Source organism: Scomber scombrus, chromosome 14 (genome assembly GCF_963691925.1).
Source record: "Scomber scombrus chromosome 14, fScoSco1.1, whole genome shotgun sequence".
Taxonomy (NCBI): Eukaryota; Metazoa; Chordata; class Actinopteri; order Scombriformes; family Scombridae; genus Scomber; species Scomber scombrus.
In genome coordinates, this window is record NC_084983.1 from 19484926 (window position 1) to 19629104 (window position 144179).

Sequence of the window (144179 nt, forward strand, 5' to 3'; positions counted from 1 at the left end):
TTGGATTGCATTTATATACTGCTAAAACAGCAGATATGTTTTCTCTCAACATAGTGAGAACATTCTGCAAGTATGTTGATACTGAACATATGAGTGAAATGTTCAATGACAAAGTATTTCTGATGTTGCTGTACATATCTGCTGATAGTATCTACTACAATGTTAAAGTATTTTCTTTGCGTACACTGAGAATGGACCTTTCAGTCAAGTAGGAGACATGAAACTGAAATTAACAATATTTGCATATTCATACTGTAGATTATGATTTTTTCAATGAGAGAGAAAGAGTAGATGTCAATTTAACAAAAGGTTTTGAACAAGTTAAACTTTTGAACTTTTAACTTTTGTTGAGGGACAAAAAACATGTCTTTTTTCAACTTGTTTCTATGAGCGGATTACAAGCATTATTCATATGGGGAAAATGGGAAAATGCCTTGTTTACTTCATACTATCCTCACTGATCTTCACACATTGCAAATACGATCTGTGTTTCAGACTGTGCTCAAGTTTTTTTCTGCCAGCATGGCCTCTCTATGTGATTTTAAATGCTTTCAGAACAGGTTATTTTTCACATTTTCATTTCTGCTCATGCATTTGATGCCTTTTGTTGTGTCGGCCACACTCAGTCTTGCCTCACATCGATTTCTGCCAAGCACTTTTTTTAAATCTATAACTCTGCAGGTGACATGCAGAGACACAGAAGCAGCAGTGGTAAGGGGCTAGCAGGCAGCAGGTTTAATACTGATGCAACAAACACTGACAAAAAGAAAGTCAGCAGGCGTAGTCTGGGGCATCACAATAAAATATGAATTGGACTTTCTTTTACTCTGTTATTATTCTGTGCTATGTTTTTCTTCAGTGAACTGCATTAAAATTCTTAATTTCCTGGATGGCCACAAAAGTTGTGCAAATAGTGATGTCTTTAACATTAATTTAACTTAAATTGTCTCAATTTGCAGTGTTCATTAATCCAAAACAGCCCGCATATATACAACTAATGTGCTTCAATGAATATGATGAGGATTATGTCAGCTGGAAAAATGTATTTACTTTTGTCTGGCTGGATGTTTGGGCGTACAAAGCAGACACAGGGCTTCACATTCTGCATACCATGGTAGTCAGGTTAGGCTGCTAAAACACTTGATATGGGTGGACTTTGTAAATCATGGTTTTCGTTTGGTTTTCTTAGCAATGATGGTTTTAGTTAGATACTGAATTTATCGCTATGTACCCGAGCCCATAAGTCTCTTCCTCACCTTAACGATGCTTTGAGTTGCCTACAGTATGATCAAAGTGGTAATCATGCTTAAGTTGCCAGAAAGGTAATTGTAGGAAATCAAATGAAATACATGTCAGTGTGTACAATTTACAGAATTCATTTGTGTGAATAATAATAATAAAAAAGAACGGTGGGAAAAAAACAGAAATCATTAAATGTTAATTGAATGCATTTGATATTGTCTTCACACATACTGTAGTTGGCAGAGGTGAATCAAATCAATAGAGTGAATGTGTTTCGCAGTATTGACCCCCTGTGGACTTTGATGTTTTCCCTCATTTGTGGGGTCCATTCAAAGAGGTAAGAAATATACAATGGCATTTTTGTTTTTGTGTTGTTTTAAAAAAAATCTGCATTAGAACATACACCATGAGTGGTATCATCCCTTACATAAAGTAGACGATTACAGGTGTAAGTCTTTGTATGGACCTTGTGCCTGATCCACAGAACAGGGCATAAATATTGTAGTACAGAGACACCAATATGCAGAGAACGTAACAACCAGAAGACAGGGAAGAGTTTATTTTATGTTGTTCGGCCAAATCACAAAGTCAATGCTAATCAGCTGCAGCTGAGTAAATTTGCTGGCGACATTTGTCTTTATAGATGATGAAACCAACTATTGCCGAAACCTTTAAACTTCAACCTCGTTCAACTTGTTAATACACTGTTCTAAATAAAACACATTAAAATCTATGCCTGATGTGAATCAAAATACAGTTAATCAACTGTATTTTGACAGTATGACAGATAGTCCTTCTGTCATCCTTTGAATCTAAGTTTTTTGTCTAGAAGGACTCATTTATACACTCACACGTGCTTACAGTCAGTCAACAACTTATATAAAGGTATGCTTAGTTTTGTGCTTACAAACTAGCTGTGGTGGATTTCTATCAGAGAAACAAACAGTTTTATTCTCTCCACCGTTGGCTCTGGTTCAACAGTGTTGAAGGAGCTGCAGGAGAAACCTGAAGGAACAGATGGTTTTTAATTTGGACCCTGCTGGATCAGTAAACATCTCTTTCAGTGTGATGTACAAAAGTTTTGATGACATTTTGCTGAGATTTTTATTACATTTTTGTAATGATCTTCATGACATAGTGTATTCATGGTCTAATGAAATGCCTTGCATGTTAAAACTGGTTAATATCAACTGAATATAACAACGTCCTGGAGGTTTTCAGCTTATAGCAACATTAAACTAACCCACAGGCTTTTTCAGTTTGTAATTACTTCCTGTGTTAAGCTACATAAGCATACAGATGGGTGACAAATAGGAAAACAATATAAAGTGTCTTAGTGAGGTGTTAGAATACCACCATGGGCTTTTAGAGCAGTTTGGATGATGATGGTGGAGAATGCTCTGTTGGAGATATTACTCTGAAATATCCCAATGGTGTTCAAATAGATTGACTGAGAATATAATAACATATGATTCACACCGTATGCATAATCATCAAACCCCTCAGTGAGCCTTCATGCCCAGTGTGGAGGAGACTTTCATACCGAACAAACCGAGGCCATTATTTGTTTCAGAAAATGCCAAAAAAACATATATTTATGTTAAAAAGTCCTCAGAGAGGGGAGGTGAGGGTGGGTAGATGGATACAAAACTTCAGGATATCATTGTTTATTTTCCTTTGTACCACCAATCAACAATGTTTTGTAACCATGACCATTCATTAACAACCATATCCAAGTAGTTATTTTTGTAAATATGACTATATGAAGCTTCTTTAACCTTAACAAAGTAGCAATTTCAACTCAAACAATCCTCTTTTCTTAACCCTAATCACATTGTTTTTGTACGTAAACACACAAAGAGTAACCATTATGATTCAATAAATGCATACAACTATGTTTGTATTTTTTCTTCAAACTAAAAATACATCATTTGTTTCTCTGACAGGCAAAGTGCAGTTTGGAGAGCGCAGAATGAGATTAAAGTACTGATGGCGACTTGCTAAAGTGACTTTACAGGAATATTACCACCACAGGGTAAACACTTAAAGGAGGGGTTCAAAATTCTTCAAGTCTTTCTTAAAGCAGCAGTCAGGTACTCAGATGAACATTGACACATGTTTGGTTTGTCATAATCATTCCTCCTGTTCCTCCTGACCATTAAAAGATCCATTCATAATGCACTTATAATGTAAATGATGGGAGCCAAAATCAACAGTGGTCCTTTTGTGCAAAAATGTATCTAAAAGTTTATCGGGAGCTAATATGAAGCTTTACTCATCCAAATAAGTCAAATCAAATAGATATCTTTCAACATTACAGTCTTTTTAGTGCCAAATTTATCAAATACAAAGTGTTATACCAAAACTGATATGACTAACTCAGACTCATATAAGTATCAGATAAACTTTAAAATGCACTTTTGCACAAAATGACTGTGTTGACACACTTTGGATTTTTGTCCCCATCACTTATATTGAAAGCACATTTGAAGGGGCTCTTTTAATATCCAGTATGAAAAAGGAGCAATGATTACAACAAGGAAAAACAAAACTGACATATTTGTGATCAGATTTAGTACAAAAGTAAGTCTAGCAGTGACAGGAAAGTCCATTCAAAAATATCTGACAGCAGGTGCTTGTCAGATCTGCTTGGGCATCAAGTAGTTTTTATGTTCACACTGGCTTATTAAACTGGATGCTTTCTGTCATTGTATTCAGTCTATAGGCCTACAGGTAATTTTGACATAAAATGTCTCAAGTATTTTAAAACTACTAAAATACATTGATTTTCATGTGCATGTTGGCATACTAAACTAAATGTATTTTGTCTTCTTTTTTTTCAGGGAGAATTTACTGGATATACAGGTGGTTTTGCCGAATCTAAAACAGTGATTGTCTTATTTCCGAGGTGCATGTGAAGGCAGCAGTAGTTCCCAGCCGGACATGCAGGCCTGTATAACTTTTGGTGATTTTAGTTTCGCTCTGCTCTCCACAATTTCCCCCATTTCACTGTGTAATCAGCTAGCTTTTTATTAAATAAAAGGGGAACTCGTTACATTCCATTTAAAACATGCTTTAATGTAAGTCTTGTGTTGTGTTGTTGTCTGAACCCCTTCCTCCTCCTCCTCCTCCTCTGCAGTGGTTTGCTCCCTCTAGTGGCGGTGAGCTCGCAGCCGTGCAAGATTTCACACAGCGCCGGTGTCCGTCCCCACAGTCACAGTGAAAGTTGTCTCCGCTCAGCGAGGCAGGGGAGTCGGGACTCGCTAGTTTTGCACCGCCGCTGCTTCACAGGCTTTCTCCCGGAGACATGAGACGGAAAGAGAAGCGGCTGCTGCAGTTCGCCGGGCTGCTCATAGCGGCTCTTCTTTTCCTCCCCAATGTAGGGCTGTGGTCTTTGTACAGGGACCGAGTCTTCGACAACTCGCCCGACACAGTGGACGGTCCGGGCGGCATCCCGCAGATACAGGTAAGGGAAGCTCGGCTGCAGCCTGTCTGCTGTTTTGTCGGTCGTCTCGCCGTGTTGTGGAGGTGACGATATCCGCCAAAAAATACTTCCAGTGTTAGTTTGGTTGGTCGCTGCAGTGTGCAAGCAGAGCAGAGGTTGTTATTCGGCTGAAACGCTGCGCACTTCACATCGATTGTGCTCGCTTCAACAGTTTACCCCCAACCCCTCCTCCTCCCCAAATAACATAAACCTTTACATTCCCATACTGTATGTGTGTGTGTGTGACAGATCGAGAGAGAGAGAGAGCGAGAGAGAGTGAGTGAGTGGGTGAACGAACGAGTGATGAATTACAAAATGGACCTTCTTTATAAACACACTATCAACCCGGCAGGTCGTGCGTGACACCGACCAGGATGGATATCAAGAGCCACGTAGCTAACCCGGGGCCAGGCGTCACAGTGAAGTTATAATAATAACACGGACTTCAGGAAGTTGTCAAGTATGTGAAGCAAGGCGGTGCGTTCAAAGGTTGACAGGCGTCAGCAGTAGCCACACAGGGACAGTTTTCATGCTCATGTATTCACACATACATTTTGCTCTGATTTATATAAGATGCTTTTTTATTTTTTTTATTTGGGTGTTATGTTTTGTTGACCCATATTATGCCTGTCCATGTTATCATGTCTGTTATATGTAAGTTTAAAGCTCCTGTGTGGACAGTTTTACTGGGATTCTATGCATTTCAACTCAGCTTCAACTAAAGGCAGTTAATCTGTTGGTTAGTGTATGACTAAATATTGAGTCTATAAAAAAAAGAATGTCAGCAAATAGTCTCCAAAAACAGTAGACTTTCAATTGACAATAAAATAAACTGTATCAGAGCAGCAAATGATCCCATTTTAGATACTGGAACCACAGAATATTGTGCGTTTTTCCATTATAATTTGATTGATTGATTAACAAAATGAACTTTAATGTTGCTTAACAAAATTGGCGCAGTCTGTGATACCAAAGTACACAGCTGAAATCTGTAAATGACACTTCCCGCCAAAATGTGAAATAGTTGTGATTTTATTCCTTCACCCAATCTGAGATGGCAACCAAAGTTTTGTAACTCTTTACTCATCGCATGTCATATCACACATATCGGATACTAAAATATTTGAGTATTGGGCTCATTTATCAGACAGTTTGAGACAGGGAAGAAGGTAAGGAGTCATTTCTGGTTCCGGTTGCCATTTTTGTTTTGGTACAGAGAGAAAAGGTAAAAATATAAAGCTAAAAATGGTTTTATAATCAGTTTTTTCCACTGAACAATAGACAGATATTTTTGGTCCCGGCAGGACAGAAGAAGTGAATCATCAGTGCTGCCTGTAAAACTTGTTCAGCTTATTGAGAAATATTCAAACGTCCCACTAAACCGGCTCTAGTTGGCAGACATTCGCTGCTCCTCTAATTCAAATGAGTCTAAATCTGTTGAATAAAGGCTTTCACGATTGGTATGCGTGTGTGTGTGCATGTGTGCAAGTGTGAATTTTGGGTGGCTGTGGTGATTGTCTAAATGTGGCAAACTTGCTAGGAACTCCTAGTTCGAGTTTGTCCAATAAAGCCTTGAAATATATACAAATGTTACATGCATCTCTTCACGGAATATGAAGCTAAGAATAATGTATCAAATAGTCCAACATCTAACAATTATTTTCATTATCGAGTCATCATTTATAGCCTACGAATGTCGTTATCAGTGGCTACAGCTAATTTCCCCGCTGATTTGTTTGAATGATAAAGCCTCCTTATTCGGCACAGATCTTCTGCGGAAAGGATTACTTTTCTCTGTTCAAGTTTGGATTTGATATCTTACATGACAAGAGATACAATGATTGAGATCTATCAAGCCAAGAAAAGCCTGTTGCATATTAGCAAAGGGTGTGATAACAGCTGTCAACTTCCAGGGCGGTTTGATAAGACACGACAGGTCGATTCGAAAAATGAGGCCAACGTTCACCAGAATGGATCGAGACTTGTTCATTTTGCTTGAGGGAAATACGAGACCGTCGCTGTGCTTGATTTGCAATAATCTCTTAATAAAATAGAATATGTCTTTATTGTCATTGTACAAGTGCAACGAAATTGAAATGCAATCCTTAAAAGTGCAAGAAAACAATAATAATAAATAATTGCAGGCTTCTAAAAACACACACAAAACATTCACATTCTGCAGGTATTGCACCATTCATATGGATTTTGCACAGTGAGTATTTACAAAATGCCACTTAAACATGCCCATTTGAAAACTGAACCAAATGAAGTTGTGATATCAAGACTTCAGCAGAATATTTGTAATATCAAAGATTTTCAACGATGCATACAGAGAAGAAGTGTCTAATACACACTTGGACCGGTGTCTCTTCCTAACCTCAAGTTGAAGGGCTTGGTTAAAGAACAGCAGAGTAATTTCTCCCATAAATTTGATTGTAAAGTCATTAAGGGAAACTCTAAGACTTGTATTTAAGTTCTCCTGTACTAGATGAAAGAGTGACTGCCTCTCATTACTTACTGGCCTTTGCTGTGTGATTTGAGGCCTCTGCACTTTTCTTTAGGCCATATTGAAAACCTGCTTTACAGCTTACTAACATCAAATACACCAGCTTTGATGTTTACATTTGTCTACTTCTCTTGCATTTATATGACTTGTCACAAATTGACCAAAACAAACTTAGACATGCAGGTACATCTCTGATACATCTCAGCATAAAAGTGCCTTTCTACAGCAGATACAAGCAGTGTAAGCCGTATTCATGTGCCCATGCATACGGTGCCTGAACGAGTATTTCATACTCCTCCAGCAAACATGAGCTGCCTCAGAGCTTCCCCACCGCGACAGTGACAGAAAGGTAATTTGCACATCTCCAGTCTATTATTAAGGATGCCTGTTGAAGCAGAGGTGGCTCAGCTTCCTCCTGCCTGCTCCAGCAGTTCAGGTTAAGTGGAGGTTAGAGAAGATGAGAGCAGTGGGTTGAATTAAAAAGAGGCCACAGAATTTGACCTGCTGCCTGCTGTGCGGAGCGGCTAACTGTCTGACAGTCTGACAGACTGTCGGCGCAAGCTGAGTAGCACGCATGTGCTGACAAATGCCTGACAGACTTGTGCAAAGGTGTTTACGCAAAAGTGTTTGGTTTCCCTGACCAAGTTTAATTGAACGGGCAGCGCAACATCACCAAATGTGTTAGTTAGTTAGTTATCTCAGATATTTCAAGTATTACATAGTCCTACCAATAAGATCTGACAACAGGCAGTTCAGATTTTGGCCTTACATGTTTAAAATAATCTTAATCAAGTTTAAAACAACAGTCAGTGTATTTTGCCATGTTTTCAAGACAGATGTACTGGATGGATACAGGTGGAGCTGCCCATATATTTCCGAGGGTTCATTTGAAAGCAGCAGAAGTTGTAAGCTGGACACAATACATTGTTTTATGAATATAAATCAAGATTTGCAATATGATGTTATTGTATAATCTCTAATTATTTGTTGTCATCCTGATAGATGGAGACTAGAGTTTTGATTTAACACCTACATTTGAGCCCAACCTCACAACCACTGAACAAACAGGGAGTCAGGTTTAGACTGTGCTGCTGAACTAATCTAATAACGTTTAGCATGCTATGTGGTTAAATGCACTGTTCAAAAGCAGTTAGTTCACATTCTACATTTGAGGTTGAACAAAATACATACAAATGCACATCATGAATCTTTTGTTTTTAATTGACCTCTTTCCTGATCTTTGCTGGCTAGAGAAGATGTGTTTTCTTGAGATGCCCCTTGGCACCATTAGACATCTAAAAGTTTCTACTGCAGATAAGGTATTGCAGTGTAGGACAGCTAGCTTCCCCTCCCCATGAAAGGCAATCAGTGCAGCACTTTTCACTATGAAATATAGTTTTACTTCTTTTGGTTGTCTCTCATCTCGTGTGTTCAGGACTGGGAGGGATTTCCATGGCTTGTTTTGTTAAGAGCACAGTGATGTATGTGTTGTAGAGCGTGTTGCGTTGCTATGACATCCAGAAACGTTGAACTGTCCTAGCTGCGTTATAACTGCACTTGTAATGAGGTTTTCTTATAAAGTAACTTAAATGTTGTTCGCTTTTAATACTTTTAAAACTGTAATATGAGGATGTTGTTCTTATGCGTCAAAACATTATTAAAATTGTACAGTGGAAGAAAAACTGGCCTAAACCTTGTGGTGCCCTTTGCTCTTCCGCGAGGCACCCCCGGGTGCTGCAACTCTTGCTTTGTTAAGCACAGTGCAGGAGTGAAAATTACTAAACTTATTTAAAGCCTAAATTTTTACCTTGATAGCTTCCGTGTGGATCCAACCGGAGCACCGACCTCCTGTTTGTTATTCAGGTTAAAGTGGGAAAAAGCAGCGACCGTCAGGGTGAAACAGTCCGTGGAGGGAAGCACAGCCAGAGGAGAAGGCGATGAATCGGCCTGTCAAAGCGGCAGAAATATTTGGGCGATATCAATGACGTCATGATATTATTGTGCATCCCTAATAAATTGTCATGTCCAATACAGCCTGAGCAGTTCAAAGGGGGGTGAGGCCTACATGGTAAAAAAAGATCCAGGCAGCACAGCCAGGTTCAACCAACACAGACTTCACAAAATCATGTTGAAATGTAGGTGAGGCATTATCCACATACATACAGTGCATATGTTTCCACAGGTCAGGTTCTATTGCCGGTGGATTTTTGCCCCACTAACTGGATGTGATCAGGTCTGTTAGAAGTCCAGAAGATAAAGCGTGCTCTTGAAAGGAAAATTGGCAAAGATTCACAACGCTGTCACACAGAAATGAGAATCATACAGGCTTCTGTACACTCGAGGCTACATTTATGAGCCACACACTGTAGGCCGGATTACTGCACATTCATCACTGCAGGACCTTGTGCATTTCGCCTCTTACACACGTACGGCACCCTCAGTGACTCACACACTCACACACACACACACACACACACACACACACACACACACACACACACACACACACACACACACACACTTATATATACTGCTTTTAGAGCCAGTAGAAGGTCAGTTGGCGACAGTCTGGTCTTATTAATGAGCAGGGCTCAAAGTAAACAAGGACATCTATGTAGAACATCTCGGGACAACGAGAAATCCCAGCAGAAATATATTGTAAGAACATCTTTTAATTTCTCATTTCTGCCTCAGAAGCTGCAGATCGTCAAACCACAGTTTTCTCAACAAATTATCACTCTAGAACAAACTGGTTTTCTGAATAAATACCCCCAGTGCGTGTGTCTGATTTTGAATTCCCCGGCTGTCTGCTTGTGATGTATTCCTGCCCCACAGTCACAATGCAAATCAGATATTTGTTTGACCCCTCTGGCCTTTCAGGGCTCCCACAGGCCTTAAAAAACATTGAAAGTCTGACATTTAGTGATAAATAAGCGATAAATAAACGCAGCCTTGATGCTTTATTCATTTGCTTTTTATCCATTCAAATCCTTTTTAAGAACACATGTTGGTTATAATTAGGGCTGCAAGTGTGCTGAGACAGGATCGGACCCTGATGACGTAATTCAGCGGAATAAGCTGATATTGTCATAGTAGCACATTGGGAGGAAAAACCTGTAGCTTTTCCACTACTCACTGACGCAATGTTAATCACGCAGTCACTTGATGAATAATAACTCTTTGAATGAATGGTTTCTCCTTCAGCAGTTTACTCCATGATGAAGTGTGAGAAGAATAGAAGGAGTTGGCATGTTTCTCATCACTAAAATAAAATTCCAGGAAGTGGGCCAAAAACTAGACGAATAAAGTCATTGAAACGTCCCAGATTCTGATGCCTCAGTACAATCGTCTGTAAGGTCTGGTCCCTGCTTTACCTTGGCGCTCCAGCGGTGTCGAACTGTTTGACCTGCAGCTCCCTGTCTGTTTCCTCTTGGTTCCTAAGTTGAATGTGAGTTTAGCCTGTGGTTCTGTGAAAAATCTCTCCTTTGACATTGTGTGGGAGAGAGGGAACGATGTTTCATGCCAATAGCAGGCAATGATTTGAGGGCGCTCGAGAGCCTCAGGGCTGCACCTACAGGAAAGCGAGAATCCAAAGTGCACAGAAACAAAACTGAAATTGAACGGATTTAGGCTGCCTTCACAAAAAAAACCCCCAAAATACACCATTGCACCACACATGCATGAGGGTTTAAAGAAAAAAAAGAGCCTCCTCAAGGCACATTTTGGATGTCGGGAGTCATTTCAGGCTGCAGTGAGTTTCCTCATATGACTGCAAACAAGTGAGGGAAATGTGGGCTCTCTGCAATTAAGAAAATCGCATCAACTCTATGAATCCTGTGAGGTTAAGAGCAATTAGAGAGTCTGGGAGAGCAGGATTAAGACAGTTTAGCATGGTTTATGATAACAGTTGTGAGAGTTCATTAGAGTTTATTACGCTGCTGTATTTTCTGTGTATTGTATCTTTGTGAGGATGACCTCTGAGGACCTGACGAGTTTTGTTTTGCCTAAAGCGTCTTTCATGATCATGAAAAGGGAAGTCATGATGTGGATGTAAGAAGATTGCTTTCTTGAGATCCCAAAATGATTTCTGAGTCACTCACAAACACTTGACGCTAAGCTGCCAAAACGTTTGCTCATAATTGCAAAATTATATTTTTTAGAACATAATTCCGGTCTATTACAACTTAAATGAAGTAGAATGGTTAACTGCCTATTATGAGACCAAGGTGCTGCTTCCACTTTGGCCTACAGTACTTGCCGTAGATTATGTTTCCACGTCCCTCAGATGTAGCCTGTAGGAGCCATGTTTTTGATTTGGGTTAAATGTAATGCTCCTCCCAAACATTAGGGAGTACAAGGTAAAGGCCCGGCTGGGCACAGCTTATTTAAGATCATGCCACTGATCACAGGTGTTACAGATGGAAGGAGGCAGACAGTTTTTGACCGTGCTTGTGTATGTTGGGCTATATTTGTTTAGTTTTATAAGAACAGCTTATGTAAAGTGATGGACAATGCATAACACAGACATTTGGTAAGAAAATAAATGCAGTATATGAGAATCTACTGGAAAAGACTGCATAGCCTATCATTCATGTTGAGTGCACGTCTAAACAATTACCACCATTGGCAGCCAGTAGTGGCTAAAGTGAAGGGCTTAGTCACTACATAGCCCTTTTTCCTTTGTATCAAGTTTCGTCTTCTTTTTATCTTTGAAAGTTTGTTGGGTTTATAGATGAAACTGTATCTTCATATCGGCGTATATTTTGGTATTGAGATTTTTTTGTAATTCTTTAAAGTTATATTGCAGCATTTTATGTATATTTGATCCTTTTTCTTAATACAAGTTATATATATATATGTACATGTTTTTTGTTCAGTTATTTATTTATTGTTATTGATAAACATTAAATTCCCAGTGAATTTGACTGTTTCAGTGCACTGATGTCACTTTGTACACTGTATAATATATTTTATATTTTTGTCACAAGAGGTGACCACGTTTGATAGATAATTGTAAAAAAAAGTGTATTCATGTATATATTCTGTATAAATACATATATCAGCCGATATATCGATATTGGAATTTTTTTCAGCCCAAAATCCAGTAACTGTCGCCTAATTATAACCAACACTTTGTGTGTGCTCCCTTTCCTTTTTACCTTCTTTTTAGATTAGGTTAGCTAGTGTTGCAGGTGGACAATATTATAGTATTGTGCTTATATCACAGCATGGCTCCGATGTGTTATGTCTACAGAGGCTGCACATAGTGATGTGAGGGTAATGATTGTGATGTGTCAGTACCTGATGCAGTTTCACCGAGCTGTGGGCTAGCTGTGCTGCACTGCTAGACTAGGAAATGAGATTTTATCTTTAATGTGCTAAGCCTCTGGAAACAAGGGAGACTGAGGGGTGAAAGTCGTTTGCAAAGACAAGTGGAGTAACTTGCTGCAGACTTAAGTCGTTGCTCTTTATCAGTCCGAGCTGATCAGTCTGAGCTGAGCGAGAAAGAAGAAGAAGAAGAAGCAGAAGAAGTAGATGGGAGGAGGATAAAACACCCCGAGAGCAAAAGGCAGAGCGAGAGTGAGGGGGTAAAAGAGGTGTTTGTTCACAGGCTGACTTTGTTGGAGAGTGTTTCCTCTCCAGGTTCCTCACACAAGGCAGACGTTGACTCGCTGCTGGCTGCAGCACAGACTGAGCGCGTGCAGAAGCTGCTCTGTATGCCTGTCAGGGATCTGCTGCCCCAGATCAGTGCAAAGAGCCAAATGAGGGACAGGTGCAGCAGACAGCCTGTGGATACGGAGCAAGGAGTCAGGCTTTTAATTACAGCCACGTGGGTTATGGAGCCGCTTTTTTTTAATGTTCAGATGATTAAGCTAATCCCCGGACACCAATTTAAGGCCTGCTCTGTGCCTTACAGTGCTGAGCTTCACTGAGAATAAGATGCACTCTACTGTTTCATGTTCGGTATACTTAGTTATTTCTTGAGCCGGTCAGTTTTCAACAGCCTGTTTCAAATATGCACATGTCAGTCACTAACCTGAGGTCAGGTATTCATAAAACCAGACTACATCTGTGTGTGTGTGTGTGTGTGTGTGCAAAATCAAACAATGCAGTGTTTGCATTAGTTTTAGGGATATCAGTCAGTTTAATAAGATTTGCAAAATGAACAGTGTCACTCTTAAGAGCTTAGAGCATTTGACCTTTTATCCCATAAGATATAATACAGAGGTAGACAGGAGGAGAGATGGGCATGACATGCTACAAAGGTCCCTAGCTGGAATTTAATTGTGTTGTTGTAGTTTTAGGCTTCACTAGGCTAATGGGAATGGGACCAGGACCAGCCCTGCTCCTGGAACGTTTGTGCCAGTGTGTATTAAATGTGAAAATATTTCACTGGATGAATGAAAATGTTTACCTTTTGGCTTCACTAGATGAAAAGTCAGGGTGTCATCAAAGTCATTAGGAATTCACCCTGTGAGGCTCATGAACGTCTGCGCAAAATGTCACGTCAATCCCTCTAACAGCTGTCGAGATATTTCAGTCTGCACAGGAGTGGTGGGACGAACGACTGTCAAAAATATGGCTAAAAATTTGTATGAGGAAAGCTGAGATATACACAACAAATCTGTGCTTATAGTAGCCATATTAGATCACGCTTCCAGAGCAACCATGTTGATACTGTACAGCTGGACCTGTAAAGGTTGTCAAAGTGACAATACAAAGTAAGTCAGTGGATTTAGAATTAGTCCTTGTTAGCTACTATCTGTGTAAGTCACTTTTTTCTGTCTGAACAACTCTGACCCTTGTACTCATCGTTATCAACTGCTGGTAATCTTGATGAAGTAGGTATTAAAGGTCACCTACTGTTAACTGCTTTTACCATTAGTGTTGCTCATCAGCTGAATCCCTGACCTGTAAAATGTCCCTGATTAACTTACTACTGAGAAAATGTTGTTAGCTGAGGGCTGCTAAATGGACCTGAACTCTTCCTCACTTCAACTTGTCTTCAGTTATATTATTGTCGGCTCTGAGAATGTGTTGCCGTCTTCCTTGTTGAGTTATTGTAACTTATTTCCCTGGTACAGCTGGTTTGCAAACTACTGCACACAAACTTTGTTTAATGATATATAAATGATATAAAAGCACCATTAAAGAGTACACAACTTGTAGATACCTTCAAATGTCCTCTGATTTAATCAGCGGAGTGTTGGCATCCAGGTTTCCAGCCTCACAGTTTTCTCACAGAGCGAGAGAAGGATCAGGGAAACAACTGGATGAGAGAGACAAGAGGAACACCAAACTAAACTTTATGAAGTGACATCAAGTTCTTCAAAAGACTGATGAGGAGGATTTTTGATGTACTTGCCTGTCTTCTTAGGACATTTTCAGACATGCATTTTTTAGTTCAGTTGAATCAGACTCTGGTTGGTTTTCCCCATTATTGCGATTCGTTTGGGTCTGAACACAGTAATCATACTCAACTGTACCGAGACCCTTCAGAGGAGGTGTTCTGCCTCGGGTCCCACACAAATTCCTGAGTGGTTCGTCTGTGGTGCGAGAATGATCCGACCTCAGTCCAACCTAACTACCGCTCGAACTTGCTCTAAACTTGCTAAACAGCTTCTGTGGTGAGATGTGTTCTACATATTGGGATGGGATGACCGAATTTAACAGCTACAAGCAGCTAGCTGGAGAATAAATTGAGGTCCAACCTGGACGAGTGCAACGAAGAACTTTGTATTTGGCCAGAGGAACTTCTGTTCTCTCTCTGTTATATATTCTTACTCCCACCCCAGACACATAGGAGTGAACCTTCTCATGTGGCTCGTAGGGATGAATGTTGGTTTGCTTGAATTTTTCTCTGTATGAAAGGAAATCAAACCAAAGGCAAAACACTCCACTTGTAACAACCCATCCACTGATTCAGACTAAAGCATACACATTGTAGCAAGGGCTTCTTTGTCCACCTTCAATCCCCTCTCAGGGTTGATGGCAATCAAGCAGCTAAAACAGAATATGGTTGTTTTTTTTTTAATAGCAATTTATTACAGTTGATCACATCACCTCACCTATGATTAGTTTATCTTTCTGAAGAGAAACACAGTTTTTCTAGAGAGATTATTCTGTTTTTCTTCTTCCAGTAGTACGCTTTGATGTCTGGTGTGTGTGTATGTGTGTTTCTTTCTTTCTATAGCTCGCACTTTTGGAGTCCACAGCATTTAAAAGGTAGTCTAGTGTGGGCTTTGTGCATATGAGATAAAAGCTCAGTGTGAGTATGTGTACAAAAGACAAAGCAGTATCTTCTCCACATTGCCTGCCCGGCTGCACAGCAGTAAAGATCAGGTGATAAGGCAAACCGCAGTCATGACAGTTTAATCAGCCGAGCATCATGGGAAATGAGAAACAGTTGAAGTGTCCATAGTAGATGAACAATTTAACCCAAGGCAGCTTTTTGCCACTGTTTGTATCCTTCACTCAGCTGTGGTTATTAACACCTGAGAGGCACCTTTGAAGGCTGTGGTGGGTTCACATGCTCGTCGGAAATGTGGTTACTCTCTTTGAGTACTAATTGGAGTCCAGAAATGTTCATATAAGATTATTTGAGAATTATTCATGCTAGAGAAACGTCATTTTTTTACTATTTTGGTTTAATCTACATTAACACTGCAATGTTGTTGTTGTTTTATTTGTTTTTTTTTAAATTATCAATTGATCTGGGTTATTTTTTCCTATTAATGAGTAAATCTTTGCTCCTCAGATGTGAAGAGTTGACGTGCCCTGTTTGTTTAGTATTCCAACACCTGTCATTACCTTTATTTTTTTCTATTTGTCAGATAGTAACGATTAGTTGATTACCTCATAAAAATAATTGCCAAAAAAGAACAAACTATTTTGATAATGGATTAATTGATTAATGAATATTTTTTAAAGAAAAACAAAATCTCAGAATTCAGCTTCTCAAATGTGGATATTTTATTTGGACTGTGATGTAAACATCTAAATTTAACTAAATAAGATATTTGAAGTTGCACCTTTATCTTTGGGAAACGTTGATCAACATTTTCCGTCATCTTCAGACATTTTATAGACCTATTTACTACTCAGTTAATTGAGAATCTAATCAACAGATCGATGATGATGAAAATAATGGTTAGTTGCAGCCATAATAAACTCATTGAACTTGAAGACAAACTATGGATAATGATAACTGGCAATTGGCTGGTATTTTATTTTGAAAAAACAGAACAATAGTAGACGTATAAATAATGAGGTTACAAAGCTCCAGTAACAATTGTAGTATTGATCCCCTGTTCACTCAAACAAACACACCAGATATAACAAGAAGCTATTAAATTGGACCCAAAACAAACATTCTGATGTTACAAAGCTCTCAGAAATAACAGTGGTGAGATTCGGGTAAATTGAGAAGGGTTCAATTTAATGTACATATCCTTAAAACACAACATGTCTTATTTACATTTTGGTTTGTGTATAACAAACAAGATATAATAAATTAATTACTTTGCTGTGCTTTTCTGGAGACAGTCAGGCTAGCTGTTTTACCCTGTTTCCAGTCTTTATGTTAGGCTAAGCTAATTGACACTCAGCTGTAGCTCCATAGTTAATGCACAGATGTTAACGTGCCATCAGTCATCGAATTCAACTTGAAATATTTAAGAGTGTATATTTTGCTGTTTAATCAGTTCATATGAAAGTATTGTATTTATTTATAGACAGATTTTAGGCACAATAGTCTTAGAGTAAAGGCAATTAAACTGTTAATAAAGTAGTATCATAAACATTCTTTATCTGCCATTAACAAGTTGAGAAAGTAATAGAAAAATAACAAAAGAAAACAAACAAAAAAAAGAAAGCTGGGTGTGTCAGCGGGCTGTGCTGCAAACGCTCCCAGTGTTGTTTCATTTTCTGATAACCCAGTATAATCTGTTTTTGTCTCCTTTGCTCCTTTTGTGTGTGAGTGTTAGCGTGGTGATGGAGAGCTCGGCGATTGCTTCGTTCAACTTTCTTTACCCACATCCCCACAGTCCTGATTTCAAACTACCACGTTTCCCCTGACTGAAACCTTTTTCTCTCACCATTAGGCCACTACTGCCCCGCTTCCCTGCGAGGTGTGACGACTGTGTTTCATTTTGACAGATCACGGTGCAATAGATGTTTCCTATAGTTCAGAGAGCTTCAGAGGAAAGGTTTGAACTGAGGTTGTTGTTCTCATTTTATAGTCTTACAGCACTTTTCAGCAGTCGTACTGCAGCCACAGCAGCACTTCTGAACAGCTGTTTGAAGATTGACGCACTGTCTCCAGAAGAAATTGCTGTATTTTTTGCTCTGCTAGACCGTGGCCTTCGTTACCGAGCTACTCGTATGAACAGCAGGTGATGTCACTGTTAGCATTCAGGCTTTGATCATGACACACACATGCGTGCACACACACAGACACACAGGCACACACACACACACACACACACACACACACACACACACACACACACACACACACACACACACACACACACACACACACACACACACACACACACACATTCTCTCCACTATGTTGGATCATAGTCAGGGGAAATCTCCTTTCCTTTTTTTCCCCCTCATCTTGTAAAATATTTTCATAGGCATTGATTAGAGGTGTAAAACGATGCGTGAAAAGACAAGCTGTGTGGGTGAGGAGAAGGTAAATGAAAGGAGCTATAAACGCTGGGATTCAGGAGACTTAAGGAGATGACTCAGGAGATGACTGAGGTGGCATCTGATGCAATGTAGGAACAGTCCAGTTTAATGTCAACAATAACACTGCTGTTACTCAACTGCATAGGATGGGTAAGGGGCTTCTTTATGCAGAGTCACACTGGATAACGCACTTTTGGTCCCGTCACCTTTTAAGCAATTAAACCTGCAGTGCGGAACTTCTACACATATAAATGAACATCTGTTAGATTTTAGCCCTTACCAGATGAGTTCACACCATGCTGATTACACCTGCAGTTAAATCCCTGTTTATTTCACAGCGTACAGAGTTTGTTTTAACGTGTGGTGTCGGTGGCAACACTCACTGGTTAGCTACCTGTTAACTTGAATGGGAATGAAATAATTTCATCATGCAAAACTTCTAAACTTTGTAAATGTTTTCAAACAGAATGGATCAAATTCTGAGAGTGAAATAAGTCATTGCGTGGGGGTTGAGTGACGCTCAAAACAGTTTACCTACCATATTACAGCTGCAACAGTAGGCTACAGCGGAGCAGTGTTTTGTAATTAGCTCACTGCCAGAAGGGGGAGAAATTCCCACAGATGCTGTATTTTAAGACTAATATGCAATTTTTGTTCATTTCATCAGTTAAACAATTTTCATCCAGCATTTATTGATGCCCTTTTCAATCAAATACTCTATCAATACTACTATCTTGGCCTGCATATAGTGATTATTTTCATAATCGATTAATCTGTTTATTATTTTCATCAATTATTCGATTAGCTATTTGGTCCATAAACCGTTTCCCTGAGTCCAAGATGACGTCCTTGAATGTGTTCTTTTATCCTGACAAACAGTCCACATCCCAAAGATATTTTGTGTACAACATCAAAGACTAAATAAGTTAAAACACAGCCAGGACAGTTTGAGTAGATGGCACAAATCATATTGCAATAAATGAATAAAAATGACTATACGTTGAATTTATACAGCAGTTTTCATTCATTTTTAAGTGCTACAGTATTTCATAACAACAAAAAGAAAATAGTAATACAAGTCAAGACTTAAAGGTCTTTCTGAATAGAAAGAATAGTTTAAGAATAGTTTTTTAGGCCTTTTGTATATGAGTCTGGGGTCTGTGCTGCCCTCAGATGGTTAGGAAGGCTGTTCCATGAGCGTGCTGCCGCAGAGCATAAGACTTGATCCCCCATAGTATGGAGCTTAGTAGTGGGGGCCCAGGGGAGCAAGCTGCTGGCGGATCAGAGGGTTTGGGTGGAAGTTTACTGTATGATCAGTTCCTGTAGCTTGGTAGATAGGGGCATACCTGTTGATGGATGTATAAGTCAGTCCTGACGGAGACAGGGAGCCAGTGTAATCAAACCAGAACTGGTGTTATATCAAGGTTCACAAAGATGTAAATCCACTGAAACTGAATCTCCAATGAACTGAATCTGGTCTGATATTTCCAGCCATCAGTGCTGACATGACTGGCCTGTTTTCTGGGCTAAAGAAACCACCAGCTAGATGTTAGCTTCCTTTAGACTCGCTGTGGGGGAAACAAGACGTTGTCCTTGTCTCTGCCTCAGACAGATGAATGTGTTTCATTCGTGTTGTTGGAAAGCATAATGAGAAATGTTGTTGTCTGAACCTCTATTTGTTGCTTTGTTGCATTTATTCCATTGTATGATTTGGCATTCAATTTGAAGAACAGACGCAAGCGGTGTGAAAACTGGAGGTAGACCGCCTCGTGTTACTTATTAATAGCGTGGAAGTAAATAATGGAGGCAACCTGAAATAAACATGCAGTAAATACTGATGTGGTGAGGTTCTGTTGAGTCTGTAAGGTTCATTTTTCAAGCCATTGTTTGCAGAATTGTTGAGCAAATCTACCGTTACTGTGGGGACTTTACCTTTTTCCACATTGCAATCATTTGTACTGTCTGTTATGCTGCCTGAGTTTTGAAGGAAGAAAGTACCTGACGTCTTTATGCTGTCATAAAGTGTCTTATATCGCTTTAAGAAGTAATTTATTTAGAATGTCAGGCTTTTAGGAAATGTGACATGCTGCTAATTGGTGACTCACTTGTGTAGCTGCTTGTGGAAATGTGATTTGCAGTAGTTACTTTCAACTACCGCTGTGTGACTGACACATGTGAATTAAACTCATGTAGAACATGTCATACTGTGAGGAAAAGACTAAATTGCCTCCTCAAGCTGTAGAAAAACTCCACTATACTGCCAGGGCTCTTTTTTCAAGACTGTCCTGACATGAATGTGGACCATCACAAATTTAAAATTATGTTTTCTACATTATCTTTTGTTAAAATCATTAAAAGTGACCTTGGACATAAATAAAACATCATGACTAGGTGATCAATCATCAACTTTTTTATTCATATTCACCTGAAAAGATTAGATTAGAGACTAAATCAGTCACACTAAAACAAACAACTCTCACAAAGTGAGGAAAACAGATGAAATAAGAAGTGCTTTCTAAGAGCAGAACACTTTTAACTGTGGTAAGAAAATTACATAAAATAGATCCTGATAAAAAAACTGTAACGGTCCTCTCTGTCTAAAGAGTACAAATGTCCCTCTCCTTACTCACTTTAATAAACCCAAGTCTCATTCACTGTTTTATCATGTGGTGTTCAACCATATTGAGTTCTGTTGAGACAGCAGGTGGTTGACATCTAGCTACTACATATATGTATGTATATATATATATATATATATATATATATATATATATATATATATATATATATATATATATATATGGGTGCATACTACCACTTAAGAGCATAAAAATGTCATCAATAGGTCAACAAGTTTCTAATTGTATTGGCAGCTGTTCATACTTAGAAAAGCACTCAAAGGAAAAAAAGCAACAACAGATGATATTTCAATGGAGTGAAAGGCGCCCATTCATGTGGAGTATTTTTTCTGTGGGATGAGGGTCAAAGAGGGTCATTCACTGTTTTTAGACCTTTGCTCTGCGTGTGGGTTCGCTAGATGTTTGAGAAGTCAGCAGAAGATGTTCACTGTTTTATTAATCGCTTCCTTCTTGGGGGAACCAAATGTTTCTGGGTAGATGGCATGTGAGGAAAACTGTTTATGTCAGTGTGTATAGATATCTGGAGTAACTGGGGCTATGAACATCATGAATTGCAGTTGAAAGCTCTGAAAAGCTAGTGAGTTGACCTTTGAATTTAGATTATTTTGTTTGAAAGGGTTTCAGGTTTTAATGATAAGAAAAAGAGAAAAACAAACAATTCTCAAGTTGGTTTTATTGATTTCAAAATGTTTTAATAACAGTCAGCTTACGAATATGATTGACTTAACATGTGAATACTACTATTAAGTAACAGATATTTTAACATCTGGACAAAACCAAAACGTTCGGCATGGCTAACCACAAATATGAACTAATCTTTTCAGGGATGTGGCTCCTTTTTGGTTTCTAATCTTGAATCTGATGAGTCATTTCTCCTCCTATTGTCATCGCTCCTTACTGCTCAGGTGAACTGGTGCTTGTCATTAATCTCTGTAGCCAGCATTGATGCGAGGCAGTGGGCTGAAACAAGTTGGTACATTTACACCATGTTATTCCATTATGAAGCGGCTGCTGAATGGGGTCTTTCTAACAGCTTTCAAAGCGTTGCCTCTGCCCACTTTGTTTCACATTATGCTCTCATATTGGACTGTTGTCTGCTGAACCCCCGAGCTATCATCCTGTGGCCTGATTGTCCCCTCACTGACAAATGTTGATAATTGCCTTCCAGCGGAGCTGCAAAAGCTCTCCCTGCTGGGCTCATTGATTCGCTGCTTCTAACCAGTAGCAGGAAGGAGAAACATGCCTCAGGCTCTCTGGCTCTCTGGCTCGGCTCGGTGCGGCACAGCGCAGCACCGTAAAGCCTGGCGCAGCAGGTTGAGTCGGGAGCCGTGGGGAGGTGAATGAAGGGATGCTAGCAGGATTAGGGCCGCTGAGATAACTGATTTGCTGATCATTATGTAAGCCACATCTGTCCTCTGTCCCCTCAGTAGCACCCGGCCGCCCACGCTGAACACAGCCGAACCCCGCAGCAACATGAAGAGACATGGCTCTGAGTTCTGCTCACAGAGAGGAAGCCAGGGGAAATGTGAGGGGGTGGGGGAGTCGAACACAGCCCTGGCTGCTAGTCGCAAAATCACTCAGTGGGTGATGGTGGTAAAGGGGATAATGGTGTTCATATAATGACAGGATGACCAGCCAAGTGCTTTTAAATCCAGTACAAAAGCATGCAGGCACATCATTCACATTTTGACCTGCCTGATTATTTTACGCATCAATTAGTTGACAGCTTTTTTTCAGATTAACTATTGTATACTTTATATCAGAACAACATAACAAACGCCCAAGAAATAGGCTAAACCAGCTCAAATAAGGCAGCTGCAGTTCTCCGTTACATGGACTTTTAATATGGCTTTACTATAGATTATTAATACTGAAGCATCAGTGTGTAAGCAGCATGTTACTGTTGTACCTGCTGGAGGTGGATCTAGTTTCAACTGCTTTATATACAGTTAGGCCATAAATCAGCGTAAAACAGCTGTCAGCAGGTGTTCTGGCTCCTCGCAGGAGACAGAAAGGTTGTTTTCTCTTTCTACTGCAGCACATCTCGACTGTTTCAGTAACAGTAAACAGATGTCTTTGCCTCCTCTGCTTCCCCTCCAAAGTGATGAAAACACACACACACACAAAAAAAAAATCAAAATAACAGATGGAATGAAATAGATGAAATCTTTTGTGTATTATTATTTCTCAGTGGAGAAATCTGTCTGTTGTATCTCTTGGCTCTCTACAAGGGCAGCAGCCTGCAGCCCTGGAAGAATTCAGTGCCATGCCTGGGAACGATGGGGCTGATTCTGTCTATCACTGTATTTTTGACTCAGTTGAAGTACATTTTCTGGCTTTGCATTGGATCCATTGGATGTGGGACGATGGGAGACGTTTGGTGTCTAGCGACAGGAAGCTGCTTTTTGAGCTGGCAGCATCACATCTCAGCACTTAACGGCCACCGTACAGTATTCCTCTGCTTCCTCTCCCTCAGACATGATAATAAGGAGCTTATTTGAACAGCACTTTGCTCAGATGGGTTTGGATGGGAGCCAGTGGAGGCTGTGATCATGGCAGCGCCAACACAGTTGTAAATTACCACAGAAGCCCCCGTACACATCCATCACACTATGTCTCGTGTTAAAATGCAATTTAAATGGCGTGGTGTAATTTCTCCTCTCTTCAGTACAGTTGGCTAAGTTGCATCCAGCATGTTAACATACGTTGCTTCATACACATGTGTCTAAGATCCAGTTTTGGTGCTACTTTATTCTTCTCAATATTGAAAAATGTCAAACAAAGTCTCATGAATCCTGAAAAAAACATATTTAATAGAGTGCATGCTGTTTGTTTGGCAGCAGACTGATTTAGGCGTGGAAGGGGGCTGGTTGGCATTGATGACAGTTGAGATAAACATTGACTCACAGTTTTTTTTACTGCAGAATAAACATCCTGCAAAGGGTGAAACCGTTCACACAACAAAAAGTCTCAAAATTGCCAGTTTTTTCCTTTTTTGCTCGTTTATGTGTCATGCATCTAAGAATTAAGCACAGTTCTATGACCGCAGAAGGCAAAGAAGCAGCCATCTGTCGTGGCCTTTGTTAGGGGTTTGATTCTTTGGGAATCTCATGTGTAGGAGTACTGCACTTGGAAATGAATATTTTGCACTTGTAAAATTATGAGGGCCTATTCTTTAATCTGAAGGTCGTGAACTTTGAATACAAACACAGTGACTTGTTGATAAATCAAGATATTTATTGAACTACCAACGGATAGCATTGAAGCTTCAACAACTTATCATACACACATATATACAAATAAGAAAGTATCAATGGTGAAAATGAAATGTTATGTTGGAAATATGTACGTTATTGCCAACTGAATGAATGAATGAATGACTGAATGGCACTCAGTCAAAATCAAATCAAAAGCGCAATGAGAGGGCCAAGACTAAAAATCCAATAAAAATATTAATATATTAGGATCTACCTCTTTTGCATCAACTCTGACATAATGAATGACAGATTGTTATTTTCCTGCTGTTTCTCTGGCAATGGATGGCTGATGTTGAGGCAAACTTCCTGGAGAGTGGCCGAACATGTTGAGGCAGACTCAGTGAGCCTGGGGTTGCCAGTGTGACAGCCAGATGAGAACCGCCGCGGGTTCAGTGAAGCACTTTGGTTCAGCGCCTCCCCAGGAGAGTGAATCCAATGCTGGATGGTCTCAGACTTAGCTGAGGCCACACAGCAAACACCTAGCAGGGGTGTGTGTTCCAGTCCTGATATGTTTATTGGCTGGCTGCAAAGTTTGATGTTGAAACTCTTAGTAAGTCCTTGGAAAAGTCAAGATAAAAAAAGATATTACAAAAATAATAGATATTCAAATGACAAACAGCGTGTGATAGCTAAAGTGATGCTTGGCTTGTGGCCTTAGGCGTCTAGTTTAGAGTGTCTTTCTGGGGCCTTCATCTCTCAAGGAAATAAAAAAAAGACAACGAATGGGCTGTAACAACTGACAAGGCTGGGAGAAAAAGGAAGAAGCAGCAGACAGAGAGTTTTTATAGTCAAGTCTTTTGGATGAAAGAGGATCTTTGGCGCTCTTTTGAGGGAATGCCTCAATTACTAATTACTTTGATTGATTGTGTTAAGAGAAAACTGGCCTTCAACTACAGAAGGGAATACTTTTAATCCTCTCATCATTTCTGTCATCAGTGTTGACATATTATGAAAACCAGTGGGAAAACACCAAGAAACAGCAATATTTATCAACCAAGTAATGTGATCCTAGCAATCAAACAATACACTTTGGTGGTTCATATCAAATTGAAACTGTTATGCTCGTATATAAATATCTTTAAAAAAATGTTACTGAAATGGTCACTTGCTGGCAATGTGGTACATTAACAGATTTTCCATTTCATTTGATCCCAAAATAATTAAATTATTTTGAAACACAATAAATGATAACACTGTTCAGACAAGTCGAGATACATGTTTCTACACATCTCGGTAGACAGTTCTGACCCTTTCAGACATTCATTGTGAATAAAACGAGAGGAAGAGTGAGAGAGATTCCCAGAAATAAATGTGAGGCCCCTTTTATAAATGTATCACTCCAGAGATAGTGTGAGCTCACAGAGGAAGCAAGGGACATTGCATCCACTCATCTGTGGAATGAGGGGAACCCCAGGCCGCTGCGGACTGTTTACATAAAGTTGATGATTCCAAAACTCTCAATTTCCTTCATGGAAGGCTGCCATTTTTAGTTCTGTTCAATGTTATCTGGACATTGTAATGGAGTGAAACATAAAAAAAAAAAGTTTGTCTCTGAAGGGATTCTTTCCATAATGTTGTCAGGCGCTTATAACGACAATCTAAGTCTGTCATTGGCAAAAACGAAACATTTTTGTGAACGTATTGATGGAGTGCAATTGCAATTATTAATTAATTAGCCCCCTAACCCAAAGGATTGCATTGTAGCCCGTTGCTCAATGCTGGGCCAAACTGTTGTCCTCATTAATCTTTTAGATACAAAATAATGGGAAAACATGGTCCAAGTTGAAAAAGACTGGTTTCCCTTTGACCAACATTTAGAGAATATATTGTTGACATGTGTGAATTGGTTCAGAATTGTAGGCGATAGAAATCATGATTCTGATGTGAATTGATTTTTTTACCCACACCTACCACCTACCTTTGTCCAGTTCTCTGTCTGGTATCTCTGGTCGCAGCAGAACTGTGGATAATGACTCCTGTTGGGAGATGAGTGGCTGTGTGGCAGCCGTGCTGGGCCCCACTTCTAGGGAGGTCTCAACGCCTCAGGCTCCACTCAGAGATCCTCAACTTCAGCAGCAAAGAGCAATAGAGTTAGAGCTCAGGGGACAGTCGGACGTTTGGAATAGATCCACAGTAAAAACTCCAAACTGGCTTTTCTATAATTTAATACTACTATTTAATACAGTAATTAAGTCGCTGCAGGTAAATGTTTTTTCAGTGGCATCGAAAAGGTTGTTTCCTTTGTCTTTTGCCTCAGATTTTACTGCATATGTTTTAGTGTGTTTTGGCTGGACTGCAGGGGCCAGCCCTGTAAATGCAAAAGTCTGTGACTGAGTGATGAAGTTACAACAGTAGATGGCCAACTGTCGAAGTATGACCAATGGTATAACAACATCAGTTGCCTTGGTTAAGTGTTGCCACTTCCTGTAATTTGAAATGACAAATTAAAAGCCCTCTAGTGTTTCATAAACAGTCCAGCCATACACTAGGTTTTGACCTAGTCTTGCTCCTTTTATATCATCATACCTTCAGGATGATATTTATCTAAAAACAAAGAATTTTTTGGCCTGGTCCCAGTTACAGTTCTTGGGTAGCCAAAACTTTGGGGAATGGTGCATCCAACTGCTGCGTAACATTCTCAAAACTGAAATAACTAATGTCACCAAAGATTTGTCAGAAAACCACTATTTGTGTTTTTGGTGTGTTTGCCTAATTTGTTTTACATTTGGATCAGCTTGTTGGAGCTGTAATTGGTGCAGGTGTAGGCTGGTGTTGGCTACACTGGTACCATGGCTATTTTTAGAAAGCGAGCGTTGGTCGCTTATGTTTCTGTGTGATGAGCCAGGACAGCCAGGACAAATTGACTTGTCTGCGAGGTGGTTGAGGAGAGGAAGAGGTGGATGAGGGGGAGGGGCAGAGGGTGAGGTGGAACAGGAAATGCAGGTAATTGTGTCTCTGGGGGTCGAGGTGGATCTGTCTGTGATCTGACAGAACAGGCAGGGGAAGAAAAAAAGAACAGAAAAAGGCTTACTCTTCTCACTCCAAGCTACTGGCGGCTCTCAGCAGGAGGAGAGGAAACAGAAAGGGGAAGTATTGACCTAAGGCGGTGTGATTCGTCCTCCTCAGAGAGTGAATGGGCAGTTCTGTTCTTATCAGACACACAGCACTTCTAGTAATACCAGCCATTCCTCTACTCTGAACAAAAGCAGTCCAAAGTCCTGGGTTTATCTTCATTTTGTTTGCCAGGTGTGAAAATGCATGCTCCATGAAATCCAGGCAGCTACAGCTAAGTGTGAAATGAACTTTTTTTTCCTCAACAGAAACCATTAAAAGTTTTTAGGCACTCAAGAACCTTTCCTGCCTTTTGACTGCAGAAATCTCATTGTGGTTTCTAGGTTATGGGTCTTACCCATGAAAAATGTCGCTCCAACTAGGGTTTTAGTGGGGCAGTATTGAACATTAAAACCCAAGCCTCGAGACTGCATGATATTGTGTACAACAACAGCAGGGCTTTGAATAGGATTTTTTTCTGTAATGTTTCAGTGTGGTTGTGTACTAAAGCAAACAAATGACCAGAAAACATACATCGGCCTTGCTATGTTTTCCAATCTTTTCTTTCCACCTCTGGACATCTCTAGGGCTGCAACTACATCTCAAATTATCTCAATGTACCACATCCTCAATTTTTCTATATTACTACACAAGGCCACTTCCAAAAAAATTTGAACTCCCTTGTTATTTTAGAAGGTGACTCCAGACTTCAGACTACAACTGTATATAATATAAAAAACTGCATCTTTCAATACCTGTTACCCACCTCAGTACATAAAAATCACAAAAACAAAACATAAATCCTTCTGCAGTGCATTACAAGTGTGCTGTTTTCACATAGCAGCTTGAAGACAGGACACCTCCTGAATCTGGCAAACATCAAAAACAAAACAGACAATAGGACAGCAACAGTAAATACTAAATAGCATCAAACTGCACCTTATAAAATAGTTCATATAGTGCATATAATATCAACATTTTAACATGAAATAAAATTGCAAAGTGTCACAATGTGCATGTTGTTCAGTTTGTGCTTCCCAGTAAATATCATTACATCCAAAATGTGCCCAAATGTCCGCTTTCAAAAAACTGTTTTGTCACTTACTGCTGATCTCTGCCTCCATTCACCACATTTCCCAACATGTACAAGTAACGCTAGTGTAAAGTTTGCACACAATTTATTGCAAGAGAGCGATATTGCCTCCGGAAGGTAACTAATTTTACAACTTTATCGTCAAGCCGAGGCGGGAAAATCAAGGATCAACATTAATAGAGTGTAATTTTGTGTAGGCTGATCATCACAATAAAGTGTGTTAATTAGAAATGAATGGTAGGGTCTTAATTCATTTTTATTTTTATTTTTATTTTTAAATGTAGGCCTTATTATATTTCCTATCTCATTTATGTTCTGTCATTTATTTACATGGCAATACATTTCTGACAAATTAACAAAATAAAAATGCATGCTTTGTTGTTCCACAAAATGACTTGGTGACAGATATAGAATAGATACAAACAAATCAGCTACCCACAATGTGTGATGCAGTTGTCAATTCCACACCTCAGGGCTTCATTCAAGCCTAAATGCTGAAGCTGTCAGGCAGCAGGCAAGAAAATGAATTTGTAAAGGAGAGGAAGAGAAAAAAAATCCCTTGTATTACTCTCCAGAGCTCTTATTTTTCTCCCTTTCTTTCACCGGCACCTTTAAGGTGATCATTCATGGGTGACAGCAATATTACCTGGGCACTGCTCCTCTAAAAATGAAAGACCACTCTGGAAACTTTGTGGGAGCCAGCTAGTACTAGCACCTGATGTCTACCTGCATGGCACTGCTGCCTCAGCACAGATGGTCTGAATGCAGCTGAAGCGAAGCCAAGCACGGCATTTTGTTCATCTTACTAGCCAGACAGGTCAAATAATTATTATTATTTTTTTAATTTAAAAAAAATCACAACTTCAATTACCAGGCTTCCATGAATAAAAACCTCAGCATCACACCCTTGACATACATGACAGACAGCTGAGGATGCATAGTGAAAGAATAGCAGATAAACAACAGTGAGGAGATGAGCTGCCAAATACTCTACTCTACTGAACTCAACTGTACTTAATTCAACTTTATTTATATAGTACCTTCATACCAACATGCAGTCTAAATTGCTTCACATAGCAATATTTAAATAACTAAAATCTAAACAGCAACAAATAAAGACAAGACTGACATTATAATAATAAAGCAATACAATGTTGAAAAAAAAAGTCAATAAAATGAAATAAACACCAGGCATGAAAATAATATTGAGAAATATGTATTCAAATTTAAAAACTAAGGCTATCACATTACTCTAAATTAAAAGCAATATTTTTTAATTTCCTTTTCACAATACTGACAGAGACTTTCTAATATCCAGAGGCAGCGCAGTCCATAAAAATAGAGGGCTCACCGGTACTTTTATGGGACACATAAGGAACATTTAAAAGAGAAGAGGTGGAGGACCTCAGTGATCTGTCTGGAACATAAAATGAAATAAAATATCTGATGTAGGGAGGAGCGAGGTCATTTGAAGCTTTATAAACAAGTATACAAAGTTAAAAGTCAATTCTGAAAGATACAGGTAGCCAGTAATGTAACTTAGTTAAGACTCTGGCTGTAGCTTTTAGGTAGTCCAGTAACAAGGAAAATGCAATAGTCTAAACAGATAATAAAGACAAGAATCATCATGTCAGCATCTCCCTGAGTTAAAAGGTCTGACTTTGACAATATTTCTAAGATGAAAATAGAATGTTTTGATAACCTTGTGAAAATGTTAACTAAAATTTAAATCATTCCCAATGTTTGCTTGCAATCAATGCAAGCAAACATTGATTGCACTTTTTCTCTTGCTGCTTTGGGCCCTATTAATATAATTTCTTTTTTTGTTCCTCATTTAGTTTTTACCCATCCATATATTAATGTCAATGAGACAGGCAATGAGAACATGCAGTGCACTGGGGTCAGTTGGTGAGACAAATATATCATTGTGTATCATCAGTTACTGATGTGGTGATGGTGAATTAGGTTTCCAAGTGGGAGCTTAAATAATGAAAACAAAATTGGTGCTTCCTCGAGGAATACCATATTCAATACCACAAGTCTTGAAACATAAACACCCGGGCTGACAAAAACTGTCTGCCAGTTAAATAAGACTGAAACTGAGCTAAATCACTGTCAGAGAGACCCAGACATTTCCCAAGTCTGTCAATTACTATTTCATGGTCGATTATATCAAATGATGCACTGAGGTCTAAGAGAAGAAGGACAGCCGTGTTGTTTACATCCACAATAATTCACAGGTTATTTACAACTTTCAGTAGGGCTGTCTCTGTGCTGTAGTTTGCTCGATCACAAGTTCTGAGTTTATCTAAAATGTTGTTGGTTAGATGAATTTGTTGATTAAAAACAATTTTCCCATGAAGGTTTACCCAGGAAAGGTTGATTAGAAATGGGTCTCTAATTGTTTAGCTCAGAGTAATCATGGATTTTACCATCTAAGTGATGAAAGCTGTGGAGAACAGACATCGTGTTATATCTTGATGACAGTTAGTTTGAATGTCTGCATTTACAATGCTAGCCCTAATATAAATTATTTTTCTCTCAAAAAAAAAAAAAGAAGCAAATTCTTCACTTTTAACAGTTGACTCAATATGAAGATTGAGAGCAGGTGATAGATTTAGAAGACTCTCAATTGTGTAAAAAAACACTTTGTTTTTCTGAAATAATCTTTCCTGATTGTATTATTTTAAATTTTAATTTGATGTTTCAAATTGTCAAAGTGAACATGTGGTTTGCACAACCTTTAACTTTAAGAATTAATGAAAGAACCGTGTGCCTGATGGAGAAAGCGCCTTGGTTCGTGTCTCCAGCATGTTGGTGCTGTATTTCTGCATAATGTCCCACAACAGCTGCTGAGAGCCTAAACCCACAGCAGCAGCACCAATCCTACCCTATCTGACTGAATAGCAAACATAATCTGCTGTTGGGCAGATTAACAGAGGACCACAGCAGCATGGAAATGAGGTTAAACTGCCAGCGTTTCAGAGAGGCTCGTCGTAATCTGCAAATCCCTCCATCGAGGTCACCAGGAGGAAAACTGATGGACCACTGACTGACTGCGATTTCAGTGCCTTCCACATTGTCCTAAATAAGGTGTTAAACAAATATCAACCTGAAATTGTCAAGTGACTCAACGATGCTGTCCCATCTATTGAAATTGTACTGGGACACCTTCTCTCATAGTCACATAAATCCAGTAGTTAATTTGTTTCATATGGTATTTTAAATTGCTATTACTTGTGAAAGTTGTTACTTGCAAACAGTTAACACTCACTTATGAATCATGGAATTAGGAACAAACTGAAAGCATCTACAATATTTCATGTTAATGTATAAAATTACTGTGTAATGCCAGAGGTGTTGCTTATCTTAGAGAGACTTATCAACGACTCTGCAGCTCCCCTCGGCTTAACAGCTGTTAAATAGTGAGTTTCAGCTCAGTGTTTTTTACTTCACTGTTTTGGTTCATTCTCAGGGCCTTCATAGCATTGTTTTCGGCAGCGGCAAGCAGCTGTTTTTTAGAGGAGAAGCTCTAAAAACCCACTGTAAACCTGCTCAGCACCAAACATCAAACAGACACTGTTAGCGATTAGCTGGTGAACACAGTGGAGCGCTTAGCAGCTAAAGAGCCAGATATTTCCCTCAGGAGTTGGTAGAAAGCAAAAACAGAGCTGAAAGAGAGTGAATATTGGACTTACATTCACCAAGTGGACAGAAACACAACTCCAAATGAATGATAATGTTGTTTTGTAATTGCTGGATGTGGGAATAAGCAACTGTTTGCTAACCAGTCCAGCATATCCGCTTAAAAGGTTCATGTATATGAGTAATGTGTTCAGAACTTGTTTATGCTGTCCACAAGTGAAAAAAATAATCAGTTAATATTAGTAAAAAATACTCCTAAGTACCATGACAGAGAAAATAATGGACTTGTCTCCACCTAGTCTTTTATTTTCATGTAACATATCATCTTGTTGTTTGTGAATTTAGGCAGACTTGACCCACGATATTCACTGCTATTCACTGCTAACTTCCTGGGCAGTAAACCTTGATATTTTAGATTTTGCAAGTTGAGGAAGACTGCCTGGATGCACCATCAGTTATGATCTGTGTGAGGCTAAAAGAGTGGGAGCTTGAAGCAATGTGGGAGGATGTGTAGGTTTAGTGTACTAACCTTCACTACTGCAAAGGCTTTTTTCAGAATACGGGTTGGGCTTTTAAGATGCATCTCTGTTTTGTCACGTGTCACATACAAGACATTTTGGGGCCTGTCAGTGGATGGAGAAAACCCAGCCTTTTTCGGATTGTGGTGTTGTCCCTCCAAAGTCCTATCAGAGTGTTTGTGCTGTGCCTTGAATATTAATAGAGCGGAAAAGTGCCTAGAGTAGAATGAGTTTGTGGCAGCATGGAGCCTCAGCTTTCTGATGATGGTGATTAGAAGAGCAGAGGAAGGCAATACTCTGCCCGGTAGTACAGCAGAGAAATAGATGAGCGTGTTTTGGTGCTGCCTTATTTTCAGCTCAGCTTTGATGCCTCGTCTGAGCTGGCTCATGCTCACGCCTGGTTGTGAATGTGCATACTGGAGCTGGGGTCACCGTGTTAATGCTTCTTGCATTGCATTTGCTACATTGCATTACCACTGAAGTAATTTACGGGCATCCTGCTGAGCTTTCACATTGAACATGTTTTACAGATCACATTGTGTGTACTAAACTAAAAAGAAAAAAAAAAGTAAATTATTGAATCAATAAATAGAAGATTGCCTTCTCAGAGACAGTGAATTGATTTTTTTTTTTTTTGTGGGGGAAAAAAAGTAAACATAAGTAGAAATGGTTTAAACCACTTCCCCTCTGTCCATCTTTACGCTCAGTGTGGTGCAAACATACTCAATCAAAAGTAAATGTGCAGGGTGTAATGTATAGCAAGAGATTCAAGCTGGGACATTATGATTACTGTATGTAGCCTGACATTTTTGAATATTTTCTTTAAATCCTATGAACAATTGCATTAAGATACATTGTATTTGCATCTTTGCAGCTTTTTCAACAGCAGATCAGTTATAAAATAATGCATGGAGGAGTAGTACAAGCAGAAACAGCCACTGTGATGATGATGTTCGATGAGAAGCTGCAGACAACCAGCACAGAGCACAAATAGAAAAAAACCCAATTCGAAATGGAGAGTTCAGAGCAGTGCTAAGAGCTTGCATATGTTTACCACATTATTTGACACTTTGGCCATGTTTTAATATAAACACCCAACATTTAACATTATATATGACTGGAAATAAATCCCCTTTACTGTCTGGAATGAGCTGCTTTAATTCACAGGGTCCAGTTATTGATTTTTGAGACTGTTTAGTAGTTTTCCAAGAATAAGATGAGCATTGGTTGTACTGGTTTTAGCCATGTTAGCGGCATGACTTAAGGAATTACTGTGTCCTTTGGTTCGTTCACAACTTTGATCCAGACATGAAATATCTTAACAACTTAAATTCAAAGTCCCAGAAGATGAAGTCGGAGAGCTTCCAAAAAGGATGGTCAAGTGGCTGTCAAGGAAATGTGTGTTGTGAATTTAAGTGTTTCCATTGCAGAAGTCTTTTGCTTCTCTTACCCCACTTTCATTGCGCACGTGATCATATCCCCCATCTGTTCCTCAAGATTTTTTCGCACACATCTTCTTTTACTGTCTGTCTCAATTACTTTCTTGTGTTTCTTGTGCACGCCCACGTTCTGCTCCCACAGAACTAAACATGTGCACACATTAGCTGAAAAGTTTTCCTCTCTCCTTGTCTTGTTTTTCAAGGTCTTGTTGAGCAGCAAGAAAACCCCCAGAGGAATATCATGGCGACGTGCACTGAAATTTTAATCAGGAGGAAATGGGGCGGCACAATCTCGCTTCTTTTTTAGTATAAATTTGCACAGATGGACTCTTGCTGCATGTCAGGTCACTGTGTGACACACTGAGGGCGTCTGCCTTTGACAGATAGGAGAAGAAGAATGGTAAATGGGGTGAGGGAGGAAGAAGATGAAAACGAGGGAAGGAGGACAGAGAGCTGAAAGAATTTTATTAATATATATTAGGTACGTACACAGCATCTATGTGTCAAAGCGGAGGCTAGTCAGGGTATGAATAACAGGTTACACACAAACACACACACTGACATGTTCACACACCCTCTGATATTTGTGTCAGGTTGACCTAAATAGTTTGATATGCATAAACAGATAATAGAGAAGTGAATATAAAAACTTTCATTGAGGGAGTCTGAGGCCTATTCCTTGGCCATGCTCATTAACTTCCTGGAGTCTTTGCTGGTTGCCTGGCAACTGCTCAGAGCAAACAATCATAATAACAAACGATAATTAGTGAGCTGTAGAGGTGCTGATATTTGGATTTTGTTACCTTTGGACAGGGCCATGCCAGCTGTTTCCCACAGTTTCTAGTTCTTGTGCTAAGCTAAGTTAGCTTGCTGCTGGTGGTAGCTTCAAATTTAGCATCTTTTAATTATCTCGGCAAGAAAGCAAACACTGTAAAAACGAACTTTTTTTAAAAACTCTAAGGCAACTAGCTGGAGTGTCTTTTTGAGTTTACTTTAAGGCTAGCTAGTTGTGTCAACTATATAATGATCAACCTGCTCTTCTACCTGACTCACAGTTTGCCTCCAATCTCAATATCTTTATTCATAGCAAAGCAGAATCTAACATGATGAGTGCTTATTCGTATAGTTAAGTATATTCAAAACAAAATCAGATCTGCAATCTACAGTCAGTGTGTTTATACACGTATAATGTATGCAGCAGTTTTAAGGGTAAGTCTTAGCCCTAACATTGAAAAGACATGTGTTAAGCTGTATTTATACAGCACAAAGTGTTAACAACAGATTTATCATACTGTATTGCACCTTAAGTGTATTCCCTACAGTAACTGTGTTAATGATCCTTCCATTCAGTGGAATTGGCTTTAATCATGTATTACTGCACCTTGCACTTTAATCTAAACTCAAATTTAATCCTTAACCCAAAAACCAGGTCTTAACTCTTAAATTAATACTTTGAAAAAGTAAGAACCAAACAAAATGTCTTTTGTTACAATGTCATTGTATTGTTCTGCAACATGGTCCTCACAAAGCGTGAAGTACAAGAACACGGCAGACACTCACACATGCAACAGTAGTCCTAAAAAAAATCTCTGTGTATATACTGTGAATTAGTTTGTTAGTCAGTGTCATATTCCTCTTAACCAGCAGTCTGATTAATAATTCATGGTATTTCATGCAGTCAGTGGTGCCATTTGTATTTAAAGTGTTTCACTAATTGCCTCCTCCCATCGAGCTAATTATTTCTCCATTGTGCTGTGATCCTGTAATTCACGATGCTGAGTAACTGAAAGTCACAGAGTGTGTTGAATGACTAAGTGTTAGAAAAAACAGCTTCTGCCTTTTGTATGCTGAGCTGCAGTGTGACTGTCTGTATGTGTGTGGTTGTGTGTGTGTGTATAAGGCCTCCGCTGACTTGTGCGTCACAGCATTGATATTCACCTCACAGGGTCGTCAAGCATGAAATAGAAGAGTACACTTTCTGTGGATAAACTCTCAGCAGAAAGCTGTTGGATAGTGAGAGTCTGCTGCTCATCTGACACTGATACTTAAACAATTTTTTATTGCTTTTTATTTATTTGCTGCTTGTGCATGATTTAGCTCATTAACAAAGAAATTATGCATATTTGATGTTAGCATTCCTTAGTGTGTCCTAGGTTGTGGGCTGATGGGGAACGCAAACACATCCAGCACTTGAGATTGTTCTGCAAAAAATGTCACAGAACTCTTTGTACTTTTTGTTTTTTTTCTTCAATGGGAAAAAAAGAAGAAGATATTTTTAGATTCAGTTATAAACTATCTACTTGCAGTGACTTGAATGTTTGCCATCAGTAATCACAATTTCCAGTCAGTGACATTTGATCAGTTGTGTTATTGTCATGGGGTAATGCAGAAGCAAACAGGAACTGTTTAAAAATAAACTCTGCCACGTAGTGCATTCACTGACACTGTGGCACTTGACATTTTTAAATAAGCTACTAAACGCTAACACAAACCTTCTCACTCCAACTTATGACCACATTTGTATGATCACACTGATCATGTCTGCTATATGTTTGGATTTTCTTGTAACTGACTCTCAAATCTCCTTAAAAGCACTTTCCCATGAAGTCACAACTTATCTTGTACCACAAAGTAATGGTCACTGTGATGGATTGTCTGCTGAATCTTCAGCAAGTTTCAAGTCTCTTCAAGTGTAATTTTATAGTGCACTTATATTACTTAAAACCCAATAGCTCCATGGAAATCAATCTAAAAACTTATGATGCTTTTGGATAAGGACTTGCAGAAATGCAATAAATATGCGAGTTTTAGTGTATTGGCAACCTTGCAGAAAAACGACCGGTATGGTCCTTAAAACTGATCTCCAGTGCTGTAAAAAAGCAGGGGTGTGTGACAGCATTCAAGACCTTCTTTGTATGTGCTTGTGTGTATCTACAGGGGGTGAACCGCATGGGGAAGGACACCCAGGTGGGACGAGACGGCGTGCGGAGGAAAGACTGGCACGACAACGACGCAATCAAAAGAGACGCCTCTCGATCCGGTTGGTCCAAAGCTCCTCGTACTCCTCCCTTTTAAAATATTATGCCAAATAATAGACAAGAACATGAAAAAAATGTTCAAAGTTATACAAAACTCACATATAGAAAGATTCCTACATTTAACTCTGCATCTGAATATTTAACAGAGTAAAGGCTCTTCTCTCACTTACTGTTTATTCTTTTTCTGGGTTGTATTGCTCTCCAGCTCTGCAGCTGCGGTGGAAATCTTTGCTGTAACGCACTTCTGAAGTCATAAATTCTACTTATTTGCAGCGATAATCACCAACTCAGTTTTATCTTTTGCTCAGAGAAATCTAAACAGTTTTTGTAAGCATCGAAAACGAGGTTAAATGCGTTTGTCCCTGCAATTATTCATTAAAATCTAAAAAGTTATTTTCCACAATTGTTTCTCTTTTAGAAGGGAAAATGTATCATTTCTACCTAATGAAACGCGTTTGTCTATAAATGATTGATGGTGAGAGTTGTTTTTGCTCTCCAGGTAATCACAGTTCACTCATTCTTCTTTAATGAATCTGCACAATATCAAGCTGCGAAAATATAAAACTGTCTGTAGCAATTCAGCCTTTTAGAGTTCATATTTATTTCACAATTTTTCATCATCAGGGTCCTTGCTCTGAATGCCCAAGCTTTGATTTACACAGAGTGGCGTTGTAATTGAATTTTTTTTATTACTGTTTATTTATTTATGCATCACTTGTGGACATTGTTTTGGGTGCTTTTGTCAGTTATTTTTTTCCTGGTATAATACTTATACTATCCTATTTTTCAGCTAGGTATTCAGCTAGGTAACTTGAAGCATGGATTTTAAGTTGCAATAAGTACTTCCTCATAGGCAAAAAAGTTTCTAATTTCTGCCCTAATGTTTATTATTATGTTTTTATATATAGAACTCATAAATTCTAACTAGTCTTAAATGCTGTTAGAATTCATATTTCTTCTTTTATTTAATGATAGAATTGGCCCTGTTTCTATTTCCATTGACATTGAAGGTCTTGAAACCTGTTTGCCCCCTGACAAACAGAGCAGTGAAACAGTTCATTAGCATTGATTTTTAGTTCTGTGTTGTTTCAGTCTGTGATTTGTGTTCAGTCTCTGTGTAAAAACCTCTGCACCAGCTGTCTGTCTGTGGACAACCTTGAGGCTTTTAATATACTTCTAGAAATAATTGATTAATTTTGATTTTATTCATTATCTTATCCAAATCAGAGTGGGAACCTTTCTGCCTCCAAGCAATTAAAATAAGCAAATGTTTTAAAGAAGGATTTAGACTTCTGATCGTTGCAGTAGAATACCTGTGTCTGTAGATACAGTTTGGCGAAGTTGATAGGTTAGAAATACTGTTGATGTCTTGATAGTGACGTCTGTGTGCGCGCGCGTGTGTGTGTGTGTGTGTGTGTGTGTGTGTGTGTGTGTGTGTGATACAGGTAACGGTGAACAGGGGAAGCCATTCCCCCTGACAGACGCTGACCGGGTCGACCAGGCCTACAGGGAGAACGGCTTCAATATTTATGTCAGTGACAGGATCTCCCTCAACCGCTCCCTCCCTGACATCCGCCATCAAAAGTGAGTTCTGTGTGTGTGTGTTTGTTCAGGTGAGGAGAAGTAGTAAGATTATTTTTTTTAGGTGTGGTGAGTTTAAGATAACAAACCTGGAACAGGACATAATTTAAACAGAATTCAAGAGTTGTAAATAGGATTAATAAAGTAAGTTTAACTCAGCTTTATTAAGGGTTTGCTGGGAGTACATACTATCTTCAGAGTCATAACTTCAAATACATGTTGCTATAACTACACTGGACTATATGTTCATTTGAAGTTAAACTGGAAATATCATTTTCAGTTGCATTCAAAAGAACTTTAAAGAGAGAAATTGTATCATTTTCTAAAGTTCTCTGGTTCCAGCTTCTTATGTGTAAATATTTTCAGTTTTCTTTATTCTTCTGTTATAATAAACTCAATATTTTTTGGGTTATAGACAAAACAAGACATTTCAAGTTACATCTTGTGCTTTGGGAAACAGTGATTGACATTGTTGACCACTTCTTGACATTTTGTAAACCAAATAACTAATTGATTGACCCAGAAAAAAATTGAAGGTTTAATAACCTTCAATTTTTTTTCTGGGTTAATCAATCAGTTAATAAAAATCATTGTTAGTTGCAGACTTATATTCAACCGTGACCCTATAGAGCAGTTTGGTTTGTTTCAGAAAAGACAGAATTGCTGCACTGGGATTTAGGGAATTCTTAAAACTGGTGTAAACTGAATTTAATATGATTTTAGTCAACTATATTTTAGGACTCAAAGATGGACAGTGGAGGTTTTCTCAGTGCAATTCCAACTGGACCATGTTTGGTGATTTTCATTTCAATCTGCCACATCAGTCATTTTTATGTACTGTGCAATAGTGACCAGATGAAAAAACTCTCCTTTCAAATTTCCCCAGTAAAGTGCCTAGTAACCTCAGGCAAAACTGCCATTTTTCTACAAAAAAAGAAAATGTCTGTGTCTGTATGAGCAGCCTGAATGAATAGGGGCAAGAATGGGCCACAGAGGGCCCAAAGACTGCAGGTTTTCATTCCAGCCAAAGACTGCAGCCGGCTATTTCACAGATTGGCACTCCATCAACCGCAGAGGAAAAATGAATCACCTGGTACAGTCTTTCGTTGGATTGAAAATCTGCAGACTCTTTGCTCTTTGTGGCAGATGGTTGTTATTCCTCCCAAAAATAAGGTTGACCATAAGAGGAGAGTGGGACAAGCTTGGGTGCAGGACTAACAGAGAAGGAGACAAAGAAACATATATTTAAACACAGTGTCAGTGTTTAATTGGTAGACCTGTTCATAGGCAGGGTTTGGTCTCAAGCTCTGTAAAAAAACAACTGCTGAATCAAAATGTTCAAATTCTGCCATTTTAATGGTCAATGTTTAAACGCCTGACGGACTTGCTCTGGCAGTCTTTATTCTTGATTTAGACTTTTAAAACACTTTAAAACAACTCTGCTTTTATTATCTATGTCTTCTTAGCGTTCAAAGCAACAGATATGACTTATGTGAGCCACATAATTTGCTATGCTTGTAAAGCACATTTACACTATCAGTCACCCCCCACACACACATACACACACCCTCACCAGTGAAAGGGGTGACAGTGACCAATAGGACAATTTACCCTGACACCAAACCCTACCCCTACTTTGTTTACACCTTTATTTTTCCATGCTGGATCTGTCCCAACTCATTACCACAAGCACTGTTTGGAACAATTGTTCCAATTATCAACCTGCCCAGTCTATTCACTGGAGAGATGTAGCTTTACACAGACAGAAGCCGATTACACACCGCACAGCACCTATGTACTTATAAACCGTGTTCTTGACAGCAATTATCAGTGTCACTGATGTCCCCTTCTGTGGGCAAGGTGTGAAGAACTAATGATAGATGTGTGGCGTTGTTGCACTGAAGCAGCTTTTAGTCTGACTGCAGTGGGGCTGGGGTTTGTTTTGAATGGTTGGGTTTCCTCAGGAAGAACAGGGAAGAGGATAGAGGATGTTCAAATGTTTTACAGCATTGGTCACAGTAAGGGAAAAAACAAAGTCTCCCAAACAAGATGAAATATAACACCCTGCTAATGACCCTTATTGTATTCCACAATATAAAACTGTTGGATAGGATCAGTGACATATTAATGACTTTGCAAATATGTGGTGATAAAGGAAATGCCATGATGTCAATAAAATCCAGAGATTTCATTATCTGGGGATCATGAGTGTAACATGGGAGCACATTTCCTGGCAATCTGTCTGTTATACTATGAGATATATTGTGTGCAGTGTTAACATTGTCGATCTGAAGATGATGCCAGCGGGGAGCTCATGTCCAAAGTAAAAAGGGTTCATCCTGTTCATAGCATGAATGTGCTCAGTCAATGTGATGGCAAACCTCACATTAGGTTTGAATGTTTCTTGTATGTGGTGGAAGGTTTAATTTAAATGAGGCATCGAGCAGAGGATGACAGGTATAACCAAGAGATATTTGAATTCAGCCTTTGGGAATAGGTTATTTTTAGTAAATTTCTTACAGATATGGCTACCAATAGTTGAGATATCTTGCTATAATGATACTCTATCAGTCCTACACTTTGTTTCAGAGTGAAATACCACAATCACAGTGAGTCTGGTAACAGGTAACAGTTTTCACTTGTCTAGCATTTAAGTTGGACATGACAGGATACTTCTAAAACTAATGACTAATGTCCTGTAAACTATAGCGTTACTTTTAGATTAATGCTTATCATTTTATTGGTTATTCTAATATTAAAATCTCACAGGAGAAGCGGGAAGACGTGGATGGACTATGTTACTGAACCTGTTGCCAATGCAACGTGTATAAGCAGACATTTAAGGGCTCCAACTAATGATACATTTCATTATTGATCAGCAGATTATGTTCTCCATTCATTGTTTCATGTGTAAGAAATATCTGGCAATAGTGAAACGTCCTTGTTTTAATTCCCACAAATGAAACCATCTTCATGTCTTGTTCTGTGTATCCAACAATCAAAAATCAACATATATTCATGTTTGACAAAGAAAAGCATGATATCCTTATATCTCAGTAACTGGAAGTAGGGAATGTTTGGTATTTTTGGTTTAAAAATTACTAAAAAAATAAATATTCTGTTATCAATAATAGCTGCCAGTAAAATTTCCTGTCAGAAATTCGATTGATTAATCCAATAATTGTTGCAGCTCAAGGGGGACTATTCTAAGTCTGACAGTGTAGAGCTGACCCTAACAGGCTGTCCACTGTACTGATATATCTACCACAATAAGGCACTATTGTTCAACTTTATACCATCTTTTCTAGCAGAATAAGGTTTTAAAGAACAGACGCTGTAGAGATGTGATGAGCCATATGGATCTGTGGCTGCAGCACAGACTGCTGGGTTTCTTCCAGCTCTCCTCTGACTCATTAAAGAACTAAACACTGAAAATAAACATGCCAGCAACACTATAAATACCGTCTGCTGAACAGCTTCGGACCTGCTGACCTGATTCGTCACAAATCAGCCTTCAGCGCTTTCCCGCTATCTGACAGGAGCCTTTTTGCCTAACCCCACCGTCACTTTCAGGTGGGAAGCTGTTTTAAACGTTTTCTCTCTCAAGGTCTCCTCAGCACATCACAACATACACAAAATGTATTCTTTCAATTATTACCTTTCATATTTATAAAACACCTGCATCCTTTGACCTTATAAAGCATTTTCCATCAAACACATTTTTCCATCCTACATTCATGTAACTAGCATCCATCAGTATTGCAACAAACGTCAAATTAATACTTGGCAGAAAATTCTTTGTACCCTCTGATAGATGTCAAGGGAACACAGTCAAACATGGTGAACTCTGAGGTGGTACGCAATGCAGCAGTGAAGCCGAAGTGGAATGAAATGTAAGACTTTATGATCTCCATGCCTCTTGGCCAGCAGCATTTTCTCTAGAAGATTCTGAAGTTCAATCAAAATGTTTTGTTCATTTTATCACCCCTTTTCTCGAATAGTCCAAAGGAGCACAACGGTAGAAATATCCGGTAATAAAGGTTAACTTTTGCCTGAGTTGTAATGGTAGGGTGATTTTAGATGTGGAGCTATTGGATATAGAAGTTTGCAAAGAAATATGGATCAATTTATGTTTGATTTTGGTTTATTTTGGTTTTACATTTGCACCACTTATTGGCAGTGTTTTGTCTCTGATACTACTAGCTACTTTTCCAACAGTGGCTCTTAAGGAGCTGAAATGGGCAGGTCAATGAACACAATTGAACATAAACAAACATAACAGATTTGGTGTACCATGTGTGTCTTATACAGCTATTGCTCCTCAACGATAATTCTTGATAAGCAGACTCTTGGGTTGATGAGTCACAAAGGGAAGACAGAGGTGTGGTTGGTTGCACTGGATGGTGGAGGGAAACTGGTGTGTCTGTTTGATTGGTCAAAGTGACAGCAGAGTGACAGGTGTGTGACAGACAGGTGCCACATCAATCCCCAGCAGACCCAGGCCTCCCAACAGCATTCATTCATTCATTTCAGTCTCACTTACTGAATGAATGTCGTGATAGAGAGACAAAGAGAGAGAGAGGTAGAGGAAGAGGGAGAAAGTGTCACACAGATAGACAAGCCTGAGGGACTCGGGGATAATTACTGTCTCTACAGATTCCACCCTGACTTCGCAGAGAGAAGAGAAATAGATGGAAGAGCAAACCAGCAGGTGGTATGCGTCATTACATCTTATTAAAAGAGCAACACATTGTTTAGATTGGGCTGCCAGGGAACATTGCCATGAAGAAAACGGCACAGCTAATGGTTCCAGAAGATGTGCTTTTAGTTAGTTAATTAGTTAGATAGAGAGATAGATAGAGAGAAGGAGAGAGTAATTAATCCCAAAGAGAAAATAAAGTGTTATAACGACCACTTTATAAATCAAAATACAAAAACAATGAGGTAGGTAAAAGAAACACAAATAGTGACAGGCTGAAGTGGATAGAATAACTAAACACACAAAAACACAAATGGAGGAAAAAAAAATGAAAGGAGTGACGCATCAGTGACTGGTGATGACCTAATTAGGCCCCACAGAGGTTGTTGGAATGGCTTCCCTAAAGCGGAGGCCTCACTGGAGAAGCACACCAAGGCACCAGCAGGGGTGTGGCAGGCAGTAATGGCCAGCAGGGAGTCCAATAACTTGTATTGTAAACTGAAACTGAAGGCTAAACTAAATACAAGACTTAGACAAATATAAAAAATAAATAGATAGAATCTATAATTATGATATAGAATTTGCTTTGATGCTTGAATGTACACAATGCATATCTGTAACAGTATATATACAGTTATTTAAGATTATCAACATAATCTAATGGATAATGTAATACAATAAAAGTCCAGTCCACTCTGCTGTCATTTTGCATTTAAAGGTTACAATAACAGTAAATCTTCAGCTCGCCATTATTCTCACGTTAGCTCGTAAACATGCACATTACAGCTACTGGACCTTAGCATGTTTAGCATGCCAGCAAAAGTGCAACACACATTTTCTTCTGACACACATGAATTGATGCTTGTAGCACAAACCAGGCACCACATACAACTTTGAGCTTTTTATCATGCAATGTTTAATTTTTAAGTGTAGCATGTTAGAGCATTAGGCATGTTGATATGCCAATCTTAATCATGTAATATTTACCATGTAAGCCTGTTACAATGCCCATATTTTTCAGGTAATGTTAGCAGTAATTTCACGGTAGTGCTGGAAGAGTTTGATTAGTTGACAAAGAATTAATTGGCGACTACTTCAGTAATCGATTAATCCTCCTATTATGTTTAAAATAATCTATTATGTTATTCGTCGATTTGACCCACGCTGTTTAAATATCTCATAATCTTGTAAGTGTAGTTGTGCTTCTGATACAGGTAGACACATATATGTAAACACATGTGCAAACCTAAAAAGAGAGAAGGGTGTTTTGGATAACCATAGATCACAGAGGTTCACAGAGGAACCCAGGCACAAGCCTTCCAAATGCAGAAACCTGATTGGTTGATCCAACTCATGTCAGGAGACAAATTTGAAACAGAAAAAAAATAGTCAAAATATTTTGCAGCATTGATAGAACATGTGGGGCAACAAATTTACTGTGACAGGCCAGTCAAAATTGTTCAACATAATAATGTCATAACAACATTTAACATATACATGAAAGACACATTTTTATTTTGTTTGTGCAGCTGTTTATCTACATGAAGGCATCTGGGTCAAATTCACCTGCAGACTTCGTTTTATGGTGCACATGTTCGATGACACATCAGTGTGTTCACATCTTACACCAAAGGTCATGACCACGAATGAGGAAAAGTCAAAGAAAATATATCATGGAGAAAAATATGATAACCATTATTTCAGACAACTCAAAAACTGAAATGGGGCAAATTTATCCACAATGCAATAGATAGATTTATCAGTCAAACTAATTGATTCATACTCTTAATTCAGAGGACGTGCTGCTTTACTTTGTGTAATATGATAATGAACTGAATATGTCTGGGTGTTCCCATTTTCTTACATTTAAAAGACCAAATGATTAGTAGATGAATTGAGAAAATAAGCAGCTGAATATATGATGGACATCATTTTTAGTTGCAGTTCTATAGTTGAGGGGATTGATGCGTTGGGGTTCTGGGGTTCACCATCATTCTTTAAATTCAACCTGTGGGTGGCATGAACATGTCTAATACATTTAATTGAAAATAATTTAATAGTTGTTGAGATATTTTTATACTGGACCACCTGGCCAACATCCCCCTGCCTGGAGCTACACTGTTAGTGTGGTTAAAAAATATAGTTATTATTCAGCACAGATGAGACACTTCCCTTTCTTATTTCTTTATTTCATTTTGTTTGTGTGTAGCTGTAAACAGAAGCTCTATTCGGAGAAGCTGCCTAACACAAGTATCATCATCCCATTTCATAACGAGGGCTGGTCATCGCTGCTGAGGACCGTTCACAGCGTACTCAACCGCTCTCCTCCACAGCTCCTCGCAGAGGTCATCCTGGTCGACGACTTCAGTGACAAAGGTACAAGAAGAACACACACTCATCACTGCTTTAGGAACACACCTGCACCTGTGTAAAAGCACATGCATTCTCATAGGTACATGAGCACAGCTGCAGACACTGTGGCTCTTTATCCCCTCTGTCTCGCTCCTCCTTTAATACTCACTCACACACACACACACACACACACACACACACACACACACACACACACACACACACACACACCCACGCGCACGCTTATTGTTTGCAAGTGCTGGTGACTGTGTTGCAGAAATAATGAGTTGTACAGAAACAAAAGCATTAGCTAGATTCTGTAGAGACCCAAAATGATCTTATCATACTCTAAATTGTGCACGTCATGAGCAGAAATATACACACATGCAAACACACACACAAACACAAACACACACAACACACACACACACACACACACACACACACACACACACACACACACACACGCACACCGGTGAGTCAATATTTTAGGAATGTATCGCACTTGCTCAATTCATCATTCATTAACAAGACCAGCTAGCATTCCTGAGCTCGCTGCTGTACAGTGTGTGTGAGGGCCGTTTTCAAAAAAATCAAGTTGAAACAAACTTGAAATGATCCGCAATTCATTTGGATGAATTTGAATGAGCAACGCCCTCCCAGAACCCAAAATACTTCCACACGTGACTTCTCAGATGTTTTGGTGTCCTGATTGTCCACTCAGGACATCTTTGCCCTATTGTTCTTTCTTCTTAAAACTGCACTACATTAACATTAGCTTGATTTATTGATAGGGCATGCAGGTCAAGCTAATTGTACATTTTTAGAGCGCCACCTGCTGGATCACAAGGAAAACAATGCGCATATAGAGACTGCAGCTTACATTTCAAACAAGTCATTATGTGTGTGTATGGGTGTGTACATGTACACGTAAACTGTGGTGTGTCAGGGACTATACTGTTTTTAATTACTGGATACTGTCACTAACTTCTGATATTATGGAGGTGTGTTATTGACCATTGATACACCCATAAAGCTCTACAATAAAACCTGCAAGATCTTTTAAAAAAAAAAAACCTGAGACTGTGGAGCAGTGTTGAATGCAAAGCTTCAAACCTCCTCACAGACTTCCTATTATTATGTTGGGAGCTGAAGACTGCCGTAACCTCTCAACAGATGGTGATGATGAGGGTCACTTTGTGACCCTACTGCTGTCAGTGAGGTCAAGGAGAGGAAAAAAAGTTTCTAATACAGATTGGTTTAATCAGTTTGAACTCTGGAGTTAATGTACAGCTTTGAACCCTTACATAATAAATCGGAGGACAAGTGCAATATTATTGCTGGGGTTTGAGTGGAGGAGAGAACATGATATTCATCATAAAGTCTGGTTCACAGCCACAGTGCGACGCATCATTTCAATTCAGTTTCAGTAGGCTTTATTGGCATTGAAAGGTTTGAAAACAGTGTTGCCAAAGCATCAATATAGAATTTGTCCAAATATTTAAACAATACAAAATAATAATATGAACATTAAAACGTCATTAAGATTTCCTTCTCCCTTTTTCATTTCCTTAGATATTAAATAATGCACTATAATATATGTATATGTATATGTATAGGTATATGTATATATATATATATATATATATATATATATATATATATATATATATATATATATATATATATATAAGGAGAGACAAAAAAAGGAAGGATGAGCTGTTCAGAGGTATATTTCTGTGTATCCTCCCAGTCACTTTCTTTGATGTTGATGAACAACTTTTCTGCTCCATGACAGTATGTTAGCCAGCGGTTATACTTTATGCCCTTTGACATTCATTGATGCTGTTTTGTTTTGGTACCTCACAGCTGACATGAGGAAAATAAACAACTTCTGAGATGCTTTTTCAGACTGCAGTTATATTTTCTGAGGTGCTGATTAGTTTCTATGTTGTGTAATTAGAGCCTCGCAGGAAGAGCCCCTCTCCGTTTTAAACACATAATTAATACATCTATTCATGTTTGACTCGAAGGATATCTGTTTATTTATATTTGTTTGTTTGTTTTTTTCCATGCACTTGCTCTGCTGCATGTAGTTAAGTTTATTAAAGTTCATTAAGGGACTCATGAAGTCACGGATGGAGTTTGGACTTTTCAGTTTGTAGTTTTCCCATCTTATGACATCATCACAAGTCTTTCCAACATTTTAACTGCTAAGGTTGTGCAGTGTTTTGCGGTGTCCAGTATGATTGTGAAGCACAAACTGCTGCAAGAAGCTCTTACTGTCAGTTGGGGCCTCGTAAAGGATCATCGGATTCAAGATAGGGGTCAGATGAGTCTCCATATTTTCCCCACTGTGGTCTGCTTCTCTTTTTCTTTTCACTCTTGGAGGTACATGCAATTTAAAATGTTCTGCTCCTGACTGATTGCACACACATAATGCTTGTTGCACAAAAAAAACACAAAAAAAACACAAATTTGGTCTCTTTTAGCTGACAAGGTCTGTAAGATAAGTCTGAATGTGAAAACTGAGTAAAGAAATGATTCCACTTCCACTTCTGCTGTTTTTTGTTTTCTGACACGTACAGTAGGGCTTTACTGTTTTGGCTAAAATGTTTTGCTTACCACTGAAAGCCACAATTATTTATCATAATTACTGTGATTCATATCTATTCTTGCCCTTAAAAAATTCTAAATTGACAAACATCTGCTTTGACTTTCACAGTACAGATAATCTACAACTTGAACCTGCTTCAGATGTCTTTAAATTAAAATCAGGCTACTCCTACATGAAATGCAGCCTTATAACCTAATTTAACTAAAATATTTCAATAATAATGTCAACAATCTCCTCAGAGCTTTTAACATAGTAAAAGGATGTATTCCCACGATGAATGTATTTTTATATTACACTTGTAGGAAAATGTATCTCTGTGCATCTGATTGTTTAATGTCAGCAGAAAACAAGTAGAAATAAACTCCAAAAGTTGATTCTGGTTTAACTCTCTCACCATAGGCCGCTGTGGCCTAAACACACTGGCACCATTCAGTTCAATGGGAGGACTGGTGTTTTCACCACAGCACCTGCTTTAGTCTGAATTGAGCCTCAGAATTCAGTGTCTTTTCCTTTAATCCCAAAGTAGCACTTCTTCTGTCACAGCAATACTTGTCTGAAATGTTTGTCCTGAGCCAGAAAACCAACTGTAACTATATGGTTTATTTATGAATATAAGTGTGTATTTATTCTTTTGTTTGTTTGTTTGTTCTGTTACAGAATAAGGTGTGGAGAAAATCTCACCTATGTTTTCAGAGTGATGATTATTATTTTCTCTACCGCCCACAAGTGTGCAAACAAATCAGAAATTACATGTGCTGGAGCCATATTAAGGTCCTTGTTCATCTGATTTTCAATACATCTCACCTCGTCAGTATAAAAAGATCTCAATCCCTCCTCGCTCTCTTTGTGTTCCTGCCCTCCATCGCTCTACTTTCCTCTCTCACCCACGCTCACCTCCGTGTTGCAGGAGCAGCTCAGTCAGGCACAACAGTGACTCACAGATAACATGCAAACACTGAAACCTGCTGTTTTTATCTCCTCACTTGCCCTCATCTTCTTTAACGTCTCTTTCTTTCCCCCCCTTCTCTCCTCGTTCCACTTGCTGCTTTTTTCCCCCTTCATGTCTCTAATGTCTTCTTTGTCTCGTCTTGTTTCCTTTTTGTCTTTTCTTGACATCTCTTATCTTTATTGCTCCTGCCTGTTTCTTGACATCTAACCTGTTTCATCTCTTGACATTTTCTTGTTTGTGCTTCTCCGTCTCACCTTTCTGTTTTTTTCTTCCTACAGTTTCTACTAATTATATTATCCTGTTTCTTTTCTTTATTTTTTACTCTCTTAATTATCTTCTGTTTACCTTCTGAAAATTTCCATAATGTTTCAACTTTTTTTTTCCTTTTTCCATGGTCTTGGTTGCCTCCTCTTGACATTTCTCCTTTGTAAATGTTACATCCTTATTTCATGTATTGCTTTTTTTCTTTTTTTTTTTAAATGTCTGTCATCATTTTGCCTCTTATCTTCCCCTTTTCTTAAAATCTGTTCTCTTGTGGACAAAGTAATTCATTCATTTGGAGTTGTGTTTCTGTCCACCTGTTGAATAAGTCCAATATGCACTCTCTTTTAGCTCTGTTTTTACTCTCTACCGACTCCTGAGGCAAATATCTGGCTCTTTAGCTGCTAAATGCTCCACTATATTCACCAGCTACTCTACAGCTAACTGTGTCTGGTGCTGAGCAGATAGTGTACAGTGGCTTTTTAGAGCCTTTTTCTCTGAAAACATCTGCCTGGTGGGGCTGAAAACAACACTATGAAAGCACTGAGAGTGAACCAAAACAGTAAAGATGCAGCTGGACAACTAAACAATGAGCCGGCCCTCACTTTTATTATACCGGCCGTGCAAATATCGGTGAGTCTCTTGAAAGGATCATTAGTTGCAGCCCAAGTTGTCTTCTCTTTAACTTATCTTCCTTTTTCTTCTGTTCTCATTTGCTTTATTCTGTTTTTTTTCCTCTTCTCTCTTCTGTTCCACTTTGGTCACCGTGTGTGTGTGTGTGTGTGTGTGTGTGTGTGTGTGTGTGTGTGTGTGTGTGTGTGTGTGTGTGTGTGTGTGTGTGTGTGTGTGTGTGTGTGTGTGTGTGTGTGTGTGTGTGTGTGTGTGTGTGTGTGTGTGTGTGTGTGTGTGTGTGTGTGTGTGTGTGTTATCCATCTCTTCGAGGCAACAAAGCTCGTAAATCTGATTCTGGTTGATCCATCCGCTTCAGTGAGAGCTGACTGTCATGTTACTGCTTTTTGCTCTCCCTGCTAATCTCTGCTGCTGTTGACTCGAAAAACTTTACTCATTGGAAGATTGTAGGCAACAGTAAATGTCAGGTTTCAGTGTCAGTCCCTCAATCAAAAAGCTTTTTCTTTCTTTTTTCCTACTGATAATCAACAAACATAACAGCAGGAATCCATCACAGAGAAGTCAGAGGCAGCTTTTTTTCTTTTTTTCCCTTCCACAGTTGCCTTTATAGAATACAATATAATGCAGCTACAGCACTTGCTGAGTATTGAGTAACGTAACGAAACAAAAAATATATTTTTGTGATCAGATATGTTGCACACTGTAAAACTTTTCTTCTCTGGATGAAAACAAGTATCATTAGATGTGTATAGCATGCTAAGTGGAATACCATCCACACAGATACAATGGCAACGTCACACACAGAGCACTATTCAAACACAAGCACAAGTAGACGTAATTAGCTTTTTATTTCTTACTGACCTACATTTACATCGCACTGAGAAAAGAGGATGATGGGAGGTGATCCAGGTCAGCTGGTGAAGGCCTGCTGATTCTGAGGGTGAACAATATTACCAAAGAACCATTAATTAAAGTCTGTAGATTCAGAAAAGCAGTTTAAAAAATATTTTTTCTTAATAACATCTTTCTTTAAACTATTGGTGGCACCATGAAATAGTCTATTTTCTGTATTAAATCATGCAATCCTTGTTGAAACAGACTTTAATTTAGGATATAACGAAGACAGGAGTCACTTAAAAATGTGTGATTTGTTACTGGTTAGATTTGATGTTCACATTAACTGGTGCAAGCATAGTTCCACATCAATGAATTGATTCAAATAGGATGTGATGTGCTCATTAACAGGTGTTCACTTGACCTGATATTGTCCATATTTGACAGACTCCAGTGTCTGGTTGATGCTTCAGGAACCCCAAAACCAGACCTGATCTAGAAAAAACTGCCTTTACTGTTTGTGTATCTTTTTGGAATAATCTCCAATGTCACCTAAAGATACAAAACACATCAACATCACTGTCTTGTGAAAAATGGTCAGGTGTGTGATTAAATTATTGATCAGTAATCCTTTTGTGATGTTACTAAAGATTTCTGAAAGAACCCAAGGTTGGAAAAGATTTTGTCAGTTGCAGGATGGCTTCATATTTTGCTTTCATATCTCATCTCTGGGCTGTTATTGGGCTTAGACGTCTTCAGGGCAGAGTTTCATTAAATCGGGGACAGTGTGAGTCCAGATGTATCAATCATGGTTAACTGTTGTCTGTGACAGAGGCAGTCCCTCTACACAGGACCATTGAGCCACACTGCAGCATCACCTCCTGTGATAGAAACCTGTCACTGACTCCAGATTTATTACCCAATTATTCACTGACTGTCAGTGCCTGATGGGATCAATTAGATTGCAAATATTTCATTTTCTAACACCAAAATGGTAATGAGACTTTCTTTTTTGGGTTGTAATTAGTTCTATATACTTGGCTGCCAATTTATTGTAATCAATTTGAGACAGTATGACATGGTTTTAATGGCGTTTATCATGTTTTGGTAGTAAAAATGAAAGTGCAGTGCAGTGTGAGGGCAGGTGATGAATGGGCATGAGGAATAAATTAAGTCAGACAGTGAGAAATGGAGCAATCAAGACACATGGAACAACATTCAGAGAGACATCAGAGGAGTGAGGATGAGGTAGAGTTAATGTTAAAGACAGACTGAGAGGTGAGGTGGATGCTTTAAATGGGGAATTAAGTAATTTATGACTTTTATCAACCTTTATCAGTGAATAAGGTCGAAATCAACAGATCTCAGGTACATCTGATGGTAGGCTGTAATAGACATAAATTTAAAAGCTACCTTCATAATGAGATGGATATTACAGCTAGTTAGAGTATAGCAGAGGTGCAACAGAAATGTGTAATGAAGAGGTCATTTGTCACTACGCACAAGATTAATGGCTTTTTTCTTTTAGCTTCAGATGGAAAATGTTGAAATCTCATTTGCAGAGACGTCTTTTGTGTTTGATAAGTTGAAAAATGTGAACACAGTGACAGTCATTTCAGTCTGTGGCCAAAAAGTGAGCACTTAAACATCAGATAATGTAGTCTTAGTTCTTGGTACCACACCTGAACCAAGTTATCTCATTTACAGGGTCGTAACAATAATGACAACATACCATTTTAATGTTAAAGCTCTTTTTTCCCATTCTGCAGACTACCACACACTATTCTGTCATTAGATTGATCATTGAAAAACTAACAGGAGAAGTCAGGTTCCTGTGAATCATATACATGTATACAACAATTCACTGCCTTGATAAAAGGTGAGTCACTGGTGCTGATGAAACCCTGTGAATTCACATTGGTATATTTATGTGCTAGAGGAAAGGTGAAGGATTCTAAAATCACTCTACTGAACACTTTTATTTTGACTATTTAACACCAGAGCCAGAAAAAAAAAAAAAAATCAGTCAGGCTGATATCTCAGCCAGTATTAGCTTGGGGCGCTTTCAAACTGGAAATGGCGGCCGAGGACGTTGTAACTACGGTGAACATCGCTGCATTATACAAATGAAATATACATGTGTTTTTTACACTAAGCAACACTATACTGCTGTCAGATATAAACCGCCAGTAGGTTTATTGGATTAATTTAGCTGTCTGTAATGATTTGGTACCGCAAACGATAATGTGAATGCTAACGCTAGCTTGCTAACTATCTGATCATCATTTGGGGTAAGTGAGGCATCACTGTTGAAATATGTGCATTATGCAAGTAAGTATATAATATGCGCACTGCACTACAGAGAAGTGTACTAATGGAAGTATGTGATTCCAGACCCAGTGAAAAAAAAACTAAAAAACAGAGTAAACAGGTTGCAGAGCTCAGTAAAGAGAAAAGGAGAAAAAACTGAGACTGACAAGGATAGAAAGAGAGCAATATGATAGGAACGCAGTGAATGATGACAGAGAGACAAAAATGCTCTGTGGACAGAGACACCACCAGTCTCAGTGAAACCAGTTAGACCTGCCAACATGCCCAGCTACACTCCTTGATGAGCTTTAGCTGGGTGAGAGGAGGGAGAGGAGGATGAGGAAGAGGAGTAGGGGTGGTGATGGTGGTGATGGTGAGGGGAGGTCAGCTCACTCTTCATTAGGCTGTAATTGAATTTCCGCAGCCCGTGCAGGGAGGATGTTCATCCCCTCGCTCTCCCTGCAGGGGAGTTTTGGCTCCAGCTTCTCAACCTCCCCGATACTTTCAAGGTTAGCTCAGCTAATGGGCTACTTTCTCCACGGATTTCTCCGCTCACCATCTGTCATCTACATGTCTGACCATGTAGGCGCACAGGTACATGCTCCACCATGTGATTCTGCTGAAATAGAGTAGAGCAGAGACTAGAGGCCTTGTTCAGTAACGCAGTAGACCACCTCTGGCCCTGATAACAGCTGACACACGTTGTGGCAGTGACTCAACAAGGGACCTGCAGTGTCTCAGTGTTAAAGCTGACCACGCAGACATGGAAGGACATTCATCTTACACGTCCCAAAAAGCTTTTCAGTAGAAAATCAATTTGCTGTCTTGTTTTGCATCACTTTAAATGTGTGTAATGTAGGAACATGGTTTGATTTTATCTTTTTGATGTGACTGAATTGAATTAGACTTTTGATAAATATAATCTTTTATTTTTAAGCTTTTATTTTTATTTTGGTGTAGTTTCCGCACTCTAACCTGCAGGGAGGTGTGTGATAACTGATAACTGTAGGGTGCAAACAAGCACACAAACATGCAAAAGAGGCAGGGGCACTTTGACAGTTATGCAGCACTGGCTTTATTCTTTAGGCTGACAGTGTGCCTTCTTCAGCACTCGAGTCTTCTTCAGCAGCTTGGAAAAAGGCTCAAAAGCTGAAACGTCAGCTGGCTGTTTTAATTTTAGCATTTGTTCCTTACATCTTCCTGAATATATGGATATGTGGATGCGTCTTTCTGTAGATGCTGAATTTAAGTAGAGTCAGTAAATGCCTCATGAAATGGCATGTATGTTGAAACTACATTTTAGGGTATATCAGGTCTTATTTTACTGGAAGGTTGGAAGTGCTACCTGAAATCTTTGATTATTTGTTGGGATTTATATTCGCGCCTGCTTCTGCAACTTGAAGTCACCATTACAGGTTCACTATTATCCATAAAGTTTAAATTCCTATTCAGTGTCTTTTTTATCATCATTTTATTGTTTAACTGCTTCTGGATAATTATTGCACTCTGATAAAAGCATTATCTTACGGTTTAAAGTTCCCATCATCCTCTTGGGGCTTCTGATGACCGCGAATGGTTGAACCTGTGCTGCTACAATGTTTGCTTCATGATCCAGCATTAAGTTGTTGATCTGCAGGCAATAATGGACACAGTGTGATCTCTGTGTATATACTATTGTGGTGATAACTGTGTTTTAGTGATTACCACAGAACATCTTCCACATTCTTCTTCCAAGTAGCACATCTCACATAAAGCATGCTTGCTGAGTTTTGCTCAACAACTTATGTCTATTTTTTTTCTTGAAATGAATGCATTCATGAGGCAAGATTGCAAAACATTCTCTCTCATTCTTCAGATGTGAGGATTTGTTGATTTTCTCACATTTACATCATTGTGAACTGAATAACTGGGTTTTAGACTTGAGAGGATGGGTGTCACCTTGGACTCTGGAAAGTTTTTCACAATAAATGACTGATTAACAACAATGTAAAAGTTAGATGTCATGTGTTCCGGTCTGTTCAGTGGAAATTTGTAAAGATTCTGTCCTTGGTAAAGTTATCGCTGAAACTTTCTTGCTTTGCAATCACAATGATGCTTTTTTCCAGAGTCTGTTATTTGACATTTTAAAACTGTTCACATGCAAAACATGTGCCGCTACGTTCTGCTTTCATTTTCGCTTGCTAATTTCGTTCTTTAATAAAGCTATGTTTCCAGGGCCAGGGGGTAAAAGGCGGTACTTTTTTACACAAGAGGCAGCAAGAAGCAGTGAAGCATGCCATCATGTTTTAGCAAGTGTTTATTTTTCCCCCCCTCGTTTTTAATTGGAGTGTACTTTGGAGATGAGAGCTGTTCTCTGGGGATGCTGACTTCATTAGCACCTGTAAGTGTCCGGGCATGTTAGTGGAAAGGGAGAGATTGAGAGAGAAAGGCCTACTTGAAGAGTTGTCTTTAATAAATGCCAGCTTGTCACAGAACATTTGGATCATTTAAATGTAGTCATTTTCTCCCTGCTTTAAAGTTTAAATCTTAATATTATTCATGTCTTAAAGTGTAGAACAAACACGACTTCACAAAAATTAGATTGTTTTCTTTGGGTTTTTTTTTATCTTGTTTTCATAATGCAGTTATTATTATCATTTCTGTTTAATTGAAGTTTAAATTGAGAACTGGAGCTGCTCCCCAAGGAGTGTCATTAGCATCCATAATAGTGGGAATAACTGACATCCTGCCAGCTTAATGGGGGCAATCTTAATGCCAAAACAATCATAAGCACAAGTTAACCATTAAGAACAAGGCAAAAGACAAGGGGAGTGAAAGGGTAGGTAATAAAAAAGAAATGTAGGAAATGAGCAATGATAAGAGGAATGGCCAATAAGAGACAGGGTGGTGTTTCAGCTAAAGACTTGTTATTATGTTTTAATAGGCTTCCCTGGAGAGCAGAGGTGCCATTTTTGGCTGTTCAGCGAGTTGAAAGAAGCAGCTTTAAAAGACGGACGAATAATGGATCAGGAAAGATTAGAGAATGAGCTGAATGCACAGATTTCAAGAAGATGGAGACCGGTGTTGTATTAACCAGGATACACGTTGGTGTCACGTCTGCTGCATGGACTTTCGACTGATGTGCAGAAATAAGACTGTCAGGATAAATGATGGCCATGGAAATTAGTTTTAATGTTGCCCGAGCCTCCACATCCCTCCCCTCTGTGGCCAGATTTCCATTCCTTTTATGCTCCCAATCTTCTTCCTCAACTCATTAATGCTCTTTGTACCATCATCATATATCGATTCACCACTTGTTTGTTGATTTCATTCTTATATTCTTCTTTTTTTCGGTTTTGGCTCATGCACTTTTGATAGTAATAGTTAAATCTTAGTTAAAGATCACCCTATACTGCTAAGAATATGCTGGAGGGAGACATAACGTCCATAGGAAGACTCCTTCTAAAATCCATGTGCATCATTAGACTGTACTTTAAATACAATACCTGCTCATCACAAGACACTCAAAGGTTTAGTGCAATTCTTTTTGAGATCTGTATTTGTTGGTCAAAGAATTCTTAGAAACAAACATTGAAGACATTTTATATTTCTGATGATTTTTGGGAGTAAACAGAAGAAAAATAAGTTGTTAGATATCGGTTTCCTGAGCAAAGCCGTTTTTACAGAAACTCAATACACACGTCACCAATTTAAGACGAAGATGTTATATTGAACAAATGAGTCATGATTCGCACCAGCAGTTGTTTTCCTTCTGAGTTTCTCAACATCGGGGGCAGGACCACATGTGATTCAGACATGGTGGTGAGAGATACAAGGCTGATTTAATGTTAAAGGTTTGAAACGCTTCATAACTTCGATCTGCTATGACTTTCCTTCACACTTGTGATAACAGAGGATTACTTGGTACCTCTTCTTTTTTTCTGGGGTCATGTGGATTATAAATCATGGGAGCATGGACTAGAATGTTGTTTATCCAATTAGTTTTCTTTTATTTCCTCTTCTTCCTCATCCTCTTCCCACAGGTGTAACAGAAACTAGACGACAGTAAGGACCTAACCTGCCTCACAGGTCTGTGCCGGGAGGCTGCTGTTCAGACTCTGACAGTGACTCTCTCAAGGACTAACAATCCCCATGGGGATATTTTTACAGCAGTCGACAGCGGCAGGATAAGAGCCACTCGACAGGACGAGGTTCAGAGATGTAAAGTGAACACAACATCGGTGCTGCCGTGTTAACAGTGACTAACAGTGACTCTGTCTTTGTTGCTGCTATCGTTCAGTCTTTATGAAGTCAGTTTGGCCTCTGCTATCTTCTGTCATGTTGTTGCTTCCACTTCATGTTATTCTCATCCATTGTAATGTTGCCATTTACTATTTGCAGACAAATTCTTAGATGTACTTTGCACAGGGCTTTGTTATAGGTCATTTATTAGAGTTATCGTTCTGTTATGCATTACTGTTCTTCATACAAGAATTAGATGTGATATTTTTTGCCTTTAGTTGGTCAGTTTGTCAAATTAGGTGATTGTGTTGCACAACTTGGTCAAGAGACGCTGGACTGAAAGCAATGGTAGCTTGGCATCTTCCATGACTTATATGGAGGTGATCAGTAAGTGAAGAATTGACTTTACTGTTCCAACTGACAGCACTAAAAAACAAATCATTACATTTGTAAACGCAGATTTAATGTATTAGATTTAATAATTGCAAAATAAACACTGACTGAATATTTTGAAGCAAGTTTAGAATGACAATTGGCCAATTTAAAACCTGTAATCCTAGTTTAAATGCAAGATGTCCGCTGAAGTTAAATGGTTGGGAATAAGCAGAGAAACTTTTTTCTTTTTTTTTTCTTAAGAAAATAAAAGATCTTCAAAATAAGCAACGAATTAAAATATGCAGCAGAAATACAGCAGTCTAGATAGCGATGTTGTGAATTTGGTGTGAAGCGGTATGGTAGCATGTGTATGTGCGTGCTGTAAATGTGTGACAATGCTTGAAGGCAGAGACATGAAATTGTCCATCCTCTCCTCACGCTTATCAAAATGCTGCTTTCATCATTTTAAGTCGTGACGGCAAAGTGCACATCTGTAATACATCTCTTATCATCGCCTCAGTAACTATTTAAGCGGTGTGGTTTTTGTGTGAAGGAAAAGCGGTGTGGGGGGGGGGGGGGTTATGTGTGCTTTTAAAATTCCCCCCAGACTGGCTTATATCATCACAGACTCTCCCTTAGCATCCTTTTCTTTTTTTAATGACAGTTGCAGAAAAGCAGCTTCAAAGCAGCTTTGGATGCCATATTGGATCCACTGTAATTTGAGGTTAATTGAATTGAAAATCTCCCTCGCCTCACCCAAAATTTAAAAAAAGCGAGAAAAAAAACCTGCACTAGGGAATGAGGTATCGCTTGTATGGGAGAAAATAAAATATACTGGCCGTTCTGTGCAGCTGGTTCGTGAAGCAAAATAGATAATCTATTATCTCTAAATTGCCAACAAATGGCACTAGTTGAATACTTGTGGAGCTGCTGCCCACGCTTCACTACAACGTCTTCTATGCTTAGTTTTACTGATTGTGATTGAATTTTAATTAATGGCTCAGGGGAAGATGCAATGCATTTCTGCAGCAGAAACAGATGGAGAGCAGCGAATGTTCAGCTGTTTGGTAAATGGGGTCTACGGAGGTGACCCAGGCGTAGATGATGTCTGAGCCCTCATCATGTCCTGGACTTCACATTCTAATAATGACTAATGTGTTTGCCAACGTCAGCCTGCTCTCATTAGTGTGATTTATAGCCTCGCCAATTTTCAGTAAACCAGAGGAGCCATATTCCAATTTATTCAGGTCAAATTAACCATTCGTAATTAGACACGGTAACCTTTCCCGCTCCTCTCTCCTGTGCTGAACATGTAATGCAAATGTTGGTTGTTTAATCTCACTGCCTGTCATTTGGAAGGTTATGTAAGAAGCGCCCCACACAGGGCAAAAGTTTAGCCCCAATCAATCTCCTAATTGTTAATTGCTTATGGGCTGATTTATTGCAATATTATGTAGGGAAAGGCTCACCCGTTCTTTTCAGGGTGGCACTCCACCCTATGCAGCCTCCAGCCCATTGTTCCACTGTGTAAAACCCTGCATTAATGTTGTGATGAGTCAATATAATACACAATAAGTCGATTATAATACATAAGAAGTAGTGGTAACTACTGTGGTAGTTACTTTAGTGTTCACAAGGTGCTTTTAAGTGAAGTAATGACATTTTTCTGAGGTATAGGCAGATATAATACATTACAAGCTGGTTATAAGTCACTATAAGTGGCAGTTGTTTGTTTTAAGTAAAGTGAGAAAAAGATAATTAAATATGTGTAGGGAAGGAAGTTTCCCACACCAGGTCTCAAATCCCGGCCTCCGCCGACCACAGACAGCTACACTAACCAGTCAGCAGAAGAAAACTGGTTGCCAAGTGCCAGCACATCTAGTCATCTGTGGTTATTAGTCTCTAGACGGCACAGGCCTGCACAGTGACATTACGCAAGAACAACACACAAAACATAAAATGAATTTGTATATTTAACAAAGCAGAAACTGAGTTCTCCAACAACTGAATGATAGACATTTACATTTCAATAATTTAATATTTCCCCAAAACACAAATACACTGCAGGTAATGTCTACATCATGTAGTGTCAGCTTAATCCGAGCTATACATAAAACAGAAACACTGTTAAAATAGGTGACATGTTCCTACATTGTGATACAAACATTGAGTTTATTATACATTTTCTGTCTCTAAGACTAACTCTATGCAGGGAAGATGTTACTCAGCCAGGCTTTGCTACCCTGACACCCCTAAAAAGAATAAACTATCCTGAGCACAATTAAGGAACATGTCACTAAATGCAACTGTTCCATGTCCTTTAAAACATTTTTGTGGACAAACTTTCTTTTTTTTTTTTCAGTCGAATTGTTGATGATGAAATAACAGCAGCCTAATTTATGGGGTAATGATGTAGAAAATGGATATTCAAAAAACAAACATCGGTGCACTTACAGTGACATTTGTGCTCATTTCTGTGAGACACATGAAGTTGGACTGTGAGTCACTGTAGGCAACAGCTTTGGTTGAAATTAAACAGTTTATGTTTGCAGGAGACAGGTGGTTAAAAAAACCACTGCTGAGTCATGTCTCTCTGGTGGAGATGAGCCTTAACACATTATATCTGGCAACATTCTTGGCCAGATGGGTTGCGTCGTGTGGTATTTAATCAAGACTAACCTCCAATAAGGATGGCATTAAAAAACAGCAACATGTTGAGGTCCTTGCAGCAAACACAGACATGGCAATGAAGAACTGTAAGGTGATGATGGGTAGCATTATCTGTATGACTTTATACTCATGAAGTTTGATACATTAGCACATGAATGGATTGATGGACTTTTGGAAACACAGCAACAGTACACAGACTGAGAATGAAACATGGCCTTGAGTCTGGCTCCGATTTTTTATTGACCTGTCAGAACTGACTTGATGTTTGAGCAGAAAGATTTACAGGCTCCATTTAGAGCAGGATTGATTTCTATTGAAGGCAACTCAGTGGGAGGATTGGTGAAAAATGTGTATGAATAGCCCCTTCTTTGACTGATTGATGCTTTCAATTCAATTCAATTGGTTTGCCCTTTCTTTCTGAATTTTTCTCATCTTCCACTATATTACATCTAGTTTTTATAGCCTTTATATAGTTTTATATGAAAAAGCAGACCATTTTGTTGGTCTGGATTTATTGTGTCACTGCAGCTCTGATTTGAACTCTGTCATGTACTGCACAAGCCTGAAAAATACACTTTCTACAACATTTGCATGGTGTGATTTACTCACTGACAATAACCTGCACACTTTATTGGAGTTAGTGATAATCTTTCAAAGAAGCAGGATTTGTAATTCCCTCATTGAGCATTATGAATTTAGTCTTGGGAGATGTTTTGCACCATGGCAATTTGAGACAAGCTGCTTTTTTGCCGAAAGGCGTTATGACCGCACATGTTAGGAGGGGCTGATCAAATTCCTTTTTTCATACCTCACAGTTTGATTGTCTCTCTTTAGGGAAGCAGTCTGTCTAATGACTGCAGTAAATATATTTTAAAAGTCACATAGTGAAAAAAAACTAAGTGAAAATGTAAAGTTTTTCCCAGTGTGGGTGAGAGTATATGATGATGTAGAGGCCCTTAGGGAAACATTTCAGTGCTGAACATGTGGCACTGGCAGATGTCTTGTTTGATGGTGACAGTTAATAGTTTAGTTTTCTTTTGATATATTTTTCCCCTCCTGTAAGAGAGCATGTTAGTGAGGGTTTGCCATTTGTGGACAACTTCCTCACCACTCTTTGATGCACCTGATGCATGTACAAAATGAATGTGGGTTTAAACCTGTTATGCTCCTTAAGTGACATCGATCCCATTTAATCTTATTCTGATGAATTCGCCATTCTGAATCCTGACGTCTCACTCTTTTTCTCTGCAGAGCACCTAAAGGTGGCACTAGAGGAGTACATGGTGCGGCTGCCGAAAGTTCGCATCCTGAGGACCAAGAAGAGGGAGGGTCTGATCAGGACTCGCCTGCTGGGAGCTGCTGCTGCCAAGGGAGAGGTCATCACCTTTCTGGATTCCCACTGTGAATCTAATGTCAACTGGCTGCCTCCACTGCTGGGTGAGGAACACACATGCACCCGACCTATCAGCACTAAAATCAACCTTTCTCCCTAACCTGAAGCCAATTCTTCTAACCTCAAGCCTATACACTTGTTGAAATTAGAGCTGCAACCATTAATCAATAAACAAAGTTAATTGGCCACTATTTCGATTACTGAATATTTATTTTAAAGCAAAAATGACAAGTTCTCATATGAGAGGATTTGCTGTTTTTATTTGTCATAAATGAGTGAATTACATATCTTATGATTTTAGACTGTTAATAATCAGACAAAACAAGTAAATTGATTATTTCAATTATTTGATAGATTGAGAAAACAATGGATCGATTAATAGGTTTTGAAAATAGTTGCAGGCCTAGTTGTTATCTTGGCAAAGCTCTCAAACATGTGAAGAGCCACCGAATTTACCACTTTTTACTAAGAAGTCCTCAAAACAAAAATGTCTAAAACTTGTACAGATAGAAGTTTAAGAATACAGATACAGTAAATAGCCTTGATTCCTTGCTGTGTGAAGGACATATGCTGCTCATGTACAGTGTTTATAACCATAGAAAATGTTGCACTACCATCTGTTACATCAGTTTACAGGTTTCATAATCAACTGATGACAAAACATCACATTGACGACATGTTACATTTTGGAGCTGCTTGGGTATAAAAGGTCACAGGTCAAAAGAGTTTGAAACCATTGTTCCTTACTATTTTGTTTATTAAACCCGTCTGCCTCCCACTGTGTTTCTCAGACCGAATCGCTCAGAATAGGAAGACTATCGTGTGTCCGATGATCGACGTCATTGACCATGACAACTTCGGCTACGAGACACAGGCAGGTGATGCCATGCGTGGGGCGTTCGACTGGGAAATGTATTACAAACGGATCCCCATTCCCACAGAGCTGCAGAAGGATGACCCCAGTGAACCATTTGAGTAAGTGCTGTTCTCTTTTGACACATTTGACATTTGTTAAAAGATTTTATCCTGATTATTTTATTGTTCCATGAGTGTATACGTCTGTGACAGGAGTGGCTCCTGTAGGAGTCATAATCCTCCAGCTGCATGTGTTGGCACTGAGATCTACTGAATGAGCTAAACAGGACCTTGTAACCCTGATTTTTCATTGAAGGGTTTGCTGAGTGTACATGCTCTTTGTTCAGTACTGCCCTGCTTCCTTTTTCATACATACATGTGTTTCACCTGCACTGCCCAGGACACACAATGACAGAGGTGATGTATGGGAATAATAGTCATCACCATTGGACTACATCCACATTATGAGCCTGGGATCATTTCGATGTTATTGCTTATTGACTTTCAGAGGAGCATGATAATACAAACATATCGTGTTCTTTGCTACCTCCAGCTTCTCAAATTTGGGGGTTTGCGATCTTTATTTGTTTTATGTATTTGTAAATTTAATATTTTTGAGTTTGGGACTGTTGTGAGAGGAAGTTCTTTTACAATTTTTGACATTTTGTTAATTAAATGAGGAATTGATCGTCCATCCATCCATCCATTTTCTTTACTGCTTATCCTCTAGAGGATTGTGGTGAGGATTTGATCAATAAAAAAAGCAAAGTCATCTTGGGAAAATTGTCAGTAAATTTGAATTAAACAAAGGCAGAACACAGAAAAAAGAAAAAGAGTAACATATTATAGAATGATTAGTTGATTCATTGATTGAAGAAAAAAATTGCCAAACTTTGTTATTTTAGTTACTCAACTGTGAATGTTTGAATATTTATTTAGTCCCCTGGACAGTAAATCAAATATCTTTGGGTTATGGACTGTTGGTCGTGATAAAACAGGACATTTGAAGATGTCACCTTGGGCTGTGGGGAGTAGTAATTTGTCATTTTTCACAATGTTCTTATATTTTATGAACCAAATAACACATTGTTTAATTGAGAAAATAATTGACAGATTGATAATGAAACTAATCAGTACTTGCAGCCTGAAATTACTATATGACATCAGATCTCAAGGTGATACTACTGCACTGCAATCAAGAATGATAGCTTTCAACCACAGCTCTCACACACACACACACACACACACACACACACACACACACACACACACACACACACACACACACACACACACACACACACACACACATAGTTTAATTTTAAAGCAATGAAAGACAGAATAAATAAACAATATTCAGAGGCACACTTTGTTTTTTGTAAAGCCAAATTGCTCAGCATGTGATGCCAGACACTCCATTTGTGAGCCCTGAGGGATTACTTAGACAACATTTCTCGATGTTTTGATGCCAAAGACTATTTGGGTGTCCCAGGAAATACAGTAGGTATCATCAGGCAGGGCGGCTATGGTGCAGGAAGATAAGAGACTAAGGAAGAAGAAATGAGCTGCAGAACAGTCAGAATCAATCCTCATTTCATGAATTAGTCTGCTCTTCTTGCCAAATGAAATGACCTTCATCAGGGCAAATCCAATTTGAGTCGCAAAGATTTTCATTTTCATTCTGATTGACATTGCCGCAGTGGAGAATGAGGCACGGTGGGACAGCAAAATCCATCTCGGAGGAGTGTGTGTGTGTGTGTGTGTGTGTGTGTGTGTGTGTGTGTGTGTGTGTGTGTGTGTGTGTGTGTGTGTGTGTGTGTGTGTGTGTGTGTGTGTGTGTGTGTGTGTGTGTGTGTGTGTGTGTGTGTGTGTGTGTGTGTGTGTGTGTGTGTGTGTGTGTGTGTGTGTGTGAGATTTTATCCCTGTTCTCATGCCTCTGTCACTGTCTCTTTCATCAAATCCATCACTTCTCTTTCCTTCTTCCCTTTCCTTCTGTCTCTCATCCCTTCTTTGGGCTTCAGTGTTTCATTTAGTGATGAGCTCAGGCCCCATGTTGCCTCCTCAAGGTCAATAGACTGAAATGGAGAATATCAGCTTGACCATTTCTAATTAAATTTAAATTTTGAGTTGGAATATTCATGGGCCATTGAGTTAAATCATTTTTTTTCCCCCCTCCAACATACTGACACTTGCCAAATAACAGTGACTAAGGAAGACCAGCAGGGATTTTAACCAGCTTGAGAAACTGATATCTGCTCTTGTTTGGCAATGTTTCATTTGACATTTTTATCAAATATTACGATATAATACCTGAAATTGGCAAAATTATGATTTTAAATCAGGAAGTTTTCAAAGTCAGAGAAGGACAAATTAAAAATGACAATCCCAGTTTCCAATTATTGAATTATTATAGTTTTGGTGCTAGATGCTACAAACACATTTCGTTGCTACAGAAATTGGGACTATAACACTTTTTTTTTTCTTTAACAAAGTTTGCAACAATGTATTAGTGTCATAAACAACGTTGTCCAAATAAAATATTACCTCAATTTCAGAAATGAATTACCAAAGAATAATTAAGATTCTGACCATACATTTAATGCTGAATTTGAATAGCTTTTGTATTTCAATATGGGATTCTAAAGACGAATTTCAGTCAGTAATCAAAAACTTTGTAAAGGTATGATACACATCCCTAGGACAGCATTTTTCCTTTTATGGTACTGTATTTTTGGAACCTTTGAGGTCAGTTCAGTCAATGCTGGTCAATATTAATTCAGTGGAACTGAGGTTGCACTGTGCAAATGCAGTTTGCTTCTGTTTTTCCAATGGCAATGCCAACACACTGCAGTTGGCTTACTTACTCCCAACTGATCAACGTGAGACACCATAGCACACATCCTCCACACCACCCTGTCTTACCAGGACAAGAGAGAGCTATATAAGATCATTGTTCATTGATTACAGTTGAGCGTTCAACACCATAGTTCCCTCCAGTCTTTTCACAAAGCTCAAGGATCTGGGATTAAATACCACCCTGTGCATGTGGATCTTTGACTTCCTGACAGGCAGACCCCAGGTGGTGATTGTTGGTGACTGTAAAACATTTCTTCTATCCTCATCTTTAACACCAGAGCACCCTAGGACTGAGTTTTAGCCCCCTGCTGTATTTCCTATATGCATGCAACTGTGGTGGGCCTGCTCACAGATAAAAATAAAAAAGGCCTACCTGAAGGAAGTAGACACCCTGATCCACTTTTGTCAGGACATCAATCTGCTGAATGTCAGCAAGACTAAGGAGATGATATTGAACTTAGGGAAGATGCAGGGAAGGAAGTATGCCCCCTAATATCAACTGGTCTTCAGTGGCAGACAGTGGACAACTCCAAGTAGCTTTGTGTCCACATCACTAAGGGCCTGACTTGGGTGCTTCATACTGAGTCAATGGTGACAAAAGCAAGGCAGGAGATGTTTCACCTTAGACTCTTGGGGAAATTTCTACTCCTGCACCATGGACAGCATCATGACAGCATGCATCCAAGAGGATGCTAAGAAAATGGAGGACGCAGCGCCAATGTTGTGCTTGCTCAACAGTAAATAAATTGCTTGTGTCCTTTACTTAGCTTATCACCTAAGTAATAAACTACACATGCCAAAACTTTTTTGATGATTTGCTGATCAAATCACTTGTTGAGTGGCTTATTGTTTTCATTTTTAATTAATAGTCTAGGCCTACTGTTGTTTAAGAATGAATTTAATTAAATACCCTCACCAAAAATTATCATCCACCGAAAAGTAGTTCCTGAACAGCAGTTTAACAAAGTAGTTGCTAAGCAACACAGCAGCAGCAGCGTGAGTGGTGACTTTGGGTCAACAGATTACCATTTTAAATGAAGTATTATGCAAAGTCCCTTGGGTGTTTGACAGAAAATAAGAGGAGAATTTATTTATAAGAGTAAGACTTACAAGTCTTTTCAAAGTCTTCTAGTGTATGGAAGGTAATGCCTTGGTGACTGGAAGTTGTTTTCAAACTGTAAATCATGTAAAGATATCCCAGATTAAAAATATAAACCTGGAAATGTGCAGAATATGTGCCCTTTAATGTTTATGCAGTTGTCCTCTCTATAAAAGCATGGCAGATTATAAAATCAAACATGTTTGTTATTTAAATTACATTACAGTTTCTCAAGTAATCATCTCAGACCCCTTGTCAAATATTTGGTAAAAATAGAACAGTGGTTCCAGTGTTTACTAAAAATAAAGAGTTTACTGGGAAAATTAGCTGAACATGCCTGTGGCTGTTATCCTGGTGAATTAAACTTGAACACACTGTGGTTAAATGCTCCTTTCGTTCACTAGCTTCATCTGAGTTGTGAGATATCAGTGTTGGCTATCCTGAAGCCAGTGTGTTTCATTTCATGCAACTCCAGGGAGGTGAAGTGTGTTTGTGTTTTTTCCCTCCGGCGAACAAGAGCTAACAATCTCCGCCCCACAAATCAGAGCCCACGCAGTGTCTATGCCCCTTTTGCTAAGATCACTCATTCCAGTGACCATACAACAGTTGGCAATCACCACACTTTGTGCAGTCAAACACACACACACACACACACACACACACACACACACACACAGACACACACACACACACACACACACACACACACACACACACACACACACACACACACAACATTCCTCTGTCCCCCTGCAGCCACTGTTTATCCTTTGTCTCCTGATGAAAAGCTGTCCACAGCATTTCATTCAGTTCTACTTCAGGGAGAGAGAGAGTGTGTGTGTGTCTCTGTGTGTGTGTGTGTGTGTGTGTGAGAATGTGTGTGTGTCACCGCTTTGTCTTTTCTGCAGTTTTCTTCCTCCAGCGTACAACAGTTACCAGTCATGCACAACGAACTGCTCAGACACACTGTGACCCAGTCAGGCAAATCAGTGTGGAAAACATAGAGTTTGAGGGCAACATTTGGGCATCGCATTAGTCAACTTAATCAAAGCAGTTTTGTCAAGTCTGAATCTCCGTTAGTCTGTCAATACATTATTAAAAAGACAAGGCAAATACAAACATTTACAGAGATTTCTGAACTAAGTTTCTCAGAGATGTGTTGTCCAAACGAAGGGAGGCAGGAGAATGAAAAGATGCTCTTTTTCTTTGTAGATTTTAAAAGTAAAAGCAATTTAAAATACATATCACAGTAAAAGGAAAGCAAACAGCATTCAGGTCAAATTTAGAGCACACTTCGACTTTACCCCTTAATTATCCTTTTTTTTTTCTCAAATATGGCAACTGGATGTTTATGCTGTCCAGTCACTTTGTTAGATGCTCAGGTTTGCACCTACCTTATAAGGCAGCTGGATTCACAAGATCATGTGAGATACCATCTCTTCAGACTTCAAGTTATGCACTCGTGTTCAAACAACCAATCAATGTCCTATGAAGATTCTCGCGTGATCTTGCGAATCTAATTGCCTCGCAAGGTAAGACGGTGATAGGCAGATGGTCAGACTTGCAGCTTACGGTCTTTATTATTTGGAGCCAGGACCTTGTGTTGCCTTTAACGCTCTGGAAGCATACCCTGAGGAAGGAAAGCCAGTGTTAGCTTACTGGGGACATTGAACATTGCACACTTTGGCTAATGTTAGCTACTTTAGCTAAATTGTGCTAACATGGCAGGTATTGTAATGAAATAACATTAAACTTAGTGAAATATTGCGTCAATAGTCCGACTCAGTGTGAGTCTCAGAGCCGGGGAGAGCAGCAGGTGAGCCAACTGTCAATCAACGCCCAAAAGGCAGACATCAAAGATACTGTAAGTCCTCAAATCTTATTAACAGAGCAATAATTTCCAAACTGATCTCCAGCACATTGATTAAAGGGCCTGAATTTAGTAATTGAGCCCATAGTGACTAATTGAAAAAAATGACTTAGTATTTCTAGAGAGAGGTTGAGTCCTCTAGTCTTCCACTAGTTTATCAACTTGTAATTCTTTTATTTGTATGTTGATGAAGTGAGGTCATAAAGCCACCAACATCTTGACTATACCTTGTGTCATTTCACACTTCAGTTAACAAAATGCTCTAGGGAGAAAAGAAAAAAAAGTGTCTTTGTCTTTTCTTCTGCTCATCCCATTTTCTACCAGTTGACACTGGTGAGTAGCTACTCAATACATTTCATTCAGTTACGCTCCATGGAGGAGTTCCAGTTGCACTCTTGAGCTGAGGACCTTTAGGTTGTTTGGCACAGCAGATGTTGTCTAACCAATCAGAATTCACAATGGTTCAGAGGGGTTAATTGGTTTTGCCCTGCGTGTTACTATGTTTTGTCATTTTCTCCACTGGGTGGGTAAACGCACACTCGGATAGAGAATTCTGTGGAGGAATAGAGCCTAACGCATATCACAGCCTGTAAACAAACATAACACAACCGCTTTTCTTTTGATTTAATCCTCTGTTCTCTGAAATAGGTCCTTGTGATTTCCCAGTTTATAGTATCAAATGGAGCATGAGGTCGTACAAATCTGGCTTTAAAGTTCAAAGAAAAGGAGTTGAGTGAACAGTGTACAGTAATATGAGATATGAAGCCTAGGTCTCCCATTTTATGTAATGATGATGAAGGGCTTAGACTGTTCCAGGTTGAAAAGATGAGTGCAACAATATTCATCGCATTATTGAACTGAATTTGCATCACTATCTGTGGATCAACACCCCTGAAAAACACCATGAAATCTATTTGGTATAAATATTGACCTCCTGTAGTCTTGAATGGTGGCGTTTTCATCATTTTGTCACTAAGAGGAAATATGCAGTAATTTTAAATGGGTCACCAAACTCTGAACTTCATTGGTGCTTGTGATTTTTACATTTCGAGAATTCGAGCAATGAAAACAATAGAAAAGGTCCTTTGGACTTGTCTTACATGGATTACTTAATATTGTTTATATTTTGAAGAATAATGAAAAAGACTAGGGGAATAAATCTAGGGGGGAAAATCTAGTATTTTTTGGTTTCACTGTGTTTTGTCTTTTTTTCTGAAGTAGTAAAATCTTTCATTTCTCTTTCTATGTATGACGTGAAGAATTTAAATCCTGTGTCTTTCTCCATAGTCATGTACCACTGCTACTACTATTAACTATTAACACTGGGGCTCTGTGTGACTACTGCACACTCACAAACACAACACTAAAGAAAATGGATGGCCCAGCAACTGCCCAAAACCTACAGTGAACACACTAGCAACCATCAAGCCCCACCCTGCCATAAACTCACAACACCATAGCAACCACCTAGCAACAATGTAGTAACAGTGTACCAACCTATCCATACACTGAAGAAGCATCTATCAGCAGTCCAGCTACACATAAATCACCTAACAATGTCATACTAACCATTTAGAAACATCCAAACAAAACCTGTGTCCAAGTGAGCTTAATTCACAAACACACTTACATTTTGTTGAGAAAATAAAGTCCTTTCTAGATAATGTCACTGTCCGAACTAGAAAATAAACCTAATCAAAGAAGAGCTTTGCATGTCCTGTTTAGATGAGACATATTTTTGATTTTTTTTCATTGTTAAATGTTGTCTTATTGCTGCTAAATATTATAATGATCCATTTCAATGTTAGATTTCATCAAATTCTAAATCAAAGAAAACCCTTCTTGTATGTCCTTCTTCCTCTCTCCATTTACACATTGATCTATTTTTGCTAAACAATATGATATGTGCTAACACAACAGAGAGAGCAGAAGAGGACAAGTGTTTGGCAAATGGAGACTGCTACTAAAGTGCTGACATTTTCTTTTGTCATTTTATTGTCTCAGAGTGTGACTTTCTACTTCCTGTGTCCTCCAGGTCACCAGTGATGGCAGGTGGGCTTTTTGCCGTGGACAGGAAGTGGTTCTGGGAGCTGGGAGGATATGACACGGGTCTGGAGATCTGGGGCGGAGAACAGTACGAGATCTCCTTCAAGGTAAAAAAAAAAAAAAAAAAGAAACACATCACCGCCATACACAACGCAGCAGTGCAACATAATCATTACTTTCACTGTGACCTTTGTGCCAGCCGTGATGAGGGGTGACTTGAATCACAAGAAGTGCCTGGGTTTTTCCATGTTTTGTGTTTGGAGTTGTACATTTTGAATTTTGTATAAAGTATGTAGAAATACTACATCCTATTATTGGATAATGTTAGTATGTATAATATTAAGAGCACTTGGAGGGGGGTATTCATCCCTGACCAGTCAGTAGTGACAGAGATTTCATTCCTGTTGACAGAAAACTGTAGCCGTTACTTGTACCAATTAAGTTAAAGTCTGCCATGTTGATCGAAGAACTATGCCAATATAAAAGATCCCTCTGTCCATTTTCGTTACTGCTTATCCTCTAGAGGACTGCGGGGGAGCTGGAGCCAATCACAGCTAACACTGGTTACCCCCTGGACAGGTCGCCAGTCAATCACAGGGCTAAGATATAGCAGATAAACAACCATTCACACTCATATTCACACCTACGGGCACTTAAGAGTCAACAGTTAACCAAAGCTGATGTTTTCGTCTGTGGAAGGAAGCCGGTGTACCTGGAGACAACCCACACAGGCAAAGGGAAAACATGTAAACACCCCCTAATGTAATAGATGATTTCTGTAAATCTTCTTTAATACCTGCATTGATATCATCTTTTTGACTTGAAAGGAGCTTACATATGTTCACCTCAAGGTTTGTACATTTGACTATTTTTAACACCCAAAGAGTATAAATCATAATAGTATATAATGAACAGTAAATGTTAGTTTTTAAATGTAATTGTTTCTTGCAAAAAAGGTAGTCCATTGTTTGTGTACCTCGGTATAGTAATTGTTGTTATTTTATCTAAACGCCCCAAAGGATAGATCAAGTCTTTTTGGATAAATGTCTTTATTCACCATAAAAAATATCTGAGTCTTATTGTAATCACAGCTATTATTATCAAATACCCAGCCCTTCTCAAAAGGCTTTTGATATTGTTATTCCTGTTCTGCTCAATGCAGTATCATGTGTATCACAGATTGGAATTTTTAGAGTTTAAAGGCTTCTTGGATCTCTGGTCACGATATATGTTAAATATTCCTCCAGAGCTCCTTTTAGTTAACAGGCCAGCATCTTAAAACATGTACAATATGTTGACATTAAAATGCTTTTAAAGTAGGAAAGAATGCGGTCCCATACCTCTCCTAATGTTTTGTTTGTTTATCCACGGCTTTTAAACTAAATGGCTAATTGAGCAACGTGAGACGTTCCTCATTATGGTTTCAACACTTGTTCCGAGTCCTGTGAGCCGAACATGCTCTGTTGCATTGCAGACTCTCCACATTAATCATACTCAGAATACCATATTAGATTATGCTTTTGTCTGGTGTTTCAGCATGAATTATTCCATAGCATAGCCATAACTGCTTGCGCCTTGGCCAGCATGTTAAGAACTACCCCCCTCCATCCTCTGCTGCCTCTATCAGTGAGCTCTGGACTGATAGAACAGCCTGTCACAATAATTGAATTCTGGGTTGTATGAGTAAGGACTTTTGTTGTCTCACTCAATTAAGCAAAAAGGCCACTGCTGGGTAGTTTGATTTGATTGGACATATGCTGCATTGCAATACTAAATGTTGTTCATTAGAGTGAAATTTCCGTCGAAGTAGTTTTGCTGTTTAGAAAATTTGAACATCCAAATTAAATTTACTGCTCAAATTGTTTTACCTCCTTCTTCTTCTCTATGTTAATACATACCCTTGTTTTTGTTGCTCTCTATTGCCAACTGATACCTAATAACACAATTTGCTCATATATGACATGCATGAAAGCTTTTACATGTGCTTGTTTAACAGGGCCAACTCATCCTATTCACTGTGAAGCATTTTACTTTCACAGAGGCAACAGCAGGAATGTAAAGCAGATAGTGAGTATAAGAAACTGTACTGTAAGAAAGTGAGAGTAGTGGAGGAGCTGCACCATGCACGCATACGCCTTTAAGGATGTGGACTTATCATTACATTTCTGTGAAGAAACACAGATATACACATACAACAATGTCTGACACACAAGCTGAACAGGAATACCTACAGGAGTTTAGTCCACATGTGCTATGTTGATTAAATAAAGTTTAGACAGGAGATATTGAGATATAACTTTAACAATTAGCAACTTTTACGAGCAATGAATGAAGTGCTTATTCATCACACAAGGCATGAGGGTATTGTAAAAAGAATCATTTGAGTCCTCTTTTCACGTAAAAGTTATCACCATCGCAAGCTGTGGAGCAAATGAGCTCTGATATAATGTGGTTCTCACAGAACACCCTAAAACAAAGAAGGAGGGTATTTGAATTGTTATTGCATTGTTACTAAATGCCAGTTGTCAGCCAGATCCACCTTTGTAAGAGAGTTGTATTCAGTTTTTCTGAATATGTTTTAGAAAACAGGTTCACTTTGAATGTCACTGCTTGTTTAATCTAACACACCAGATGGCTTGTTACAAGGAACCATCTGAGAAGTTGTAATTGGAATTTTTTTGGAAAAGGGCAGGCACTTTCAAAATCTATCCCCGTCTATCACCCAGGGCTTGAAATTAACTTTTTTTTTAATCACTCCTGTCCCAAATTGAAGTTCTTTTTTTTTCCATCACACATAATAAATATAGTTTAATAACTTTGTTTCAGTAACTGTCATCTCTTTATCGACGCACTAAACGGGAGTTCTGAACACATAATTATATTTTGAACACTGTGCAGCTTCATAGATAAACATTACGTTCAGCTCAATATGTTTTGAATTTATATGTACATTAATCTCATCATTATATCTTTCCTGGTGCCCCCTCTAAAGGAGAGGTGTTATTAGGTCAAGTGCACCAAATAACTGTAATGTGTCCAGGGTGCTATTTTCACTGTCCCCAGGATGACAGGACGTTCTTAGGTTTGAGCTCTGCTATCCCTGTCTTACCTTGTGAGGCAGCTGGATTCTCAAGATCACGCAAGAATCCTCATAGGATGTTGATTGGTCCGAACAACCAGTGGTTCAGATATAAGCACATAACTTGAGGCCTGACAGGATGAATTCTCATGTGATCTCAAAATCTTTATCCTTAAATCTTGAATCAGGTGACTACCAAAAGTCACCTCATTGTATAATTGTTTGTAAATGTTGTAGGCAAATATGGGTTTGTGGTGGAAACCAGCATTGTAGAATACCTACAAGAACTAAAGTTCTTTGTTAAAGCACTTTGTAACTTGCGCCGTATAAACAGACTTATGATTATTTTTTTATTTTTAAATGAAAAAAAATGCCAACCTATGCTTTGGTGCAGTGTTTTGAGGTGAGTGGATTGCAGAGGTTGTGTGTCAGAGGTGAGTGATAAGACTTTCAATTTAATCTGACTGGCACTGAACTCAAGCTCTTGATCCCTCCTGCAGCTAGGCTCCCCTGTTATTAAGCTCAAGTGTTTCCGTGCAGGGATGAAGAGGATGGAAGGGATTGGTGCTGTAGGCCACACCTTCCCCACAGTGAGATGTCGAGAGGGTGGATTCAATCTGTTATTTCTCCCTATTCTGTTTGCCCGAGCTGGTGTGGTGCAACAAACTTGGAGTAATTGAATTGAAATAGCAGCCAGCTGATGTCCACTCCGGAGAGTCAGGAAGGGAAGTGATGAAGAATACCAACAAACTGACTGGAAATTACCAAGTTGAAAGAAAGAGCAACATCTCCCTCAATTTTGACTCACTGAGCTTCCCCTGTGGCCAGTCTATGTCCATTATCAGTCATGTGACATTGTGAAAGACACCTGGATTGCAAGTAATTTTGGGTAAAAACATTAATATGCTGTTAGTGCCGGTTCACAGTTGGCTATACCCGTGATCCTTCTAAGAAGTTGCCACCCACCATAAATCCGAAAAGAGAAGAACTATTATTTTCCTGAATTACTTTCCCTTTCTGCTTTTTTCTTAGATTTACCTTCTCCATCCTGTTATCCTTCGCTCCTGGATTCATGACCCAGTCAACATACCCCACAACCTGCTGTATATACTGTACATTACCTCATGTCTCTCTCCTATGCTGTCATCCTCCCACTCCCTCCATCTTTTTCCCTTTCTTTACATCTTAACCTTGTTTGTTATCCATTGCTTTGTTTTTCTCACACTCACACATTCACAGTGTTCAGTTTCACACACACTATCACAGCAGCTATGAGCAAAAATCTCTTTGATAGTGTTTTTTTTTTTGTTTTTTTATCACTGCTGAATCTCTCTCTCTCTCTGTCTCTCTGTAGGTGTGGATGTGTGGTGGTCGAATGGAGGACATCCCTTGCTCTAGGGTAGGACACATCTACAGGAAGTACGTCCCTTACAAAGTTCCTGGAGGGGTCAGCCTAGCCAGGGTGAGTCTCAGTTCATTTTATAGCATGTTAATGTGGACACAAAGACCTTTTTTAACATGTATTCTCTCATAATGGTATCAGGCTGATAGTTTCAGTTATATTTGATCATTCTCTCCTAAACACATCTCGCTATTCTGACTTGTATTATGTATGTATGTGATTGTTTTGGCTACTTTTAGAAAAAAAAATCCTATTCACTTCCATGGCATTAGGTTAGTGGAAGAAGCATTTGCATAAGATAACTCCAAGCTTTGCTATAGGAAATAAAACTAAGGCTGATTGTCAATCTTTGAGCCTTTTATGGTATCACCCAAAATGTATTTAGAGCACAGAATATAGAAAACTGTTGATCAGGCTATGTTCTTTTACCTCTTATTCTTTGGTTTGTGATTAGAAAACATGTGACACTTAACTTGAATTAAGTTGTTTGTTTTTTTTGTTGGTGTTATTGTTTTTTTCTTTTCATAGAGATATTGAAACTGATACCATGATATTTCCAGTGATGATTAAAAAAGATATCCAGCCTAAAGTAGCAATGATATTTATTGGGAAAATTATTGTCAGTATTACAATATTAATACAATATAATACAATCTGGTTGAAGCACTTGGAGCTGACTGAACAGTTTCCAAAGTCAGCTTTTGTTCAGTTTGTCCTTACCCATCAGGTAGCTCTCACTAGCTAGCAGAAGTCTGCAAACATGAGGCTGATGTCTTGTCAAGAAACACAAACGGCAGCACATCTGTTAGTATGTGTATCCTCCTGCTCTATCTGTGCTGAAACTGATTATTGAACTGGATCAACCTCATATATTTATTTGAAGCATTTGCTACTGACAGTCAATAGCTGTGTGGGATAATCTATATTTTATGTATATGTATGTATTTTATGATTTCAGCCTTGTAGATGCTGCAGGTCTTTTAGTATTGTTGTACAAATGTACAAAAATATGTTTGTGGTTTGTAGGCAATCAAAAAATCGATTCAAATCATTAATCAATCATAAGCTTGAAACAATGAAATTTAGCCGAATTTACCCTTTAACCATTATTAAAATTAATTTTTGCACGCTACACTGACAATAATACTCATAATAGAAGCTTTGTTTGTACCTTTTTACCTTACAGTGCCCAAACACATACCATTATCCACAATCTATAACCTACAGTTCTCCAGTAATTAGCTGAAATTTCTTTACTCCATGTGAGCTTTTACACTTGGGCAAAGTATAAGAAAATAAAAAATATTAAAAAAGCCTGTAGCTGAACACTATTCATTATGCATGACTCAGCCGCAGCCTGACACCTGGCTATGTTTGGCTTAGCTGAATATGTAATTAAACCTCTTGGCCTCTGTTTTTGCCTTGTCGGTCTGACCATTAGCCCTTCGAATGCTGATATAACACAGGCAGCAGGTATAACAATACAGGAGGACTTACTACACCTCAGGGCTGTGATTAACTCTGTTTAGTCCCTTGTGTCCTTCTCTGCATAACGCTTTGAAAAATATATTAAAAAGCCCTTTCCCATTAAGCAGATTTGCTTTAGTTGATTGGATGAATGGAGAGGCTGTTTGTTACCCTATCATGAATGGATGAGACTGCAGTTGGGTTTTTAAATCTTTATTTTGATATGTAGACATTTGGGGTTTTATTGCAGTCATAAACCAACAGTGAACAAAGACCTCTTTCTTCACCTCACAATGTGGACTGACCTCAATGACATGCTGTTAAATATAAATTCTATCATGCTCACAGTGGAGAAAGTTTTTTTATGAAAAAAAATAGACAACAGAGCTGTTTTTAATGTCAAAGGTGATTGTCCGGGGCACGGAGATAGAAAAAACCTTTATTGTTATTGTACATCACTATACAGCAAGATCTGGAGAGCTTCTCATGTTCAGTTCAAGCATAAAGCACATTCAATAAGTTAATAAATACCACAATACCACAAAACAACAATCCACATTCCATTATTAAATTGTCACCATTGATGTTATGTCACTTCAGTAATACTAATTTAGGATAAAAGAAAAGGGGGATAAAAGACATTTCGATGCCTCAGTCAAGTCTACTTTCACAAAGGTGCATACGAGACTATTTGAATGTTATAAATATGCTTCTTTGAAAAGAAAGGCAGACAAAGAAAGCGTAACAGGCTCAAGATGGAAACAAAAGAATCTCATAAAGTCTGTAGACACAGAACTCTGCATAAAGATTTGGTTGTTTGTGGACCAAAGGAGGAGCAGGAAGAGGAAGAGGAACAGATTTTTGAGTTAAACCTCAAAAAAGTTAAAGTTAAAAACCTTGCAAAAAATGACCTGAAAACGATAATATAGGCACATTTTGTTTTCAGACTTTTTCAGTCTGAGATTAAGAGATCTAACATTAGAGGTTTAGTGTGGAAAAAGATTGAATGAGATGAGCATTTATCTTGATCATTGAACCCAAAAATAACTTACAAATCTATGGTATTTTAATGACTGATATACGTTATAATACTTCATACAGATTATTGTGTTATTTCAGTAGTTGTTGGGATAATGTTTACATTCCAAGATGGCTAAATTGAACCATGAAAGTTTAGTTTATGCATAAGACTAGTTTGATATCAGTTGTTAGATAAAACTGTATTTGAACGTGGCTTAATATCACAGAAAAAAGTATTATCAACTTCAATTTAAATAATAATCATTGTGACAATACAGCACATTCAGATTGAAGATTTTTTGATAGAAAGCCTGAATTAAAAACATTAGTGTGTTTAAAAGACAAGCATTGAATTATGGGTAGGGGTGGGATCCAGTGTTTTGGGGGAAATAACACTACAAGAAACTAAATGTTAAATGTCTATTGATTTAAAATTTGAGTTTTGCCAGTACTACTTTACAGACCCCAGGCACTAACTTTCTTTTTTATCAAGGGAAGGCAACAAAGAATCTGGTTACATTAAGGTTTTGGTCATGGTTCACCAAGAAAAGCTTCAGTCAAGGTCTAAACATGATTTGCCTGAGGTAAGATTTAAGCCCAAGTCTTCCTTTTCCTCTCTGCTGTTTCAGTATCGAACTGCAGGGGGTTTTGGGTTGTTTTTTTTAACCGTGTCTCATCCATATAAGTAAGCATTCATATCCTTCTCATTTGATGTGCAGAGAATTGTTTGCACTTAAAGATGCCATACTTATTTTATAAAACAGCAGGTGAGTCCCTTCAGCATGTACAGATACTGAGAACAAAGACCCTTCAGACACATCAACAGTGTCTGTGTACATCAGTGGATCCCCCTCGAGTCCAGTCAACATGGAGGGAGATAGAACCACTGAACTCCACTTCACCTGGAGAGCACAGAGTATTCTCATTCATTTCACCATCCATACCTCCAAGACTGCTACCATCTGTATTCCCAGACATGCGTCCGTACCTCAGAGGCTGACAGCCTCTGTGATTTTTTACTTATTTACACCTCAAAGGCTTCAGATGGAAGGATTACCCATTGCTCAGGTGTAAATCTTTCATGTTTGCAATTGTCTGAGCTTAAAGAACCAGTAGAGCTGTGTGCATGGCAGTCATCGTCGCTCACGGCTCTTATCCACTTTGTCGCTTGCTTATCTTTTTATTCCGGTCAGGTAGTCTTGTTCCAAAGTTGGGATATTGGACGCTTTTACAATGATTGAAAGAGGTCAATGAAAAAAGTTTCTGGAAGCATTTAAACCACTATATGCATTATTTTGTGGCCTAAATGTACACTAAATTATGCATTTTAGCCTTTTTTGGGTTTTTTTGTTTTTGCAATGTGCCCTCATTAAAGCTGCAGTCTGTAACTATTTTTGTGTTATATTTGCTAAAATTGTCATTATGATCTGATAGTAGAATAAGATACAGATAAGCTGTGACAAAATCCACCGTCTCTGGGTCCATCCAGTGGTTGTAAAATGATTTACAAGAATCCACCGCTCACGAATCAAAACAACCAATCAGAGCCAGGAGGAGTGTCAATGACGCTGTACACACGCTGCTGGCATCCCCCCTCTCCCACACAGCGCGTGCTCTCACTCGGTCAAACAGGTTTCCTCTCTACTGTGGGGACGAGCCTTCACGTTCATGCAGCGTGCACGGCAGGTTCCTCTGTGGGGAGGGGCTTAGAAGGCAGGGCTGCAACAGCAGAGATGAAGAAGGAGGGACTTGGAGGCTGTACTCGTTCAAATTTTCTGGCTAAGTCCACTTTTTTCTCATAACTACAGACTGCAGCTTTAAGTCGTCTGCAAAAGCATCTTGCATCGAGTCACAGATGCACAGCATAAATCTTTGAGACAACTCGACAGCATTGTTGTAGTCCAGGGGAAACATTTATGATACAATATAAACATGATGATAAAAGACAGATATTAAAGATGTGCCAAAAAATGCAATAGAGATATAAAACCTAAAGGGACCTTTCTCCTAAAAACAACAGAAATATAAGCACACATTATCAGCTCCTTTCCCAGCCAACATATTTAGATGACTGTGAAGAAAGACCAGCACTCTCAGTTTGCTTGTAACATTACAGTATAAAGGAATTTAGTTTCATGATATTTCTGTCCCTGGGAAGATCTAAGGAGACACCTTTCTTTTCAGCTTGGCACCTTTATCTGAAAGGTAAAATCTTTCACCCGCAAGTTTAATGCAATTCATACAGTTCCTTGGCACATAATTTTCCCCAGGAAGTGGTCTTGTCAAAGGCTTCACACCAGACCTGCGGGTGGCTCAGTGTTAAAATGTAGTGAAACAATGAGACAACCTGCTTCAAAATGATTCCCTGTACGCTCCAGACTTCTATGATCATTACCATCAAAAGTGCTGGGACATGATGGTGGTTGTGTTTCTGCGTGGGTTCGATAGATGCTTTGTTTTGAATACCCACAACATGTTCTTGTACAGTGCAGCTGTACACATTTTTTTTTTCAGCTTTTCAACAGATGTTTTACAGTAGCTTAACCTCTTAAACCTTTTAAGTTATTCTTTTAAAGATATGTCTGGCCATTTTCTATATTTTTCTTTTTGTCAGCAAATATGCAGACCCAAACAAACAATGCATGGCTCATTGACATGTTTTCAATAGTTTTTGGACAACAACAGAGATCTACAGCAAAGAGGAATGAGATATATCAGGCTTTAGATACACACAATATGTATTGGCTTTACTCTGCACGTGCAATTTGTATAAAAAATCACCAGCTTTATCCTTTAAGTTTCCTTTTTTAAAGGTTTTATTATGAAAGACATTCTTACACTGTATTGACAGTATCACATTTACATTATGTTATATTTCCGGTCTGGCTTTATGTCCCTCCACCAGATGCCTTTTTCTGCCTGTTTAAACCTGGATTGAGTTTGAAGTTGGACAGATAAGAAGTCCCAGACTTTATTTAAGGGCCACTTGAGAAACTGTTGCTTTCTATATTGATTCTCGTGGAAACTGGGTGCTCAGGTGAATTATAACACCAGTTATGTTATTCAGAGCTTGCAGTTGTCTTTTAGTTTGATTTATGTTTCATGCAGCATCAATGTGCAAGCCACTCTGCTTGACAGATTGAATGTTAGTGTTTTTGTCAGCAGCAGTATATGCTGGCTTATTTTGCTATGTGCTCATTGTGCACTTATTTTAGTTGTTGTCCCAGCCAATCAACTCCCATCCTGCCGTTGTATCTTGCCACCTGTTCCTTGTTGTGTCCTTACTTTAGTTTGTATTTAAGTCCTTGTTTTCAGTTAAGGCTTGTTGGATCCTTTGTTCAATGAAACTCAGTTTTGCCCTGCCGGCACATAACCTTCAGTGCCTGCTGCCCGCTGTCTCCTGCTCCGCTCCACATAACACATTCGCTACAGGGCTGAAACATTTTATTTTCATTATTGATCAATCTACTAATTATATTCTTGGTTAATAATTTAATGTACAACATATCCCATAACAACAATTCATCTGAGCCGAAGATGATGTTTTCAAATTTCTTGATTTGTCAGACCAGCAGTCCAAAACTGAAGATATTCAGTTTATGATCATGTAAAACAGAATAGCAGCAAATCATCACATTGGAAAAGTGAAAACTACAGTGAATGTTCAGTATATTTGTTTAAAAAAGAGACTGAAACAATTCAAATGTCTTTTTTCATCAAAATTGTGATAAAAAATGATACATTTTCTTTTGATTGAATAATTGATTAATCGACTTATCGTTGCAATATAATGTTAACACTGAGTGACAGTGTTTTTTAATTTCAGTCGTCAACAGAGATTTTACATGATATATATTTCCCAGTAGTTTATGAAGACATTTATGTTGGTTGTGGAAATTTTGGGGAAGTATTAGAATTTTTTGTTTTTGTTTTTTTAAATACAGCTTTGTGTATGAGATATTCACTCATTTGAACCAATTCCGAATTAAACCCAGCTCAGTGTTTCATGAGATAACAGGCTGCATTTGTCATGATAGACATGTAAGAGAGAAACCGAAAATGGTTTACATTTCATGAAGCCAGCATTTAAATTACAACATAAATTACAACAAAATAACACTTAACAACAGTTAAGTGTTGTATCTGCTTTCATGTCAAGACACAAGTTGCTTCAATGTTTTTTTCATCGCTCGCCTCCCGGGACATGATGACAGCTTCCTGTGTGATGACTGGCTGCCTTTCTACTGAGCAGCTTTGATCATTTTGTCTTGTGGGATCAATCAAAACATTGAGTATGGCAGGATGTAAAGATGATGGCTTAGTCCGTGTTTCCATGAACACAGGATGTCCAGAAATACTAAGATCCATCAACAAGCCAGTTGACTTTGAGACTTTGAAGTTCAAGTGGCTTTTACTGTTTGACACAGGATTTTCATTTTGCATCATCCATACGGGATGTTCAGTGTTCAAACTATTGTTTCTGAACCCTGTCAGTGCTCTCCTCACCAAACAGCAGGAAGTCTTCATGTTAATATTTCATGATAGAAGAAATGGAATAAATATACAACTACAATCATCTGCTACTTATTTAACGAGTGAATAAGCATGACTGCTAAATAGTTAATTCAGTCTACCTTCAGTGATTCTGCAGCCTCACCAGACCACATTGAACATCTTATTTCTTACTTTACTTATTTCCTAGCATTACAAAATATATGCACAAGTGTAAAAATATTGTCACTGTTCGGTATCCGCACTTTTTAGTATTCATTGGTTGTACTTTTTTTCAAACAAGACTACATCATTGTTCTCTGCAAGTTAAAATGTGGAATGAAAACAGGAGGTCTCACTCTTGATTTCAGAACCTGAAACGTGTGGCGGAGGTGTGGATGGATGAGTACGCCGAATACATCTACCAGCGTCGGCCGGAGTATCGCCATCTGTCCGCAGGAGACATGGTGGTGCAGAAGGAGCTGAGGAACCGCCTTAACTGCAAGAGCTTCAAGTGGTTCATGAGCGAGGTGGCCTGGGATCTGCCCAAACACTACCCACCGGTGGAGCCTCCTGCTGCTGCATGGGGAGAGGTACAGTCAGCTCTCGTACCCAAAAGACCAAAATCTTAATAGAATCATAGAAAGCTAGATCAATCTGAAAATGAAATGTGTTTTTTAAAATTTGGTTTTATGTGGCTTTTATAGAGTCAAAGAATGAAAAGCAATATTCTCTCTCACTGCTAAGTTTGTCAAATTTGAACCCATAATATCATGACTACATGATAATACTCTTTAGACATCTGATCTGCTAGAACTCACATGGTCTGTGGTATTTTTTTCTGACAGCCGGTAGTTAAAGTTCATGCTTGGGAGAAATTTCCTCCAAGGCTTTATTTCAATCCTTATCCTTAATATACTGTAGTTTTCTTATCTTGTGTTAGAGACACATTTACACAAGTGGAACATCTGAGCCCATTTGATTAATGACAACTACAAAATTCATGGAGCCGGTCTGTGTCTTCAGCAGGTTGTTGTAAGAAAGCAGGCTTTTCCTCAGGTTGTTATTATACTTACTCCGAGATCCTACCGGGAGCATATGCGTTCTAGCTCAGACGTGTTTTTGCCACGTGTGTTTTTGTGCTTCTACTGTAGATCAGTGGGCTACATAGTTAAATTGTTTCTTTATATGTCTGTTTTAATTGTGTTTGTTGGTGAAATACGATTAGGAGTTGTGGTGTTTTATTTTGAAAATTGACCGGATGCTCTATGCTGCTTCTGTATTTGACTCCCATCTCGATCTGCTCTGTGAAGCTTGATGTGGCTTTGAAGCGGCTTCCTTTTCAAAGTAGACTAGGCGCATATGTTTAGTGCGGCAGAGCAGAGAGCCACTTCTGGGACACTTCGATCAGCTCAGGCAGCCGTGTCAGAGCCCAGTTCCTAGTGGAATCAAGTCGTTAAGGGGATCTTTAAGTTTCTCCTTATTTTATAAATAGTGGCCCAGAGGTTATACACTGGGAAAATTGAAGAAAAGTGGCACTGCTGAAAATTGCATGTTTTGGTTGATGCAACATGTATTTTAAGTTTAGAGATGCAAAAAGATGAAAGGAGGGAAATTAATAAAAATAGGGAGGGAGGGAGGGAGAGCGGGAGAGAGAGAAAGTTGAAAAGATCATTACAAAGTGATGGTTGCAGAGCTCTCTGCTCAGCAACACAACACAAGATTAAAAAGCAGGAGTGAAGAAGTTTTATTTTTCTCTCAGGTCTCTCAGGTCCCCTTTAATTTCACAGCAGCTCCCATCCAGCATGATATGACTGATGCAGCCAGTCATTGTTATTAACCTTGATATTTATGTATACAATCTTGCAAAAGCAGTTTAAAAATGTCACCAAAAATCTTCCAATGACTTTTCATAACTCATTCAATCACTGATCGCTTTGTTGAGCTGATAATGTTTAACCGATATTTCCTAATCTACATTGTTCCTCATATGGAATGAATACTCTACAGGCACACAGATCCAGAAGTGTTGTCTCTCCAACCAATATTCTTAGTTCAGCAACAGGAAAACAATTTGATTTGCGCTCCTTTATTTCCAGACTTGTGTCACACACATTAAAACAGTATCAACTCTTATTTAATGGTACTTTATGCAAATTAGATGAACTGTGACAGAGTGTATTTGTTTCAGGCTATACCTTAAGAAATTAAGAAATTAAGAAATTGCAATGACACAAAAGTCTGCACCCCTGATGATAAATATGTGACAGGCTTAGTAAATATCCCCCTTAACAGCAGAAAGAGAAGAATATTTATTTATCTGAGCACTTTTCAAAACCAAGGTTACAAAGTGCAGTAGCAAACTGGCAGTACTGGATAGTATGACCTAAAAGAGGTTTAAAAAAAAAAAAAAAAAAAAGTAATTTTGAAATGTTATTTATTTTTTTGGTTTTGTCAGATTTTACCGTTTTAAAATAACTTTGTTTTCAATTATTATTTTCATTTTGATATGTCCTTTTATTAAGAACTTAAAACACTGAAAAAAATGAATTTACTGACTTTTCAAGACATGATATACAGCTATTAATTGCTTTTCATTTGAAATTAATTTCAAAATAGGCATCAAACCAAGAGAACAGGTTCATAAGTAACAATTTATTTAAAGTAATACAGGAAACTGTCAAGAAAATGAAGGCCAGTTGGCTCAAATAATAATATCTGTTGTACCAGGCTGCTGTCTGGATTTATGCTCTGATTGAGAGGAGAGAGTATTTAATGTGAGCCAGAGTGCGATTGGCATATTTTTGCCTTTTGAAATGAACAAAGCTAAGGAGATGATTTAAGAACTTGAATCTGCCTCAACAGATGTTGTGCGTAATGCCCTTTGTGATTGTGGTTTAATAAAAACCTCTGGTTACAGCTAAAGACTGTCATGTTGACTAACAGCTGAATATCCCAGTAACACAGTGTCATTGTTTATGACTTACTGCTATGCATGTTTGTGTTGTAGGTTCGTAACGTGGGCAACAACCTGTGTATGGAGACGAAACATTTTGTATCGGGGAGTCCCATCCGCCTGGAGAGCTGTGTGAAGGGAAGGGGCGAGGTGAGCTGGAGCCACGGACAGGTGAGCAACGAAAACCTAAAACAAAAAGACTCTTCAGGCTGGATTTTTTTTTTTTTTTTATCAAGGAATTGAGTCTAAATTAAATGCAGAAGACAGAACTTAACAACCGAAGTCCAAGACAAACAGGACTATATTCAACAAAACATGCACAAATAAAACTTAAAGTTACTAACAAAACATGTTACTTTAAATAGTAAAATTAACCAGACTTAATTTAGTTTAATTATTTTGAATGGTTTATGACTTTAGTGAATGAGTAGATCAAGCACTGCTTTCTTTTATAAATATTAAAGGGAGATCAGGGTTATATTTGGGGTATTTGAGTTTTGTGCACTGTTTACATGCTGAGGCTAGAGGTCCACTCCCACCAGTACTGTACTGTATGTGATTTATCCAGTCTAATCTGGTTCAGGTTGTGTCCTGTTTATCTGCTGCTGCCCTCAAGTCCGCATGAATATGTCTAATGCCCAAGTGGATCAGAACAGATTCTCTATCAGCTCTGATCATGTGACGTGATGTGTTGTTATCACCATCAGAGAAACTGGTTTTTGAAGCAGAAGAACTGACATTTGTTGCTTCTTTTTTCTGTCTTCTGTCACTGCTGCTCATAATGTTGCTGCCAGTGCTGATGTTCTCTCTCTGTTTGGGTCGATTAGATCTTATTGAGTCGTTTTGTCTCAATGTTTGTCCTTGATTCCCTTTTAAAAGCAGGTCTTTTTGTTTTGACAATTTCATGCATGTGTAATTCGGGTAGCTTTTTGACACGTCAGTTTTAGATTGGGTCCAAAATTTTAGCCTTTGGTCTCTCATGCTGGCGTGTTTGACATTTTTGGAGGATCACTCTGAATGCCTCAAGTCTTAAAATTAAATATTTACTCTAATGGTTCAAAGGGTTAAAGTATTTCAGTAAGATTAGAGTTCAACAGCAAGGACACTTTAACCAGAAGGAGTTGAACCAGCAGTTGTTTTCTTTAGGTTAAGGGACAGACTTTTAAATCACTAAGCCACCCTTGAGATTCACCATTGTTGATAGATTGTCTCCTTAGTAATTGTATTTCCTCTGCTAAACACACATAAATGTCAAATGAACTTTCATAGACACACAAGCAGCACACACACACACACACACACACACACACACACACACACCAGCAGCTTCATTATCTTTGCATTGTTTGAAAGGAGTCTGTTTGCTCTCATATGTCACAGCGAGGATCTTTAAGCCGAGCTCATAATACAACCTTAATGGATTGAATGTCCCCTTTTGTTTCCACAGCTGAAATACTGCGCCTCAGAGCCCTGACAGTTTAATTGCTTTAATCTGAAGATGCATTGTAGTTTAATCTGTGTCACAGTTGCCATCTGTATTCAGCGCCAGCAAGATATGGATTTGCTGCTGATCACAGGAGGCCGTCTGGCAGCTGTCCTTGTCAGGGCTTTTTGATTTGGTACAAGACGAGCGGCAGAACTCATTTAGAAAGTCTTTGTGAGCCGGAGCGACGGCCATTTCTACAACACTGATGGGCGAGACTTTAAAGATGTCTCTACCATTGTAATTTTATTTTTAGATAACAGAAAACACATTTGCGCACATAGAACATGTAATCTGAGCTTGTTTGGCTTCATGAAACTAAATACAAAAACTGGATTTTTGTACTTATTTAAAACTGTGCTCCTACTCCCATCATGTCATTTTAAACTTCAGTCTTTTAAATTATTGTTATTACTTTAAATGTTTCGGTTTTTTTTCTAAACAAATCAGTACTGACTACTTAGTTCATCATTTTTTCATGCAACATTGAGATCAACAGATATGCACTGCAACAAATAATTAGATTTTTAGAAAAAGGGATGAACATTAAGGACACCATCAATCAAAGTGTCATCAAAGACTCTCCTGAGTGTGGTGAGTCATCAGTGTTTCAGCAGCTTTTAGATAAATAGATGTGAATGATCAGAGAGCTGAAGATGATGCTGAGCAATGAATCTGCACACACAGGACAGGGAGAACATATAACATGCTATATATAGTATAGTGTTATAGTATAGTACATGCATCACACATTTATTGTTTGTGTGTTTTGTAATATGCACACAAATTTATGCCTGAGCTAAAATATGAATCCTGATTGATTTCTTTGTGTTTTTCTGGGTCTGTGAACATATAACATGCTTGTTTTGATACAAGGGAACCTGATAATTGAGGGTTCTTTCAGGATCTGCAGTGGTTCAGTGTGTTGTCTGTGATCACTCAGTCATGAAGTTTATGCTCCTTTCTGATTGTTAAAGACTAAAAGGTGGGTGGCAGTTAGTGGAAACAGTGTTTATCTTTGGTCTGTCCAGTCTTTGTAGGTTTTAGCTGGTCTTCAGGTTTGTCCTCATCTTAATACAATCAGTTATTATGGCTGCAAACATCTCGTCAGCCATCTTTATAATCTACCATAATAACAGCCCAGAAAATAATATGCTTTGTAAGATGGCTAATTTGCCTAGAAAATAATCATCATCCTTCACAAGTCATAATGAACATGTTTTTTTTTTTACTCACTCAGTTTCATAAAATAGATTCTAATTCAAAAAGTTTATGATCCTCCACTGGAAGCAGAAACATGAACAATTACGCTGAATGAGTGATTTGAATAGTCAGTCACAAATACAATACACACGCCAATGATGAGTGCAAAGGCCACAATAACACTCATACATTATTTCAGCCAGATGATCCTTGACTTTTTTTTTTCCAACTTTAGAAACATTGAGAAAAAGCTTTTCCTGTTTAGCCAATAAAACATAGTGTCACAAATCCAAGATCTAAGGGGAATTTGCAAATAAAATTAATGTATCAAGAATAAGAAGTTTTTTTTTTCTTTTAAAAACACTAGCAGGTGTATTCTTAACAGGCTATAATTGCTGCACTTTTCACTGTTCAGCCTTCTCTGTAATCCTATTTCCTTAGTTCAAGAATATTTTTTTAACATGAAATAAAGAAGAATGTGTCATTAGAGATTTGTTGTGTTCCCTGCAGGTGTTCACGTTGGGATGGAGAGAGGACGTCCGGGTGGGTGACCCCATACACACTAAAAAGGTTTGCTTCGACGCCATCTCACACAATAGCCCCGTCACCCTGTACGACTGTCACGGCATGAAGGGCAACCAGCTGTGGCGCTACAGAAAGGTAGAGTCTCTTCTCTGAACATTTTATTCTGTCCCTCCCTTTCTCTTCTTACACTACAAAACAACAAAGCTGCTAACATAATTGCTTTTAAATAAATCACTTCAAGGCTACTTAATCATTCAAAGTTTTGCACGTTTGAACAAAATCTACCCTGAAGCTGAAAATGCACTGGCTGATGTTTGTAGGAACTTATGATGTTACTGTTTTGCATTTAAGCTCAGTTATTAAAGAAACATGCCACACTGGTAGCCTCATTTGAATTTATGTAACATTTGTGGGATTTAATGCAGTGTCACAAACAAGGTTGTTAGCAGCAGTTGATGTTCGTAAGCAAAAAGATAAGACAGTTGTGATACAGCAAAATGTATTCAATTTCCACAAATAAGCATTTTACTGCAAGAGAGGGAGTCTTTTCTTGCTGCTGTTGAATAAATATGATGTCGGAGTCATAGTGAGTCAGTCAGCTGTTACTTACACTTACAAACAGTGAACACTCATCTTGTGCATGCTACTTTTTTTCCCCTTTTTTGACAAAATACATCCATGATTTGAAAAAGTGACTATTAGACTTGCAACAATTAGTTCATTAAATAGACAGAAAATGAATCAACTGTTATGATAATTTGGTCCTCTTTTTTTCTTTTTTTTTAAAGCATAAAAACACAAAAAATTGGCTAGTTCCAACCAAAATGATTAAAGCAGAATTAGAATCAATAAGAATTAAAATCAATAAAATTATGTTCAGTTACCTTGTTGAAAATTAAATCCACTCCAAAATCCAGAATCTATCAATATGCAGATATTGTTCATTTCAAAAGCTTAACAGGTGGACACATAATGTCTCCTATTTCACTGTAAACTCCATTCTCAGTGTTTCCACATCACACTTGTGTCAGCTGTAATGTCACTAATCCTGCCCACAGGTACACACCTTAAAGCTCAGAGAAACTTTCAGTAGCCGAATATGAAAATAAACTCAGCGTAGTGAAGCTCAAACATCCAACTAAAGGAACAAGAAGAAAACATTTTTTGTTGTTTCAAATCAACTTATTTTATGCTTTGGTAAATAGAAAATGGTCATCAGTAGGGTGGAAAGGAAGGGTCATTTTGTGCTCAGAAAGGACAAAAAAATTGTATTTCCTTTGTTTAACCATTCTTCCTTTCCTCCCTTCCTTCCATCCTCCAGGATAAGAGTCTGTTTCACCCAATCAGTAACAGCTGTATCGACAGCAGCCCAAATGAGCGGCGAATCTTCATGAACACGTGTGACCCCTCCTCCCCTAGCCAGCAGTGGCTGTTTGAGAGAACCAACGCCACGGTGCTGGAGCACTTTAATCAGGGTGCCAACTGAGGCCCTGCAGCGTCCAAGAGAAAAGACTTGAGATGCATGCAGACGTGGATCTGCTGCTGCTGCTGCTGTGAAATGGGGTATTACATTTACTCTGGTTCCCCGTTTAACCTGACGCTGAGGTGACAGCTGTTTCTCTTTGGGCTGCTCAGAGTGAGGCAGGATGGGATACCGCGGGGGAAGTTGGTTAAACACATCAGTTAGAGGAATGACTGGGTTGATCTTTGATTGATGGGTTTGAGTTTAAAAGTGACTTTGTGTGTGAGATGTATTCATTCTGTCACGGCGTTGCTGCGGCAGTGGGTCTGCCTCACTTCCTGATTTTGCTTGATTGGTTATCTGACATTCCTCTACTCTCTTTTCTCAATCCTTTGTTTTTATTTCAATTTTTTCTGCCGTTATTTATTTGAAGTGTTTCCCTTTATGTTCTATGGTTTCTGTTTGTTTTTTTCTGTATTTCCTTGCTCTGTCTGTCTGCCTTTATCCTCCGTCTCCATCTCTTTCCACCTACTGTCTCTCCTGGTCCGCCTCTCCCTGCGTGTCCGTCTCTATCTGCCTGCATGACTGCACCTTTGCCCACCTTCTCCATTCACCCTCTCAAATCCCCTTATGTCTCTCCAGCACTGACAACCTCCCTGGGGTGGGTGGTGGGATGTGGGGGGGCATTGCTGCTGAGCCAAAGTCATCCTGACACCTGGGTGAAGCCAGGCAGAACCACTCTGAAAATCACCTGGTGAATTGATTCTCCTTTACGACCCTCATTCACCCTCCGTTCCCTTTACCGTGTCCTCTTCCCTGTTGGCCGTCGGTTTCTCCTCAACTGCTCTCCTCCTCTCTGTGGCCGATGTGTGCAGAGCTGCTTCATATGTAGCAAGTGGAAGCTGACAAAGAAAGCGCAACGGATATTTATTTTTTTCTTGCGTTCTACTTTCCTCTCTATTAGTAGTCATTTGCAGGTTTGTCACTGTGTAAGCAGTATCTAACACCAGGGTTGTGTGATTAACTAACTCTGGCTAAGGGCTTCTTGTTTGTCATGGTGGATGTGGAAGCTGCTGTCACACCTCTTTATTTCTGTGTGCCCTTCGCTGCTCCCCATTCGGCTCTACCACTCAGTCGCCAGAAGGACCTTGTCATAGACAGCTGAGCACGGGGTCACAGCGTAACGCGTAGCAGCGAGTTGACTAGCTTTGTGACTGGCAGGCCAGCAGACATGCAGCAGACCCACCTGATTGGCCAGCTGCTGAGCTGACACATCACTTTAGCGTACAATGTGCGCAAGAGGAGAGACGAACAGGGGTGAACAGATTCGCCGAGGTAGCTCTAGGAGACAAATGTGGAAGTTTAAAATGCATAAAGCACTTGTGTTATGATAAACTTGAATGAAATCTTAGTGCCTTGTTGGAAGAGTACTAGTACTAGATTTACAGGAAGTGTGTGCGTGTGTGTATGTGTGGTCCAAAGTGTCCAGAGCAGTTTAGGGAACAATTCACTCAATTAAGAGAATGACTTTTTCAGAAAAAACTGGGAATCTTCTCAAAAGTCTCATTTGGAATTGAACATGGATTGACCTGGACTCCAGTGCAGGGCATCGAAGGCACTGCTGGCTTTGTGACTCTTGTTCGGCTTTCTAAATGAACATACATGTAACTGCTGGCTGTGAATAGAGCTAAAGAGACTTTTTTCCACCATATTTTCTCCTGCCTTGAAAACTGAACCCTAAGAAGACCTTTTTATTATATTTGAATCATGACATGATGCTGTTGTGTTGTTGTTCTTTTCCTACCTGTTCAATCCAAAGTACTTTTATGGGGAAAGAGGAATTATCATTGCTTTTTTCGTTTTTCCATCCACCTTCTAGTTCCTTTTTTAATGACATTTTCTTTCATCTTTGATTTGATCCTGTGGTTCAGCTGATGTTGAATTGTGTTTGAATTCCTGTTCAACGTGATGTTTTGGGATGTTCTGCTTTGTCGCTTGCACCAATTCTTTAATCCGATTTTGTGAAGAAGAACAATGTACAGTGTGTGCTATTTTAATCAGCAGTTCCAGGTACTGTGCTCTATTAGATTTCAGCAGTCAGTTGTAGACCAAAAAGAAAAGTCATATCCTCCAAAATACTTACATAACAGCAACAAACGTACATTTAAAAAAAAAAAAATCCGGAATGGACTTTCAGATTTTGTGATTATTAACTCAAACATCAATCTCATATGGACAGTTTTGCTAACAAAACCTTTTAATAATCGTAAACATGTATCCTTCACAAAAATATCAAACAGGAGTCCTTACATAGAAACATGAAAATGACAATGCAAAGTGATATTAGCTCATCAAACATGTCCGATCATTCATCTATTAAAATGTTATAAAGAAATGTATTATTACACGTGGATAAATTACAGTGCTGGGTCACCCACAGGATGAATCCTCCTCTACTAAAGCGAGATTGAGAACACATTATTTTAGCGGGTTTATAGTTGGTACTTAAACCCACCACGACACTGAAGATGTTGGACAGTAACAGTTCAAATAAAAAAGATTGATCTGAACTGTCAAGTAAGCTAGATCCCTCAGACTGAAAGCTGAAATCTGCTGGTAGGAGTATTTTTTTAATGGACTTGGATACTGGCTCGACCACTATTACACTTGCTAATTATAACGTCATGAAGTCCCTTCAATCAAGTGTCTACTTTGCTTTGCTATCAAGTTTTTAAATCTAATTCAAAAGGTGACATCAGAGGTTTTTATTGAAAAATGTTTATGGAAACAGTAATTAACAGTATATGCATAATGTTTACATCCATGTTTTAAGACTCCATCATAAATGTATCATGTGTGTCCATAATATATGTATATATATATATATATATATATATATATATATATATATGGGCTACAAATGCAAGTGTCACTCCTCATTCGTCACTATTTTATTCAATATGGTCAATGTCTTAGTCTATAACAAAACTCCTGACTTTGCACTCCCAATGAAAGAGCTTAGAGTTTTAAATTCAGTTCCGGGTTTCTCTGTGTTTTTTTCCCCCCGCTGACCTTCAAACTACACACCTGGGCAGCTTGTACATTGTCAGGTTGTTAAGAGGTGACCGGTTATTGCTGCTTCAGAGCGCTGAGTAACTGCTGTAGCAAGGTTTCCTCTACAGGACCAAACAGAGCATGCCTTTGACCTTTTTACACCCTGATTCCAGTTAACTTCCTTTTCTCTGACATGTCACCATGGTAACAGTGTTATAACATCAACAGAGTCCTGTTTGGATCAGTAGTGCAATCTGGGCCTTGTAATCATGTGACTTTATGGTGAAGAACTGTTAAATACAAACACTGTAGGCTACTTGGGGACAAAGTTGTGTAGAGCAGTGGATACACGAGGCAACATCTTCAGCTGAAAAGAGGCAATAAATGGTTGTAATAAAAAGTGTTATTTACCTGTTGGGAGACGTAGCCATCATAGAAGTCTATTTTCTTCTTTTTTTAATTTCCCACATCCATTCTGCAGAACAGTTCGATAACATCTGGTTTTCCCAGAGTCTGTACATCTCACAGTGCAGCATTTCCACAGGCACAAATACCAACTCCATGACTGTAATGTGATTACTGTCAGCTAAACCTTTGATAAAAAAAGGAGATTAATTCTTCCACGTACTATTCTGAGCAGCTTCTTTGATGATGATGATAATGTAAGTAATGAAACTAAAATGTTTAAGCTGTTAAGATATTAACCTCTGCTGTAGAGATGGTCCCCTAAAGAGGAGGCTGTGGCAGTGTTTGGCTGCCTTGCCAGGTGTTTATCTATTACAATAACACAAATTCAGAAGCTAGCATGCAATAATATAACTTTAAACTCCAGTAATCAATTTATTTTAAATGACAGTATATATAAAATGACTGCAAGTAATGTGAAAAGCTGTTGCTTGCAGTGATAAACCCACAGATCATGATAACCCAACTGTGCAGCTTTTCAGAGCATTTTTTGCCTTTTTTAACACACAGTTTTGTTTTTATAGCACATTTAACATTATGGTTTCAATCTCACAGCTCTCATCAACAGAATTTCCCACAGAAGCACGCATCTGTCTTTAACAAATACAATCCAATAAACCAACTATACCCTACCTACCCAACACCAAACAGCAGACAGACAAAGTTAGCAACCAGCTTGTGAATGTAGCAGAGCATTTAGCAAATAAAGAGTGATATAATTTCCAGGGGAGTTGGTTGAGACAAAAACTGAGCTAAAAGGAGAATAAATATTGGACATACATTCAGAAGTTGGCCAGAAATAACGCCAAATGAATGATAATGTTGCTTTGTGTGGTTGCTAACATGTTTGATATAATTTAGATACTAAACTAGATAACACTGTTTGACAGTACAGCCACTCTGTGAATTCATTTATTCTAGCTAATGTTAGGTCTGTTCAGCTCTCTTATTTTTGAGTCTCATCAAAAAAAACAAAATAACAATGGTGACGCCATTCTGTTTGAACTGACAACAGCAGATGATGTTGATAATGAACTGTTCTGTGGGACCGGTTCAGTGGATTTGAAGCAAACTAGAAAGTTGGTGTTTATGAACATGTTTGCTATTACTGTATTCTACAGAAAACCCATCTTCTAAGCAATTATTCAGAAGGCCATTTACTTGAGCTTTAGAAAAGAGAAGAAAATCAATTTTAACTGCAGAAATGGAACTTGAATGATCTCTGTGGGGACTTTGCCCAAAAGTATTGCCCAAGGTATTGCTGAGTGTATCCCTGGAAGTGAAGTTTGTTCAATTCAATAAGCTTGTGAAGTTGTTTTTCTTTTTCTTTTTTTTGCATCAGAGTACATTTTACCTTTCCATTGCACATGTAGAGTATGTTTTTATTACGTCAAATTTCAACTTGGGTCTAGTTAAGAGTCTTTATGGGGACAATTCACATCTGCTGTATCCCATAACTTACATCCACTGTGGTAAAGCATTAAACACTTGTTGTATCACTGTGTATTATCTACAAGAAAATATAACTGATACCCATATAAATGTGTAAAAAATACACATATTACTTTTAGTATATAAATACTTTTCCACAGTTAATTGGATAAGGTGATTGTAACTGTGCTGCCCTTTTTTTTATTGTGATATCGTTTTTTACGTGGCAGTTGTTTTCCCCCCATAATTTTGTGGTCAGACAGAAATTTGGCAAGCAATGTGAAGAAATATTATTTTATAAGAGCAAAGGTTTTTAATGTCCACAGCCAGCATTGGCCCGTCACACAATGTTGTGTACGTGTGTGCAATTTTGATGTGTAGGGAAGTGTACATTTTTTATCTCATAAAAAAATCCAATATTTTTTTCTACTGACATTGCAACTGTAAAAGTGTATTTAGATATTTAACGAACTGTACAATTAAACTGGAATTGTATGATATTTTTGCTGAAATTGTAAAATAAAAAGGTTTCTATATTTGGATGAAAAGCTCTCATGTGTTTCTCTCTTTTACAGAGTTATTTGAAGCCCAATCGAGAGATTCTTTGTTATTTTTCATCTATAATTGGCGACAAGATTATAGTCCCAGTTTGAGAGTTGTCTCCATTATAAGCCCTTGTTGTTGTTGACTAAGTGCTGCCCGTCAGCCCTCTTGATTTCTCTTTCTTTCGTCATTCTTGTCAGGATGGAGAAAACATCTGACTGCCATTTCATTTGAAAACAGCAACCAAAACATTTTAGAGCTGTAATTGCAGACTGGCCATTTACCGTGAAAACATACTTCTGAAAACTGAAAATTGTTGTGTTTTTAAACCTCACTTTCACATCTATTGGACATTAATTATTTCACCATGACGTAAAACTGGTCAAATACAACCATAAATGCTGGAGCCTTTCAGTCACCAAAACCGTGTTATGCTTGCATGAGGTTCTGCACGTTAACATTGCTAACATATACAATAGAAACCCAGATTATCTTGTTCCACCAAACACCATGATATTTCTGTAATCCAGAAACACAGAAGGAAGTTCCTGGCTCTATAATTCTTTTAAAACTGTAAAATGAAAAAAAAAAACTTGTTTTAAAGAGGATGTGATGCATTTCTGCTTTTAATTGATGTATTGAAAGTGCTGATAGGAAACAGAGTTGAAAAGAGGGCTATGACATCAGGCCATAATCAAACTGCAAATGTTGCGTTTATTGGTGTGTTTGTGTGCCCAGCAGTCTACCAGGTCTCCAAAAGATAAATGATTTTGATTACATTATTTCCTGTAACCTTTAGTGCTGCTTTTGTTTGGGTTAGGGTGGACAATGGATTTATAATGGGGTTTATCATTAGTACAGACTTTCTGCAGCGTAGTGGGTCCAGAGTGTACTCAAAGCATACAATGATTTGATATAGCACTTTGACAAGGATGGGGGACAGATGAAAGACACAATAACAAAAGACTGGTCAAAATACTGGCATCTGAAGCAGAGACATCCTGACTTTCAAGAATATGACTTTACTTTGACATTTTTCGATGCTAGTGCCATAATGGCAACTAACTAACTGCACACAAAACCTAAACTTTTATTTTTGATACCTTGCTGTAAGGGTTTCTCTTAAAACAAGTTTCTCAAATGCCAATTTAGGACTGAACACAAGCAGCCTGTCGAAAAAATTATGAAAGTATGATTTGAATTTGAAATTCTCTCAAAGAACAAGAAAAGTACAAATCCAGACAGACATTATAGTTCTTATGTTTTCGATACTCGATGCTACCCATTCCAGCACTGAAAAGGTATTGAGGTTCAATATCGAGCCCTGATCAAGACAATGTGTTACTGGTCAACTGTACAAATGACTTGTTCATCAATGTTGATCTTGACAAGAAATTTCAAGAAAAATTTGAACAAATTTACGCCCAAAATATTGGACGTTTTTAAGAGTTAACTGAAATTAGTAGCAGGTTCTTTGTTATGTCCACATGATAACAGCATCAGATCCACTCGGAACAAGTTCTCACACTGAGCCTGTTTGTTTGTCCTTTCATGTTCAAAGGGCAAAATATTAGATTAGAGGCTGAGGTGGAAAACTTCCCATCCCCTCTTGTGGCAGGCTGAATAAATGACCAATTTTTTGTTGAGTGGAGGAGCAGGTGCACTATGATGTCTTGATTTGCATGCGATGCCTTTGGCTCGGATGAAAGAGAAAATTACTGAGACTCAGCAGCTCCATATTCAGCAGATTACACTGTACATTCACTAAGAGTGATGACAAGGTCGTGTCAGAAGGGGATGACATCTCGCTGCAGCCTGCAAGTCGCTACATCTGCAAAGCATTGGAGACCAAATCCTAAATCGCTTCATTTTCATTTGTGTCACAGTTAACTCAAAGTGCAGGAGGTGATTCAAGCCAGACATTTCAACCAAGCAGAGAAAACCACTGACACATTTATCAGGGATAAATGTAGGTTAACTGTAGGTTAACTGTGGTGGCCCTAAGGTGCAATACACATTTCGGAAAATACAAATAACATTTCACAAAACACGACAAAAATCTTCTGTTTTGCTGTCATGTTTTACACTCAAGGACCACTGCAGTGAACAACACCATCACCAGATCAGCACTGAAAGCCTTGTTAACTAGGCTTCAACATTCATCATCATGATTATCCACTCACAATACATCTTCAAGGCAGAACATCAAAGCCACTGCTGAAATTCTGTCTGGCAGCATGGGTGAGTAATAAACTAGTGTACTAAAATAGTTTGTAGAAGGTCAGACATGTTATCTTTCTGAAGCTCACAAAAAAGAGCAGAGGAGAACAGGAAAAAAAATAAGCTAAACCTTAAACCTTAAACGTAACCATTTTCCACCAAACTCTATTCTTAAAATAGCTTTTTTTTCCCGTCTTCTTATTTTCTGCCACACTTGCAGTCAGGCTCTAATGATGGCAATGTCATTATGTCAATTGGTGCCCCACTTTGGCCCAGAGCAGTGAGATTGATTGCCGTGAAATTTGGCACAGATACACATAGTACCCAGAGGACTAATCCTACCATCTTTGGTGAACCAGTGATTTTTCCTCTAGTGCCATCATGAGGTTGACATTTATGGTGTTGTGTGAAGTTTCTATTAGACAGATTGCCTTGAAATTTACCCCACACAAATTCATGTTCCACTCAGGACGAATATTTGATGATTTTCCATCTAGCAGAATCATCAGGTCAAAATACTTTCCAAACTAACAGCACTGCCATCAGCTTCAGCTGTACTGGCACAGGCTGTTGTGTTCAATGCTTATTTGCAAGTGTTAGAGGAGGTTTATGGTCGATCAAAGCTAGTCGGTACAACGTGTTGGAAATCGAAAGTGTACAATTATTCCTGACACCTACTAAAAAGTTAAAGAAAGGGGAGATGTGATATCATTTAGGTATGAGGATAACAATGCACATTTTCAGAGAGTCTTTCCTGTAAGGCATTCTTGCTGTTGGACTTGATTGTTCATGTGAAAAGTGAAAGACATAGTTGTGTCAAGAAGAAAGAGAGCTAGAAAGAAAAGTTCAAATCCTGCCTCCTCCTCAAGGAGGAAGTGGGTGTTAATGTCAGATCACTGGTTTCTGAGAGTTACAGAAATGGCCAGACGCAGCCTCCCTTAATCCAACGTTGGAATCATTTTGGAGAAATCTCAAACTATCTGACCATCGACAAGCACTTCTCACAGAGTATGACACTAATCTAAGATGGTGAACATGGCAAACATTATACCTGCATTTTAGCATGGTTATGTTGTGAGCATGCTACTGAGCTGATGCTGGTATTCATATCAAATCACTGCAGTACACAAGGACAGACAACTGCCAGTATCAACACATCCTCACAATTAAATGACCACATACTCTAGGATAATCGTATCATGCACTCCAGAACATCCCATAGTAGTATTCTCCAATATGCTGCCTCTGTGAGAGCTTTCCAAACCTTGTTACAAATCACTGTTTAAACATAATGATGTTTCATGGTGTGACAATGTGGTGGTTAATATCTGGTTAGGTTTAGGCACAAAAACCACTTGGTTGGAGTAAGGGAAAGATCATGGTTTAGGTTAAAATGATCACTTGAAACATGCTGCGGGTTAAAATGACTACTTCCTGTAAATTGGGCAATCGTCATGGTAACAGTAAACACCATGACAATCGTAGTTACCGTTTTGAAAGAGCCGTCCTGAGAAACACAATTATAGGAATTTGTCACCTTACATTGACATCATTTGAACTGAGTCACTTCTCTGGGTCATAATTACCACAGCCACTAGATGTTGTCAGTCACTCAAATTTAACTATGGATCATTTTGCTGGCTGAATTTTCAACCCATATTGTAATTTTTCTTTTGAGGGCAGACTGGCCTATACAGTTCAATGAAGAAAAAAAAACTCTATCCTTTAAAATGTCACCAAACATCACAAATGCCATTAATTTGACAAAAATGAACATTGGCTTTCTCATATTTTCAGCAACAGATTGTTTGCAGGTGTTTGTAATTTGTGTGAAGCAGCATCCCATCCACAGCGGAGATGACAGAGCACCAGGTGGACGGAGAGGCAGCTCATTCCAGCCACGACCGTCTCCTCTAAATAACTTCGGCGTGGACGTCTGCTGCCCAGAGCTTTCTAATTTCCTCCCCTTGTCACTTCTTGTTGTAGGTTTTGTATGACTTTAATCGCTTCTGTGACTGATGGCGCAAAAACACACTTTCCCCAAATGTTAATCCCATAATCATTTCCCTTGGCAACCCGCTAACTCTGATAGCTTTCAGGTTTCAGTGATTTATTTGTGGCTGGAGTGATATTGCTTTTGCAAGCCAGCCATTTCTCCAAGTCTCCAGGGATGTCACGTAATGCTCAACTTGTCACAGCGACTCTGAAAGAGGGAGAACATTTTAGTTTGCTACAGAACACTTTATATCCTAGATGTTATTGCAGCTTTCATATAATTACACAATCGCAGTAATGTGAGAACAGTTTAGCAGTAAATACTAATTACATTGTGTTTTTTTAGCTTCTTTATTTATTGTGTTATTATTTAAATCCTGGTTTTACATTTGTCATTGTGAGCAAACTGAATTGATACTATCAGCAGAGGTTTTTTTCCGCCTGCATAATAGTTTTCCCATTCATATTTATTTCCAGTTAATTAGCAAATAATCAGCATTCCTTCAGACTCATGAGCTGTAACTGGGACAGAGATCACACAATTACATTAGCACAGTGTTCCACTGAAGATATCCATTAAGTTTCTTTATTGCGCTCAGCACCATTATAGAAAGAAAAAGGCAATCCAATTGTCTCCCATAATTCACTAATACCCCTTCCGCCTCCCACCCCTCTCTCTCCCTCTCCCTCTGCCAACAGCTCCCTCCAATTACGCAGCAAAATGGAAAGATGTTTCAATGACAGTGTGTCACAGTTTTGGTTGCTCACGCTCTGCGAGGGCAGGGTGAGTTTGACAGATTCAACTGCTGTGTTGTGTGGGGGGAACTTCCTTTGCTTTTTTCAAGATTATTTTGGCCTTTTCTGCCATCGAGGGAGAGACAGGAAAGGGCGATGTGCAAGGAAGGTCTCGGGCTGTCTAGGGCTGCTTTTTTGAGATCAAATCATGAGTTTAACCCAATTAACCTGCTATTCTGGAGGTAAAGACAAAGAGGAAACGTGTTCCTCAAACTGTCTGCTGTAAATATCCATTAGATTTGATAGAGCCATTTCTTGGTCTAACTTTGTCCTACTGACAGAACATTATAAGTTATGTTTATTAATGTAGTGGATGTTTATTATATACAAAAGACTTGTATGATGCATTGTCTTTACTCTCATACTTTCAATTAATTTGTTCATTGATGAATTGTGATTCCTATTCCTTCTCCTTTATGGTCGATCTAGTCATGAAAGTCAACCATTGTTTAGTAAGTGATGTGACAGCACTTACCAAAAATCATTTGACACTATAAGTTCTCTGCTGCTACACCCTGAAGACAAAACTGGAGTGGTGCATCACACAATTATGCTAACACATGTAACAACTGAGAGAAAATCTATAACACTGAACCAGAAAAGCATCCCAGACTGGATGAACACTGTAAACAAACAACAGGTCACAGTATCGACTGACAAGGGGTCAAAGTGCATTGACCAAGAGTTGCTGGACAGCATCACTAAGGCAGCTATCCACATTTGATGCTATTCATCAACTTTGAACAGAAACAGGGGTACAATCCACAACTCTTACCTTGGGTATCTTGGTTAATCTACAAAATACATGATCACAGCAAAAGGATTTATACAACCATCCATATTTCTTAAAATGTGACTCATTCATCTGTTTTTTCAAAAAGCTCAGTTTTCTCATATCTTGTTTGAACTATTTTAATGTTTAACATATTTCCAGTCGGGAAATTTTAAGAGGCAAAACGATCAAAGAAAAATCAAAACCATTTTCATTTTTTCAAATGCACAGTCTGAGATGACTAAGCCATCAAGAGCCTGGAAGTTTGAAGCTTTGTTAATTAACTACATTTCTTAAAATCCTTAAAAAAGTAGTTCAGTTTCATTTTTTCTTTTCATCAACCAATGTTTTAGAGAACATTTGTGTTTTTAACCCCACATGTGTTTCAGGATCTGAAAGGCAAATATTGCTAACTATTGTTGTAGTTCTGACAAAATAATTGAGACTCATTTAGTGCCCCAAAACATATTGTAAATTTACAAGTGACAGAAGCTCTGTAGTGTCTGTGGGAATTATGACGAGTGCAAAGGATGAAATTAGTCTTGGAGCAACAAAGTCTATGTAGGGAGGAGGTCAACGTGATGGATAGATTTTTACACAGGAGATTGCTGATTGTTTCCCAATTCAACATTGTTTTTTCTAATTATGACCATGATTGTCTGTAGCCTTAATTCCAACTCAAACCACAATGTTTTTTAAGTATGTTTGTGCCTAAATCTTACTGGAGCTTAATGTTAGTGTTGTCACTTAATTTAAAAAAAGTGTTTTTATATATTATATTTTTCAATAGTAATATGTAACAGTTTTGGAAGGGACAGACTAATGATGCTGTCCTGCCTATGGTGTCAAATCAGAAACTTTCAGTCTGGAGAGCCTGGGCCAGTTATTTATTTTATCTTTTAATTAGGATGACTTTCTGAAAATACAATGAAATATACAGTTTCCACAATCAAATGGCTCCTCTGGGATTTCAAAGGTCTCTTTATCCTAAATGTATGTGTGATTTTATCTAGACTTCTTGACAAGATTGAAGACTTAAATTAAAACATAAAAATCTATTTGGTCAAAGCAAGGTTAAACATAACATTTTAGCAGACAACTGGCCAAATGAAAACCCTTTGATCGTATCCAACTGTCATCATAACAACAGCCCTTAGTATTCGCTGCAAGAAAGCCAGCAGCCTCAGTCTCAGGTTAAATAATGCAAGAGACAACAAGAAAACAACAGTAACAAATATAATGAAAAAAAGAAATCTACGGACAAAATTATATTGTGTTTGGCCTCTCTTCTGCCTTTTCTTCTCTCTCAGCTTGCAGCCCTCTACTCCACATACTTGTTATCTTGGTCTTGGGTCAGTGAAAGATAATACAGCCTCAGCCTGAGAGATAATACATCACTGACCAAACCTGGCTTCAAAACAAACTAACAAGCTCCACGGACAGACAGACAGATGGGCTGGTCCATGGAATTCAAAACGACACCGAGCTCGAGCCGAATCGTCCTCATCAATTCGTTGTTAGTGAAAGCAACCGCGGAGAGAAAACAGCAGCACAACATCAGCTTTCAGAAGACAGAAGAAAAATTCTGTCTTTTTAACTTCAGCAAAGGATTGTACTCTTCTTATCTGTAGTTCATACACCAATTAAAAATAAATAGAGAAATCGGAGTCCATGCTGCAGATTGCATGTGGTACATATTGCTTTGCTTTCCCTCTGCCATCTGTGTACTGTGTTTTGGTGCTGTTTCACAGTCCCTTCAGCACATATTTGCACTGATGCATATGCTTTTTAAAAATGTCAAATATTTTCCATCTGTAGATTGATAATCGCCTTATAATACTAGCTTATACATTGATATAGCTGTCAATGAAAAAAGTCAGTAATAAGTGAAAGTGGAAAAACGCATGAAGAACAAAACAGAGCTAAAAGAAGAGTGAATATTGGACTTTTATCTGCCATGTGTCCAGAAATACAGTCTCAAATGAATGCAAATGTTTCTCTGTGTGTGATGGCTGTGTAAATATGCAACTGTTTGCTAAAATGTTTGCCACTGGCTTGTTGCATTGCCTCCAAGTGTCGAAAAATAATCTATAAATGTGGGTTTAAAGCCCCTACAGTATGTGTAGAAAAATGTTGACGATAGTGGTCAAGAAAAACAGTGTAGAGTCTGGAGGATGCACGTTAAACGATAAACGTTGGTCATAATAATAAAATCATTGGAGCTTAGTGTGAGGTTGTCCTCATTTTGATACAAGAAAACAATGTGATAGAAAATACACTACCTAAAGATAAAGTTAATCACATAAGGATTATTCAAAATATGATAAAATCACACCAAACCTGGCTTTAAGAAAGAAGGATGCACTTTTGCCCGTATGTCCATTAATCGTGTGCCTTAATGATGCATATTCCCAAAATGAATTTAAACATATCACTAAAAAAAGTCAAACTGGGGCTTTTCTTGGTTGTTTTTCCAGCTTTTCATGTGTGAATTACTTTCACAATCTTTTTAAAATTCCTCCACTATGTTCAAAAAACAGTATTGTGATCGAACAAGGTTGCTTACCCTGAAGGCCAAAATGGTAGAGGAAAAGAAGAAAATAAGCTCTTGAAATATAACTAAAGGAGCATATAATTATATGTTAAGGTGTCTTCCTTGCAAGCAGAGTTTGAAAGGAATCTCTAACCTGTGCCTCCAAAGCAAAGCAAACAAACACTTTACAGTATGAAGTTACTGAACGGCTACATTTTCAATGCAAACATTGATCACAAAATGTTTGAAGTTTCCTAAAATGATCTCTGATGCTGCAGTGTAAGCGTTGAGAACTGTGCTGTGCAGTTTAGTTTGGCAGGTGAGAATGACAAGAAAAGTGAGTTTTATCTCCCAGAATTGATTAAATAAAAGGTTAGGACACTTATTTTTAGAACCATTACACAATATGAAATACTGAATGGATTTATTTTCCAGCTGGTTCTGATTGATGAATAGGCCCCATTGTGGTCATTTTGGCCGGGGATACAAAAAGGAGGATGAGTCTCCAGTGATTTCACATTGATTCTTCTCCTACTTCAACTGCAGCTATGTAGAGAAATGACAACAGCATTCATCAAGTTTTAGGTGGCAGCAAGAGAGCATTACTGAATCTGGTTGTGTTCACAGAGCAGAATGTGGTGAAATGTTGTGAAGCGAGCATGACGTCTACATATGCTAATGACTTGAGAAGTGAGTAATCCTTTTCCTCAGCATGAAAGGATTAAGAGGAGACACGACCAGAAACAGGAAGTAGTTTGACATTTAAATAGTGCCTGGAAAGTAAGAGGATGGAGATTTAGCCTACTCTTAGAGCAGCTGCTACTCCAGCAACTCAAGATCAGGTGCTTAATCACTGAACTTTTATACAATGAGCTCAGCTGAGTCCTCAACTTCAAGTAAAATTTCTCCTTCAGTTGGAATTTCTCAACCATCCTGGTCCTATCACTCTCTGGGTTTCAGCAATTATAGATGTGTCAAGCTGTCATATGAATTTAAGTTTGGCATTGTATAGACAGCATGTTGTGAAGAGATAACCGTAAATATATCAGGTTTTTAAAGAGTAAATGAACACTGTGTGAAAATCTTGTTTTTGCAGACATCCAGTGACTCCTCACCTCTCTGCAGTGATGTAGACATGTACACCAGGTGTATCACTACACTGTGACATCACCGTTGGTGTTGTTACAGATGCAACAAAGCACACTTTCTAACTACACCCACATACAGTGATGCTGAGTGTGGTCAGAGTGCAGTTAAACACTGCCTTTCAACCTGGTGTTAAGTTACTTTTTAAACACAATGACTGGGTCAAAACTCCTCTTTTTTATCTTATTTTTCTAATTTCAACACATTTACTGTATTATAAAACATTCCTGATTATAAGACGTTATCCCCTTTTCCAATTACTATTAAAACATATATATATTTAAAGATACAAGACATCTTGTAAGAACAAGACAAGTCCTGTTGAGAGAGTTCCCCAAAAAACTATTATTCCAAAGAGAAGTCATCATCCTTGAAGCCTTTTCTCTCATAAAACTGAAATACTTCCATTAAAGGAGAATGTAGATTCTATATTTGTGTATCCTCTCTATCAGTCGCACACTCACACTCTCTCCTGTCAAGCTCAAATTTATTCTTTTCAGCAGTCAACACTTTTCTGTCTGTACTGTCTTTTATAGTCTTTTTGAGCTTCTCAGTAATTCTTGGCCCTTTGACAGATGATGCAGGTTATACTGAGCTAAAGAAACACTTTCGCAGCTGGCTGACTCTAAAAGAGACTCTGCAAACGGGCTAGAAGTCACTTGCTAGTCTAGCAACAATAAGGCTACAAACAACCCATAATGCAACACTTAGTATAGTAGCGACTGTTGCAGCAGTTAACTCGCCATTCAAAAAGAAAGTCTCAACTAAAGAACATATAATAGTCTAACCCTTGACTATTTTTCAAAGGAAATTTCCAGAATACAATATTCCTACCAACCAACCATTGCTTCCTCCACCTCCACTATGTCTATTTTTCTGCATGTTGCTATTTCCCAGTGTACAGTGCATGCATGTGGTGCAACAAGTGCTCCTCTTGCGTTTTGTTGTTTGTTTTGTAAAATGGATAAACTATAAAATGTGTATTTTATTAATAGATATACTATATATCATGGACATATGAGTATATTATCAGTGTCTAACAGTTGAAGACATTTGTCTATAATATCAGCTACCTTTAACCATCATTTAGTCTCAGTGAAAGTTGTCTTAGTTGACTAAAACTCAAATTTACAATGTTTTGTCATATGATTACCCTTAATGGTATGTTGATTTGTTGGTGAGCTTGAACCTTTAGGTGTGTGTATACATGGGTGATATGTAATAATTAAGTTGCGGGGATGGAAACCTGTTCACAAACTCATTATGGGTATACACCTCCAATATGCAGACAAAAATCTGGTCCCCACAAAGAAAACCCTTAAAACATATTTTTTAAAGGATACAGTTAGGATAAGATTCAAGTAAAGGTTGAGGTTACGCATGTAGTGGTTATGTTAACTCTCCAGGGAATTAATTTAAGTCAATTCAATTTCCTGTTGAATGACAAAGATGTATTTAATTTGAATAGTGGATAAAAAATAAACATAAAACATAGCAAGATAGTACTAAAAAAGTATTATTGTAATGTGATTTTTACTATTCAGCTTTTCATTATACTTTATATGGAAATAAAATGCTCATAGTGCATATATTATACTTTGTATTGAATAATGTCAGATGTCGATGTGTGAATACCAACATGCAACACCATCCAGGCAAAATTTTAAAAAAGATTATATTGATTCAGGGCACAGCCAGTTTTCAAGCGTTTTTTTATCATGTGCTTGAACTCCACAAGGTTCCCTTTGAAATTAGTGATACAGTGATAATAATCTTGCAGATTACTATCACTGGTTTATTATCAGCAGAAGCTATTAAAGCAACTATAAATTGGATTGAAGTGGCAAAAAACCCAGGAGAGCAGAGTGAGGGATGAGTAGACGGGCATATTGCTGAGCAGAGGTGATGAGTGGAGGGATACTAATGGACAGCAGAGAAAATTAGATGTGGGCACAGTGAGAGAGGGGGAGATGAAAAGGTGCAGTGATGCACTATGACAGTCCTCACAATCCATCCATGCTGCTATCCAGGGGTTTGGAAAGTTTAGGGCAGAGTCAGGATTGAGGCTGGTTCAGGTTCAGACCAGGTCCAGTTTGAGCTCAGAGATTAAATTAAAGCTGTGCAGCAAAACGGGCAGATGGGCCTTTGAACATGTAACCAACAAATCATTACGGAAACTTAAAGGAATAGTTTGATGTTTCAACTCTTCTTCTTATATAGAGTTAGATGAGAAGATTGATAGCACTCTAATATAATCTGTATAGTAAGCGTGTTTGTTTTTAGTTGATTAAACAAATTAGATACAACAATAATTAGCAAGCTTTAGAGATCATGAGCTGATTTTGTTATCTTTGCACAGAGCAAGGGTAGCTGTTTCCTCCAGTTTTCAGTCTCTATGCTAACCTAGGCTAACCATCTGCTGGTTCCAGCTACAAATTTACCGCGCAGACATCAATCTTCTTATCTAACCAATGTCAAGAAGGCCAAAATGTCTAACTATCTTTAAAAAAAGACATTAATCTCAACAGCCGTGTGTACATTGAACAAAGAAACACTGGTGCATTTATTTTGGTTTTGCTAGCAGTTTATTGCTGATCTCATCAACCCACAACTATCATGAGGGTAAATCAAGACCTTCAAATAAAATGACCGAATACATTGTTTGACACTGTGACTCCAGAATGACACATTGGAGTGTTTTCTAATCGGGTGCCTCTATAGAGAGTAATGGACACAGCAACATTGTTTGTCTGTGCTTTCCAAAAACCATTACAAATTAATGTTAAATATGAAATAATGATGTTGTATAATGTGACAACTTTGTGGTTATTCTGGTTAGGTTTAGGCACAGAAATCACTTGAATAGGTTTAGGGAAAGGTCACGATTTGGGTTAAAATTATGATTTTGTTAAGGTTAAAGGTTAGGTTAAAAATAAAGTTAGAAACAGACCTTTTTTCAGTTACTTCTATGTCTATAACTAAGATCACAGTTGTGTTGTCCCGTAGATCCAATGATGGATTTTTGTTTAAAATCCCACTCTGACCAAATGGATTAATGGTACAAATTGGATTTCCAAGGCATGCAACCTACATGGAAATTGTTTTTGAATGCCTATGTGCAGATTTTTTTGAAGTACTGACATGACTAACCCCTGCATCATTCACCTTTTAGTGAAGTGCCATAAATTTAGCAGCTTGGCTGAGCCAGCATGAGCACAAAAGACGACACTAAAAAAGAAAAAGGGAGCCGGCTTGATTGGTATTCAAGGAGACGCCCCAGATTCAGTCACCAACTAGAAGCAGATACCAGAACTGAAGTGCATTTGAGCACAAGTTGAAGGGAAGCGACTGTACAAAAACGGATGTGGCATCTTCTGTTACTGTTGCTCTGCCCACACGTGTTGCTGTCAGTTTATATCGGAGTTAGAAACAGGCTGCGTTGTGATGTAGATGTGAAGAATCATACATAGAAATTAGATATGAGCGGTGTCTCTGAACTGAGCATGAAGGCCTGCAGTAGAAATGAAGCTCTACGTCTCTTTACTCTGTCTGGTTGCCTTTATCTATTTCGTACTTTATGCACCTGAAATGCTCCTGTGTCTCCATTTCTCTGTCTGATCTCCACCTGTTGCCATCAATTTTTTCTGTCGTTATTTCTCTCTTTTTGGTCTTTTTACTTGTCACTTTTTCCTTTTATCTGTCTATTTCACTTCATATCTGCTCTTCTGCATTCTTGCTGTGTTTTACCACATCTCACTTTCCTTTTGTCTAATTTTCTGCACTTTTCAATTAGTCCTATCATCTGCATGCTACATTGGATTTATAAGCTGCACTAAATAAAGACAACCTGTTCTGATTCCAAAGTCATCAAATGCCAACACTTTATCACACCCGTCTGCATTGGAGTGCTTTATTGGATGACGTGGCTCAGTCTTACTTGAGGAACACTCTATGCTTAAAGAATGATGATTTTATATTAATATGTTATATTCTTGGAAATATAAAATTAAATGAGCAAATTCACATTTGAGAATCACAGGCTATAAAACACCTTTTCTTAACAGAGATAGTGGTGTTTGGCCCCAATCAGCAGAAATTTGAAACAGGATGAAGCCCACCCATGGCAGACATCCCATAACAGTAGTAACAGCGCTAAGTCTGCCCACTGGCCATATAAACGGGATGAAGACAGACTTATCAAACTGGACTTTACATTTTGCATCCCTCATTTAATCCCTGCTTGTTACTTTCATATATTTCATCAAACTGGTCTTAACATCGCACTCAACCTTCACTGGTATATTGTTTAATTATTTATGCACATGTCACATTTAGTCTTTGCTCTTGTTAGACACTTGTCTTTGTCCATAGCTCAGTCCATATTAACTTTGTACAGTTAATATTTCATTTCAAGTTTTATATCCCATTTCAATAAAGTACTATTATTCCATTCTGTAAAGATATTTTAAATTTAGTTTAAATATAAATTTATTTCATTATCATTACCTTATTTTTGTGTATTTTTATTCTGTGTTGGACACATTTTTTTGTATGCGTCCAGTGAACAAATGTAACATGTCGCTTATGGAGCAGGATGTAAGAAGTGCATTTGTATCTTAGTTTCACATTATTGTGAACAAGTAGAATACATTTGTACATTTTTATTTCATACACCTTCAGATCAAGCCAATCATTATTATTTTTTTTTTTCATTTTAAAACTATTTACATAAAGCAGTAATGTCACCATTCCATCACTGGCTGTGAGACTGGCTGCAACACAACACAAGAACCTTCAATACTTTGAATCCAAACCAACATGAACTAAGCTATTTTTCCCTTCTTATTGTACCTACAAGCATGGACACGTGATGCACTGTTGCTCGTCAAATATCCACCAGAATGGAATAGTAAAGTTATTTATAGCTTATTGAGTTACTTAGTCAGCTAGCACACTAAGGAGCTTATAAACCCACATGAAAATGTAAAAATGTCATGTCTTATCTTGAATATCATTTCACTGTCTGTAATTGGCTTGTAAGCTACATTTACCAGCAGAAGTTTATTCCCTTGCATCTGTCAATTAAGCGTGTACAACAACGGGGTTGGGGTTCTGATATATCTCCAATGATCCTTTGTCCTTTCAATGATAATAGCAATATTGGTTATTCAATAAAATCACTTGGATAAGGATTTTTGACAGCATAAATTGAGGATTACATTTGAGTGACAGATGGCGGCTATAATAATTATGACACAGAAAACAATACGTATCGTTCTGGAGTGCACATGGAGGACTTGTTGCCTGGCAATATTGTGATCGCCCACTCTTACACAATGGTGTGAAGACACATGTCATTATGTCTCCACAAGCAGCTCACTGGGTAAACAAACTTATTTAAATATATCAAAATTGATGATAAAAATTTGGAAATCCTCCCTTCATTAGAGTCAGAATTTTCTCGTAGTGGCCTCTACAGAAACTGCAGTTTAAGACAGTCGTATTGACCTCAACAAGCAGTATTTGCTCGGTTCTTGCGTGATCACAGATGGAGGGGAAGAGATGTGAGGAGTCTAGGGGAGAACAGTGAGTCTTGTGGCTGAAATCACTCTGTGTCTGATTGTCGCTGTGGAGGGATCCTGTCAGATGATTACAGGCACAGCATGGAGCTGCTCATTCTCTGATGCTAGTGATGAACAAACTGTCAGGTGGCTGTCAGCCTCTCAACCCTTTGCTTATTGGACTCTCAGGCTGAAAGCTCTGCTGACTGGACTATCATATGAAAATACACCCATCATATCTGCCTAAATCACAAGCTGGGGATGCACTGAGGAAGCAGCGTCCCATCACCACTAATTGGGCCAAAGAATAAAAGGGAAAAAGCTCAATCTGGCTCTGTGCTGGCAGGAAAAATATCTGCTCACAGGAAGCCACAGATCAAAATGTAGGTTTAAGATATAGAGTAGTGAAAAGCGAAAAACAGCTGCTGTGTTCTGAGAGAGATGGACTTTTCATTCCATGTTTATCCTGTCTTGTCTCTTTGGTGTATTTTAGTATAAATAATCATTAAAGGCATACTTCCTCTTCACCTCAGTCAAGTCAAGATTTATTCAGACTGCATTATCACTCCATAGTGTGTCTCAACCAGGCGGGGAGTCCCGGTCCTCTGAAATGATGTCAGCGCGGAAGTAACTTAAAACTGCATTCTATCAAAAGGCCACCAGGGGACGATCGTTTTGGTATCAAAAGGACTTGCATCTCTATACAAGTCAATGGAGAATTCACCAATTTCTCACTTGATTTATAACCTAAACGTTTTCAAAATGTGTTAATGGTCTCAATCGCTAGTTTAAAGCCTTCTTCAATGCAGTATGATGTTCATTTGTGAAATTTTGGCCTCCCTGATTTTATATTTGACGATAAAGCAGGGTATGCATTAGGGCGTGGCTACATCGTGATTGACAGGTTGATTGGTTCACAGGTTCAGGGGGGCGCCTCTTGCTCCTCCAGATGCCCATATAAGTAGAATCCATGTTTTTTTTTTACCCGGCATGCACCGGAAATTTTCAAAATTGGGCTGCCCAGATCCGAAACTATTCGCTTCCAAGCAGCAGTCCACAAACCAATGGTTGACGTCACGGATGTTACGTCCATTTTATATACAGTCTATGGTCTCAACACACTTTACAAAAAAAAACAAAAAACAATGACAAAGAAATGAGCACTAACAAACAACATTGCCAGCAATCTCAAATACAAAATAGTACTAAAGAAATATTCCAATCAGCAGGATTTATAAGTTTCAGACTATTTTTTTCAACATTCAGGTACATATTTGAGAGTTGAATATCACTATGTGTGGTTTGTGGCAATTTGACTAGCAGCATATACTACATTATATAAAAATCAAAGCTTTAATATGTTCATTATGTAAATGTGTACTGTGTTGACATGGTGCATATTCCTATATTAATTGGTGCCATGAAATTGTGTACAAACAATCTTCAACTCATCTCATCTTTGGTGATCCTTTATCTTTTCATCTAGTGCCATTATGACGTTTTTAATTTGTCCAGTGTATTGGTTTATGACTGAATACCTGCAAAATAATGACAGCCCCTTTGTCTTTACAGAATGTAAACATTATACCTGCCAAACAGCATATTACCATATTGACATTTGCATTCAGCTCAAAGCATCTAGAGTGGCTGGACACTTTGAGCCTTGTTGCTTGATAAATTATGTACATATCTCTTTGTTAATAACGCTCCCTGCCCCATGAGCCCTACACCACAGATAAAAGTAAAGGAAAATCAAAAACCAAGCACAAAAGCCCACAAGAAAAGAAAAAAAAAGTGTAGAAGCAGGAAGCAGCAACAACAGTAATAGTAATACATTTGAATAAGAAACAACTAAATAAGTTATTAAAAAATGCAAGGGTTAGCTCAGGAAAAATTATACAGGTTTTATTATTATGTATTATCTGTTTTTGTACGCTCTTTCTTCTCACATTCAACAATTAAGCTAAATACCCAATCCCATGATTTATCATTTACATTTTATATAAAGTTTGTGTCCTTCCATTTAGGTGGTTGTGGTGCCCTTGGTTTCAGTCAAGTTTTTCCTCCTGACTTGCACAATTATCAAAATGTTTGTCATTTCAGCACCAAAGTAATGTGAACTTTCTCCACTTCTCCATCTCATTACAGCTTTGGCACAGTAATGAGCATTTGGTGTTGTATTTATTTGTTCAGACGTGTTGTTGCTCAGGTTGTCTGTCATTTTAGCCACAGTGTGACTTTTTAATTGGCAGTTTGGTGATTTCATTAGTAATGAGGAAGAGATTGCACTCAAGTCCCCTTTACAATCCTTTTTCTGTCAAGTTAAACTAATACTAACAATGTCATTGTCACACAGCATCAGTGAAATTAGATTAGATTACATTTAGTCAAATCTTAAAGATTAAATGAAAATGAGATGATAAACACTTACACATTAGCAAGTGGTTGATACTCATTACTATCTCTTCTTTTATCATCATTGTTTTACATCACAGAGTAGCTGATTATTTCAAGCTACATCTTTATGTAATGAAGGTGAGGTAATAAGATGTAACCCGAGCCATGAGGGGGAAGTTTTAATGTGACATGTGTAGTGGGAATTAAAATCAGTGTCATCAGTTTAGCTGATGGCTTCAGATGCACAGAGGCCATGATGTCATTATCTGGGTGAGGAGGAAGTGCAGTCAGGATGTTTGTGATTCCACATTTAACATGATTATCTGAGTGAGGGTTTGAGGTAAGTAAGAAAATGTCTTGGATCTGGGATGTTGACAATAAAGACCCTTGCACTCTTTGCAACAAATTCAATCTATCACATCATCTCTCAGTGTTGTTTGCTTCATACCGAGCAGATCACAGCCAGCCTTCCTCTCCTTTACTAACTTATTTCCTCCCCACTGCTGCCTTAATGCCATCATCAGCTGCTAAACAAAGAACAGCATTATAGGGTTTCTGAGAGAGAAGACTCCACTGACCTGTTGTTTTCTGAGCTGAGAGAAAGAAGTGTTATTGATAACACACAAAACAATGTTTTGGTTTTATTTACATACTTACTAAATATTTATATTTTAAAAAATATCTACGTCAGTGTGTTTTTTCTAGAAACAATAGCAATTAACTCTAGGATATCCATAGACCTAACTGTGAGCAATTTTATACCCAGCTTTTACCAAAGAAGTAGAAATGTAAACTTTGGTATCATTGTACTTTCCAGTTAAGACCAAGATACCAAAGCAACAAGATAACAAAGAGGATGTTAAGACCCTCTGAGATTAGACCATCCGATTTCTAGAGGAGCACAGGGGGGTATTTTCCATTAAAGACACTGAGGGAGACATGTCACCCTCACTTTTGAAAAGCTTGGTTTCGTCATTAAAAGCAAAACAACTAATAAAGCAGCTCTGATTATTTTGTTAGATAGTAGTCATAATGGAAAGCTTGATAGCAAATTTCATTACAATGCCTCATAAGTTATTTTGTTGATACAATCCAAACATCCCCTTTCCTGCTGCAGGAAATGGTTTACAAAATGTCAAATTTGTGTGATTTATTTTGAAAAACCTCCAATATGGTCCTTCATACTTGTCTTGTACTTGAACCTCCATGTGTTCCTCTAAATATGTAAACGTCAGTCTCAATAATTCTACCTGACACTTTCTGTGCCATGGAGTGAAGCAAGAGTTTGAAGAAAACAGAGGAGGAGGGAATGATGGAATGACAGATTCACTGTGGATGAAGTGGGAGAGACACAGAGGAAGAAAAAATAGAAAGAGGATAGAGGGAGGCAGATAGAAGGATAGGGAAGGCATGAAAAAAAAGCAAGCGCCTCAAGTCCTATTGATTGACTTGAAGTTTTTTTTTTTCCAAACAAAGACAGGCATGTGCTGTGGGAGGGCAGAGGCGAGGAGGTGCTGAAGTGCAAACAGACAGTGTTTTAAATGAGCTGCTATCTATTATTCATCTAAGTCAAGTGATGCAGGCCTATGACTGACACTCCTCGTTGTGTGTGCAACCTTTTGAGTCAGAGTGAGCGTAAAAGAATTTTGCACTTTCTGTGCAAACAGTTCAAAGTCTTCTCTCTCAGAGGAAAATAAAAAAAGACAAACAACTGCAGAGCTTCACTCAAGATGCTCAGCTGAATGGAACCATATTAGACCAAGATATGAACTATCAGACAGATGGAAATCTGAATAAAATGAACTCATGAATAACAAGTATTTCAGCTTATTCTTTATTTCTTCACTTTTGTTTTCCCTGGTGCTTTAAGCATGAAAGCTGAGGAAAGTGAGCAACATTCAGGCCAGGAAAAAAAGTGAGAGAATGATAATCAGATAGCTGCGGCAGCAACTGTCTGATTGGTTTGATATTCAGCTTTAATCACATAGAATGCCGAATTCATTATTTATACATTTCATTCTGTCTTTGTAGTTATGGCCTCAGAAACATTGAACTTTGGGAGCTATGTAATTAACGGATTGCCATGCTGTGCTCTGGATTCACAATGGCAGTGACAGCATGCTGGTGTGTGTGTGTCTGTCTGTGAGGGAGAGAGACATAATCAAAGATGAATACCAACAGATGTCTCAAAATGATATCATAATGGGTTTTGCCTGCAAATGTCACTGCCTCATGAACAGAGAGAAGAAACTGAGATAAAAGAAGAAAAACCGACAGATGTTTCAAAACATCACGCCATCACTGTCGGCCTCTTAAGACATTTGAAAATTTGGGTTGGTTAGGTGCTAGTAGAAGTTTTAAAATTATGAAAAGTTTGTGTCAAAATGAATGCATTACATGGGGTGATGTCTTCTTCTATTTTTTTTCTTTTTATTTGACTCCAGAGTCCTGTGTTTTCTTCCTGAGTCTTGTGTGTGTTAAAGTTAAGTAAAAGGAATTAAAAAGTACTTTTAGTTAAGGTTTTTATGTGACAGGTGTATTGACTAGATTCACTGGTCATAATGTGCAGTTTCATACAGTAAAAAAAAAAAGTCTATTTTTAGCCTGCTTGGCCTCAGAGGTGATGGAACAGCTAATCCTGGCAGCTGTGGCGTCAACATCGTTTAAGCCTCACAGAGTCAAAACTGTTTGTGTGGCTCGGGTCAGTCTGCCAGCCGCTTCCCAAATTGATGCATAAGCTGCTGTGCAGAACAGGGACAGTCATTACGGTTATTAAGGATTGCATGTTGTCCATTGTGGTTTGTGGTCTTTGTCCCTCACAGCTGCTGGTCAGGCCCGAACACAGCAGGCTAGATGAACTGGACTCTCCATTATCCCTCATTCAGCTCCTGTTATTATAAACTAACAGTGGTTATTGTCACTGATGTCCCTTTGCTTCCCTTTCCCCAAAATATACATCTAATCATGTTTTTTTGGGGGGAATATAGAGCTAAACAGCTGTTGATGCAGCACAACAAATTACTTCAGCAGCAACTGATGAAAAAGAAAACATTTCACTAAAATTTTGAGAACCGTCAGATCGAGGTAAACATTTTTTTTCCCCCAGGATGTGTATCACCACGTGTTTGACTGAACTGTGTGCAGAAACAAAAAAATGCTCTTCTATGTTGCACTCCTGACAGCCACTGACAGTGTTGCCCAGATTAGTTGATACACATTACATTTTGAAGGCTATCCTGGGATCTGTATTATTTAAGATGGATTACATTTACAACCTGATGTCACCAAATTAACCAGCACAGAAGTCTTATGGGTTAAATTTCAAACAAAAACAGTGATCAGGGATTAGAAAACTTTGTAATTAGGGAACACGATAATAACCTGCAAATGCATCTTTAGATTCACAAAGAATACATTTGGGGTTTCTGCACAAAAAAGAGTTTACCAACATTCAAAATTCAACACTAACAGTACACAGATGTCTGAAAAATACACTTCTCCCCACAGATCACACATTCATTTTGGGCCAAACACAGTATTGTAATTCCATTCAGACGCTTAGCATCAACTATTATCTCTTCCAGATCGTTGCTAACTTTTGAGCAAATGTATTTGTCTGGAGTTTGCCAGTTTTTAAATACCAACACATCTGTGATCAGATTAGAAACTTGGCATGTGAAAAGACAAAAACCCTTAACTGATTATTACAGGAGGTGAAAGAGTTCATATAAAACAGACTTCAGCTGCTCACAGAACTCGTCATACAAATTAAGACAGAGATATACTGTACAGAGAAAGAAGACATATTGTTGGCTGTGAACAGACAAGACTCAGTGATTCAAGTAATTGTGCTTTTCCAAGCACATCTAATTTACCCCAAACTTCTTTCTTTGTGCGAGAACAGTTATTTCATTCTGCGTGTTTACTTTTATTCTTTTCCCAGAGGGGGAATAATGAGAGGAACCTTCAAGTAGATGTGTGAAATACACCTGTGAGCTCCATTATTATCCTGTATGTGCAAAGCAAGAGGTGTTTTACCATTGTTAAGAGCACCTGTGGTATGTGATGTGTGTGGAAAATGTGACTCTAAATGTCATGCAAAAAGGTCAAAACTGATGGTTGCACCTTAAGACGCAAAACTTTTGACTAAATGCAAAATTAGATTTCAAGTAGAAGAAAAAAGTCATTAAAAAGTTCTACATCCTATTTAAAAGTGTTGCACATGGAGATTAAAAATAATTTAGGTAAGTATTTTGGTTTGTACTAAAACATGGGAATCAGAGCTATAATCACATGGCTGTTTGTGTCTTTTTGTTTTAGTTTTCCTTCCAACCGTGTGACCAAAAGTATGAATGGAGTGTCTATTAAAATATGGTGAAGTTTTTTGACATCCCAGAGTGTTCAAAGTCTAAAGTCATTAATGAGTGACAGAGTTTGCAGCTATATAGCATTGCTTTCTTTATATAATTGAGACTTGCAGGTGGTATATTCAAACCTATTGCCAATGTTTTTCCATAAAATGACTACATGACAACTGCAGTATGTGTAAGGTCAGGAAAGCATGTTGGTTAATAAACTATGCTACAGGTATATTCAGGCTTAAGCAACTAAAACACTTGAATTAGATTATATGGAAAGTCTGGTCTGTGACAGGATGCATTAACATCAGACATAGTAGATGCTCTTCCAACACCAATAACTCCAAACCTTTACTTTTTGGATCACTATATAAAAAAGATACCTTATCCCTTGCTGGGTTTACAATGTATCGGTCATATCAAGTTGACAGTTTACCCACAGGTCTAAACACACATTTGATAACTACCAACTTTCTTAGGCCGTTCAATCATCACACTGTTATTTTTTCATGCTTCATCCCATTGACTGCAAATGAGTCTGCTGTAGGCTGTAATGTGACTGTGTCGCTGATGTTTGATTTCTGCTTAGGTGCATTCACGTGCCGATGCTGGTCAGACAGCTGATGAACTAACTCAACCCTAAATCTGAAAATGATTGTAATGTAGTGTTGATAGATAAGCTCTCTGCAGCTGTCACTATGTCCGGTGAGTTTTCACTTTTTGTACAGTACATTTCAACAACAAGGCAATTCAAAGTGGTTTACATAAAACATAATGATATGAAAATACATTTAAATGCAATTGAAAAAAGTAAAATAAAATAAAAAATAAGCTAAAATCTACAGTGCAATGTAAGATTCAGATTTGATTTAATAAAAGATTAGTGGCAAACAGATTATCCATCCTTGATTCAGAAGACCTGGGAGTTGTACTGTAGCAGACCAGCAGTTTGTTAAGAGCAGGCTTAAAAATGTTCAATTTTGATAAACCTCATAGTTAAGGTCAGCCAGGCTTACCTTGGACTAGTCTCTAGTTATGCTGCAACAGGCCTAGACTGCTGGGGGACTTCCCATGATGCATTGAGCTCCTCTCTCCTCCTCCCCTTCTCCATGTGATACTAACTTTGTGTTTTTGTGCTTTCTCATCTTGCAGATCTCTATGGATCATGGTCACGGTCTGCCAGGTTATGGATTGCAGGGGTCTGTGGATAGTGGTTGCTGCCACTGCTACTGCTATTATTATTTATTATTATGCTTCTGTCTGTCTCGCTCCCTCCTCCTCCCTCCTCTCTTTCAACCCGACCGGTAGAAGCAAATGGCTGCCCACCTATGCCCGGTTCTGCTCGAGGTTTCTTCCCATTAAAAAAGAGGAGTTTTTCCCCTTGCTCATGGGGAAATGTTGGGTCTCTTTAAATGAAAGAGTACAGTCTAGGCCTGCTCTATGTGAAAAGTGCCCTGGGATAACTTCAGTTGTGATTTGATGCTATATAAATAAATTTCACTTGACTTGACATTTTGACCAACAACACAGGTTTTTCCAGCAAAGCACTGCAATTTCCCTGTCCAGAGAAAGGCTGATGTACTTTAGCCACTCTTGGCATAAAAGCAATTTTTGGAAAGAAATCAACCTTCAGAGTATGTTTTTTTGTTTGTGTATTTGTGACCTTGGTGAAGAGCAGGTGAGCTGTGCCCGTTCTTGCGTTAATAATTGTGTGTGTGTGTGTGTGTGTGTGTGTGTGTGTGTGTGTGTGTGTGTGTGTGTGTGTGTGTGTGTGTGTGTGTGTGTGTGTGTGTGTGTTTTGTCCATTTGTGTGCATATGTATTTGTGGGTTTTGCATTTTGAGATGTGTGTTGGTGTGTAACCTGGCTGGGCCCTGTGCTGTGATAAAAGGCCAGCTGCCACATCAGCTGTCTGCCATATGGAGCCAGACCAAGGCTGCTCCTGGAAGGAGAGATTAGAGAATAAATGCCTGATAACTGGAAGCCAGGGGGGCTCTGAGAGACCCACTGTAACTGCAGAGGCAGACAGACAGAGGGAGGGGGTGGGGGGGTGGGAGAAAGGATGACGATGCAGGAGAGAGGGATAGGAATATAAAGAAGAAGGATGGATACAGAATAAAAAAAGGTAAAAAGAGGAGTAGAGTCTGGAGGAGACGAAAAGCAAGATGAGGAGGTGACCCAGGGCTCCAGGGTTTAACGGTGTCAGACTCCACAGCAGAAAATATATCAGCCTTTTATTACTTTCTGTCTGTTTCTCTAGGAGCCAGAGAATTCAAGAGCTCTAAACAACAACAAAGCTTCTCCACGGGGCAACTGAATCCTGACTGACAGCAACACACTGGGTAGAAAAGGTGGTTTTCTGTTTTCTTTTTGTTCAATTCCCTTTCCAATCCCCAACTGATATAAAAAAGGTCTAATCACAGATGTTTGCGATACACCAAAATTCAATTAAATTCTATTCAGTTATTTTTTGCAGCTATCCCACTGCCTGAGTGTTTTTTTTTTGGATAGGATTTTCGTGTTTTTCAAAACAAAAATTAAAAAAGGATAGTCTTCCTGCGTCATAATGAAAACTATTTTTGAAAATAGAATACTTACTGCCACCTCCGTTCCCTGAATCTAACAGGGATGAATGAAATTGGAAGGAGAACAGATAAAATCAAGACAACTCATGGGCTCTGTCAGTGAGCAGTGAGCACACATTTCTTTTGTGAGGCTCACAGCTCTAATCCCTTCCATGAGTGAGTAAATGAATGAATGAATGAATGAATGAATGAATGAATGAATGAATGAGTGGGTGATCTTTCACACCTGCACTAACTCTGGGAAGTGTGGTTCAACTTTGCTATTATAAACTGACAGACATTTTAATTGGTCAGATGTCAGACGTGGCAACATACTTCACAACATTATCGTGATGAGAAATGATATACATATGAGATATACAAATATCATACATATGTACAAGAATTAGGTACTGCCTTGCTTGCACACTTAGAATTTTGCTTTTCGTGAGATGCAAGACAGTTTACTCAAATGTTAGCAGCCAGGGATTTTTGCAGATTTATTCACCATGGAGAAAAATTCACAGTATTTGAACATATGAATACCATGAAAATGAAGTGTGGTGCAAGCCATTTTACACATACAGTACATAATTATGTGCTGATCTGATGATTTCAAGATGTGTGTTTGTTTAAAAGTTATCCTGAGCACAGACCATGATTATTTTTTATATTTAGCCTATCACACAGGCAAATACCATTTTATCAGACAGTGTTCATGTGTTGAACTGTGAATATGCTCTTCTGAATTCTGGGAAGAGATATAGGCTTCCCTTGTGCAGGCACAATCGATACAAACATTCCTTTGTTCCTGTATCAATCAAGCTTCTTAACAGCCAGAAATGAATGTGACGGTTTTGTATATGGAAATTAATGCATATTTATGACTCCAGCTAGTGTATGGATATATGCGAGTGAATGGATCAATTAATGTTTGTGATAGAGTGCTGGGATGTGTGACTGAATCTATATTTATGACTAAATGAATGTTTTGGTAGGTTGACATAGGCAGGTGATGTGAGTTGATGTGATGCGAATGCCTATGTGAATGCTATGATGGAGGGTTGGGAGGTGGTATGGATGTATATTTATGGCAGTATATGTGTAGGATTGTCCAGTGTCAGACTGTGTCTACTCCATCACTGTCTTTTGACCTGATGTACGTTTGTACTGCATGTTGTTTTTATTGTATGTCATTTAGTGCTGCAACTTCTTCCCTATCTCCTATTTCTCCCTGGTGAAGACCAATAAAGTAACCTAACCTAACCTTTATACTGCTACTACTACTACTACTACTTTTATTGCGTTTTGTTAAAGTTGAAAACACTATCCATTCATTCAAATTACTTCTTTTGTCCTCTTGGCAGCAGAAATAAATTCTTCAAGGTTAGTGAATGTTTTTGGATTTTCTCAGTTGCTCCACTTTATTGTGAAGTTGAAGACACTTAAACTTCTTCACTTCTATTGGCAAAGAGACCTTTTTTTCCAGTGTTCATTGTTGGAAGTGATTCTACCCCCCTGTTGGATAAGATCAATGAGCATAACAGACATCAAAAGTATTCAGAAGTTGCCCTCTAAACAGGTTTTCCTAATTAGGTCTTCATCCACCAGGGTGCTGCATTATGTTCAATGACATTCAATATCAATGCTTTGATTTCTTTTCCCCTTTCTACAATATTTGAATATATATTTTTAAAATATATAGTTTTAACCATATCCTTAAACTATAATATATATATATATATATTTTTTTAATTTATTTATTTATTTTTTATGCATTTTATGTCAACTTGAAATTAAAGTTTGCCTGCTGATTTAAAAATGACTTAACTGAACTTAGTTCAAAGTTCTGTGAGATTTGAAAATGTGAAAAAAAACTAACTAAGTTAATAGAGATAAGTTCAATAAACTTTACTCGACAACTGGTCAGTCACATTTGCTTTCCAAACATCACAAATAATTTACAGCACACCTGCTGCAACTGGATTACTAGAATATAGCAGAGATATAGAGAGCAGCACTGGAATAATTTTAAAGTAGGGACACATTCATCCTTGAATGCTGTAATAATCATTATCAGACACTGTTTCAGCCACAATGGTCACATGTAAATCACTTCTCCTATTCACGACTCCTATTTACTGAAGCGATTGAAGAAGAGGTTGTTTTTTTTCAGCAGCTGCACAAAGAACTACTACAATGCTACAACAATCAGCACATTGTCTTTGATGGGATAAATGATGGAAATGTATGTGGATGTCACAGACATAATGGAGTTGGCATGTACCTACTTTTGGTCAGCAGATCAGAGGATTGTAGAAGTTATCTGGCTGATTGACACATTGAAGCACAGTATGGCTGACCTTCACTTCTCCCACACTTACAACCCTTTACTGTTTACTTCCTGTCCGTAAGTCCCTGCGGGGCTATAGCTACCACCCTGATTGGTTTGCTGCATAAATGAGACTGCGTTGGGTTTTAAAAGCGGCCCCATCCTCTCCCAGATTATATTGTGCTTCTTGGTCCTCATTTTGTAGAGCTTTCTGCTGGAGTGTCTCTTTCCCCTTGTTGTTTCATCTGCTTATTTATATTTATTATATTTGTGTCTCCGAGGTGTGAGCCCGCTGTCTGTGCATCATTGGAAGTGTGTTCAAACAGCTGAGCTTCGGTGCAGATGTTTTGAGGTTTTTAAAAGCTTTTGGCCTCCAAAAGTTTTGGCCTCTGACTACTTCCAAGTTTTCAGCCCTCACCTTGAGTGGCTTCATGCTGGTGTGATTTATTGACAACCTCATTACAACACTAGAGGACTAAACAGGACCGTTTTGCATTTGAAATTATTGCTTAAAGTTTCAGTGCTCTCTCATCTTGAGTCTTGCAAGTATTTTAGGAAAAGCTGAATAGTTGTAATTTGTTTCTCAAATATTAGTTAGAAAGAGATTAAAACCATCAACGTATTTAAATGAATGAATGTTAAATCACTTGACACAATGGTATTTCTATCTTTATCTTTTGACAAAGTGCTCCAGTGTTTGATATATTTTCTATCAGTGTGTTAGTGACCCAAATCTGATGTTAATTTAGATGTTGTATGTTGTTTCACATCATGCAAAAATGCCATTAAAATGTAACCAATTAAAAAAGTTGTTTTATTTAATTATGTGTTTTCTGTAAACATGACTGATGTAGTGAATGGCATGGACAGGTACTTAAAGTGTAAATTCTATATAGTATATTACAGCTATAAGTCTATAAAGCAGCATGTATGACATTGGAAAGTCATTTTAGATTCCTCAGTGTAGCTCTGAGACTGTCTGACAGCATCATATATATTCTGTATCACCTTGTTCAAGCTTTTCATTGAACCTACATTATGTTTCCACTGCATGAAGTCTTGTCCTCACATTATATGGTATCTTTACACTTCTGCTTGGTACAGCTTTAAGAAATTATGTTATGTAAATATTGGCATTAGGAAGTAATTTCTTTTTTCATTTTATTTTTTATTACCTTCTGATATTCAAACATGTTCATTATGTTTTGCATGTGCTTCTGCATCATATCTATTTGACAAAAGTTATCGCTGCTTATGTATTTGTTTTACGTTGTCATGTCACTGAAATGGGAGATGAATAAACAAATGAAGGTACATAGAAAATTATATTTGATTTCCAACATGCAGCACAACACAAAACTGCACCACATCAAGAAACAAACTCATTCAAAACAAATAAATATGATTGTAAATTATTAAAATGCAAAGATGAAGTGGCAACAATAACATGAAGGTAGTATATTAAAACAATTGCATTTATTTAGATGTCTACAATAATTAGATACAAAGACATACAGGTCTTTAAATGTAGGGTGAACAGATGAGGGAGATTTTGAGAAAAAAAACAAAAAAAACAATAAATTAGCTATTACAAAAAGTACAGTGCTCCTTGATTGTCATGTAACAATATGAACTTGACATACAGTTGTATTCACACAGCAGTAAAAATCTCTGGTAAAAATGTGTTAAATGTGTTTTATATGCATAAACACAAACAAAGGGAGAAAAAAACTGAATTAATTGCTCTTATTATCAATTTTTCTGTTGATTATTAACGTAATTAATCCATTACTAATTTGGTCTTCAACATTTAAAAATTACTAAAATATAAATAAATGTTTTCTGAAGCCCAAGATGCAACTTAAAATGTGATGTTTTGTCTCGACCAACCCAAAGATTTACATTACCATGGAGGATTAAATAAACCCAAAAAGCTAAACCCTGATTTTTGTTTTATTTTGAAAATTGAATTTTAAACTGGTTGAATTAATTTTATGTTGATCAACTAATCAATTAATCAACTTGTTGCAGCCCCATTGTACTGTAGATACTTCTATACAGGGATATTGGATGGTTTGATGTGTTTGAAAATGATATAAATCATATGCTATTTACAATCCCCAGATCTTCATCCAGTTGAGTGGGAGATTTTGGAGTGACACATTTGACTTCGTCCATGACCATTATCGAAACAATAAATGAGAGAATATATACATGCAGCACTAAAGCTGTTCAATACTTATGGTGACCAAAATTTAATTTTTCACCCTTCTGTAGATGTCTGTATTTTTGCCCCATCACATTTTGAACACTCTGATGTTAACATTGCGTGTCAAACACTTTTCTTTTATCCATTCATAATTCATTTCACAGTCAAACTCATTACTGATTCAACACCTAAACTCTCCTGAGCACTGAGCTGCATCACACCCACAGAGAGACACTGTTCAAAGTTAATATAATGTGACGTGTGTGCATCACTATACATGTGTGAAGGCATGAAAAGATATTAAAAATAAAGAATGTGAGTCCTAAAAGGTACAGACATGTTTATGCACTTTCTCTCCGGCCTTCCAAACTCACGAGTGATTGTGACTACATGATGACTCCTGATGAAGATCTATCTGCAGGTCAGTTTCAGTTCAGGTGAGGAGAACATTTAACCTAAAGTGTGTCTGACAGCTTCAGCATTTGGAAAGCATAGAATTTCGTGTGACCTGCCTAATAAGACGATGACAAATGTACGAACTGTCTTAACAGAGAGGAGATCGAGGTGTGTCTTGAGAAGAGCATGTAGCTCGAAACATCTCGCACCTGGTTATCGCATTAAATTAAATTTTTCATTTTTCATTAAATTTGAAAAAGGGAGCTACAGTTTGCACACTTTCTTCTGTCTTTTTTACTTTTGTTTCTTTGGTCCTAACCAATCAATTGATGTCCCGTTCAGCCGTTTCCATTTTCAGCTGACACAGAATCAGTTAGCGGCCACTGGTTGCTAGAAAGTAATTAATGTTCTTCATAAAGATTGAAGAAAGTTATTTCTGAAAATCAACTTCAATAAAAAACAATCTATACATCTACTTTTTTTAACCAAAACAAAATGTGCACACTATATAGCAAATGAGGGTTTGTACACCAACCATCAGCCAAATTCTTGTGTTTCTTCTCATCTCCATTCACCACTTTGCCCCGCAAACCACCAACAATTCCACTTTTACAAGTCAAACAAACTGAAATGAGCCAAATCTATGAAGATTCTCTGCCAGACAAAGAGATAGACTGCACTTGTGTGATGGTGGGTTGAACATTTAACTCTCTGTTTTGCCTCTCACCCAACTCTGTGTAAAAATGGCAAAAATAACATATTGTGAGTGGGCGTTAGTGGGCAGCACTCCTGCTATTAGAGGCATTCACAGCAGTTATACCAAGCTGAAGGAAAAACCTTAGTAATTGAAACTGATTGGCTCTCTATTAGGTTTGGGATTTGGTGTTTTCCTCTGGTGATTTTGGCAGTTTCACGTGGGCAGCAGCATTTCCTCTGAAGTTCACCACACTGGTTTTACTGTAGCTCTATGAGTAATGAGGCTGAAACATGAGCCATGAAAATCAATAAAGAGCTCCTACTGTGGGCGCTGACAAGTTGTTTTTTTTCCTGTTTAATTTACTGAAAAGTCTGGTTGCTTTGATCAGCACTTTCAAATCTCAACACAGCAAACACAATCTCTTACTTATTGGTGAGATACACACTGTTGTGCTGCGTTGAGTTACAGCTAATAAGCTAATAAGTTCTGTAACTGCTACTGTAATGTCACTGTAAAACTAGCAGCTGCAAAATAGCAGCAATAGAGAGACAACAGTAGCAATATAAAAATAAATTACTGGCTGCAGACTAAAATAATTCAGCTGGAAGCAACATGAAATGGCATTTTGATGATGTCTTGCTTCCTCAACACAAATTGAACGGAACAAAAACTTTAATATGTAGACTACTTGTATTAGTAATCATAAGAAAACAGTCACATTTTACCTGCATTTAGTGACAATAGACCAATCAACATGAGGTAAACCATTTTGGTATCAGGTAGTTCGTCCTTCGATAGATTTTGTGAGACATTTGCAAAAAAACGGTGCCATAAATGTAAACCTTCTGTCAAAAGTTAAAATTGCATCAATGAGCTACATTGTTGTACAGTTGACAGTCACCACAATACACTATACACTACACACACACACACACACACGCACATACACACATACTCTCTGGAGGACCAGATGTGTATTAATCCGCCGCTAAAAATAGTCTCTGACAAATGCAGTAACATAAAAAACTACAGTGGAAGGAATTTCCTCAGCCTCTCTTCATAAAACTAGAGATTTGTCGCCCATTTTTGAAGATTATGTGTTGGGATTAAGTGTCACAGACAACACGGAAATTGGTTTTGGTCTTTACATGGGATTTCTTATAATGAGAATAACACAGAATAATGCCACCTCTATCCTTTAAATAACTATTGAATACATTAATGAAACAAACCCTCATAGAACAGGACAATTAAAGTTTGTCCATTTTGTCCATGAGAAAGAGAAAGACAGAATTTTTTGTCATTTCTTCCTTGTTTACCTACAATTTCTGTGATTCTAAAAGAACCTGAAATGATCCATCACAGGCTTTAGACTCTGATGTTATTATAAAGATTTTAATTATACGGTGGGAATCAGCAGTCAAAATGAGTTACAGTTTTAAAGTAACCTTAATTAACATGAAACTGTGAACTGGAAGAATCGCTCATATGCACTGTAATCACTTTGCAGCACATCATTTCAGCATGAAATACAATGTTCTGAGATTCCAGCCTTTAAATATTTAGAAAACTTTCATATTTTAAGCCCTTTCTAATGCAGAGCCCTTAATTATTAACATTCAGTATCAATGCTTGATAATGCATGCCTGTTTACCTGTTGCTCAATGTGTTTATAATGCTGTTAAGTGCACTTCAGATGAATGTCACCTGTATTCTGTTGGTCCTCTCAGTTGTCTGCACTTCATTTTAAATGTATTAAGCTCTCCACTCTGCATTAAAAAAGCTTTAGATGGATAAGTGTTTACTATTTTGCTTAATGGCTCTTCATCACTCTGCTTTCTTCTAAATAGAACTAATGGAGCTTCACTGTACTTAAATCAAAGCTGGGTGTTTAAGTATAAGTACATTTTCAGATGAGCATTATTGAAGCTTTGTTATAAATTGCATACGTATTTTGGAAATATAGTGTGTTAAGTATTAGAAAAAATACTAAACTATAAAATTATAGGAAATTATTTTGAATTAAAAATGTTGGATATAAGTGCGACATCATACTGGCTATTATTAGTTTTAATCAGCCACTGTAGTGAACAGTAATTGGCTTTTTTTTCATACTTTTTGGCTATTGAAAAGAAATAGGACAAGGACAAAACTTAACTTTGCTCTGTCAGTATCCCCATGTTGTGTCTTAGTGAGCTCAGTCTGCAATAAGATGAATTTGAAATGAGAAAAAAATGCAAAACACCAGATTTAATTTTGTCTCTGCTGGCACTAATTGCTTTTCACAGTTTCAAAACTTCTATTTTTGTTGACACAGCCTCAATATAAATAATCCTAAACACTTCCCCGTGCATTTCATTACATGGAGTGTGAGGAAAAAGAGAAAAATGTACTATTTTTTTTTTTACAATTTTTTCCACACAGTCATATCAGGAACAGAACCCAAATGTAGTAACTGTCTGCAGATGTGTAGTAATAGTTGAACAATCTGAATATGTGGCACAAATAGTGTGTTAGTTAATGAATATGTATACTGTCTGATTACTACAGTGATACATCTGTAGGCTGGGAAACATTTTTTCTCAAAGGCATGAACAGAAGGGAATATTTTTATGGTATTTACACAGTCAGCACATAAAATCTGCTTGTCTGTTAACCACTTCCCACCAGTACTGCTGAGCTCTTTGCTATACAAAGGGGTATTCATCATTTTATCTTTCCTCTCTTATTTTATAGCAAAGTTAAATGGAACCTATTATGCTCAATTCCAGCTCTATATTTTTTATTTTTGGACTCCACTACAGTAGCTATGCATGATTCACAGTTTCAAAATCCCCTTATTGATCTTATACTGGCCCTTTATGCAACCCCTCAGTTTAGCTTTTCTCAGAAACAGGATTCACTTCCCCTCAGCCCCCCTCTCTTCTGATTGGCCAGCTATAGAAAGCTTCCCCTGGCTCTGTGAGAAGGCTCCAGAGGCATCGTAAACACACTTTAATAGTCTGATCTTGGTTCTTGTTCTCATTCTTTACTCAAAATATAAACTTCTGAAATACATCTGTACTTGCTGAAGCCGAAATCCCACCCAGAATATGCGTGTGGACAGAGCGAACACAACACAGAGCTCAGCAACAAAGATTACAGCAGGACGTCTCTGTTATTAAATGTTAATATTGCGTTCATTATTTTACCTGTTTATTGTGTGACACATTTATCCTATCAGTGTTCAACTCTCCACACTTTTGTAACATCTAACTGAATCTCTGTGGTTTGAGGTTTAGTTTCTCTCTGTGTTCCTGTGTGTACTATCAGATATCTGTTTGCTTTTGCTGCCTCAAATTAAAAGCTTTTACATGACTGAATAACAGGAGAACTTTATTATGAAGAATTTACAGGAATAAAATGTGCTTATCCATCGTTTTAGTAGAGCTGCCTTAGCGGTACTATTAACTACCAGTTGACACAATACAATCTGGAGATATTTGGAGCTCTTTGTTCAGTGGGTCAGTTTCAAATAATGCAGGGAGGAACTGTACAAGCAGATACAACCAAAAGACACGTGAACGAAGCAAAAACAGTTGGCTATTATACAGATGATATTGATGGTTAGCTATTGAGGGACTTCATCCCTGAGCAGCAAGATTCCTGTTTGTGGTTTTTTATAGTTTGTTGTTTTCTTTGGATTTTGTGACAACACATCTCATAATAATTGCATGCCTTTCTTAGACACAGCTGTCTAAAGAAAAGCAGAATACAAGAAATATGATTCAACACATAAGTGTCTGAAAGGATATTTTGAAGCTCTGATTCATTTTTAATGTCCCCTTGACTGTTACTGGAGCCAGAAAAATGCTAATTCTGTCTAAGCGGAGGAAGTTTGGTTGGAGCTGATTTGACATATTTGTCTTTAATATTTCTCAATAGTGCAATGACTCAAAATAATGACTAAGATACAAATTATAATAAGCAAATGAACAAAGGAAACATCTGGCCTCATGACAGAACCACTCATGTTAAGAGAATTGTTTTTTAAGAGGAACCTATGAATGATTTAAGAAAACTTGTGGCATTCATCAATTTTCTCACACTTAGAATTTGTCTTGGATATGAAGGAAATTTATGAATGGTCCAGAACTGACGTACAAGTCATGAACAGATGTATGCCTTTCTTCACAAGGAGCGAAACACTTGTTTGACAAAGAATTACAATCTGAATGAATTTGGAGTTTGCTGGTTTGTGGCAGCATGACTTGAAGCCCTTAAGTGTAAAATCAATCAATTTTTATGAATGAATATTTCCCGCAAAAGGGGCAAATATGTAGCCTTAAGTTGCAGTTTTAGGGGTAGTGATTATGCTAATATTCAAATCTCACAAACATTCATGTACAGGTGACCTTCATCGGGCTGAAACAAGCAATTTACCACAAGTTCAGGCAGTTAAAAGAGTTTGTTGAATCTGACATGGAACACTCGTCTGAGCAAACTTCATAGAAAAAAGTACTAGTTTAAGGATAAGATTGTAAAAATGTTCTTGCATGATGCCCACAAAAACACAAATCACTTTGTGTTTTGACAAAGAAGTTGTACATTTTTGGCTTTTTTAACTGACCATAAAAATAATTGAAGTAACTTTTTTTGCTTATTTTCCAACTCCATACACAAACTTGAGTACTGTAGCCACATATTCAGACATTCGAGATTCAAGCACGACTTACTCTGATCGTTTTGTTTTATATGGTCTGTTTGTATGCATTTGGAAGGATTCACTTGGACCTATGGCACTGTAGAGTACTTCTAGACAGCAGTCACTGAGGGACAAGAACTCTAGTTCTAGTCTTTAGCTCAGTGACCTACTTGTGTAAAGCACCAGGAGGGTTAATGCTCCCTAGCCAGATTCAAAGTTTTCTTAGTCTGCTTATTAAGTTCTGGCTGCTGGCAGTGCCAGCAGGAAAAACAAGTCGCCAGGGACACACTGTGACTGCCCCCTCTGACTCAGGAGTACACTTACCCTATGAGAGTGGAAGTATTGGATGAATCAGCATGTCATCCAACAGCCTGTAGTCCAGGAGCTCGACTATTGAAAAAGGACAAAGTGAATGAAGGGTCCATTAATTTATTCAACTAAAGTAGCTTAGTTGGGTGAATTCATGGGCTTGTTTCATAGAGCCTGATATGGTTTTAAAGCTTGATATCAGGAACAAAGTACTGCAATTGAAACTCTGAGGCGGATATCAGCATAATCCTTATGGCATGCTTGTTAACATAACATAAATGCAAACAGCTAATTGTGCTAATAAATGGCAGCTGTGTAATATGCTATATTTTGGCATACTCTACTGAGAATACACGTTTTGGAACATACAGAGCGTGCACAATGGAGAGCAGATAAATTAGTTTCATTCTAGAGGAGATTTGAGAAGTTTGTATGGACATGATACTTATTCTTAATTGTGAGATTGTGACAACATGGAAATCCACTGTAGTATTTTGCTGCTGTCTTTGATGAAGGGAACATGACAGGAGTTATTTAATACTCAAAACATACAGTATGTTTTTGTTTGATTACTTCTTTAACAAGAGAGAAACTGCACTGTATAGTAGCCTACTGTGCAAAATTTGTACATGTTTAGATTCTTATCCAAATACAATTTATTCTGCAGCATGACAATGTCCCCAAACATACAGCCAGAGTCATAAGGAACTATCTGTACTAGAAAGAACAAGCAATCCCGAAACAGATGGTTTGGCCCCCACAGAGCCCTGATCACAACATCAGTCTGGGATTATATAAAGAGACAGAAGCAACTGAGACGCCTAAATCCACAGAAGAAGTGTGGCAACTTCTCCAAGAAGTAGAGAGCTGCTGCTGTTTTTAAGTCAAAGCGTGCTTACACCAAATATAAAATTCTATTTTGGTTTCTTCTGTTTACTGAAATGTGTATGTAGTTAAGTAAATAAAAACTATTCATGGCATTACTTTTGAAATCCACTTTCTTTTAATGTGTTTTTTGTTTTTGTTTTTTGGCGTAGGAACTGTACATACTGTATGTATAGAATATATATGTGAAAATAAAAAAATCAATATATGAAACAAACAACACCAAATAAGCTAAAACTACAGGAAAAGAAATTAAAAGGAAAGAAAGCAAACTATTGATGATGTACAGTTTGCCCAGAAGCTTTAAACGTTTTAAGATGATTTTTGTACTGAAAAATCTATCATGGGGTCACTTTTTAGGAAGTCCATAAATGTTCCCCACAACTCTTTGGATTTTCTCTTTAATGCAAATGTCAACTTTTCCATCGCTAACTAAAAAATCCTTTTAACCACTGGCTAAGAGATGGCTTTAGGGGATTTTTCCAGCACACAGCAATTGTATATTTGGAAAGACCACAATTAACAGTCTGGGAAATATAAAGTATAACTAATCTTATTCTTAAATGAATTAGAGGAAATAAACAAAGCAGATGTTTCCACTGTGCCGATCTTTAACAAGGCCTTTACTAGCGCTCCTGAAATATCAAAGAACTAACACTAAACAGCATCCCAGTTTATGTTCTCTGTGGCGAGACCTAGAGAGGTCCCCCTGATCCTGTCAACCATGTCCAGCAGCAGAAGATGATGAGGAGGCTGCAGCTCTCTTGTGCGGCGCTGAGCTGATCTGTTCACTGTGTTTCTGACTGGTGGAGAGCCATGTCATTCGTTGGGGACCCACAAGCACTACAGGGGAAAAAGGACTGAGAGAAGAGAGCGATTTAGCTTAGGTTACAGTCCTGCAATCACATAATCCTATTTCTATTCTTAAGTATATATTATAGGCTTGGTTCAGATGGGGCCATTTTAGTAGGTCAGGGTTTTTTAAGGGTTGTGGGAGATTGCTAAAAAATGTTTCTCCAAATTTTCTCTCCTTTAATTTCCTCTTTTATTCTCATCCAATCAAAGGGCAGGTGAGGGAAACATGGAATAGATAAATGCTTTCAAAGAAACATAGCAATCGAAGATGTGTTTGGTTTGGAGGGAGAGAGGGGTGCTCTCAGGTGAACACAGTGAATAAAAATGCCGGAAGTATATTTGCTACAAATCTGATAAATAGCATGGAGACAAACGGTAGAAAAGAGCCTACTCAGCACATAATGAATGAAGGAGAACTCAAAATTGGACAATTTTTATAAGATGCACAAGATGTATTTCCTTCTTTTTGGAGCTTTTATTTCCAGGTGAAAATAGATCTAAAGACAAAAAAATGGATGTGAACCACAGTGAAAAAATAAAACGTATGTGAACGTAATGTGAGTTGTAGTGACAGAGTATGCATTCTGTGAAATAATAACAGCCGGAAAAGATGTGAGGGAGAGGCTTGGGCACAACTTTAAGGTGAGGCATGACCTCAGGCTTTGATCTTAAGTAAGACACTACATGATAAACTTGAACATCAAAGCTACGAGTAAAATGATCTTTCAATCTGCACTGCACTTCCGTAAAAACAGCAGACTGACTGACTCATATGAATTTCCAATGGGCAATGACAAGCTGCAGTAAACCCTTTGTACTCTATTGGCTGAAACAAGGAACTGTATCTACTGTATCTGAAGCTTTTATTAGTGTAGGGAACTCTTCATTCTCAAAAAATCCACTTTGGTATTGGGATTTCTTTATTGGCTTCAGTGATATTTGTTTTTATATTAAGAAGAGCTAAAATCAGAATAGAGTGTGACTAGTTAAGGTGCATTACATCCTATCATGTTAAAGTCCGACTCAATTTAAATACATTTCGGATATTTTTCCAAAGACCTTCTTTCCCCCTGCAGTCTATTAGTACAAAACTAACAAAATTGCACATTTAAATTTGCCTAAACATGATTGGTATTATTTTTTACTACAGATTGATGATTAATGGTGATTCCAGCTGGACTTTGAAGTTCAACTATCCAAAATTACTTTAAATACACTTTGGGCCTTATTTACTAAGATCCCAAATAGTGTGTACTAAATTGCGTGCACGGTGCAATAGATTGCGCGTGCCGTGCGTTTTGCGGGTGATCTACTAAGAATAATTGCGTAAATGAAAACAGGTGCAACAGGGTGGAGACAGCAGTATTTAAATGAGGGTTTTGCGTGTCTTTATGGAGAGTTTGGACGAGCAGAAAGCTGCAAGCGCAAAATGAAATGTGATCAGGTTCTAGTGGAAGAGGTTAACAAATATATTAACAAAAACAAATATTACCAGAAAAACCAACATGGGGGAGTATTTGTGACAAAGTCAATGCTGGTAGTAAAACCAAAAATATTCCACTCCAAAATTATTAACACAGGTGGAAAAACTCCGTCCTGTGCGTATTCTGTCATTGTGCCTCCGTCTCCTCCTCTCTACAGTGACAAAAGTCTTCTGTGCCCAGTGCGCAGCCGGTTAATACCTGCCCTTCAAAGGTATTATTTATAGATGCAGTTAGCATCAGGAACAATACCTTCAGGTTTGGTAAATCACAATGTTTGTGCTAGATAACATATTTGCATTTTCTCCTCCCTGTATTTTGCACACTGGGGTTGAAACGCCCCATATTACATATTCATTATGGCAAACGTACTAAATGGACAGCGCGTACTAGCTTGCACAGTTGAAAGACGCAAACCTCAGTGCGCTGCGTTAGTAGATCAGCTTGCACATTTTTTGAAGGTGATGTCAAGTTTGCACACGTTTTTACACACGCAAACCTTTAGTAAATCAGGCCCTTTTTGTGTAGAAATGTTATTTGGAAAATTACACCTTTCAGTACTAGGGAGAAACAGAAAAAAATGCATTGAGTAGTTTTAAAAAAGAGTGAAAATCAATAGAAAATTCTAGCATTCTCTTGACAGTAACTCGAGACTCTACATGAATTGTAATAATCATGATGATTGGCAGGTGCAGGTATTCAGTACATGAATAATATGTGGAACCATTGTTCTGCGAGACCATTCTTCTGCAAACTGACTGAGATAACTTTTGAGTTCTCAAAGTCTTCTTCAAATTAGATCCTCAGGACCACCTGGAACTCCCAGGAGTCAGACTGGTGTAGAGATGCTAATTGGACCGTGTCTTTCTCTCTCCATCTCCCATCCATGTTTCATCTTGTGTGGGATGATCAAGGTCTCAATTACAGCAGATTCATAGCATGTGGAACAGGGCTAATAACGATGCTTGTTTTTTTGAGGGAGACAGACAGACAGAGAGTTCAAACGATGGAAGAATATCAGAAACCAAAGCACACAGCACCTGAAGAGCAGTAAAAATATAGATTATAACTATGGTGGAGGATTGGAATTACAGTTCAGAACAATTAGGGTCCTATTTGTGAGGAGATTTGTCAGATTTTTTCACCATAATGTAACACTGCCTTTCATTCTCATAATCTAAGTCCTTTAAAGCAGCATTTGTCAAACGCAGGGTCGCAACCCAAAATGCATCAGTTTTTAGTGGGTAAAATGCATAATTCTATGATATATTAATTAATTTCTGTAATTAAATAGAAAAACAGTGTTATTTTTTGCTACACTGGTTTGTTCAACTCAGATACCCCCCCCCCCCCCCCCCCCGCAAAAAAAAAAAATACTGGACCTGAAAATGTGTTTATACTCTGTTTTCCATGTAGGCTACGTTGAAATAAAAGTTTGTGAGTGTGACTTCCATGATTCCTCAAAATGCAGAAGAGAGGCCTCAATGTGTTTTATATGGGAAGGTGCCCCATAATGAGAGCTTAAAAAATAACAAATTCAACAGACATCTCCAAACAAAACATTATCCACATAGGGGCAGGTCAGACGAATGTTTCCCTTGCAAAGAAGAGACTTTCAGGAGACAATGTTTTGACAGTGGAAAAGTAAGTCAGTCATGTTTGTTTGTGTACCATTTGAAATGTTTGTTTTGTGTGTCTGTAGTTGCATTGTTTAGTTGTATGTGTGTTGCTAGCTAGCTGACAATAATTATCAGTTAGCCATGATTTTTGATGCTGTATTGCAAGCTTCAATTGACATAAGACTGTGAATCAAAGACTAAATAAAGTTCACTAGCTAGCCATAAATGTGTTTATTTTGTAATGACACTTTTTACAAGGGTCTCCCAAATTTGCTCATTTATCAAATTGGCTCCATGCCATGGCAACAAGCAGCACCACACGACAGTCACACGTGACATTTCGTCACTGACTTGCAGGTTTGTCCATGAGTAGGATTTATTCAACATTGTATTGACAGTGGAAGTGTCAGTAATGTCTGTGCTGTGTGTCACAAATTCAGTGTGTTTGCTTACGTGCATGTGTGTGTGTGACTAATGTGGTGGCGACAAGTGAGAGTGATGATTTTTAATGATAATATCCTCTCTTTCATCTACCAGGCATTCAAAGGGAGCTGAACAGCACTGAGGGCATCACACCAAGTCAGCCTCCACATTGCCAAGGCAAAGAAACCCAATTCAACTGGGGAGCAGCTGATGAAACTGTTTTAGAAGATGTGTGTCTCTCTCTCTTGGGCGAGGAAGCAGCAAACCAAATTGAGTCTGTCCCACTCTCAAATAGCACTGTTGCAACCAGAATCAAGGACATGGCAGCGGACATTTAAAAGTTGGTTGGAGAAAATATTGGAACATAAAATGTTTTCACTGCAGCTGAATGAGTCTGTTGGTGTTGGTGGGATCCCTCAGTTAATGGTCTTTGCCAGACACATCAGTGGTAAGGATATCAAGGAGGAATTCCTGTTTTGTGACTGACTGACTGCACACAACAACAACAACAACAACAACAACAACAACAACAACAACAACAACAACAACAACAGGAGAGGATATTTTCAAACTGATGGACACAAATTTGAAAGACCTCAAACTGGATTGCATTAAATGTATTGGAATGTATGTTTATATTTCAGTTAATGCACATTAAAGAACAAAAAACATAATACAAGAAAAAAAAAAGATTAGAAAAAGAGGACAATAACCAACAATAGAGAAATGAGCAGGAGGAGTCAATAAAACCCATAAGGGGCTGTTGGGTGGCCCTCCTATGACATACAACATAAACATGTACGTATGCGTAAAGAAATGCAGACAAATACATACTAAGGCTAAATAAAAGCATAAGAAAACAACGTTTTTACAAGTATAACAAGAAAGGTGACAATTTACTGATGCATGGAATATGATAGTGAGAGTAGTCATGATGTTGCATTACTTAATTAATCCAGAAAGAAGAGTATAGTTAATTTCTTAAATTCTTTTAGACTAGTGGAATTTGTCATATGAGAACAGAGAGGACCTCAGAATGTAATTAAACATTTGGAAAAAGTTGTCCTTGAAAAGGTTGGGTGGTGAGTATTGGCTGACCTTGTATTGTATTGTAATTACAGATTTGGAATTTGCACTGATGGCACCAAGAGCATGACTGGGTGCAGGTCTAGTTGTGTGGCACATGTTCACAGAGTGGCCCCAAATTTGAAGCTGACACATTGTATCATCCACAGGGAGGCTTTGGCCAGCAAAGCATTACAGCATGACCTAGGAGAGGATATGGATTTGAGATCTAATCAAAAAGTGACCGTTACAATCACAGAGCTATGCAGAGAAGTGGGGGGCAGAGCACAAGCACCTGCTCACTCACTGTGAAGAGGTGGCTCTCCAGGGGGAAAATGTCTGCAGAGAGTGTGGGAACTGAGAGAAGAGGTCATGGCCTACCTCACGAATGAAGACCCTGACCTTGCTGAGCATTCTCAGGACAAACAGAGGCTGGCAAGATTTGCCTACCTTCTGGACATTTTCAACAAGCACAACACACTGAGCAAATGCCTTCAAGAAAAGGAGAACAGCATTTTGGAGCTGGAAGATGGAATTCAAAGATTCATTGCACATCAAGGTCTGTGGCAGTCCCAGCTGGGTGCAGGGAAACTGGCAATGTTTCCTATCCTCTCTGATTACCAGGAAAAAAAACGGGTGTTTCCCTGAGTGAGTCTGTGTAGCAGAATGTAGTTGAGCACATGTCTGGCTTAAGTGGTACTTCTGTGGATTTCAAAACCAACCTTCATTGGGCGAAGTATCCCTTCCAAACTGTCACTAGAGCTGAGTCTAGGTCAGAGTTAGAGGTGCTGGTCACACTGCAGGTCAACAATGGCAGTAAGATTGTGTTTGAGACAAACACAGTTTTGGACTGCTCATCTCCAGCAGATCGAGAAAGTTGAAGATGTGTTGATTCAGTTTAGCATCACATACCTATGTGAATCTGTGTTTTTTACTCTAGCAAACCTGTAGACAAATACAGAAACAGACTAAATATTCAGCATGACTTCAGAATATCACTTTCTAAAACCAAGCCCAGAATAGATCTGCTGGTTGAAAACGTTGAAGTGGATGATGTAAGGCTGATCTACATCTCCTCCATGATAACACACACACACACACACACACACACACACACACACACACACACACACACACACACACACACACACACACAAACACACACACACACACACTGCATACATGCCTCCAATAAATGCTGATAAAAGGCAGAGTGAGACAAAAACTATACAAATACATTTAATTGTTGTCCAATGCAGCACAGACTTCAGACTCACCACCTGCTCTCATCTTATATTAAACCTGCAATGAATGACATAATATCCACACAGACATGCACACACACACTTTCATTTCATGTGTATCAAATTCAAAATACACTCCACACAGCGGACTGGATCTCAGATACATTATTGCTTCTGAAACAGTGCATTTTCTACATCTGAAACCGCTGCTCTGCTCTGTCTCTTGAGATCACAGCTGAAGGCTGAAGCTGGCTGACTGCTGAGGTGTGTTAATGTCACAAAAGCCTCTAAAACCTCTGATGAACCTTCCCAAAGCACAGAAGATATGAATAAGGAAAGAAATGGAGGTGGTTATTAAGATGGAAGAGAGACAAGGAGATAAGAAGCTGCAAAAACAAAATAGGCAACTAAAAATACTGGATTGAAGGCTGAGGGAAAGATTGAGGTCATTGCTAAAAAGAGGTTACACAATGTCGCTCTACATCCACCTTTGCTTGTCAGGGCTAACAGTTATAATTCACATGCTACAAGATCCATGTCAGCCAAATGTAAAAATTATGATGTTTTAATTGTTTCATAAATGACCAATGCCCCCATTTTTCGGATGAGGACAGTCTCATTGTTTTGCATTTGCTTCAGAATTCAGTAGGTTTGTTTTGTCACAGGCCCACAGGTGTAAAGGAGGATGAATACTGTATAAACACTGTTTACCATGTTGATATGATGTGGAATAGTGTTTACAAAGATCTTGCAGGTGTTTATGTGGTCTGTTGCTAAGCTAGGCAGAGGCCATACAGGATGTACTTTCTATGAGTCTGAAGAGCTGTGTCTGCATTCCAGGTGCCTTTCTATTCAGTAATTTCAGAGTGCTGAGTATTCTCTCATGGTTTCTTCCAAGGCTGTTTGTAAAGGCCTGTTTATATCCATTAAACCTCCCTGTGTCACATTCCTTTGAGGCAGAAACACAGAGAGAAGAGGTAAATAAAGGCTTGAATGAAAAAAGAAAGTTGAAGAAAATAAAGACAGAGAGAGAAGTAATGACAGAGATCGAGCAGACCAGCACCTCCATATGAGGGGCCGTTTAGGAAATAATTCATAGTTGCTCTCACATGTTACATCATACTCTCTTACAAACACTAGTATAGTCACGCACACTTACTATCATACTCTCTTACAAACACTAGTATAGTCACGCACACATACTATCATACTCTCTCACATACACTACTATAGTCACACACACTTACTATCATACTCTCTCACATATACTACTATAGTCACACACACTTACTATCATACTCTCTCACATACACTACTATAGTCACACACACTTACTACTATAGTTACACACACACACACTTACTATCATACTCTCTCACATATACTACTATAGTCACACACACTATCATACTCTCTCACATATACTACTATAGTCACACACACATACTATCATACTCTCTCACATACACTACTATAGTCACACACACTTACTACTATAGTTACACACACACACACACTTACTATCATACTCTCTCACATATACTACTATAGTCACACACACTTACTATCATACTCTCTCACATACACTACTATAGTCACACACACTTACTATCATACTCTCTCACATACACTACTATAGTCACACACACTTACTATCATACTCTCTCACATACACTACTATAGCCACACACACTTACTATCATACTCTCTCACATACACTACTATAGTCACACACACTTACTATCATACTCTCTCACATACACTACTATAGTCACACACACTTACTATCATACTCTCTCACATACACTACTATAGTCACACACACTTACTATCATACTCTCTCACATATACTACTATAGTCACACACACTTACTATCATACTCTCTCACATACACTACTATAGTCACACACACTTACTATCATACTCTCTCACATATACTACTATAGTCACACACACTTACTATCATACTCTCTTACACGCTATTATGGATGGAACAACATGATAGTGAATGTATGAGCGAATAATATGCGATGTGTGCGAGTATACTAGTATGTGTGAGAGAGTTTGATTGAAAAGGAAGTCAACTTGAATTCCCAGTTTCTGATTGGCTCATCGCGGATGTAGTTACCAGATGTCCTACTTTCCAGCGGGATCTCAAGAACAATGTCCCTCCTCCTCTAAGATGATGAATTTGCATGGATGCTAACATCTGAAAATGGTTGACCGGGACCGTGTCAATGAGGCAATTGGACTTTTTTTTGTTGCCATTAACAGGGTTTCCCATAGCACTTTACAGTTAAGGCAGCCGCCTTAGCAACACACGCCTGCCGCCTTAACTAACGTCTTAAAAAAATAAAAAATAAAAAACAAAAATAAATATATATATATGATCAGGGCCTCAATTTCAGTGCGGGATTACAGGTATTGCGCACAATTTAATTGATTCCCGCAAATCCAACACTTATATTCCCGCACACTTACAGCGATGTATATTAATGTTCAACCAACGTCTGCAGCGGTGCTTACTGCAGGACGACTGGCCGGAACCGCTATGTCCGACTGTCTGACTTCGACCCTGAACACATCTGTAGCTCTCGCTGTACCTCCCGCTAGCATAACACAGACACGCTAACACTGATATTAAGTTTAAGGAAACAAACACAGACCGCTGGTTAAAACATTTAACCACATTTAACACAATCTACATCATCTGAGGCAGAACCTGCTCAGAAAAAACTAATGAAAACAGCGCCATGTGATGTCATCATTAACAACGTTAATCCTCAGACAGGTAACTGTGACGTTACTATAGCAACACGTTTCAGGCTTTCTCATTCAGCAGTCCTGAAGAGAGAGAGTGAGGCAGATTCAACAAAAACGTGATGCTACTGAAGCTGAATATCACTACGTAACTGTATAATACTATATAACTTGTAATTACTATAAAATATAGTTCAGAGAATAAGATAACTATATAAGATACTCACTGGCCTAACCTGTGCAATCTAATTTAATCCAATACAGCTCTGCTATAAATTCTACATTTATGAAGCTTATACTACATTTTTTAACAAGAAGGTGAAAATTCTGCTTTATGTTCATTATTGAGTGATTGTGGTGTATTAGGATGCATTATATTGAAAGGTGTTCTTAATATTTTGTCCATTCCATCAACATACATGAGGAGGGCAAAATATTAGGAACACCTTTCAATATAATGCACCCAAGTACACCACCACCTCTTAGTACAACCTCAGTAATAAACTAAGTGGAATTATCACATTTTTGACAATGTCAACAAAAACTAAAAATGTATAATTCATCATCTTAGAGGAGGAGGGACATTGTCCTTGAGATCCCGCTGGAAAGTAGGACATCTGGTAACTACATCCGCGATGAGCCAATCAGAAACTGGGAATTCAAGTTGACTTCCTTTTCAATCAAACTCTCTCACACATACTACTATACTCGCACACATCGCATATTATTCGCTCATACATTCACTATCATGTTGTTCCATCCATAATAGCGTGTAAGAGAGTATGATAGTATGTGTGTGTGACTATAGTAGTGTATGTGAGAGAGTATGATAGTAAGTGTGTGTGACTATAGTAGTGTATGTGAGAGAGTATGATAGTAAGTGTGTGTGACTATAGTAGTGTATGTGAGAGAGTATGATAGTAAGTGTGTGACTATAGTAGTGTATGTGAGAGAGTATGATAGTAAGTGTGTGTGACTATAGTAGTGTATGTAAGAGAGTATGATAGTAAGTGTGTGTGACTATAGTAGTATATGTGAGAGAGTATGATAGTAAGTGTGTGTGACTATAGTAGTATATGTGAGAGAGTATGATAGTAAGTGTGTGTGACTATAGTAGTGTATGTGAGAGAGTATGATAGTAAGTGTGTGTGACTATAGTAGTGTATGTGAGAGAGTATGATAGTAAGTGTGTGTGACTATAGTAGTGTATGTGAGAGAGTATGATAGTAAGTGTGTGTGACTATAGTAGTAAGTGTGTGTGACTATAGTAGTGTATGTGAGAGAGTATGATAGTATGTGTGCGTGACTATACTAGTGTTTGTAAGAGAGTATGATGTAACATGTGAGAGCAACTATGAATTATTTCCTAAACAGCCCCTCATACCTCCAGGCAAAGCTTAGCAGAACAGCAAAGAACTACAGTAACTGTCTGAACCTGCGACGCAGAATAATCCCTTTAGCCGCATGACTTGGTAAAGATGGATCCTTTTTTCCCCCCCTTAACACAGATCTCATATCAGCGTGCATATCAGTAGTTTGTGTTATCATAAAGTACAGCTCTTCTTCAGGGCCCGGGACACTGTGCAATACTCATCAATTTTCATGGCCTTTAAAGCAATAGTGCCATGAACAGATGCTTTTCATGGGTCTCCTGAGGTTTCAGGTAATTAAAAAAGTTGCAATGTCACCTTCCGGATCACAAAAGTGGCTTTTGACATGGAAGTTGTAAAGTAGGTTTGAATCTGTGATAACACAGGAATTTTGAAAAGTATCCACACTCCCTTTTCTCAATAATTACCTGATTTCAATCAATGCTTTCTTTAAAGCTCAATGGACACATGTAGTTATATGTAAAAGGGGAAAAAATAGACTTGAAGCATAAAAATACCCTTTGGGTACCAAAGGGTACCATACATAAAGCCGGTGTAGATGGCTGTATTCAAATATGAGTGTCCAGCTGGCTCTGCTCGCTGAAGTTGACATTTGTAGTCATAAAATTATGATTACAAATGTCCAGTCTTTCTTCACCAATCACTAAGCTAAATGTCATAATGCCAAATAGCAAAGAAACTAAATTTAATTTACCATAATGAGTCTTTTTGGAAGTATTGATGTGGTTCAGTACTCAGTATTCAGTAAAGGCTGATCTGGGACATCTTTACATATGTTAACTATTCCGATATTTCAAAGCAACAGAAAAATGTTTCAGCATCGACCACAGAGTGTCAGAGAGTAAACCTGAGTGTTGCCCAACATGAGTAGATAATATAATATTGTCTGCATGCTGTCATGGGTGTTAAACAAACATAGACTTATAAACAATGCTGATACACATGTAAACACACCAGTCCAATATTGAATCTGAGTATCTAAATACGATGTCTGTACAGTGTATTACAGCCCCTCCAACCATCTTTCTCTCCTCTCCTCCAGCTGGATAACCTTTATCTCAAATGAAAATCATGCTAGCTTTAACAAATCAGCTTTCTATCAGGCTAACACATTCGTACATCTTGGAACACAATTTGGCTCTAGATAATCTCAGGAGAAATTCTAGGTTTTTTATTAATTGTTTTTGGAAATACATTTTCATCAACTCCTAATAAAAGACAATGGGGGGCCTTTCAAACAACAAGACAACTATTTAATACCCACCTCAAGCATCATCAGATTATATCTTCATCCCCTTTTCTTTTTGACTTATCCAAAACTAGTTTCTCCAACAAATGTGTGGTTAGAAATTACACCCATCTCACAAGTTAGCTCTACAACAGAAAATCCCCTCTTCTCTTCACAGTCAGACATCTCTACTTGGATGACAGATCGGCATCTCCTGTCGAACCTGTCCAAAACTGAGCTTCTTGTCTTGCCTGCAAGGTATCTCACATCCCATCTGTTCTGGTCTACATATGAATAACATCCGATAATACCATCACCATCCACACTCTTCTCATTTGTGGTTCTGCAATGGTGTAAGGAGATACGCAGCTCCAAACTGTCTGCTGACCCCCTTGGCGCATTCAAGACTGAAAACTCTTCCATGAACACCTCAACACTTGAGCCCCTTAAACTTGTTAGCACTTTGTTGATTGCTGATTGTCTACTCCCTGTTGCTTCTTACTTTATATTAAAAAAGTCTGCTTCTGTTTAGCGCTATTTCTCATTGTACTTGTACCTGGTGACTTGAGAGTTTGTACCACAGCTTCTTCTGAGTCGCTGTCCATTAACACTTGTTTGTCTTGCCTCACTTGTAAGTCACTTTAGATAAAAATCCCCACCAAATGACAAAATGTAAATGTGATGTAAATGCTGCAAAGGGAGTTAAAATGTGACTAGTGTTCGCACACTTCTTTATTCCAATTCTCAACATTTAAGATGTACATTTTGTGCCATGATGCAGGTCCACAGTGGATTTAACATTGTGAGTTTTGAAAGAAGGTACAGCTGTTTTAGCTTATCAGATTTCTCTCAACAGATCCACAGCTGATGCTTCAGAGCAGCAGAGGTGGAGGCTCACAGGGCTTTTAACCAGGAGCTCACCAGTTGGATTCCCCAGACTCAAGCCCTTTCCACATGGCATTTTCATCAAAGGGAGGTCTGTAATTTGATTTCACATTATGCACATCAGTAATTGCAGTCACTCATCAAAGCAGTTAAATAATTTATTAAAGCAAAAAGTTCAATTAGAGAGATCATTTCTTTTTAGTTTAGTTTTTCCTATTTGTATTCATCTATTGTGAGTTTCTACAAATCCCTTTCTACCATCCTCTGTTGTAATTTCCGACGCTTCTCTCATGTCTGCTTTCCCACGCTGTCAAAGCTCAAAGCCAATATTTTACAAATATCTTAACCTGAAAATGTAGAGTGATTGGTAATGACTTTGACACAGAAAAAATAATGGAAAGTTAGAAATTAACATATTAAGTATACATAGCAGCAAGTGTTATTGTTATCAAAATAAATAGCTGAGATTTTGTGTTATTGTTAATACATTTTACTCTTACTAAATATTTTCATGACAATCTACTATACATTTCATATTTGATTTTGTATATCATGACATTATTTTT

The 144179-nt window shown here is 38.2% G+C and overlaps 1 protein-coding gene across 1 annotated transcript; it reads left to right on the forward strand.

Moving 5' to 3' along the window:
- The first annotated feature begins 4196 nt into the window (after positions 1-4196).
- LOC133994379 (polypeptide N-acetylgalactosaminyltransferase 10-like) lies at positions 4197-92169 on the forward strand. Its single transcript, XM_062433623.1, has 12 exons — positions 4197-4708; positions 36510-36612; positions 38056-38194; positions 45100-45266; positions 61361-61546; positions 62294-62477; positions 70218-70335; positions 74662-74769; positions 82059-82280; positions 84698-84814; positions 87840-87989; positions 89176-92169. Exons 1-12 carry the CDS (start codon positions 4550-4552, stop codon positions 89338-89340), a joined length of 1818 nt encoding a protein of 605 aa, XP_062289607.1. The 5' UTR covers positions 4197-4549; the 3' UTR covers positions 89341-92169.
- The last annotated feature ends 52010 nt before the right edge of the window (positions 92170-144179 follow it).

What these genes read in the sequence shown, in the direction of transcription:
- LOC133994379 (XM_062433623.1), top strand. Translation starts at nt 4,550, where the DNA reads ATGAGACGGAAAGAGAAGCGGCTGCTGCAGTTCGCCGGGCTGCTCATA. An exon ending in CTGGCTGCCTCCACTGCTGG is followed by an intron (nt 61,547 to 62,293) that starts GTGAGGAACACA and finishes TGTGTTTCTCAG; the next exon opens with ACCGAATCGCTCAGAATAGG. An exon ending in AGCTGTGGCGCTACAGAAAG is followed by an intron (nt 87,990 to 89,175) that starts GTAGAGTCTCTT and finishes TCCATCCTCCAG; the next exon opens with GATAAGAGTCTGTTTCACCC.